General features: G+C 36.7%; 21 protein-coding genes and 1 long non-coding RNA gene across 32 annotated transcripts; 7 read left to right on the top strand and 15 right to left on the bottom strand.

Moving 5' to 3' along the window:
- The first annotated feature begins 5,493 nt into the window (after positions 1-5,493).
- On the top strand, positions 5,494-7,257 carry LOC110841876 (E3 ubiquitin-protein ligase sina). The gene is made up of 5 exons (XM_022087576.2): positions 5,494-5,832; positions 5,901-6,001; positions 6,080-6,234; positions 6,456-6,637; positions 6,721-7,257. The coding sequence occupies exons 1-5, from the start codon at positions 5,635-5,637 to the stop codon at positions 6,892-6,894; spliced, it is 810 nt and encodes a 269-aa protein (XP_021943268.1). The 5' UTR covers positions 5,494-5,634; the 3' UTR covers positions 6,895-7,257.
- A 155-nt stretch (positions 7,258-7,412) lies between these two features.
- LOC110842321 (SEC14-like protein 2) lies at positions 7,413-10,372 on the bottom strand. Its single transcript, XM_022088034.2, has 8 exons — positions 9,635-10,372; positions 9,413-9,488; positions 9,282-9,325; positions 8,799-8,913; positions 8,672-8,697; positions 8,388-8,568; positions 8,242-8,322; positions 7,413-8,180 (listed from the first exon to the last, which is right to left on the bottom strand). Exons 1-8 carry the CDS (start codon positions 9,758-9,760, stop codon positions 8,002-8,004), a joined length of 828 nt encoding a protein of 275 aa, XP_021943726.2. The 5' UTR covers positions 9,761-10,372; the 3' UTR covers positions 7,413-8,001.
- Positions 10,373-10,906: 534 nt separating this feature from the next.
- Positions 10,907-14,463, bottom strand: LOC110863505. Its single transcript, XM_022112840.2, has 5 exons — positions 14,320-14,463; positions 13,777-13,987; positions 13,280-13,379; positions 12,880-13,164; positions 10,907-11,289 (listed from the first exon to the last, which is right to left on the bottom strand). The coding sequence occupies exons 1-5, from the start codon at positions 14,399-14,401 to the stop codon at positions 10,990-10,992; spliced, it is 978 nt and encodes a 325-aa protein (XP_021968532.1). The 5' UTR covers positions 14,402-14,463; the 3' UTR covers positions 10,907-10,989.
- Positions 14,464-14,876: 413 nt separating this feature from the next.
- LOC118433701 lies at positions 14,877-16,828 on the bottom strand. Its single transcript, XM_035845898.1, has 5 exons — positions 16,578-16,828; positions 16,308-16,503; positions 15,768-15,870; positions 15,388-15,657; positions 14,877-15,326 (listed from the first exon to the last, which is right to left on the bottom strand). The coding sequence occupies exons 1-5, from the start codon at positions 16,642-16,644 to the stop codon at positions 14,988-14,990; spliced, it is 975 nt and encodes a 324-aa protein (XP_035701791.1). The 5' UTR covers positions 16,645-16,828; the 3' UTR covers positions 14,877-14,987.
- Positions 16,829-26,874: 10,046 nt separating this feature from the next.
- On the top strand, positions 26,875-28,713 carry LOC118433999. Its single transcript, XM_035846587.1, has 2 exons — positions 26,875-28,493; positions 28,600-28,713. Exons 1-2 carry the CDS (start codon positions 27,039-27,041, stop codon positions 28,645-28,647), a joined length of 1,503 nt encoding a protein of 500 aa, XP_035702480.1. The 5' UTR covers positions 26,875-27,038; the 3' UTR covers positions 28,648-28,713.
- An 840-nt stretch (positions 28,714-29,553) lies between these two features.
- On the bottom strand, positions 29,554-30,899 carry LOC110841694 (CAP-Gly domain-containing linker protein 4). 2 transcript variants are annotated; one of them, XM_022087385.2, is made up of 4 exons: positions 30,767-30,899; positions 30,303-30,567; positions 29,965-30,031; positions 29,554-29,896 (listed from the first exon to the last, which is right to left on the bottom strand). In XM_022087385.2, the coding sequence occupies exons 2-4, from the start codon at positions 30,550-30,552 to the stop codon at positions 29,686-29,688; spliced, it is 528 nt and encodes a 175-aa protein (XP_021943077.1). In that variant the 5' UTR covers positions 30,553-30,567; positions 30,767-30,899; the 3' UTR covers positions 29,554-29,685. The 2 variants fall into 2 exon arrangements, with proteins under 2 accessions (XP_021943077.1, XP_021943078.1); XM_022087386.2 differs by having other exon boundaries at positions 30,771-30,861.
- A 1,954-nt stretch (positions 30,900-32,853) lies between these two features.
- Positions 32,854-35,614, bottom strand: LOC110863652 (3-oxoacyl-[acyl-carrier-protein] reductase FabG). Of its 2 annotated transcripts, none has more exons than XM_022113006.2 (5): positions 35,243-35,614; positions 34,452-34,661; positions 34,002-34,321; positions 33,436-33,626; positions 32,854-33,346 (listed from the first exon to the last, which is right to left on the bottom strand). In XM_022113006.2, the coding sequence occupies exons 1-5, from the start codon at positions 35,265-35,267 to the stop codon at positions 33,151-33,153; spliced, it is 942 nt and encodes a 313-aa protein (XP_021968698.1). In that variant the 5' UTR covers positions 35,268-35,614; the 3' UTR covers positions 32,854-33,150. The 2 variants fall into 2 exon arrangements, with proteins under 2 accessions (XP_021968698.1, XP_021968699.1); XM_022113007.2 differs by having other exon boundaries at positions 34,452-34,643; positions 35,243-35,612.
- Positions 35,615-50,792: 15,178 nt separating this feature from the next.
- LOC110863580 lies at positions 50,793-52,992 on the bottom strand. Its single transcript, XM_022112927.2, has 6 exons — positions 52,862-52,992; positions 52,181-52,777; positions 51,948-52,089; positions 51,645-51,866; positions 51,155-51,507; positions 50,793-51,066 (listed from the first exon to the last, which is right to left on the bottom strand). The coding sequence occupies exons 2-5, from the start codon at positions 52,530-52,532 to the stop codon at positions 51,162-51,164; spliced, it is 1,062 nt and encodes a 353-aa protein (XP_021968619.1). The 5' UTR covers positions 52,533-52,777; positions 52,862-52,992; the 3' UTR covers positions 50,793-51,066; positions 51,155-51,161.
- Positions 52,993-53,458: 466 nt separating this feature from the next.
- On the bottom strand, positions 53,459-57,474 carry LOC110841799. 4 transcript variants are annotated; one of them, XR_004833724.1, is made up of 6 exons: positions 57,305-57,474; positions 55,520-57,222; positions 55,308-55,449; positions 54,990-55,214; positions 54,457-54,844; positions 53,459-54,388 (listed from the first exon to the last, which is right to left on the bottom strand). XR_004833724.1 is itself a non-coding variant. In XM_035846690.1 (3 exons), the coding sequence occupies exons 1-3, from the start codon at positions 55,848-55,850 to the stop codon at positions 55,031-55,033; spliced, it is 657 nt and encodes a 218-aa protein (XP_035702583.1). In that variant the 5' UTR covers positions 55,851-56,455; the 3' UTR covers positions 54,453-55,030. The 4 variants fall into 4 exon arrangements, 1 of the variants encoding a protein (XP_035702583.1); XR_004833723.1 differs by having other exon boundaries at positions 54,457-54,882; positions 57,305-57,473; XR_004833722.1 differs by lacking the exon at positions 57,305-57,474 and having other exon boundaries at positions 54,457-55,214; positions 55,520-56,455.
- A 2,242-nt stretch (positions 57,475-59,716) lies between these two features.
- LOC110845861 lies at positions 59,717-61,298 on the bottom strand. Its single transcript, XM_022092427.2, has 3 exons — positions 61,061-61,298; positions 60,765-60,989; positions 59,717-60,469 (listed from the first exon to the last, which is right to left on the bottom strand). Exons 1-3 carry the CDS (start codon positions 61,073-61,075, stop codon positions 60,203-60,205), a joined length of 507 nt encoding a protein of 168 aa, XP_021948119.1. The 5' UTR covers positions 61,076-61,298; the 3' UTR covers positions 59,717-60,202.
- An 11,732-nt stretch (positions 61,299-73,030) lies between these two features.
- On the top strand, positions 73,031-79,045 carry LOC118437264. Of its 2 annotated transcripts, none has more exons than XM_035856183.1 (4): positions 73,031-73,265; positions 73,349-73,579; positions 74,162-74,299; positions 74,366-79,045. In XM_035856183.1, the coding sequence occupies exons 2-4, from the start codon at positions 73,369-73,371 to the stop codon at positions 78,598-78,600; spliced, it is 4,584 nt and encodes a 1,527-aa protein (XP_035712076.1). In that variant the 5' UTR covers positions 73,031-73,265; positions 73,349-73,368; the 3' UTR covers positions 78,601-79,045. The 2 variants fall into 2 exon arrangements, with proteins under 2 accessions (XP_035712076.1, XP_035712080.1); XM_035856187.1 differs by having other exon boundaries at positions 73,031-73,271.
- A 45-nt stretch (positions 79,046-79,090) lies between these two features.
- On the bottom strand, positions 79,091-80,514 carry LOC110854458. The gene is made up of 4 exons (XM_022102897.2): positions 80,348-80,514; positions 80,210-80,256; positions 79,606-79,757; positions 79,091-79,519 (listed from the first exon to the last, which is right to left on the bottom strand). Exons 1-4 carry the CDS (start codon positions 80,404-80,406, stop codon positions 79,241-79,243), a joined length of 537 nt encoding a protein of 178 aa, XP_021958589.1. The 5' UTR covers positions 80,407-80,514; the 3' UTR covers positions 79,091-79,240.
- A 1,456-nt stretch (positions 80,515-81,970) lies between these two features.
- On the bottom strand, positions 81,971-83,374 carry LOC110845685 (zinc finger protein 506). The gene is made up of 2 exons (XM_035846536.1): positions 82,563-83,374; positions 81,971-82,482 (listed from the first exon to the last, which is right to left on the bottom strand). The coding sequence occupies exons 1-2, from the start codon at positions 82,626-82,628 to the stop codon at positions 82,066-82,068; spliced, it is 483 nt and encodes a 160-aa protein (XP_035702429.1). The 5' UTR covers positions 82,629-83,374; the 3' UTR covers positions 81,971-82,065.
- Positions 82,776-83,444, bottom strand: LOC118434021 (zinc finger protein 358-like). Its single transcript, XM_035846664.1, has one exon. The coding sequence runs from the start codon at positions 83,442-83,444 to the stop codon at positions 82,776-82,778; it is 669 nt and encodes a 222-aa protein (XP_035702557.1).
- A 2,175-nt stretch (positions 83,445-85,619) lies between these two features.
- LOC110845584 lies at positions 85,620-88,200 on the top strand. 2 transcript variants are annotated; one of them, XM_035846720.1, is made up of 7 exons: positions 85,620-85,841; positions 86,049-86,153; positions 86,246-86,304; positions 86,386-87,174; positions 87,248-87,698; positions 87,768-87,892; positions 87,971-88,200. In XM_035846720.1, the coding sequence occupies exons 2-7, from the start codon at positions 86,099-86,101 to the stop codon at positions 88,061-88,063; spliced, it is 1,572 nt and encodes a 523-aa protein (XP_035702613.1). In that variant the 5' UTR covers positions 85,620-85,841; positions 86,049-86,098; the 3' UTR covers positions 88,064-88,200. The 2 variants fall into 2 exon arrangements, with proteins under 2 accessions (XP_035702613.1, XP_035702612.1); XM_035846719.1 differs by having other exon boundaries at positions 86,032-86,153.
- Positions 88,201-90,020: 1,820 nt separating this feature from the next.
- Positions 90,021-93,795, bottom strand: LOC110841957. Its single transcript, XM_022087659.2, has 11 exons — positions 93,606-93,795; positions 92,962-93,200; positions 92,830-92,860; positions 92,703-92,755; positions 92,603-92,645; positions 92,419-92,528; positions 91,197-91,233; positions 91,042-91,129; positions 90,894-90,929; positions 90,784-90,820; positions 90,021-90,693 (listed from the first exon to the last, which is right to left on the bottom strand). Exons 1-9 carry the CDS (start codon positions 93,723-93,725, stop codon positions 90,898-90,900), a joined length of 753 nt encoding a protein of 250 aa, XP_021943351.1. The 5' UTR covers positions 93,726-93,795; the 3' UTR covers positions 90,021-90,693; positions 90,784-90,820; positions 90,894-90,897.
- Positions 93,796-98,958: 5,163 nt separating this feature from the next.
- LOC110845483 (ABC transporter G family member 11) lies at positions 98,959-102,014 on the top strand. Its single transcript, XM_022091953.2, has 2 exons — positions 98,959-99,589; positions 99,890-102,014. The coding sequence occupies exons 1-2, from the start codon at positions 99,043-99,045 to the stop codon at positions 101,182-101,184; spliced, it is 1,842 nt and encodes a 613-aa protein (XP_021947645.1). The 5' UTR covers positions 98,959-99,042; the 3' UTR covers positions 101,185-102,014.
- A 734-nt stretch (positions 102,015-102,748) lies between these two features.
- On the top strand, positions 102,749-107,520 carry LOC110845404 (probable cysteine desulfurase). Of its 2 annotated transcripts, XM_035846854.1 has the most exons (8): positions 102,751-103,186; positions 103,251-103,386; positions 103,874-105,068; positions 105,130-105,235; positions 105,303-105,466; positions 106,124-106,331; positions 106,412-106,549; positions 106,917-107,520. In XM_035846854.1, the coding sequence occupies exons 3-8, from the start codon at positions 104,662-104,664 to the stop codon at positions 107,217-107,219; spliced, it is 1,326 nt and encodes a 441-aa protein (XP_035702747.1). In that variant the 5' UTR covers positions 102,751-103,186; positions 103,251-103,386; positions 103,874-104,661; the 3' UTR covers positions 107,220-107,520. The 2 variants fall into 2 exon arrangements, with proteins under 2 accessions (XP_035702748.1, XP_035702747.1); XM_035846855.1 differs by lacking the exons at positions 105,130-105,235; positions 105,303-105,466; positions 106,124-106,331; positions 106,412-106,549; positions 106,917-107,520 and having other exon boundaries at positions 102,749-103,186; positions 103,874-104,424; positions 104,838-104,975.
- A 4,087-nt stretch (positions 107,521-111,607) lies between these two features.
- LOC110841743 (mucin-2) lies at positions 111,608-113,033 on the top strand. The gene is made up of 3 exons (XM_022087440.2): positions 111,608-111,793; positions 111,860-112,009; positions 112,555-113,033. Exons 1-3 carry the CDS (start codon positions 111,670-111,672, stop codon positions 112,731-112,733), a joined length of 453 nt encoding a protein of 150 aa, XP_021943132.1. The 5' UTR covers positions 111,608-111,669; the 3' UTR covers positions 112,734-113,033.
- A 219-nt stretch (positions 113,034-113,252) lies between these two features.
- On the bottom strand, positions 113,253-117,067 carry LOC118435227. Of its 2 annotated transcripts, XR_004834638.1 has the most exons (6): positions 116,909-117,067; positions 116,683-116,748; positions 116,236-116,605; positions 115,117-115,699; positions 114,895-115,037; positions 113,253-113,311 (listed from the first exon to the last, which is right to left on the bottom strand). It is a non-coding gene; the product is annotated as an uncharacterized LOC118435227 (long non-coding RNA). The 2 variants fall into 2 exon arrangements; XR_004834640.1 differs by lacking the exons at positions 113,253-113,311; positions 114,895-115,037; positions 115,117-115,699 and having other exon boundaries at positions 116,193-116,605.
- Positions 117,068-126,245: 9,178 nt separating this feature from the next.
- On the bottom strand, positions 126,246-129,004 carry LOC110863069 (ARMADILLO BTB ARABIDOPSIS PROTEIN 1). 2 transcript variants are annotated; one of them, XM_022112298.2, is made up of 6 exons: positions 128,851-129,004; positions 128,650-128,726; positions 128,254-128,530; positions 127,588-128,159; positions 127,371-127,513; positions 126,246-127,308 (listed from the first exon to the last, which is right to left on the bottom strand). In XM_022112298.2, the coding sequence occupies exons 2-6, from the start codon at positions 128,677-128,679 to the stop codon at positions 127,242-127,244; spliced, it is 1,089 nt and encodes a 362-aa protein (XP_021967990.1). In that variant the 5' UTR covers positions 128,680-128,726; positions 128,851-129,004; the 3' UTR covers positions 126,246-127,241. The 2 variants fall into 2 exon arrangements, with proteins under 2 accessions (XP_021967990.1, XP_035712864.1); XM_035856971.1 differs by having other exon boundaries at positions 128,650-128,723; positions 128,851-128,996.
- Positions 129,005-129,766: 762 nt separating this feature from the next.
- Positions 129,767-132,743, bottom strand: LOC110860675. The gene is made up of 4 exons (XM_022109770.2): positions 132,455-132,743; positions 131,874-131,939; positions 131,624-131,802; positions 129,767-131,106 (listed from the first exon to the last, which is right to left on the bottom strand). Exons 1-4 carry the CDS (start codon positions 132,549-132,551, stop codon positions 130,552-130,554), a joined length of 897 nt encoding a protein of 298 aa, XP_021965462.1. The 5' UTR covers positions 132,552-132,743; the 3' UTR covers positions 129,767-130,551.
- Between the last annotated feature and the right edge of the window lie 2,747 nt (positions 132,744-135,490).

Genomic DNA, 135,490 nt, shown 5'->3' with positions numbered 1-135,490 from the left:
TACACATTAATTGCATATATCTCTGCACAGAATATAGATTCTACCAGAAGAATCGATCTTATGTATTCGAGTGACGCTTATGGAAGAACGGGGAGAGCCAACCAAATAACTCGGTGTACATTTGGCCCACCTGGGGGACGGCACCTCCGCATCATCATCATCACCACATCTCCTGGCATCAAAAAATGATGATGAAAGCGCATAGGTGGCGGTGGCACCCCCATTTGTGCACCAGAACACACCATTCTGAGCTGCGTCTCCACAAATTTGATGCTCTACGAGGGTGTGTTCTGGTGCACAAATGGGGGTGCCACCGCCACCTATGTGCTTTCATCATCATTTCTTGATGCCAGGAGATGTGGTGACGATGATGATGCGGAGGTGCCATCCCCCAGGTGGGCCAAATGTACACCGAGTTATTTGGTTGGCTCTCCCCGTTCTTCCATAAGCCTCACTCGAATACATAAGATCGATTCTTCTGGTAGAATCTATATTCTGTGATATCTCTGTAGCTCGGTCAAATCATTCAACTGGGTTGGCAAGTTTATTAACTCATTTCAATAAAAATAACTTCCTAAGAGATTATTTTAGGGTGAATATGTATGTATAACGAAATTGAAACTGCCTTTAATATAACGGTGCGGAATTTATGAATAAATTTTACTCTTCTAAGTAAAAAAATGACAATTTTTTAGGCAGTGTTTTCTGTAATACACATACACATTTAAATGCATATGTAAAAGCAAGTCCGCCACGTGTGTTTTATCCTTTCGATGCAATTAATGTGCAAACTTATTTACATACATATGCTGAACTTACCAGGATTTTCTGTAATGAATAACCTGCAACCACTTTTTGATAATTTTTAACAAAATTATGCGACTTTCAATATGCAGAGCTTTGTTCGTCAATGTGAACGACACCTGTACACAGAAAGGTCTGTGTTACATAAAATAATTTGCTATAAATATTTATTCAATTAAGCATCACTCAACCCTTTATGATATCTTATCAGGAAAGCGTCAAGTTTAAACTTAAATAACCATACTTACTTTCAGTAACGATTTATTACCTTGTGCTTGATTACTTATTTGCTAATCAGTATATACTTATATTTATCTTGTGAACACCAGGCAATAATTATGTACATTTGCATACGAATATGAAATGTTTAACAGAAATTAGTTTCGGTGGAGTCGATTCCATATAAAGTTACGTTGTTATCATTGGTTTATTACGAAGCTGCAAAATTTAGTTTGAGATGATTACGGAAAAATCCGTTTGGTCCAGGAATGCTTAAAAAATATTGATTGTACCGTGTACGAATTATTCACAGGCATTATTTCGCACGTGAAAATCAAGTATTTGTACAAAATTCAGACGTTAAATTATCGTGTTATATTTAGACTTTTGTAAAAGAAGGGATTGAAACAGATATTCGAATTATTATTTTTTGCCCAAACCTTTCGTGTCATTATTTTCCGCGGTTAGTCTACAATTAAGTAAGATGAAACATCCTGCCCGAAAAGCTCAATTAATGTGACCGTATACTGCAAAACGTTATCTAGATACGCTATCTTAAACTCCTTCTCGATCGGTTTTGCCCTCGATCCTAGCATAACTTCGAATGCGATGATTTTCAAGGCTCGTAGCTCCTTAAATCTGGCCCTTTCTCTCGACCTGCACATCCCCCTGAGCACTTGCAGCTTTTCGTGAAAGGTTTGATGAATCGTGGCCGCCACGTGGAGGAAAGACATCACCATTAACCCCAGAACGATGGCGATATAAGGGATCACATGATAATAAGGAAATGACAGCAAGTCGAAACAGGTCACGGTGGCGTAATTAAAAGCGATCTGTATGTATGTACAAATTGAAATAAGTATATAAACAAATTTCTCAAGGTGCCCGTACATTCATTAACATTGTTTCGGTTCCTGCAGGTTTGTAGTCCATAAAATGTAGTTGAAATTTCTACAGTTCTTGGACTGCAAAGCAGGAAACGCGAGAATGTAAGGTGCAAGAACGTGAAAAAAATCTTTTATTTTCCAAGTCAAAATGCCAGCAAGAAGCCACTTCCTTGCCGTTATTTCTTCCAAATGATTGTTTGCACCATTGTTGTTTGCGTTTATTTGTAAAAGGTTATCATTAATTTATTATTTACCTGCATCATAAACCCAACGAAGATCCCCAGTGTTGCCGCGAGTATTAAATATTCTCTGAATGTTTTCATAATTACTGCAATTTGGCGGTAAAATTCCACTCTAACGGAATTCCTTGTTGAAATGTTACTCCACATGTGGACCATCCTTAGTAGAACGTTAAATGAGAATAAGAGGAGGGCAATCAGGATGCAAATTAGTCGACAGATCTCATACAGTCCGAAACCAAGTGAAACAAGTCGAAACGCGAGGGCTGTCCAGGTGCTGGGAGAAATGCGCAATTCACTCAGCATGTAAAAGACAGCATCCAATTTAAACAAGACCCCGATCAAAGCAAGAAACAGTGGCGCCCACCGATACAGGTTGAATATTGAGGTGGCCACGCCCTGAATTTTCGTACTTATGGAATATCCATTCCCTTTTGAGGGACAATCTGTGCATCATCAAATCAAAATATTTTCACTCGTTTATGTATGTGAGTCAACAATTTTTTAAAGGGCGGACTCATGTCAACATTCGCATTTCTGTAACTTCCGAAGTTTTTGCTGGAAAATCACGGGATTTTTTTCCGCAAATTTAAATTTACCAAACAATTGGGGAATTTGGTTCATATTTCGCAAACTCATCCTCACCATCCCCAGCGAGAGAAATTAAAGAAATCCATGGAAGCAGCATCGAAATACGTGTTTTAGAAGTAAATTTGTGAGATCTGCGACATAATATTTTGCGAATCCCCTCACAACATAAGCTTTTTTATCTTTGCAAGTTTGCTACATAAATGAGATGCGAAGTCATTCGTTGTCATGACTCATGAGTACGCTCAAAATAATTTACACGGTTAAAATTCTTACGTTCCTCCAGCCTTTTTAGAAGCCAGTAGAAGTGCTTTTCCGCTAGTAGTATGGTAGCTCGAAAGAATACGAGCGGAACAAAAAGCATTACCAGGGCCACTGCAAGAATCAGTGCCGCGGTATTGACCACGACCACAAAACCAGGCACGTTGTTGTCCTGGCATCGATTCGTCGCTAAATTCACTAAATACCGCGCAACTACAAACACCGCGGGCAAAATGAACGTTGTTTGAGCGATAAGCTGTCGTGTATAGTATGTCACGTAGCCTCGAAAGTGTAACTTTATGAGAAAAAATCCAACCTTTTTGTCAAAATGAAGGGGACATTTTCCATAAAATATGCTCCTCTCCAATACTCTCGAGTAGGCTGATAGCACTCCGAAAATTTGAGGGTGCAGGGGAGGTTCGCGTCCCAGTGGTGGCATGTTAGTGTTGCCGTTCTTATGGTGGACGTTACTATGGCCACAGAAACTGGTTTTTGAAGTCAGATCATAGCAAAACAGATATATGAATAGAATATCGTGCAGAGTTTTCTTTTTATTTAGTTAACTATTGTGCTTTTTGCGTCAGTAATATCAACTTAAAATTGGAGCTGAAAAATAATTAAATTATGCGTTTATACGAGCAAGCAGGCCCGTCGAGGGGGCGGGCTTTATAAAAAGTTACCACATTAAATCTGTCGGGCTAAAGGAACCCTGGCTTTTTTTGGGACGGAATTGCCTACTTAACATTGAATGTTCAATTATAAATTATTTTGAATTTTGTCTAGCTCAAGAAACACTACACAAGTTTAGGAGTAATGCGGATGTGAATATTTTGAAAATTATAATATAGATGCATCACATTAAAAAAAGTTATAAAACACGGCTAAATAATTCACCAAAGGAAACCAAGAATAGTTGAAAATAGGTTGCTAATCGTATCATAATTTATCGATCTGTACCATATTTAGTTATCATAATGTCTTTGCCTCCGCAAAAAAGTAAATGTTTTTTTCCACTCAACTAACTAATTCACTAAGGATAAGTAATTTTATATTACAATTTTTGACCTTTTTTATTGTTTATGCTAAATTTACTTTATTTTATTTCAAACTCTCTGTCGTGTCAAAATTACTAAAATTATTAATTGATATAACGAGGCCACGTCTTCAAGACTTTTTGGATCGTCAGCTTAAACTAACGAACTTTTTAGGTTAGTGGAGAAAGAAAGTGTAAAAAATTAATGCTTCAAAAGGCTAAATTTTGAAATATGTTATTCTTAAGTGAGGCAAATAAGTAACCTCGAGAAACCCCCAAAAATGGGGGTCAATGATTAGTCATGAGGCTAAACTGAAGTATGCATTCGTACATATTTATATGCCCTTCTATAACGTCTTTTTCAGTTTTAACTTATATTTTGTAAAATATTTTTTGGATTTTATCTAGTATCTACTTATGCATGCTTTCTAAATTCATCGTATCCATGGCAACAGGTTTTCGTTCTTTTATTTCTAGACTAAGTAAGTTTTAAGTTCTAAATATTTGAGGTTTGCAGATGATGGGAACATTGAATAACTGTGGGGACATTGTCCCTCTTGTCCCCACACTTCCGTGGCCACTGAGCGCTATAGTATACTATAGATTATGTAAATATGCATGTTTTGTGTGTGCTCCCAAGCTAGCACTTTTTCACCTCTTCAGTTACAAATGTACTTACATACACTGCCCTGCAAAAGTCTTCGCCAAACATTGACACAGTGATAGCTCAAACAATTGGTGACATAACAATTTGAAATTTTGCAGGGTTATAGTGAATCGCATTTCTGATGAGACAGGACTCCAAATTTTGAACATTGATGACCAGGTCAAAGGTTATGATCTTTTGACCTCAAACCCCAAAAGTGACCTACCTCAAGGAATTTTTTTCCTTGGTGTTTTTATTTTTAAAAAGTTGGCATAACTCGTCCTGAACATTTTGATATGTTGATCACCTCTGTGCGATTTTTTTTACGCCCACGAGAATTTTTTGAAAAATGTAGTTTTGACTAGTTTTTAAGTTTTCCCCCATAAGCTCAATGTTATAACTTTTCAAAACTACATTTTTCAAAAAATTCTCGTGGGCGTAAAAAAATCGCACAGAGGTGATCAACATATCAAAATGTTCAGGACGAGTTATGCCAACTTTATAAAAATAAAAACACCAAGGCAAAAAATTCCTTGAGGTAGGTCACTTTTGGGGTTTGAGGTCAAAAGATCATAACCTTTGACCTGGTCATCAATGTTCAAAATTTGGAGTCCTATCTCATCAGAAATGCGATTCACTATAACCCTGCAAAATTTCAAATTGTTATGTCACCAATTGTTTGAGTTATCACTGTGTCAATGTTTGGCGAAGACTTTTGCAGGGCAGTGTACGTTTGCTATTTTTAGAATGCACCTTTTTTAGGAACTCTACATAAAGTTACGAGTTTCTAAAAAGTTCTTCCAGTAGGACGCCAAGTTCTGAGGCTTAGTTATGTATGAGTAGAGTCCTCGCAGTAGTAGCAAGAAATACATTCATCCAGTCACCTCAATTTCCAAATTTTAATCTAAAAATTTATTTTCGAGTTATACAATTAAATACATAAATACTAATTTTAAAATGGCACAACCGCGTGCCCTCCGAGATTTGGGGGACCTCATGGATTGCACGATTTGTCTCGACGAGCCAGCCTCCCCAATCCACAACTGCGCCAATGGTCACATCATTTGCGGCATTTGTGTCGACAAAGTCAGAAAATGCGGCATGTGTCAGACGGATTTAAATGTGTCGCCCTTCGCGGAACGGCTGTCCCGACAGGTTTTAATTGTTAATAATTTAAATTTACAAACAATAAATCAATGTAAACTTATGTAACTGTTGTGCAGTTCGAGTTTAAATTGCCGTGCCGAAACCAAAACTCTGGCTGTAATGAAGTCATTGCTGCATCAGAAATGAAAAATCATTTCCAAAACCACTGCTACTTTCGGTACATAAATATGTCGAGAGACATTTTCTTTTAAATTTATGCAATATAATTAACCTAACGGATTTCCTTAATATTCAGCGACATACTTTGCACCGAGTGGAAAACTGAACGTTGCAAAGATGTAAAAGTGCCTCTTAAAGAGTACTCGAAACATTTACAAGAGCGTCACAAATGCCTAACACCACCATCCCAATGTTTCACGTTGAAAGTACCAACGGCGACAGATCTATTTGGTAAATATCTCAGTTAATCTTTAACCCGTGTACAATCTTAGAAATCCAGTACTAAATGTAATACCAAGCGATATCATGACTAATTTTTTAGGACCAATATAAGTAATTTTACTTAGCAACTTTCACGCTTTAAAAGTAGTAAAGTGTAAATATAATTAATACCTGTCTGACTATACCGAATTTCTAACAGTGTATGAGATAAGATATTAATTTTTCTCCAGGTGAAGCCGGATTGTCAATTCCAACCGGAATCTTGGACCAGGATGGACACACGTTTCTGTTGCTGAGTCAGATTACTCCGACGTTCGTCTACTTTTGGATGACCGTTTTGGGCAGCAAGGAAACCGCAGAGAAGTTCATGTTCGAGTTGAAAGTGTTTGCAACACTTGAAAGTGGGAAAAAGGTATGCATTTATATCGTAACGGAAATCATGGGCAAAGAATAAGAAATATTTGGAATATGTACATAAATATGTATTTCTTACAGGTCGAGACCTTATGGACGATTCCGGTCGTTGCGTTTCACGATCGACCGAAATACCTGCAAGATTCGACTTTCTATGCGATCGTCCCGGTTAGAACGGTGAAAGAGTTTGGAACCCTAATCGAAAAAGGGAAAATACGTCAAATCCGATTTAACACGTCGTACCGAATTTTTTAGAACATTTACAGACTTTTCTTGATATCTAATTATTGTAAAGTATTGTAAGTTGGGATAGGGAACTGGATATCCATGAAACCTGATCAGGCAAATAATTTGTATGTTTGAGGGCTTATACGTACGTACATACAATTACATGCAAAGTTTTCTACTTATCCATTCTGCTTGGATTTCGAGTGAGGTGGGGAGACGAGGAGGTTTCCTATAATTAGTGCTTATCATCAGAACTATTACTTTACGATTTGATTGATTAAAAATCTTTCAACGGGCTCAAATTATCTATTTGCATGTAAATATGTGTAATGATATGTCTTCATAATTCAGTGATATTTAACAGTAAATATTCACATTATTCATTCAGAATACATTTCAATCGGAGCGAGACCGTTGGCATCGCATTATTACTAATTTTTCGTCCGAATTTATCCCTGTCTTTATAGTCATTTGTTTTACAACGCTTTTTCATAGAGTATATATGTAAAAAAAATGCATGGCACGATGGTTTGATTTTTAATCGAGATTTTTTTACGTTCAAAGCTGCATGATGATGGTGGGCTTCCTTGCCATAAGTTCTTATCGGTATGTACATATGTATAGGTATGTACATACATGTATGTATTTAAGGTTCACAACGTACGTTAATTTTAGTATTTTATTATATTCATAATTATTAATTACTATGCCACGTGCTTAAGTAGGATGACATATTATCAAACATCAGACAGATATTCTTAATCAACTTCGATAATTCACCGTATATTTAGTGTAATGTCAAATTCGTAACAATTTTTAGGCACAAAGCTTCTGGACACATTTCCCTGAATTTTCATAGATACAACCATGCTCATTTTGATGAATATGAAAATTTTCGGAAATCAGAGTTAATTTTGAAGATCATGTGACAGCCAAACTCTCCCAGCATAAATCAAAATCATCCATATTCTCTAACTTTAATATATGTAAAGAAAATTTGGGGAAATTTTGAACTGGGATAATAAGAGGACCTTGATTTAAACGTATACATATGCCTTTATTCACGTCAAGATAAACTTTTGCATGTATGTGACAATACAAATATTAAACAACAAATCGGAAAACATTGTCACATTAGTGGGGATCTTCTTTGAGTCCACCGTACCTTTGGGGCAACTCGGCCGGGTCAACAACAGCCTTCATTACGGGTCTCCAATCAGCTTCATTTTTTCCATACACGGTCAGCGCATCTCGCGTTCCCTTCGCCATCCCGGGTTTTACTAAGGTCAGAACAGTTTCAAAAAGCCCGGGTGCTAAAAAAGACATTCAATTTTATTTAATTTTCCCCCACTTTTTTATTCATTTTCTTCTTACTGTTCAGCAAATATATTTTCTCCACCATGTGGGGAAAGTGAGAATCTAGGCCGAGTGACACCGCAATGTAGTACGGGAAACCTGAGACGAATAATAAATTTATTGTACAATTTTATTACCCATAAATCAAAATATTTTCAACTCACTGGCCGAATTAACATTTGTTATGGAATTAATATTCCTCAGATCGATAACCATCGACCATCGTGTCACATTTTTATTCTGCAATTCTAAATCTCGCACTTTTTTGGTGGCAGCGTCCCAATTTTTGTATGTCCAGCGGATAATACGATCCATTTTTCCCGCGAGGGCACCCTTCCTCAAATCCTATTTTGATGCAAAGTCAGCTTTTAATAATATAGATGCTGCTTGCCAGCAAATAATATAGAATTATGATATTACAGCAATGCTGTCATGAATTTGAACTTACCCAATCGCCCAGCTCCCACACAATAACTGAAATTAAATTATTGAGGGTTCAAAATTGTAAAAATGTAGTTACACGGTTTGCGCTGTTCGAAAATATGTCATGCATTGGTTTAATAAATTTTCCTTACGTGGCCGACCATCACGGTCGTATCCCTCGCTCCGCATGCCGTACGCATCATTCATGTCCGACCAGTCCTCTTGATGAATCGTTTCCATCTTGTTATCTGCTCGCCATTTCATTTGCTAAATTATGGAAGAAGTTGAAAATAATAATTATCCTTCCCACGTGAGTTTGATCAGCGATATAAATTTTTGAAATATTAAGTGTACTGCTAACTCATGTTGCAACATAATTTTTTTTATGTTAACAAAATAGAGAGGCCCTCGTTATTTGAGGAAATTTTGAAATAGAACTCTTCCCTGCCTTCATAATTTTGGGTGATTTTTGTAAGCGACTTCAAGTTAATAGAATTCACAAGATTTATTAGGTTGCAAAGATTCAAGGTAATTGTCTAATCTAAACTATAGTTCCATAATTTATGTAGATAAATTTAAGTATTATTTAAGTAGGAACATATTTTGACTATAACTGAATTACATAACGGTCTAACCGAAAGGATAAAATTTTCTGCTTTAGTCACGTCAAAATGTTTTGCTGAAAAAATGTTTGGATTCTCTTAAATGAAATTTTACATAAAGAATTAATTTCATAAAGCAATCATTAAATAACCTACATACTTACCTCTGAGATGTCGCAGAAGAAATAGATCTTCTTTCTGATAATCGTGCGTCAACTTGGGAGTCACTCGAGCTTTGAACTTTAACACAAAATAGTTTCATAAAAATTTTAAGAATTTGGAAAACGAATTTTTTGAAATTTCTGTAAGGTGGTTAGGAAATGCCAAATAACGTTTCAGAATTTTTCGAAAGATATTGAACGGAAAGTAGTGATTCTATAACTCACCTTTTTAAATGCAATACCCTCTTGTTTCGAAAGCGTCGTATCCTCCTCAAAAGTTATCGCAGTCGTTGAGAGAGTAAAATTGAGCAAAACAATTACGATTAATGGGAACATTATTAATTTTTCCATTTTGTACAAACTTTAGTAAATGTGCGAATCAATCGATTCTTAAACCATGGACCACAATACATATGTAAAGTAACTGAATCTCAAACATGTCGGTTTCTCTATTTATACGAATATTCATTCGGATTTTTATTTTGAAAATGTAATAAAAAATAATAAAAAATGTATAAAAATAATATCATAATGGCTTATGATAAACCTACATATGTATTTATGTATGCATTTGTCTACAAGGAAAATCTAGCAAAAATTGGGTTGACAAGATTTATAGTGTATTTAAATACATATCGATGCTACAATTAGTGTCACTAGATATTTAGAGTGCAAAGTTTATACCCTGTCCCATTATATTTTATTACCAAACATGTAGGAAAACTTACGCTTGTTACTGTACATAGGTTGCGCATATTTGTATATTCGTCTGCAGCTGAAGGGGTACAAAAAGGTTGGCTAGGTCACAATTTGTATTGAATGCGTCAGTCTAGCTTTGTTTTTTATAAATCTACTTTGATAAATTTCTCGTGAAAACCGGGACCCCAATTTTAGCTAATTTTCCTCAATTGAGGTAGGTAAGTTAAACCTAAAATATTTTCCGCCTAAAACAACTTGTGTTATGAGATGAGGAAATTACGCAAAATTTTGGGTCTTTCCTAATACACTCTTAAAAATCGAATATTAAAATATTAGCACCAAGCGGTATTCATGTATCAGTATGATTCTACAAAAGTTGTATTGATTGTATAGTAATATGGTTCGGTATTAAAGTTTTCCCGCATCGGTGGCAAATTTTTATGACTAATAATTTTAATACCAAGCGGTTGCAGCTTTAATACCTTGAAATCGTTAACTGTGTGACTATACCAGATTTCTAACCGTGTATATGTATGTATGTACATGTACTGTAATTAATCAATTATGTAAAGAGATTTATTACATCGTGACATTAAAGTTTTCCATGAGATTACTGTATAATCACCAATTGCTCTTAATAAATAGAATACGACGCGTTATGTAAAATCTTCTTAATTAAACTTATGTTTGCATGTATGCATTTCAGTGCTAGTAAACTTGTAATATGCAAACGTTTATGCACACCATAATTGCAATTTTCATGAAATTTCATGGCAATTTTCATGAAACGTACATAAATTTTAAGCAAGTATTACTTTATTCTTAAAAGCATATGCGGTTTATTAATTGTCAAATTATTATTATTATTAGCACGTTAAAGGTTAACTTGGAAAATTAGGAAAAACCGAGTACAGAACCGGATCTGATGTCTTGCATGAGATTATCGACCATTTGACTCTTATCCCACTAACCAACCAGACATATTGTTCCCTTTGGAGTTGCGGTTTTTGGGTGGTGCAGAAATGTGGAAACAAAAAACAGAAAATGGTGCATTTAGCCGCAGTTGGGTTTACAAGACAAAATAATTTCAGCATCTCTGGATCAGCATTGTAATCATCCGCACTTCCACTTCTGGCCATCCTTTCGGGTAAATAGCACACTAAAACGTTTTGTGTATCGTCCTGTAAAAGAGTGTTGGTAAAATGTAGTAAAATCCGAAATCGTCGCAATAAGATCTTTTCAGGGTATTCCGACCCAGGGTTTTATTGGGTTGGGTTTTTTGGGTTTTAATGGGTTTTAATGGGTTGTTAATGAATAAAACCATTGGGTTTTACCATGTTAAATGGGTTTTATTTGGGTTTTAATGGGTTTTATTCGGGTTTTAATGGATTTTAACTGGGTTTTACCTTAAAACTATATTCTAAAAGCTGGAAACATCTATCATACGTGAGACGAAGTTGTTTTACGGCAGCTAAGCAGTTTAGTTCTTTAATATTGTACGTTTTGAAACCAGGAATAAATCAACGAATCCATCCCTTACCATCACAGGTTTCAAGTGATACAGAAAAGTAATTTCGGAATAGTCACTGATCATGTATTATTTAATACTACTCTAGACCATAACAAGTTCTTTTTACGGATATACTTTTTTTGCTCATAATAATGTATTTCGTTATCCATAAATACTCGATTTTTTCCAGAAGTAATAATGCACCTTGAGATCGCTAAAAACTATTAAATTTGGAAACATTAAATTTTGAAAAACTTTACAAATTTTATGAATTTTTACTCAACCACAAAAGCCCTGGAAGCTTTTGCTGGTTTGAATTTCTCTCTAATAGGGACATATTTAGGTTCTGTTGGAGGTAGAAAAGCTTATATTTTAATTTTCAATATGTATGCTTGGAAATGTGTCGTATGGGGGACATTTTCACATGAACTGCTTACAAGACAAGATTTTTGCTGTTCTGGTCAACTTGGATTTCATTATGATGAGAGGTAGTATTCAGGAAAAAGAATTAATTATGGTCCCAAATGGTATTAAATTGTCATCAGTTAATATGAACAGATACGTACATATTCTAACATGGACAAGGATTTGCATATGTATGACTGGAATTGGGTTGCAATAGTTGTGAAAATTTTTTTCAGTGTATTATTTAAGTAAAACCTAATAAAACCCAATAAAACCCATTAAACCCATTAAAACCCATTAAAACCCATTAAAACCCAAAAAACCCATTAAAACCCATTAAAACCCCTGGGTCGATACTTTTTGAATAAAACCCTGGGCTTTTCCGAACCCTGGATCTTTTGTTACAGACAATTTTTGTACAAATTCATAAAATATTTATAATCCGTAAATTCTGTACACTTGCAAACTTTTACAGAATTTTATAAATATTTAAATTAGTTTACAAATTGTTGTAAACTTACTCAGATCAAGGGAGTAGGGAATCTTTTTAGTTTGTAAAAGTTTGTAAAATTATTCTACTAAACTTTCCGATTTTACAAGTTACCAATGACTGATTGAATTGCCTCCGCAAATATTTTTTTTAATTAACTCGATTAAACGTCAAATGGCAGGAGCATTTCCCCAAAATTTGCAAATGTTGCCAAATTTGCAAATGTTGCCAAATTTGCAAATGTTGCAAAATTTGCAAGTCTTCAATTTTCGTATCCTTGTAAGTATTAAACCCCTCCTCTTTCAGATCGTCCAATTAATGTTCCTGGGCATTACCCCATAAATTTATTTTAAATATGTTCCGTACCCTGCAAACTGGATCATCTTCCATTTTAACGTCTATCTCGTCGTGGTTGACTTGAGCACAAAAATGGTGGGGGTGAATATCCCCATAAATCTCCATACATCTTTCCTTCGTTGTGACCTTCGCTGGCAAAAAGGTCAAGGTGGAATTCGCCCCATCGGGAGAACATGCGTCCGTAGCCGAGTAGTAAAAAGCCACGCAGTTTGTGTCAACTGGTGGGATTCCAGGGATTCCAGGTGAGAATGGTGCCACTTTCGTGGATGACTGTGTATCCAGGGGAGGGCTAAACTAGAGCAAAATACGCACGTATAAAAATTATGTAAGTTTCTAGAAATTAAAATGTCGTATTAAGCTTGAAGATTTAAAAATTATTGCACTTGCAAAAATAAAATTCGCAACTTACAGGTATCTCAAGCATGTCATATCTTAACGTATTAATGGATCCGGATTGATCTTGCACACTTCCTCCAGTTTGAATCAATGATCCCGTAAATATTTCGAATCTAAACGGTACAAAATTAACATCAGATGTTTAAAAATGTTGGCATTGCAATTTTAGCTGTTTCTATTTAAATACATACACGCGGAAATTACTTTACGCACTGAGAACTGCAGTATTAAAATGATACCAAGCCGTATTCATACTATTCATATATGAATATATGATTCTACCAAAAATGGTATGGATAAGAAATCCAGTGTAGTAATAGCTCGATATTAAAATTTTACCGTATGGGTTGCAAATTTTTACGGTCCGATATAATTGTAATACTCAACGGTAGCAACTTTAACACCGAGAAATCAAGACCTACCTGACTACTTACAATACCAGATTTACATTTGTACATATAACAGTCCACAATTTTGAACTGTGCATAAAAAGTATATTTATTTACTTACGGAGTCTTTGTTCCATCACAAAGGGTTGATGTGGTCCAAAACTTGTCACGACTTGTGAGAATTCCGATGCAAATTTTGCCCTCGGAATTTCGAGCCGACACAATGTAACCAGATCCGAAAGAATTCTTTTCAAAACTTGCTTGTGATATGGCATTTCCGTCGTAAAATCTTGCACTCCTCGTCTCCTTGAAGGTCTTGGCGTCTAATTCCACTGTAAAATGATTATGTAGCAAAATATTCGTATTATGTAACGCACTCGATTTCAATTTGTAAATATTAATTTTTGTTATTATATGGGCCGTACTAAATACTATTGTTAATGACTTATTTCGCATCGCAATCCATTAGACAAATAATTTATGTAGTTATTTTTTCTTAAAACAACGCCAATTAATTGAGCAAAACTGAGAACAAACATTTAATTCGTCTACGGGAAAAATGTTTGTGAAATGTAGCAAATTTCTCTAAATTTTTAGTGATATATTCACCTTAAGAGATTTACAAGATTGCAATGAGTACGCCCAATATGATAAGTAAGCTTACCACCAATTCCAGATTTGAATAAATATATTCCCAGGAATGAAAGAATAATAAGTTTGTGCCACATTATTTCTATCGTCTCCATCTTACAAGCCACAAAAGGTGTAAAAATGATACATACATTTCTAAATAGTGTCCCTTCTCTTGTTCATATTAAAGTTGGACTTGGTAGATAAATAGCCCTTTAGTATTTTTCCATGCAGAAAACATTCTATTTTTAGTTTGTTGGAAAAAGGTATGCAATCTATTTACAGATTGTGGATTCAGGCAAATATAATTTATCATGTGCAGGAATTCAATATTTCAACTCTTTTTTTAGTGAGTCGGACTATATAGTGTTATGTATGTAATAAGAGTTAACTCTGTTATATGTATGAGTTTTCCATTTATGCGTTAAAATATGTATGTAAATATACAGAAGTGGATCCCTTATATCGTCGTATTTGTTACCATGTGGTAATGAATAAGGGGTCCGTGTACACGGAACGACTTATTGGTCTTTAAATACTGAAGGTATTTTTGATCGCCGTAAGATTTTGTCATTAAAAATTGAACCAAACTAATTTATTTTTTTCTGACAGTGCTCAATCTTACATTATTTGCCACAAATTTCGGTCAAATTGCATTTCTAGTACTTTCTAAATCCAAAATTACAAGAATTTACTGTTCAGTTATCCCTCGGAGGAAAAATAATTTGGGAAGAGTGTGTACAGTATGAGACGCGGTTTGTCGGATAGAGAAAGACATGCGCTTGTTTCCCGAGCCTGGATTCCGGTCACCACCCAGGAAAACGTTTCCGGTTCTTCGGTCGTCGTTGTTGTAGTCGTAGTTCCACAGAAAAGTGGAATTGTCGCGCAGAATTGGGCGCATCCGGCAAAAGTGGGATGAAGTTGGCACCAGGACCTAATTCCAGGGATTGTCTCATCTTGCCCCTTTCCCGCCATATTTTCACTTGCATCCTTCACACTCTTCACGGGCAGATAACACACCAGAACGGTCGGGACATCTCCCTAACAGTATTTTAGCATTATTTTCTACCAGTAGTAATTTAACAAATTGCAATTGTCATACCGGACAAATCGGAGACGCTGTCGTCACCCTATCAGGTACCGGGATAATAGTTGCGCAGAAATTAGTCCCCTGTAGTCCGTCGAAGCTGGTCCCGCACGTCGCAGTGTTGGTAACCTTGGTGTAAAGATATCCCAGAATTGTTATTTCACCACCGTCCGAATTCCTTGAGTAGCCGTACGTAACGCACTCCGTGTCCGCCGGTGGGGGCCGGATTCCTTTATAAAATGTGGGGATTTTTGTTAAAGATTTGGTGTCCAGGCTGGGAGAAAACTAGGGGAAATAGACATTATGCATAGCTCAGGTTTTTGCAATTTATAGGATTTTTGTCTCCAAATTACCAACGCATTAAAAAAATAAGCGTTTTGAATACCGCAACTTACCTGCAATTCCACCACCCCGCTGGAGTATGTAGCAGCCCATGAACTGAGGGTATGCAGCTCTGTTTGTTCGCTAAAGTTTCGAGTACCCGTGACCAGGGTGAACCTGGATTTAAAAAAAACGCTTTGAACACGTTTGCATTCCTCAATTTTGTTATGACATTCTTTACGAAGTCCAAAAAACTTCTCAAATTTACAGAAACCAGGTAGGGCCGTGTTCAAATTTTGACATTTAGACCTGTTAATGTTACGTGGCTCTATATATCTGTACATACATATGTATTTTTTAAGCTTTTTGTTATGCAAAGCTTAATGTTTTCGTCCGTAGAAGGATTTAGATTTGGGGGCTGTTTTTTACTACTGTCATATCAAATTGAACTTTTCTGGGACAATTTCAAGTTGAGATTGTTGTTTAGGGGAGTTGAAAATTTCAACTCCTCAAACAATGATTATATCATTATGAATGGAACTTACATCCAAACATATTTACACCGATGCCCAAGACACAAATGTGTATCATAATTTTACGATTTATTCACTCACCCTTGGTATTCTTTAGCGCAAAGGGTCGTAGTCCAAAACTCGGTCCTGCTTTTGAGCACACCGACGCAAAATGTGTCGTCCGAAGATCTGACCGCAAACACAATGTAGGCCGAACCAAGTTCATTCGCCATGTAACCCTTGCTTGTGACTGGAGTCCCCAGGTGAAGTTTTGTCGTTTGGGTCTCATTTCTTGACCCTGCGAGCAATTTATATGCTTAACTTTTCACGAATATTTACAATTGGAAACTACAAAATCTCAAGTTTTTTTACCTCCCTCGATGCACGGAATAATTAAGGAAATTAATTTGACGATAAATAGCAATCGTGCTACGTGCATCGTTACGCTTTTGAAATGTCGTGCCTTTTCGGATTAGGATGAAGAATGTAATTGAAATATTTGCTCATAAATCTTGCAAGTTGGTAACACTAAATTCTGATCAGTTTTTATAATTTTGAATCAAATATACTTTTCGGTACTATTTTTTTTGTTTATACATTTACATGTATGTATGCATACATAAGTATTTCAATGCGTATTCTACATACTGGTGTACCTATGTCATTAATATTTTATGCATATATGGTATGCATTTATTTACATACACATAATTATGTATGTATGTATGTATGCATATCTATTTCTTTTTTAGTGACTCAGGCCAGGCTTATGAAATCCCTAGCCACCAATAAGAGTTAACTCGGTTAAGTGCATGAGTTTTACAATTTTGTATTTCTGCCTTCAATGCTAAATATCAATGAAAGTGGATCCTTTGTACTATCGGAGGACCGATTGGTCCTTAAATTCCTATTTAGCATGCTTAAAGTACTACTAAATATGCACCCTTCATATGTACATATTCATGCTCTGGATATTTAAGTTGATGCATATATCGCATTTTTATGTAAAAATTAAAACTCGCAACGGACAAAACTTGTACGGACATACATACATACATACACAGGTCTAATGAATAATCAATATTTTCAAATATTTATGTCTGCCCGATATCCGTATAAAGCTTAATTTAAACGCAAGGGATAGCTTCAAAAGCCACTTACTTATGTTCAGTATGTACATATGCATACACATTCATAGCTATACATAAGAATACATATGTACGTATTTATCTATGTATAATGTACCTACTTATAGACGCGTGGATGTCCTTAATAAGTAACTTGAGGAATATGGAAGGAATATTATTTAGTAAGTATTATCTTAAAATCGAATTTCTTAACGATTTTAGATTCTTTAATGATCGTAAATAAAATTGGTACGTGGACGAGTCATACATACATATGCACATATGTATTCGCGACAAAATATCCATCCTCTTCAGGCCTACGTGACACTCATGACAGTTTAGTATTTGACCGTCAAGTCCCTGCACACGTTCGTTAATCTAAATTCAAGGTATGTACATACATATGTACGGAGAACAGTTTTCATTCGATTAATCAGTAGATACATACATACGTACATTAATTTATTAGAAATGCTTAAGCTTTCAGCTTTTATGCTGTATCGGCAGCTTAGGGATCTATGGCCATGAAAAATTACGTATTACGTGTATGCACAAGGGGCATAATTTTGTGGGTAAAATGGACAGTTTGATATATTTTGAGTCAGGTATACATACACGATAAACTGTCAACTGTTTCAGAAACACTGGTTGAGCATGAAAACTTAACACAATAATCTTTGTGCAACGTCATTTAATTTAAAACTCTCAAATTATGCCATTTAAAACGACGTGGGACATATTTTAATTTCTTAAACATCCAGAAATCTCAGTTTGACCAGGATGGTGGTAACACCTCTTATGTGGAAGTCGCTGGACAATTTCACCATCTATTTCGGTTACATGTGGCCATGTCCGTTCGAATGGGACAGGAAAAATCAAAAGTTTCAATTTACCCCGTTCTCCAAGAAATTGATTCCTTGGGTGGGGGCACTAATTTCCGCTTCGATGGTATCTTTGCTTTGCATATTGCTAGTTCTGGGACAAATCTACGGAAGGATTTTCCTCCCAATCGTCCCTCTCATCCTGTCCGTTATGAACGTCCTCTTCGCAACATTCGTCTCGTTCGAATTTGCCACGCTATTCTACACGCAACATTTCGCGATTGGGTTCAATTTCTTGAAAGGGATGGAGGCAGAGATGACAGAGGGTACTTTTCAACAATTTGTACATTCATTCGATTTTTGACGCGTGAAAAGCTTATGATTTTTACCATTTAATTATCATACTCAAGACAACGTCATATTTCGCATCCCAACTAATTTAGATAATTTGTGAAGTTCAAAAAATTTATATATACGGTGATGGGATTCGCAAATCTCACAAATTTGCGTCTTGGTATAAAACCCCTTTTTCAATGTTATGCAATTCTTTTATTTCTTTTGATGGTGATCGTAAGGATGAGTTTGTTAAATGATTTGGCGAAATATAATTATAAATGTTCATTGGATGCGTAAATTTGCGAAAAAAAATCCATGGTTTTTCTGCAAAAGTTTTGCGAAATCTAGCAATATTCGTAAAACTTCGAAAGCCATGTTAACATGCTATTAAACTTACGAGATGTGCGAGATATTTGAATTTTGATGTGAGTACACTCAATGCCAATTGTTTTAGGAACAATATCCACCAACAGGGAAAAATCTCCTCCAAAATTCGACATGCTTGGCACCGCCTTGAACAACATCGTCCTAACCTACTCCACCTTCCCCTTCACCCTCATCGGATTTGGCCTGTACGCCGAACTTGACCCAGTTTTCCTCACACTGGAACATTTCCCATCGTCACCACACCCACTGATTTCCACCTCCGCCTGGAAATATATCCTCCTACTTCCTCTCCGTATCCTGGTAAATACGCCATCTGCCATGCAAACGAGTCGCATCCTTGCCCTCGCAATTTGCACCTGTGCGGTTGCCCTCCACTTAATTCTTGGCGTCATTTCGGCCTTAAACCGATCCCCGATTAGCCTAAATTTGGCCCGAGCTAGACTCAATTTGACCCACTACACGCACCTGAATGTCATCATGGCCATGTTTTACGACACTTTTTCGTGCGGTTTGGCTCTCACGTTGTCGGCAGGATTCGTGATCTGCGTAGGCTTCAATTTCGTGACGATCAAACTTTACAGGATAATTCCGATGCCACTCTTCGCCTTTTATCCGATGGGTGCCGTTTTGGTCAGCGTGGTCATCGCGGTCGTGTTGCCGATAGTCATTGAGGTTTACGAGAGTTCGAAACCACTTGGGGAAAAGTGGGAACTGCAGTTGGCAAGTTCGGTGAAGATGGAAGAGGTGAAATGGATAAGAAAACGGATAAGGTCGATCAGACCGTTGAAAGTTTTTGCTGGATTGTTTGGGACTAACTTTTTCTTTTTGGAGATGGCGACGAAGGGGTCGTACTACGCGTCGATTGTGGATTACACGATCAGTGCGTTACTTTCGATCAATATTTAGCTAAATGTGTGTAATTTCAGAGGTACATAAATACAACTATATATATTACAGTAATTTATGTGGTGGACTTACAGCAAGGTACATACACACATTTCCTATAGGAAAATGAGCAAGTAATTTACAAAATCATCTTGAAAATAAATAAAAAACATTTCTGTGTAAAGATTACACTGAAAATTCCCCAAAAGATCGCTTACAACAAAAACTTTTGCAACATTTAGCAAATTTTGCAGAACTTGATAAGTTGAGATTTTCAAGCTGCATACGAGCAAGTCTACATACATATGTACATATGTAAATACATGTATCTAACGATAAGTAATATTTATGTAGAGGTACATCTATAAATTCACAATTTTTAATTTGCGTGATTAATTTAATTAATGAAAATTTATTCAATAAACTTGATGGAATTACATATATTTGTATGTTAAGGACATACGTTTGGCATTAATTCTTTCTTAATGTTCATACATTTTATACCCTCACAACATATATGTTACCTAATTTATGCCCGTAAAGATGTTGCACATTCACATACATACCTGTAAAAACTTTGGTGGTAGTTAAATAATACCCATATTACAATTCCAAGACAGGTTAAATCTTCGCCTTTAAAAGGTCACTAAAATTCTCTATTTTTACCTGTGGGTAATTTAGGAGCACGGAAATATTGCAACCACTGTTTACTCAATAATAGTAGCGAATGTAGTCATGCACACTAAATTAGACGAAAATAGTCAACAAACTCTTACATATGTACTCACGCAAAATTTCACAAAAACAACTTAAAAATGCCCTGCTATATACATAACTGTTTAAATCTTGTTTCCAATTGCACGTAAAAACGGAAATTTATTTTTTTAATCGTTACCGGCACATATTATTTTCAAGAATACATATGTTTGATCAGCAAGTAGTATGCATGGAAATACACGATTCTGCAGAATTTTAGAAGAAATTTATTACTTATGTATATGTATGTACTTACATACATATGTACATATATCGGTTAACAAGAAAAACTTTGAAATATTTCTAATTTATGAACAGGAAATTTTTAGAGAAATAAATTTTATAGGTGGTGGATCCATTGCCCAAATTTACGATATGTTGTGCTTCAAGGAAATACTACCCTGACAGTCGTGGTGGTTGAGGGTTGAGTCGTCGGCTCGACGAAAACTGTCGTTGGAACCGTTGTGGTCGTGGCGACGGTAGTTGTTGTTGGGACGGTCGTGGTCGTTGCTAAATAATTCGAAATATATTGGTTCAAAATAGATACATATATTGATACGTTTTCGATATTGAAATTGTGAATTCTGCTACTTCCTGCATTTAGAATCCCTGGAAACTTAACTTTATACTTATTCAGATATACTTAGAAATCGGTTAGGTTTGAAAGTGATAAACCTACTCCACCTGGCTTTTCAAGCTAAAATTCTAGGTTTTTTTTACACCCTTTTATACTTGATCATTGGAGTCAATGTGACGTTAACCCTGTGTAGAAAGTCTCTCAACTAAATTAGTAACCCCCATGCCCCTTACCTTGCGTCGTGGTTGCTGGTGCAGCCGTACAAGCCCATCGGTACAAACTACTACCAGCCCTAAGCGGGTTACACCGACAAATTCGGTTCTCCGTGGGGAAGTTGATCACCTGGTTGCGCCAACGTCTCGTCGTCCCGCAGCAAACTGTAAAAAAACAATATAGTGTTTAGGTACAAAATTAAGGTCATATTTTGAATTAAATTTCTCACTGTTATCGATTTCTCGGCTAAATCTGGCCTGGCTTGGGTCGACTCCTCTAGGGTCGGTAGGGGTTAGTGTGGTCACTTTATTTCGTTTCTGCGTACGTATGTGAAACAAAAATGGTCGCGTGTCAAAAACATTTATTTCAAAAATCATGTATTATTGACTAACTATTTAGCTTTATTTTATGACCAAAAAAATTTCAGAAATATAATTAAAATTAATGGTTATTAATTATTGAAAACAAAAAAACAGGTGACCACACTAACCCCATTAAATGGGGTTAGTGTGGACAGTGGTGGGGTTAGTGTGGACAGATTTTTTTAATGCAAAAATTATTAAAAAACGCATCGTTTTTCGTGATTTTTCTTCCTCTTGGATGTTCTTGTTGACATTTGGATTGGTTTAATTTTTGCTGGCTTTTTCTTTTCCACTTTTTTCACTGCCGGTTTGATTTTTTCTTTGCGTTTTGCGGATTCGGTCCTTTCTTCTTGCAGTTTAAGTTTCCGTTCGACTTTGACTTCTGCATCTTTTCGATTTCTTGTTTCTTGGTCTTTTAGCATCTGCAGATAGCTATCCTTGGTGATAATTTCTGCATTGTCAACTCGCCTCCTTTTTTTAGCAGGCGCCTCGTTACGTGGAGTAACAGTTTTCAGCAAAAGACTTTCAAATGAGCTGCTTGGCGAAATTGTAGAAGAGCTTCCAATACTGGATGACATCGACCCTTCAGTAATACTTTTGCGTTCAATGTCAGATGGGCGGGGTGGGGGAGGAGTCCCCGGTGTTGAACTCCCAGTACCAGCTTCACATGGGCCAGCGACGCGAATGCTGTTTTGGAATCGAGCTAATTTATCAGGATCGAAATTCTTTTGGTCAAGACGCAGTCTGTTGATGGGAAATATTCCACTCTTTTCAAATCCTTTTTTGATTACATCGGGATTAACTGAATCCCATACTTTACCCAAAATATTGGCAAATTCATTTTTAGGAAGTTGCCTACCATAGTTTTGTTTTGTCCATTCTGCCAAGAGTGAGTCCCATTTGCTTTTGACGCCTTTGAAGACGCTAACGTCTAGTGGCTGCAGAATATGGGAGGTGTGGGGTGGAAGTTTCAAGATTGTCACTTCAGCTTCAATCGCAGCTTGGATTAATTCCATACTGATGTGTGACAAGTGACCATCATAAATCAGAAGAGCTGGTTTAATCTTGATATAATCCAAAAATTGATTTTTGAACCATGTCGTAAATACAGTTTCAGTCATCCATCCATTATCACTGACCGCGTAACTAGTCCCTGGAAATGCTGTGTCTCCCATCATATTATCCCAAATTCGTTTACCTTTATGTAGGATCATTGGTGGCATCTTGTCTCCATTAGCGTTCACGCATGCCAGAACGGTTGTCGTCTTTCTTGCATTACCACCGGTAACACGCTTAGCTGAGGCTCCTTTTACTGTGACCACTTTTGTCGTTGTAGGGTCACTTTTGAATCCAGATTCGTCACAGTTGTATATGGACTCCGGTTTATTTTGAAGATTCAATTCTTCAATAATTGAATTCAATTGGTCAAAAAAATCATAGATTATAAATGGATCACATGACTGTCGAGCTCTTGATCCTTCAACAAGTTCTGGTTTCTTTAAAGTAAGGTGGTGTCTAGAGCAAAACGACTTGAACCAATCCGTTCCAGGACGCCCGTTCCGGAAATGGTTGGGAATGTTGTTCTTCTGAACATATTCTTGGACTACATTCAACAGCTCTTGTTTGCTTAGCCCAAATCCCCATTTGCTCATAGTTTTCATCAATTTTGCTAATTTTTCCTCTTCGCTTGCAGGTAGAGTTATTTTCTGTCCACCACTTTTTGAATTAAGTGTTGGCTGGCGCCCTTTCCAACCCCGAGATTTCAATAATAACGTTGACTTGGGGACTTTAAAATGCATCGCCGCCCTTCGAACACTCATTGTTTTGTTTTCAATTGCGATGATGGCTTCATTCATGTCTTCGTGTGACCAGGCACTACCTCCACCTTTGTTGGTTTTCTTTTTATACGTTCGGACCATCTAATAAAAAATTAAACGTAAAACCAAAAAAATTATTGCTGACCACACTAACCCCATCACCACTGTCCACACTAACCCCTCAATCCTTAATATCGAGGGGTTAGTGTGGACACCAATTTTTTAATTAACTGCGCAATTATTTTGTTTACAAATTAATGCAGAAATATAATACAAGTACATATTATTAGGGTTGAAATTAAATATAGAACTTACCTTGCTTAGTATTGGTGAAATTCAAATTTAAATATCACAAGATAGAATTGATCCAAAAAGTTTTTTAATTACAAAATTTTCATAGTAATTATTTAAGGTGATAACTAACTTGTTGATTTCCCCAAATTTATAGTTTAGAAGAAGAATAAGTGTGGTGCGGGGTGAATTTTTTTGTTTATAAAAAATGTGCGGTTTCATCATAGAAAACCTTACTGTCCACAATTGCCTCGTGACCACACTAACCCCAACCGACCCTACTCCCCGTGGAGGTTATACTCATGGAGGTCATTCCGGGCCTTCCAAATCCCATCCCCATTCCCCATAGTCCGAACCCTTCGGCCCCCACGAGGCAGACTGCACTCACGAGAGCAATGGAAACCCAGGCTTTCATCGTATTGATTTTTTCTTTGGGAAGGTTTGAAATATTTTGGAGAAAAATTTGCTACTGAATCCAAATGAATTGAGGGGATCCTTTATATGGGGCGGGTAACAATGGAAATCACAACTGGCTCATTCCATTTGTAAGCAACACGTTTGATCGAGTACCAGGAAATAGGGGTGCTAAACCCTGCTCCCTGGTGGTGGTTGCCTGGCCATGTATTTTTCTCTCTTTTGCAAGAGAACACTACACAACCGACACTTTGTCAATGTTCCCGGCCACGTAGGAACACAGAATTAGTTACTACTGTCTACACAAGCAGCCCATGTTAATTTTACCTTTTCGAAAAATCGCCAAAACTCCAAGACGGACAAAAATCGCCTGAGGTTTTAAACTTTTTTGTTTGCTCAGGCCCAAAGGCATCGATTGGCTTATCTCACTATAAGCGATTTTTGTCCGTCTTCTCGATAATAGAGTTTTTCAATGCATTTCAAATTTCTAATTTTTTCGAATTTTCGAATTTAAAAAAATTTTTTCTATCAATGAATGATCGATTAATGAAATCCGTAAATGTAACCTACCCCTTTGAATCTATACTTTGGCTACGAAAGCATTTTCAATGCATTTACAAATTTTCTTTTAACTGCTATATCTTTGCGAAAAAAATTAATTTTCAAATTTTGATTTTTATGGTATGTTTTATTTTATATCATGCATCTACTATAAGATTGTGGAAGATATCTCAAATATGGGTGCGACGACGATCGTGTGGGTTCAGATGGAATGAGCCAACTATGTAAATAACACTATTTCCAAGATCAACAAATTGTGGTGAGATAATTAATACAGTTGCTGCGTAGCATTTCAAGGGCATTTTGACGTACCCTAAATACGTCCCGCATTTTTGGGGATTGTATTAGTGGACAAAATCCATTTAGTTATGCACGAATGTCCCATGAGTGAAAGAAATCGTTAAATTTCATAAAAAACCCTTGATAATCGCAATATGTAAATGAATGTCGTTGATTTTTCATAGAAACTTTGACACCTTGACTCCACAAAAGAAAAGGAAAGCATCTCAAGCTTTTCATTGAAACTTTCTCACATTAGTTCTGCATTAGTCGCAGTGAATATTGGTATTGTATTCAGTGCCTCGTGCACAAATATTGGTATTGACCAGCTGTGCAAATTATATAAGTGCTGATATGTAATTAATACCAGACCAAGGATTTTGTTGCGGGGGATATTATTTCATACATTTTTTTGGGGCGTATTTTCTGATTGGCCACAAAGACATATTTACATAATTTTCTGATGACGCAATTAATAAATCTGTACACATTGTAATAAAGTGTTGTTGTGAAATGTATGTAGTTCACGGAGCTAACTGCAATCGTTCTCAACAACTTTGGCCGATTTATTTGCATAACTGGAAAATAATGTGGATATTTCCACTAAGATCCGTTTTAAGTAAATACATAAAATATGTTTCATTGTTAATGTCAAATATCGCTCATAAATACATTTGTATACATATTTGCTTGCAAATGTATTCATTTCATTACTCTACAGTTTTTTATTATTAATACAAGTTGCCTCATTTGAAAAGAATTCTCTATTCGGTATAATTTTTGTCGATTACGGTCTTCCATGACATGTAAGATTTACTCAATAGTTGAGTAAATTGTGTTTCTAAATAGTTGGATGAGGTTACTGCATATTTTGCTTTATAACTTACATATGCAAATATTTCAAATTTTTATAAAATTTTGCCAATATCATGTCATAAATTTGACTTGGTGTACAGAATATACATATATACATAAATGTCTTTTCTCTCCACGCTTCCTGTTGCAACGAGTTAATGAGATTCTTCTCCACGAATTGACAATTAAAATCTTCATTTGTCCGTAAATGTTCTAAGTTTTAAATATTTAATATGCTTACGTATTAACGACAGAAAATTGGATGGTGTATTTATAATAATTACTGTAGTGTTTGGCCTGTATACATACATGTTCAATGCCTTAATGTATGTATAATAATGAGTACATACATACTTATTCGCATATAAAAATTTGTTCATTTGTACAACAAATAATCTGATAATAGCATTGGCCAAGCTAATTATGGCTAGAAACATTGTAATCAGACAGAACACTAAATCGATACATTCTCTAACGAGTTCTGTTTTAAAACTTTTATATACATGTACATATGTACATACATCTATACGTATAAATCGTTTGCTATGGAATTTTTAGACAGCATTTCCATCAATTGGTTACCATGGAACATAAAGCAAACAGTTTTCTTCTGCCAAGTGAACATTGTCGTTTTTTTTTGGTACGGAATATTTCGGGAATTATAAGTTTTTAATTACGCTAATTATATTGGACTCGAAATTTCTATAAATATTTCCGAAAATTTTGTTACAAACTTTATATTGAGGCATTCGTAAATCCGTAAACATGTAAACTTTAGTACGAAGACCAGCTTACTAGCAAAAGACACGCCTTTAATATTTTTATGGCTTTGTACTGAAGCAAAAATTACCTGCGAGCTGTTCGTAAGTGTCGTAGATAAGTTTATGTGGTTACGGAGTCTCATTAATCATTCTAATTAAGGCAACGCTTATCATGGCGGCCAACATGATTCAGATTGATTATCTGCTCGATAACATTTCCCCGTGCGACCTGCTCATCTTACACGATGGCATTGACTCGAGGACATTTCACTCAAACGGAAATCACCTCCTAACTGAAATTTTATTTCCTCTGCCGAATAAACAGCTAGACATTGGCGAAGCATCACCTTTTACATTCCCGGCAATCGATGTGACTAAATCACGTTCTGCTATGTGTCGAACAGCCATAATTCTCATAAACTTTTTTACCTCGCTAAGTTCAAAATGGCGAAAACAGCGTAGACAGAACGAATGGATGGAATTCGCAAATGAGGGACATTTCTATTTTAGACCCGATCCTGATTCTAAGAATGAATATTTCGTCGTCCGTGACAGGAACATTTTTACGGTAGTTGTGGGGCATCGTGAGAAAGTGGGTGGTCTGAGTTTGTTCATGGATTTGGAAAGGTTTAGTAAAGAAGTTTACAACTTGGGGATAGCCTACATTTCTCGGGAGGGCAGCTTGGAACATTTCTGTGTTAAGGGACAAGACGGAGAAGACATTCACGAGGGAAATTTGAATTGTGTGGATAAAATGGGCAATCTTATCACGACGTTTATCAATTTATCGGCGCCGCCAAAATATTGGTATTTCATAGTGGAAGATTTTGATTTACAGAAAGCAAATTTTACAATGGACATAAAGTTAGTTAATGATATCAATGTTTTAAATCCGTTTAACCGTTCCCTCCCTTACACGGTTGAACATTTGGCACAGGCCGTGTTCCGCAAAGCTAATGCGACTCTTGTCGGTTTACAAATTACCAAGCGGGCACGTATCGGATTATACGATATTAAAGAGTACCACTGGGACTATACCACGGTCAACTTAAGATTCGCGGGGTTTGAGTTCTTAACCTGTTATGCAGAATCATATTTAAGTTTTCGCTTCTACGTGGATCCTTTCCAGCCCGATTTATGGGTGGGGCTAGGAATTTGCCTTTTCCTCATTATAGCCATTGTTTGGATGTACGTTCACTTCGCGGAGGTGGGAAACGTCTCGTTTTCCCCCTGGCTTTTCGTCCTTTCCACGCTTTTAGAAGAAGCACACCACGTTCCGAGCAAGATTAATAAATTGATCATATTCCGCTACATTTTTGGTCTTTGGAGCCTAATGTCAGTCATCTTAACGAATTGCTATAATGGATTAATGATCTCCAATCTGAATTCACCACTAAATTCAGTAATTCCAGAAACATTTGCAGATCTTTTATGCGATGGTGGTACGATACATTCGTCGTCTTATTACAATTCGACAGATTTCTTGGTCAATTTGAGAGAAAAATTAAAAATCGACCTTATTTCAACATATTATCAAGGTATTCTCAATTATGGTAATGTTTACAACACAAGTTTTGTCGATTTGCAAAATCAACACGATTCTACCAATTGTTATAAATTGTTGTCATCCCCAGTTAAATTTCCGGGGGAGCAAGTCATCGACTTTATGTTTCTACGTTATCTAACTGATTTGTTTGATCACCTTCTACACGAGCACTTGAACTCGAAAGGTCCCGAATCGGTTCCATTGCTTGAGTGGCCCCATCTGGCGTTAATGCTCCAACTGTTGAATCCACGTCACGCCCACTTCCCAAAAGAAATTGACTACTCAACAAAAAATCTTACGGTAACCGATTTGCAGCAAAAGATAGAAACGGAAATTGTCGATTGTTCCCGAAAAGCAGTTTTCATCGCTAAATCCGAACACTTACAATTTGAGTTTGACTTCCTAGAATGGAGCTATTACGGGACGGAATTTCACAAAGGAGAAGAGATACTAAATCCACTCCCGGAAGGAATAGTATTCGAGAGCGAGGGTTTATCCAAAGTTCCAAAATATTATAAGGGCCTGATTGAAACCGGAATTTATGCCCGCATAGAAAAAGAAGTCGAATCTGTGGCCATGGCGAATAGAGACGAGGCAATTACCCTAATCAAGGATGATAGATTCTCGTTAGGATTGGATGCGGGCATTGTGACACTTTTCATGCTATGCGGATTCGTACTTGCAGGTTCTACTTTGTGTTTCTGGTTTGAATGTAGGAGTAAAATGGTTAGATGTGGTTAAAATTAGGAAAGCTATTTAAATGTTTGACAAGGATGGATATGGATGTAGAATCCATATATGTACGGTTTGTGTATGTACATGCTCAAGAAAGTAAAAATGTATAGTTTGCTTGATAGGAAATTATAATTTCGATTATCACTGAATTTTTTCATAGTTCGATACATACATTAATGCAAATTTTTGTAATTTATTTTTGTGATAGATAAACCTATAACATTTCTATATTATACCTTTCCTTAAACAGACAAGTTGTCAAATAACTGTAATTGTGGATCGTAAAGTACACGCACTTACACTAAAATGCATACATACAAACTATACATATTCAAATATATGTATAAGGGCCCAGACATCTATGATTTTTTAGAATGTGTTTTTTAAATTATATGTTGAACTGCGCATGTTGAACAAAAATAAAAATGAATTGAAATTAAGTAAAAATGGTATTGAATTTCATATTTAGAATTTGCATTTTCGATATTTCAAGATTGCATTGTGTTTTATGAAAATTTATGTATTTAGTACTCTCAGGTATGTATGTACACATTGACGATTTAATGGTATTGTTTTTTCTTTATGAAACCAAAGTACACGTTTCCATCTAATCAAATCACGGGAATTAAATAGATTAGTGAACTTCTTTTATTTACATTCAAAGAACATATGTGTGAATTACGATCACCACCAAAGTTGAGAAAATTTCTAATAATTTGAAATTTGAAATTTTTAAATTCTTAACAAGTTTGACCATTTACAAGGCCGGATTCCGAATTCCGATAACCTTGTTGCCCATGCGAGCTTCAGTATTCCAGTAAATCCTGTCGTGAATTTGGCACTTGTCTCCGCACTTTTCATGGTCATGTTCACCCCTCGGACGCTTCACCACCATCCTGTTCACCGGGCTCCAGTCCACTTTGCGAAACGGGACAAAAATACCGTACGGATGTTTGCACCGGAAGTATCTGAATTAGAAAATTTAACTTATGAATTTTGGTTTACTTTTTATAAAATTTAAAAAATAATAATTTACTCTACTCCACCGACAGTCCCATCATTTCTGCCTTGCGGGTAAAATAGCTCAACGCCTGCCCAAATCCCTAGAAACAATTTAAAGGTTTTATTGCATATTTAAATTTTTGCAAAAATTGTGTTATGCCAGTGCAACTTCTTAACTAAAGAAGATCCTTTTAAAATGCTGCAAAAAGTTGGGTTCACTTTTTCGAATTTCATAACTTTTTAAGAAATTGCGAATATCAGCTAGCTTGCAAATTTACAAAATTTGCTCCGCCTTAAATAGCGTAGCGAATAATTTCAGTATGCAAATTGTAGAAATCTCAACTTGCCCTTAACTTTTGTTTTGCAACTCACCCTCTGCAAAATCAACGTTCCCCACATACTGCAAAATTCCCGTTTTCGCATCTCCCACCGAACTTCGGACAATGACGCGATCTCCGATATCCAGATCGTGATGGTCATCCTGATAAAAAGTTCCCAGTGGGGAGGTCGTCCTCTCATCGTAGCGATACGAAGAATCCGGACTTTTGCTCGTACTGCGACCACTGCTGCTGTTGTAGCTGTAGCTAAAAGTTGACGACGGCGTGGGGCTGTTTCGCCACATTTTTAGTTGCAAAATCTACAGAATCAATGAATATAACTTGGTAACAAATTGTCACCGCGTTCGTACCAATTTTCCACCAAATGTGAACAATACTTGTGCTAGAAACTCAAGCCAAATCATGCAATTTTACACTGATTTGAGTTTCGGGAACAATTTTGAGTACCATTTAGTGGAAAATTGTTACCAATGAGGTTGCAATAATTTTGTTATTTACCAACTTATGGATCGTATCAAATTAATTTTAATGGTAAGCTTGGTTTAAAACTGTGTGTGGTCAGTGGGTTGCCTAAATCGCGACTGGTCCCATGTTTGGCGTGAGAGCAATTAATATTATGTAATAAGTCGACCGAGGTGATACACACCCATCATTATTTGTTATACATCTGCCATCACAATCGCCACGTCTCCTCCTCCTCCAGAACAAAAAAGAACGGTTCGGACTAAATCAAGTTAACATGAATGAATAACCAATTTGGCTGAACGAACGGAAAAGGAAAGATGAGTGGGAAGTAGTGGATTCCAATCGAAAAGTAGGGTTCCCAAGGTGTATCATCCATTCCATATACATATTTATTTTCAAAAATTCACGTATTTAGATTTTACAAGTTACATTTTCTCTTTTATACATAATTTACCTAAAGTTTTGGAAAAATTTCTGAAATTTATTAAATTGAAGATTTCTCTGACAAAATTTTACAAATGTGCATCTTAATAGTAAGTTTATGTACACGTAGTTTTAAAAATTTCTTAAAGAAGAACTTTTCGAAATTGCGCGGTTACCAATTTGGCGCAGAGTGTGCAAAAAGGCGCCTTTTTGGGAAAAAATTCGTGCCTTTTTGCCGTTTTGCCCGTTTCAATGCTGAATTGCCTTTTTGAGTGCCTTTTTGCCCGTTTGATGCCTTTTTGCCTTTTCCCGTATGCCCGTATTAGGTATCGCCAGAACCATTATACAAATTTTGCTATGGTCAACAAAGTGTGACAACAGTGTAATTGGCTATAAATTTAGGTTTTCCTAAAACGTTACCAACTATACACTTCTACGCAACTACTTCACAACATTATTTCCTTACGCACTCATGATAATTGCGAGTATTTGTGAATAATTGTACACCTGTCCAAATCCTGTGACCTGTGAAAGATTACAACTAATGACTAACAAATCATGGAAGAAAAAATAAATAAAGAAAAAACTAAAAATTGGGAGTGTATTATCACATTGCCCCGATTTTACTAAAAAGGCAAAACGGCATTTCGGGCAATCGGGCATGGCCAAAGTTCACGTGCCTAATAGGCAAAAAGGCATTTTAGGCACGGCATGCCTTTTTGCCATTGCACACTCTGATTTGGCGTGCATAAATTCACTTATTGCAGATTTACTCAAATAAAAATTGGCAAACCCTGCAAAACTTGCCGAGATTTCAGCGAGATTATGATATTTTAATGTATTGATTGCTCGCTGAGAAATCATGCGTAAAGAATGTCATACAATTTTGGGTAATCTGGTGACCTTTGTACCTTGCAAACTCAACGAGGAAAGGGTAGCATATCTCGACTCTTATCCCCTTAAAAATAGATCACATACTTTTTGCACGAGCCTTTCTCATCGCAACTAAACTTTCGTTACGAGTGTCATGGACAGGATTTGAGTGGTATGTTTTTTTATGCATTCCTTAAAAGGAGGATGCAAAAAAGAGACTCATCACTCGTAAGTAAGCATAACAACAAAATAAGTAAGGCAAGCTTATACTTAAATGTGTGACATGAACTTGAATTCATGTTGTGAGACATATCTTGACATTGACAATTTGCATGGATGCAGATTATTCACATGTTGGTGATGAAAATGGATTTTCGTTTATGATTGTTGTGTCCATGCCAATAGTAAATTGGAGAGTTTTGGTTCAGCCTGGAATAAATTTGTATGTCATTTATGTATGTATGTATCACTGCGACGTAATTTTCTGCAGAGTGTACATACTCCAATGAGATGGGAAGATGCGTGTTTATTTACGATATGATTACTAAATATGTATGTATAATAATTTTTTTGTAAAATGTATAGATTTTTTAGGTAAGTACCACATATAAAATGTGAAATATTTTGGGAGATTCTTGGTGTAAAAATGTGGTTATCAAAGTAACAAATGAACGCCATTGCATTGGGACTATGAGAATACATAATGAACTAAAAATTCATTATGTATAAGTATGTATATATGTACATATGTCCATATGCACATAACACGTAACTCCAATTTGTTGCTTTATACATGTTTGTAAAGTAATTTTATAAAATTTTGCTTCAGAAATCAAAATTACATATATAGACTTGTCATATTTTGTATAGGTATATTTTTTAATGCGAATTAAAAAAAAGTGTATCTACGAGTTTGCTAAGTTCACACAATTGCAGGTTCCAATCAATGTTAAGCGACTACATATTGAAGTTGTCCATATTTAGTTTGTAAGTACATAATAATTATCAATTAAGAGATTTATAAAATAATGTAAAATGCATATTTTATTTATGTATGCAACTCTAATAAAATTTGTCCAGTTAAAAAAAAATAATTTCCAAGAAACATATCCATCACACTTTCACCAGAGGGTTGCACCCCCATCGATGATGAAGTCGAGCCCCGTGGTATAGCTGGCAAGGGGGGATGCCAAGTACACCACGGCCCCCGTCAACTCTGCCACATCGGCCAACCTCTTCATCGGGATGTCACGGATCCATTGGGCGCGGAAATCTTGTAAGTGTTCTCCCCTCGTCAGTTCTGTGTCCACGTAACCACTGCAGCAAAAATAGAAACGCAAATTAATACCACATAATTTTTTTAGTATCAAATTTTTGCAAATTTATAAAAGATTTTATGGACTTACGGCGAAATACAGTTGACCGTCACCCCTCTTCCGGCCCATTCCGTCGCCAAGGTTTTTGTCATGTGAACAACGGCTGCTTTAGATGAATTGTACACGACCTGACACTGCGGCTTGACAACGGTCTTAGCACAAAGCGACGCCGTATTGATGATGCGACCATATCCATTTTTCAGCATATGTTTCGCTTCAGCCTGAAAAAATGTTACCAATTTGTAAATATTTTTTTATTTGTGTTGAGGAGTCCGTATAAAATACTCGAGTTACTAAAAATATTGGCAATCTGGTCATATGTATGTATGTAGAGTGCGGATTCATAATACCCAATTTCCCAAGTTTTGTGAAATTTGTGAGATTTTAGGAGCCCTCTTCTGGATAATCATGTGATTTTTTTTCACAAATTTACCCAACAACTGAAAATTATTTCGAAAAATTATTTCGTGAAGCAATTCTCGTCACAACAAATTCCAGAAACAAAACTGTTTTCGCAGATTTGCTAATCTCAACTTTACTATACATTTTTTAATCCACATTAAACAACGACGATTCGTAATTATTTTGTAACTTACTTGACAACAATGGAACGTCCCCTTCAAATTAACCCCCAAAATGGTGTCCCACTCGACCTCCTCCGTCTCCTCGCCTTTTGACTGGGACGCGATTCCCGCATTGTTACAAGCAATATGCAAATTTCCAAATTTCGCCAATATCGCCTCCATCATGGCGTCGACTTCTTCCTTTTTTGAAATGTCGACCTTAACCGCGAAGCTTTGAATATTTTTCGCCTCAAGTTCCGACGCCACGGTGGCAGCCGTGGTCGCATTAATGTCCGCGATTACTACGGAGCATCCAGCCTCGCCCAAGGCGTGCGCGAGGGCGCGACCAATTCCTACACAAAAGGAGCAATTAAAATTCATCAAATTCCTTGATTTTTTAAAAGTTCCAAATCGGAAAAATTCAAATATTTTTTAGCAGCAATCAAAATGCGTCTTTATATTAAATTTTGTTGTAATATTTACCTTGCCCGGCCCCCGTGACGAGGGCGACTTGTCCATCTAATCGAAATTTTGATAAAATTCCGTCATCATATCGAACCCTCGCCGTATCGAGCAATTGTTTCGCCGTGTTTAAATTTTTCTTCACTTGATCTTCATTTCCAATCGAGTGGATCGTCTCTTGCAGCAAAGTTTGCAATGCGTGCAATGTGGGATCTGCAGTTAAAATAAACCCTCCAAACGAATATAAAAAAGTAGCGTCAGAGTGATCCAAGTTTCCTTTAAAATTATCCCATATCCCATGACAATTATGTATCGACCCTCGACCTTGATCTCAAGGTCATGAGGTCAGAAATATTAACGTCCTTGAAATCGCCATAAAATTTCCTTTAAAATGACACCCCATATGACAATTGTGTATTTTTTGACCTTTGACCTCGTCGTCAAGGTCATGAGGTCAAAACTACTAACATATTTGAAATCTCCGTCAAATTTCCTTTAAAATGACACCCCACATGAAAATTAACGTCCAATTTAATTTCGACCACACCCCCTGGCGCCGTTGGGTGTACTGCGATTGACCCAATTTCCGAACTCGACCGAGAACTAAAAATTAGAAACAGAATGGCGAAAACGGGGTCTGATTATGTTGACTCGTTCTGGAGATATCCTGCTTACGGACAGACGGACAGACAGACGGACGGACGGACAAAACGATCACAATAAGTAGCTGACGCTACTTAATAAAGAAATTTAAGCATAAATATACGCAATAATAAATAAATAAATATGTACATAAATGAAAATGTACTCACCAGGATGATTTGTTGGGATTGACATGATTTGAAGATAAAAATGAGAAGCAGATAAAAATTCCTTATTAATTAAAAAGAGTGTTATCAAATGTGTGCACTTTTAATAAATTGAGTGATTAAAAAACGGGACTGGTTTCACTTGACAACTGCACAGTTTAGCCTTGATTCTTGTCAATTCGCGTTGTCAGTGCATTGTAAAAATTTAGTCTGGTCAAGGAAGGATTGTGCATAAGGGATGCGATCTATTTGAAGGGCTGTAAGAGTGAAGGCGTACCATAATTCCCAAGTTAATGACACATAGTGGGGTAAAACTGCTGATCTAAAGGGAACCAGAATTATCTTATCAACCAAATCCTCCATGTATGATCCCTTTATGACGGGTCGTTAAGATGCCAATGCATTGGCGAGACAGAGTTATTAAGCAGGGCAGGAATTAATTGGTTCCACAGTTAAAATACAAACTAAGTGCATTTGAGATTGAGATATTTATATATGTAGCTCATGATATGCAAATCACGTATCATTTCCATGCATGCTTACTACTCACATACTATTTTAGTATGCACTTATCACATTACTGATCCTGAGTTGTTAGGCAGATGTAATTATTAATTATGCACACTAGACACTATATATGTATTTATAACTACTGCTCAGCCAATACGTATGTATCAATACGATCTGGACATATGTAAGTAATTCGGTTAGCTTTTGTCCACGATTTCCAGTAGTTCAGTCACAGGTGCATAAGTATTTGATTTCACAAACCCGATTAAGAATGAAATGGATAATTTTTAAAAATGAATCACAACCAATACGTGAATTGGATTTAAATTTAAAAATTTGAACATATAAATTCAATATATATGTTCAAATTTTTTAGATTAAATTCAGATATACAGTAATGTTTATTTACATGCATTTCTATACATATACATATATACTTATATGCAAGGCGGTGAACAATTATTGTAGTTATGGAGAGAAGTATACCAGGTGATGACAGGTGACATTATTTTTTTTGAAAAATTAAACTTTTTAAGAGTTTGGGAACCTCGGATTTTTAGGTGGTTGCGATGCGTTGGTAGGTCACTGGCAATGGTAACAAATATGAAATGGTAACAAATAAAAAATATGAATATATTTGCATGATTTTCATTTTAAAATTTCACAACTCGTAAACATCACATTTTATATTTTTCAAAATTAGAACACATATATACATACATACTTCGATGTTTAGCTCAAACATTCAAATTCATCATGTATCTATTTTATTTACTGCTCAATGAATACATAACAATCGCATCGTCGACTTTGCACAAAAGCTCATTATCACCAACGGAGTTGAAATTTGGATGAAATTGTTAGCAAACGATATCTTAATTGGGGTCAATGATTTTACAATTTTTCCGTAAAGTCTGCCCAATTTTTTACTGTTCAGCTTTAATGATTTCCTTCTCATTTTATTGATGCATTTAATCGACCTTTTATTCACCAGTCCTGCAAGCGTTCCCAAGCCGAGGATGCCAATTGTGGACTCGATTGCGATAAATACTGCGAAACAGCTCATTAAGTGGGCCGCAGGTTCGGCGAAATTCGGGGAAAACGCTAAACTCGCTCCGAAAATGTTTATCCCCGTGAGAAAACATAACACAGCAGGTAAATCTACCGCCCGGAAACAAAGATTAGTTTGAGCCGTCAAAAGTCGCAATTTTTGGAAAGTTTTGAAAATCGTGGGAATATTTTCCGGTAATGGGCTGACACTAAATTAGATATTTAAAGAAAATGTGTACAAAAACCTTAGGTTTTGCAAGTATTTATTAAAATCTTTTTACCTGGACAAACAGTGCAAATACGACGTCAGGCAGAGTATCGTTCCCAAAAATATGTTTCCAAGTAGAAAAACTAATAACGATTGATTGATTGATTGATTGATTATGCTTTATTCAAGTGTCTACCAAGTTCACAGTAACAAACCATGCTCTTCCACAAGTGACACATACAATATACAAATATGTTACTAACTAACTATATCTACTAACTAATATATCTTCATTTCGTTATTTTTAAACAATTATTTCAGCATATCTTCACATAAAAATTCTTTAAATTTCCCATATGACATATTTCTTACGTCTAAATCTCTTGGTAACGCGTTCCATAACTTCGTAGTACGAAATTTGACAGATTTTTTATATATTTGAGAGGAGAAAGTATCCACATTCATTAGTGGAAAAGTACGTACATTATTTCTTAACGAGAAGTTACAACTACCTGCAATCATATCTTTATATGCACATTTTAGTAGGACATAATCTCTTCTCACTAATATTGTCATAAAGTTACAATCTTTCCGTAATTTATCAATAAATTGTGTGTCAGTCCTATGTCTGTACTTCCTCTTAGCATACTTATGCACAAAAAATTCATAAATAAATCTGTCTATTCTGTTTTGGAGTTCGATGAGGAGAGTATCAGTTTGTACAGCCCATATCTCAATACCATAATTTATAACTGAGTGTACATATGCATTTATCATAATCTTTAAAACATGAACATTCAAATACCGCTTAACACCTCTCAGATATTTCAATTTCGCTATAACCTTCTTACATACAACATCATAGTGTTTCTTAAAATTAAGGTGTGGATCAATCCAGATACCTAAATATTTAAATTCAAACACACGCTCAATATTCTCACCATTTACCTGACAAAACATTCTCTCAGATTTTTCAGTTGTATCATGCTCCTTAAAAAATACCATATATTTTGTCTTACTATAGTTAACTGTAATACCATTTTCTAAACACCAGTCACATACATTTTTGAATTGAGCAAACACTTCATCCATTACAACATCCGAATTATTACCACTTGCATATAAAATTACATCATCCGCATAACTTAACATATTACACACGATACTCCTCGATAAGTCATTAGAGAATAAACTATATATAAGTCCCCCGAGCGAACTACCCTGACAGCAACCTCTAGGCATATGATAATACTTGTCATCATTATAAAAACGGAATACACGATTTCGGAATATTTCTCTAATTATACAAATGTACCATGGTTCTATTTTAAATTCATTCATTAGTTTTTTAATTAATACATTCTTGTCAAGTGAATTAAAAGCTTGTGAAAAATCAATCATTACAGCAACAACCTTCGTTTTAGGCTTCTCAATCTCACTATAAACATAATTCGTAAATTCTTTCAAGGCTGTAATGCATGACTTATTCTGCTTATACCCATGCTGCTCTTCACATAACAAATTTTTAACTCTGATACTTATTCTATTGAATAGAAACCTCTCAAAGATCTTACAATAAATGTGGAGAATAGATATAGGTCTATAATTTTTACCGCTCGATCGACTTCCTTTTCCTTTATATAAAGGCGTAACTTTTGCAGCTTTAAAGGACTGCGGCAATATACATTTGTTAATAAAGAACATAAAAAACATTGATAAATAGACACTAAATGTTTCCCTACATTTTTTAATAACAGAGATGGGTGGCATTTTAACATCTCTAGGTTGCTTATTTTTCATTTTCGAAATACATGTTTCAATCTCATCATCCTTAATTTCCAACGGCAAAATATCAGAATTACTACTTTTTGAGTAATCATAGTTTTGACAATAGTTTTCAATCATCTCATTCATTTCATCATCATTACTTGTAATAAAATTATCATTCACTTCAAAACATTCAGCAAGATGATCATTCATCACCACTTTGTCATAGGTACATACGTCATTTATAACTAAAGAGTTAATTGGTTGCAAATCCTTCTTTGTATAGCTAGTTAATTCATCAACACATTTCCACATACTCTTAGTACCAGTAACATTCTCAAATTTGTTTAGAAAATACATTCTCTTTGCCTTATTCATATTATATCTCACATTATTCCTGGCTTTACGATACATTTTCCATTTTTTATCATCATTCGACTTTCTCGCTACATTTAGGAGACTATTCCTATGTTTAACCAATTTCCATATCTCGGAGTTGAACCATGGAACATTCTTGCTCTTCACTATCTTATTTTTACTTGGAGCATGCTTATCAAGCGTATTCATTACATATAAAGAAAAATTATTGAATTCTACATCAGTTTTGACAGGGTGTTTGACATCAATATTTTCACAGTTTACATTCTCCATATAACTTTGTAAGTCCTTATTGAATAAGTCCCAATCAATATCACTAAATTTTCTACAAGTTACAATTCTCGGAGATACTTTAATTTTAAGTTTCTTTCTCGCAGAAACACAGATATCATGGTCAGATCCAGCGAATGGTAAGTGAAAGGATTGTGTGAAATCTGACTTATTTGACACATACATATGATCAAGGAGCGATCCACTATTATGTGTAGGTCCTTTAATTAACTGGTACATATTAAACTCTTTGGCTAATAACAATAATTTATACGTATTTATATCAAATACTCCTTTTCTAATCAAATTCAGATTAAAATCACCCACTGTAATCCTTTCATACTTAAAACTCGATAAATATACATTAAGATCAGTAAAACATTTCAGAAATTGCGTTTTATCCGTGTCAGGTGGATTATATAACGCGGTAAAAAGTAAGGGCTTCATATAATCACGATAAACTTTCAAAATAGCTAGTTGAGTTCTACCAGGTATTAGAAAGTCAATGTCTAAAATATCAAATTTAAACGTATTATGTATGTACATAATTAAACCTCCACCTGACTTTTTACCTTTCTTCACATCCCTATCAAATCTTGTCATATAATACTCAGGAATTTGATACATACACGTTAAGTCTCTTTCAGCGTCTAGGTTCGATTCAGTAATCGCAAATACAGCAATAGTGTGCTTTTGTAGGAAATTGCACACCTCCTCAAACTTATTTCTAATACTATTGATATTAACATGTGCAAATAAAATACCTTTGCATTCCCTTATTTTCTTATCCAATAGACCATAAAATAAGTTGTTACCACTTGATGCATAATCTTGAGAAGAATGATTCGTAACGTTGGCTTGCGACGTATGAGGTTGGAGGGGTACGTAGTCCTCCTGCAGTAGCGCTGATGAGTTTAGAAAATCCGTTCCAATAAGACACAATCCCTCATTAATTTGTAGAGAACAATTAGCGCAAACCCAATTTGGTACAACATTATTATATGTGTACCCCCTTTCTGGTCTTTTTACATTCTGATGACATATAAGATGATGCTTTTGCTCACACAAGGCGCAGGATAGTGTGAGTTGGCGTTTTCCGATAGCCCGATGACATGTTCCACAAATTTGTCCATCCATCCTCCTATTCGTTGATGTTGATGTTGTTCATAATTCCATTCCATTCCGCCATGGTTGTTGAAATTACTGCATAAATTTCACCATTTAATAATTGACCAAAGAGATTTAAAAACTGGAACAATAGACCTGCATAGGATCGAGATTTATATAGCGCCGTCGGTCAGAGCGCTCTTGTTCAAGGGCAAATTAAACCGCTTTGCCCGCAGCGTATATGTTGAAAAATTCTGCCCAACCGGATGCGGAAATAGGCGAGAGAACGATGTGGGAGGGGACGGGAACCATAAAAAACTTTGTAGCGTGTGTGTGCCCCCGAGATTCTTTTCTGATGAAATAAGAGCTGACTGAAGTAAGCAGGAACAAGAACTTGGAAGAGTCTATTCTGCAACTCAGGGGAGGCCAGCTGACGTTAAAATCACAATGCCGCACTTAAAGGTCAGCCGAGGTCCAGGTGTTAAAAATCATCTACCACTGACTAACGGAGTCCAAGAGTATGACAATGCCACAAACCCGACGATTGGGAGTGGTCAATAACTCACAAAAAATTAAAAAGAAAAATAATAATCGCGAGAGAGACAAACCTGCTGGTTTGTCTCTCTGTTTGTCTAGGTCGATGTTATTGCCACGATGTTATTGCCATGATTGCCCAGGGTTGGATGGAAAAGACCAAGACATAAAAAATTACGTCGACGTAATAGCCTGTGATGACATGTCGAACGATAACTGATTCCAGAAAGGGCGGGAAATTTGTAGCAAATACGGTCAGAAGGTTGACACAGTTCGATCTCACAATTCCAAAAATTATGGCAGAAATATAACAAAATCTTAATCCGACGATGGACCTTCGCATAGAATAGCCTGGAAATAAGTAGTAGAACAAGCAGCTAAAATTCCCAGTGTATACAATTTAATGGAATTTTATAAAAAATTTCAAAAACTCTACCGGCGAATATAGGTCCGAAATAATGATCAAGTCTGACCAGCATGTTCAGCAAGGATATATAGTTTTCCGTCTGATGGAGAAAAGGCATCAAGGCGACCAATGCGGTCGCCATGGCTACCGTGAACAAAAGTATGGTCATTCCCTGCACCCTGCTCACCGGTAGGGTTGCTAAAGTATAAACCCCGTTTGCAAATATTGTATCCTGTGCCCACAACAATGACAAGGTTTGTGTAAGGGAATGCCTCTGATTTAGCGAATTTGCCTCGTTTTGCGTCATATTTGAGGAGATTTACCCCTAACCGGGATTGGTACCGTAGGACGACGTTTATTAAGTTTAGGCCAAATTTGAAAAACATTTTGACGTATCTTTAGAGGTAATTATGTGCAATAGAAACTAATTTTTTTAGTTGATTTTAGGCCAAATAAAAAATTAAATTTGAATCAGTATTCACGTCGATTTGAAAAAAAAATCATTCACAGAACAGTTCAGAGCTGCAAAAAAATACAATGAGACGCGTAATGGATTATTGAATATTTTCTTAGCAAATTCAAATGTTAAACATGTTCCAATGGCTAACTTCCGTTTGAAGGTATGGATTGTTTGCATCTGTTTAGTTATTACATTATCATGGATTTTAAGGATGTGCACGATGCTTGCATATTTATTTTGCTGATAATTTACATATTTCAATGTTTAAAGACTTTCCTGTTTGTGCAAATATGTATCCACGAGTGTTTTTCACCTTGGAGGAAATGTATCATCAATATAAATATTTACTTGATCACAGATATCAATAAAGCTACAAAGTACCGTTTATGTAGGTACCTATTTATGTATGTAGTCAGGCCCCGAAATTGGGGAGGGCAACCGGGGCAATTGCCCAGGGCGCCAAAAAGTCAGGGGCGCCGCCAGGCGCCGGAGCGTACACTAGATAAGATTGAGTGTCACGGTCCCCAGTTTAATCTTGAAATTAATCTTAAAAAATGTGAATAAATATGTACATATGGGAAATGTTCCATTCCGCGGTGCATCGATGTCACTAAATTAAATATAAAAATTTGAAAGCAAAATTTCGGATGCAACCATTAATGTATGTAGTATAGCCATTTTTGAATTACTTAGATGCAACGACCCCCCTTCAGAAATTCAGAAAAGAAACTGGGAAAAATGGGAAAGCCAATGTACATTGGGTACCATAAGAATTAGATCCTAACTTGCATTTGAAATTTGAGGTGTCCTATGAATACGAAGGTTCTCAGAAATCAAAGGTTAGAAAATTCTAAAATCGCCTGTACACAAATAGTTAAAAAAAACTCATGGCTCCCGCACTTTTATTCCTAACAACCTGATGCCCGACTTTTTTCCTTGAGAAGAGCTATAATTTCAGCTTTTGTTGTCGGAAGTACACGTTTGGGTAGCAGGAGGGTTTTGGGGTGAAAGGTGAGGGAGTGGCTTAAATATACGGAAAGAGCCCTAACAAAATACAGCCACTGAGAAATATTTAGAGAGGCGAAGTGAGACATATCTAATTCTTCTACGACCCTGACGCGCAATGGTAGTCGCTACCCTCCAGAATTCGAGTCTCACTCTACCTTTTGTTAAATATGGAAACGGGTTTGGTGACACATTTCCCTAGATATTACTCAATAGGGAGGCCAAGTTCTAAGATGAGTGTCACTGGTTCAGTGGCTGACCCGTAGGGGTCATATTGGTGGGTGGGGTATAGAGGTGAGTCGGGCTTGGGCTTTAATCGGGCTAGCCCGAGCCCGCCCAGGCCCAACGGGCTTTGGGCGGGCCGGGCTTTTGAGTTTAGCCTTTGAGTCGGGCCGGGCCTGGGCGGGCTTTTTTTGATTCCGGCTCGGGCTTTACTCAAAAGCCCGACTAATATTTTTCGTGGAGTTAGGCGTAATATGAGAGTCAAAAGTTTGGCCAAAAGCGCACCATTTGTATTTTATACTTGCAATTCACAATTCATTATTGTATTCTCATAGGATTTTCATTAAAAAGTAATTCCAATATCAAAAATTTTCAAAATGGAAATGATTGTTGTTATTGGTGTGAAAAAATAAAAAATTACTAGCAGGGTTGCACATCTAAAGTGTGAAAGGACGGAGAATACAAAATAAGCTTACTGTGCAAGACGATACATATTCAAAGAACGTGAGGCTATTGGATCAAGCGAGGTCAGCATAGCCTGAAATTTTGGTGTGGCGCCACACATTTCCATTGATGCAGAAAATTACTCCAAGGATATTATCAATCCCCGCATCACAAGCTAGTGATGAGAGAGTGTTTTAAAGCACCGGTTTAACGTTGACCGCCAGTCGCACTGAAGTTAGGATTAGTGGCAGTAGTTTATCCAACCTGACATTCGTTCATAAAAACTACGTTTTTTGTTTACTAAACCTCATTAGCACACTCTTAAGAATTTCATTACCAAGATGTTTACCGGGCGGAGTATCTATGTGACTCTACTGCCGTGGTAACTTTTTAGTTACCGTGCGGTAACTATGGCTAAAGTTACTGACCCGGGATTGATTCATTATTACGAGGTATTGAATACAATTTTGCCGAGTAACAACAGAAACTCTTTCGTTGTAATAAATAGTTACCATTATGTTATGCCATTATTACTGCATTTAATAAATGTTTATTACTGCTTGGTATATTATTAATATAATTTTGCATTACTATCAATACTGCTTTGGGGAATATGTATTATTATTGTGGTAATGATTTAAATAAATTTGGTGGATATTCACGAGCAATATTTTATTTAAATATTTTATTGAATTTCAACAATTTTTATTACTTTGACGCGTTAATTTATAATCCAAATAACTAGTTAAGCAATTTCACATAAATATACACAAACATGAATTTTACAGGTTATGCCTTAAAACCAAATGCAAAGTGTCATTTGTACAATTTGTTTGCAGTTCCTCACATTCATGAGTAATTAAATTATTTATATCTATTACCTCATAAAGATCATTTGTATGTGTTACAACATAAGAAAAATAATGCCTATCAAAATACTCTACTTTTAGCTTTTTAATCAATAAAAGACAATTAGTTTCACTAACTATAATACATTCACAAATTACACCAAATTCTGGGAAAATATTTCCAATTCCAATACATACAACATAGTTAGCTTTATATTTGTAGCCTCGATGCCAGACATGATTAGATGTAAATATTTCTGTCTCTTCATTGCAGCCTTTAAACGAGTCGATTTCTCTTAACTTTTCTATTAAATCAAACGACTCATTAAATTGAATTAATTTTGTGGTAAATATGTTATCTGCCCTTATTCCCTCACTAATTTGAGAAGATTTAAATATGTGAGAGCTATACTGCTGGTGTCTCATGGCTAAAGAATAGCAAATATTGCGAAAATTTTTAATTTGTCCAGCCAGTTGAGAAAAATAATTATGTTTACCTTCGTATCTCATCGCCCACAGTGACACTAATGGTCCACTATTCCTAATTACATATGAATAGTGGCACATAAAATGGTGTTTTGGGAGTAACTTTTTATCAGGAAATAATTTGCGAAATAAATTGTGATGACTGATTATTTTGTCATCTAAAACTAGTAAAATCGTTTCCGAAATTTTTTTACAAAACGTATAGCTTAATATTTCTAAAAGTTGCAACAGTAACTCCCAGTACTTTTTGTGTTCATCACTAATTATCAAATCTCCAATAATGACTGGTAAGAATCTGATAAGACACCAACATTGAGCAGCTTTTTGTCCTATCTTGTTACCTATTCCATCCAATCTTATTGCACTTGGACGATTTTTAGATTCTAAATAGCCAAAGTTATGAGCCAATAATAATAATGAGAATTAAATGACTCAGTAAATCCTAAAATGCTATTTCCCCCCAAATTGTCAAATGAAAGAGAGCACAAGGTTCCAAAAATTCTATCTGAATCGTTTAGTTTGATCCCAAAGTTTTCCAAGTGCAAAATATCCGGAATTATTAATTTTAAAATTGAGCTAATTCCATATTTTTTAGCATCTTCCGTATAAAACAAAGCTAATAAATGAATTGAACTTAACTTTGAATTTATATAGTCAGGAAGATTTTTAATAGTAAAATAGAAGGCTCCTAATTTATGCACTCCTTTTTTCGAACCTAATGGATTGACTGTTTCAAAATCGTCGTAGAATAATTGAATAGAGTTGGGATGCCTTGAAAATAATAAATTGTTTTTAAATGACAGGCTATCATTAAATGTTTCTATAGAATGTAAATTTGAATAACCAGCTTCGTAAAAACATTTGTAATAAGAATGAGACGTAACAATTTTTTCTAAAGTACTGAGAATAGGGACGTACATTAATGTATCTGATACAATTACTTGCTGACGCTTTTGATCCCGTACTCTTTGCTCTATTCTACTACCTAAAGCATATTCCTTCGGTAAAATCATTTTGTCATTCTTTTCAAAGTTTTTTTTGTCTTTGATAACATGTTTTAACTGAACTGCTCTTGAAAGTGACAATGTCTGACATTTAAATTCTTGGAAATTTTCTAGACAAAACGGTTTCCCAATTTTTAAAATTAACTCTGACATCTGGATAAAGGAATTTTCGAATTCTTTAACCACAAAGTCAAGAGTTGAATTTGTAACACCTGTCGCTAATAGTGAGGAACAAAATGTTGATAAAATATCTGCCATAAGACTAATTCCTAAATTTACTGACAAATTTTCATCCTCGATATTTTTATCTAAATTGTTCTCATCGCAATCTTTGTCAGAACAACTTGAGCATCTACAAATAAAATTGGATTCGGGAAAAGCCTGTGGCGGATGGCCAACGTTGACAAAATTCTCATCATTATTTCTACTGTTAATAATTATTTCATGCGTTTTAATGTGTCTAATGAACCCACTCCAAGAACTAGTCGGAATAATGCAACCCTGACTTGGACATTTCATATTTGGAAAATTTGAATGTCCGTAATTGTGAATATATTTTAGGTGACCCTTAATTTCGTCTACCTTACAAAATATCCTACTACATTCACTGCATTTAAACATTTTCAACTAATGAGCTTGTTGGCTGCAGATAAGTTGAAATCTGCTGAAACACTTGTTTAACTTTTCTTGAAAGAGGAGTCGACGTATCAATCTGAAATAGATTCACTTGTACAAACTTCCACAACCCCGTTAAATTCCGGTCGAATTCAACTCCGATGACGTAATGGGACTTGAAAAGCGAGTCGATTGCTTCAGTTGGAGATTTTGCATCTAGGGGGAGGATAATCCTGTTGCACAGAATGAAGAATGAAGAAAGATTGATCCGGTCGTCGCCAATTACAGTGTTGGCTGGGATATTTCAGAATTCCATGTGTCAATAATAGATTGAAGAGGAGTCCCAGTCTTCAAATTAAACAAACAATACACATGTTTATTTCAGACACAATATATTATAATTCGAAAACTTGCCAGCAGGATACAATTGATTATTTTAATTTCTCACCTTGTAGTAACTCACGAGTCTTAATTTGGCGTCGTCAGTTTTGCATCGACCTCCCTTCCCTCTCCCCTGCGCAGACGGGGGAATAAGATGCAAAAGAACGAACAGAGCAGCAATTCTTTTGTCCCATTTTGCTGAAATAAAATATAATTTAAATTATTCCAAATATGCTTCTAAATTAATTATTTATAGAATAGTTTAATTACCTGCATCATTTGTTAAAAAAGTAACTAAAGCTGGGGAGTTGCTTATACTTCTGCAATTAAGCAAAAGGCGATCGGCGAATCCAGGCCAAATTTCTACAAAGTTTTCATTAATCCCAGGAAAAAGTAGAGAAAATTCAAAATTAATCTGATAAAGAAAAATTCAAAATTGAAATAATCTATCTTTTAATTTTATAAAAAAGGCAAGAATTTCTAACCAAAACTCCAGACTCAGCAAATTTTGAGTACACGCGTAGTACGGATTGCTCGGAAGATCTTCGGATTTGATTTCTGTGCTCCAAAGTTTCTTTCATTAAGCGGAGAATTTCGCTTTCATCTGTACTTGAATTTAGTGTAGCAATAGTGTTCAAATCGGGGCAAACGTCCTCTCCAATTTTTTCTACCTTTGGTTTTGGACCTCCTGAATCTTCAAGCTTTTTGCGCCGAGGTCTATCAACTTCTGTCTTATTAAGGTTCCTGTGAATCCAGCGTAACCTCATCTGTATAAGTCCGGATCTGCTAACTTCATCATAAAGAATATCCTGAAATCAAACAAAGAAATCATTGACTAAATAATGCAAAAATTTTATCTTAAATTACTTTTAAAATTTACAATTCCATCAGTCCCGGGATATCTCCAGAATGGCAAAATCTCAACGATGGCCTTAGCAAGTGACTTCTGATCCTTTGTTACTGGGGAGTCCCTAAATCAAAAATAAATTGCAAAAACGAATTGAAATAAACTTAATTGCATAATTAATAGAGTTTTAGCTTAAGAGCTTACCCTTTTAGCTCGACAAGTTTAGCAACAAATTCATTTACAAGAATTTTTGATGATGAAGTGTCAACGAGGGACTGTTCTGTACATTTTGTTATGATGTCATATAACTTTGGGGTTCGCTCAATGTGTCCTTCTAGTATCTAAAATCAATCCAAAATTGCAAATTAATATTGATACAAATATTGTTTATTTATTGTTAAAATTTAGTATTCTCACGTGTTTAAAACAGTCCACGTCATTGCTTGACATAGATAATGCTGGCGAAGGAGGCGCTGGAGAACACAAAGGACTCGGCACTATTCAAATAAATTATTAAATAACCAGCATTAAAGCTATTTACAACCATTAAAAAATCAAATGATATAAAAATATTACAATAGTAGACTTGGGGGTTTGTTGCAGCGTCCTGTATCAAACTAATTTCGTTCGAGTCCTCGCCTCGAACACTAAACGTAATGTTGGGCGTCCCTCCTACCTCCCACAAAACTGGAAAAACTTCCTCGTCCACTTCAGCGCCTTGTTCGTCCTCCAGAGATATGGCAACGTCATCAGCCAAGTTAAATTTCTCAATAACTAAAAATTCACTATACATTTTAAAAACGAAGAAGTACAACCATGATTCAAATAATTAAATGAATTTAATACCTACCTTTCAAAATAAATTCTTCATAATTCCCTGGGCTAAGAATCAATTTTTTTGTTCGAAAAGAATTCGAAACACGAATTAATTTTTCCATTTCCTATGGGGAGAGTCTTGCTCGTGCTACTTTTGTATTTAGCGGTGTGAGTGCGAGTTAACTTTATTATTGAGACGGTAAAAAAAACTTACCGGTGCAATAATAAAAACACACCGCATGAAAGTTTTAGATCATTACCCGCTAGCTTAAAGGATTAATACGGGGCAGTATTATTCATGTTCTCCCACAGCAGTATTAAATTACTATAACTTGGTAGCTTTACGTTACCGCTCTGGTTTCTCCGATTATACCGAACAATAATAAATAAATTTTTGCATTATAATGAATTTTGGTAAACAATTTTATTACTGTAACGGGAAAGTCTGTATTTACCAACTTCTCGGTAATAAACGAGTTTGCATTTTCATTACCACAGTTCTGAGAGTGCACCAACAGTTTTGGGTTTATTTATTTTTGTACCCTGTGAAAATAATTTATTGAATACTCCCTTTAAAATGTGTTTGTTAAATAATTTGAACTTCTTCATTTATCAATTCGTGTTTCATCATGCGTAATTTTGAACTCTCTACAAATTTTATTTTTAATTGTATAAATAATTTGTCACGCCATAACAAAAAAGCCCGATTAAGCCCTATGGGCCCGGGCTCAAAGCCCGATGGGCTCGGGCCTGGGCGGGCTTTCTCAACGTCAAGCCCTATAGGGCTTGGGCGGGCTCGGGCTTTTGAGTTGGGCTTTGAATAGGGCTTGGGCGGGTCGGGCTTTTGAATAAGGTTTTTGAGTCGGGCTTGGGCGGGCCGGGCTTTGAAAATGTTAGGCCCGACTCACCTCTAGTGGGGTACTATGCACCTAAATTTCTAAATAGAGCTTCTATCTTCTATTTCTAAAGAAAGCTGAAATTTTGTATTGAAGTTAATAAAAGATATAATCAGAGAATATGAAACAAATTTCGAAAGAATTATGACATCTACGACATTTACGACCAGTGGAAAAACACTGGACGGTGGAATTGAATTAAAATTAATCATTTAAAATTCAACACATTCGGGCTATATGAAGCTGCACTGCAGGTTTTAAGTTAATCTCAAACGCAGTAAGTCACGTCTTTACCATTTGGACAGTTCTTATCGACGGAATAAATTTTGCAATCGTACATAACAGATGCACTTTATAAAATGTAGTTTATATTATTATTTTTTACATATAATTCCATTTCATCAAAGTTAAGGAAAATTGTATGAATTTTGTCTAACCCGACCGCATGTGAACAAATTTAGCACGAAATTGTCCAGCTCTGAATATGCTTAAAAATTAATAAGCTGAATAATATGCACATACTTTATCTAATATTAGTATAAATGCATAAAAAACTATTTAGCAAGCTACATAGTTGTGGGAATTTAAGTTTTTTAGAGGGACAGGGGCGCCGCATATGCTTGCCCAGGGCGCCAAAATCCAAGATCGGGCGCTGTATGTAGTACATAAATAAGTCGATATATGAACATAACTATCATGTCATGTAAAGGGATCCAACGCCGAGAATTATTGCACGTTCCAACATTCTGCGACCTTGCTGATACTGAATAATTAAGTATGCATCACTTAATTATTGTTTTAATCAATGTATGTATTCGGTATTGAGGTGTATACTGTATTTTGCTGCGGTGGTTACATTTTGATATTCCATTGAATTGTGATGTTAGAAAAGTTAATTAGAGACAATTATTTAAAGCCACCTTTATCTAAATAGCATTGCAAATTAAATTATGTACACACGCTAAAAAATTCGTACGGTGTTTAAGTACGGACGTATCGAAAATTGCCCCCAGAGCCATCCCCACTTAATCCAAGTAGAATCGCACTTCGTGCAAGTAGGATTGTGCTTGGATTAAGTGGGATTTTACTTGGATTAAGAGGGGAAAGCTCTGGGGGCAATTTTTGATACGTCCGTACTGAAATACCGTACGGATTTTTTAGCGTGCATATAAAAGTATGCATCGTCACTGTCCTTGGGAAATATGACATACAACTTTTGACTTTACCCCTATGAACAATGTCTTGCATATTCGAAACGTAAGAAACACAAAATAGCATGGAAAAAAGTAAGCTCCAATATTTTTCATTTTGGACGACGATAATTTATATGTGTATATTTCTAATTTGTAATATTTATTTTGCATGCTTCTCTCCTTGTACTGATACATATATTTTACCTGCCGGATGACCTTAATGACATTAATTGCACATATGCATATGGAATTTTGATAATGTCGTCTTCATTTTTCTGGCAAGTCAGATTTGCTGAGGAATCCAATTTAGTAAATATTTGAATATATGTATATGTACATACTATTTGTGAGCATGCTGCCAAATTCAATTTACTCAATTTCTAATACAGCAATTAAAAGTAATAATTACACACATATTTAATTATCATTAACATTAAACTATTTAAATGTTCAAGCGTATTTACATACATATGTATTAAGGCGTGCAAGAATTCCTAAGGCTTTTCATATGAACCTCACGTTTCTTGTTACCTTCTTCCATGAATGAATACGCATTTTTAATCTTGATCGCCAAATTCTTGACTTCCAGGTCAGGCGGCTCTTCCTTACATGCGACAGTGTTGTGCAACAGGCTGAGACATTTTCCACAGCATCGATCCCCAAACACGGTCATCGAAAAGAGGATAGCAATTCCCACCCTAGACAACTTTTCTCGCATATAATGCTCATATAGATCGACTAGAGGTCCACAAACTACTTGATCCCCTTCGACACTACATGGGACGTATGTCCTCCCTCCAGAGAGAGTTTGGGCTGGCACTCTATAAAAAATACGTGGAAATTGTAAATATATATGTACAATTAAGTGAGATACTGTACCATACCAAATGTACCTAGCGTTATATTTTTTGCATGAATATATACCAGTCAAACGTAATATATAAACTATGTAACTTACTTCAGCATACATTTTCTTTCACACTTGCTCGTTAAGTGACTCTTCGACTCGCAATTGTAGCAAGTTGCAGCCTCGTCATAAGGTTTGACGAACTTATCCTGACATTCCTTTAATTCCTTTTTCAGCCTCGCAATTTCAGCCTGACACGCTTTCTCCTTATCCGCAATTGGAACACTGTATATTCTTTTCACACTTACAGGAGATAGTTTGCAATACGGGCACCTAAATAATGTTAATAAAAATAAATTTTGCATGTGTATGTAGCTCGAATTTAAGTGAATGTTGATAAATGTATGTATGCACTTTTTGTTAGCTGAGTCCGGACTATTAATCCTGTTCCAACAATTTGTATGCACAATGTGACCACAGTTAGTCACCGAGAAGTTTGTATCATCCGTATGTCCGCAGGATATTATGCACATGTTACCCTCGTCCAATAGTGGTTCTAAGAAATAGCCATTTTCGTAGTATTCAATACATATGTATTATCTATAATTAAATTAATAACCACTTAATTACGCATCCCTTCCACTCACCACAAATAGTGCGAGATCTTTTCGCAGCGGGGGGTATATTATGAGAAACCTTGGACGTTTCTGGTGTCACCCCAGATTTGATAGTAGTACTAGCAGCACAAATGGTGGACCGATTTGGGAGGGCCACTCCCACGTCTTCGACATATTCTTCATCGAGAATGCTATCCAAAATGCCTGGGATGGATGCCGGGCTGATACTGCGACCAGATTCAAGACGAATCTGGCTTTGGGGCGCGGTAGCGACATTCTTTTTCCTCTTCGCGTCCATCCTTCGTCGCTTTTCCTGTTCGGGGTTGTCGTAGCCGCGCACCTTTTTTCGTCGCTTTTTGATTACGGGTTGATCGCTTGACATTAATTTTTATAATGTACAATTAAACAATTATTAACTAAGGGAAAACACTAAGGGAAAACTATAAACACGTATTCTCGTCAGAAGGCTAAGTACTTCTGGGAGATTAACACTTCTCGGTGAGAAATTTGAGGAAAACGTGACAACTCAACCTCTAGTATAACAAAGAGCTGAGGGAATGAATTTGCTATGTTGGAGGAGGTTACATGGCGCCGGAGATAAGGAGATTATTGACTCCACGCTGATATCTGCACAGTTAAAAATCTGATTAAGTCATACATATATACATACATGTACTCCGTAATTTTATTCATTTGGTAGTAATTTCCTACCGGATTGATACTAGTTTGTTCTGAGTGGTAAAGTTTTAATTGTCACAACATTATTAAATGGTAATGCCCATTATTACCGTGCCGGTAGAGTCATACATGTAGTCCAGTTAGGAATAATTTAATACCAGTTTTCAAAAGGTGTATCTGTACGAATGTTTCGTGCAAATATGTAATGTTCTTCCAGATTCGTCAAAATTATGCATGAATACTTTGTATTGTGCGAAGTCCGTTCGATAAATTTGCCGATGTTTACGTCATCTATGTATGTATTTTGTTATCGTCCATTACCACGAATTTGTTGACTTATTGATTGATTTATATGCTCATTCTTCAGTTTGTACTGCAATGTGAGATGTCAAAGAATTTGTACCAGCACAAATACTTTTTATGTATGTATACATACATACATAAATTAAGAACAAGTCTGATGTAGATAAGGCTATTTTTATCACATCCGTTATGAGCCATGTATAATCCTCAGTTAGGGCATTAACTCTTGACAGCAACATTTTTGGTGCAGTCAGTCTTATCAAATTCATACAATATTTATGCAAATATAATATGCAAATGTGCGGATTTTGGTTTCACGTAAAAATATCATTGATTAAATATGTATGCATTTATTTATTTATTACAAATACAGTCAAGTTGGAACCGCAAAGTATTGTTGATACATATTTGTACATGATTCGATAAATATACTTCACCTTATTGCAAAATTGACCAATTATCACTGAATATTAACGTTAAGCAATACAGAATAAAGTATTTTTCTCCCTAGGTGCTCGCTTTCAGCATCTCCCAGTGATTTTACAAGATTTTGTTGCATGCTTTCCGTTGAATTTGTGCTTCCTCATGTGACCATGTTTTGGCCCTCTATTCTTCTTGTATTTATTTTTCCGTGGTTTCTTGTTGCCTGCTTTATGTTCATGGTGCCTTTTCGGTTCATCCGCATCTTCAGGAAGGACATGATTCTCTTGTCCTACATCATCGCTAATTTCCGCGGGGGTGTCATGGTCCCGTTTTTGTTTGTTGGATCCCAGGGTGCATAAACATTTTTGTTGTCCGTGGTTTCTCCTAAAGGGGTGGTGCAAGGATGAATATTTTTTTCAAAAAAATCGAAAAATCAAAAGTTGGGGAATTGCATGCAATTTTGCCATGCATTTGGTTGTTAGCCAAATTTTACAAATTCTAATATTCTGTACCAACGACCTTATCCGACCTATATGACCCTTACTGGTCAACCACTTGACCGCTCTTAACAATCTCCGAGCTTATTCTTCATTTTCGGAGATGGAGGCCAGGATGAAATGTATTTATTTCATTTTTGAAAAGTGGTTGACAACCAAATTCATGGCAAAATTGCATGCAATTCCCCAACTTTTGATTTTTCGATTTTTTTGAAAAAAATATTCATCCTTGCACCACCCCCTTAGGAGAAACCACGGACAACAAAAATGTTTATGCACCCTGGTTGGATCCTATCGGTGTGGCAAAGTCGTTAAAATTTTGTCGCTTTTTTTTTACCTAAAAAAATACGAAAATGGTAAAAATCATTTAAAAAGTTAGTAGAAGACATGAAATTCACTAGTTACTTTCTTCGGTTGTGTACCAAGGAGGGTGTTTCCCTTCCTAGATTATCTCCCACCACTGTGGAAATAGACTTGGCCGAAATGGATGATCCATTCGTCCCGTATGCACAAAATACGAGTAAGACCGCAAAAATGGCGTATTTCGCCATGCTCACGGATAACTGAACTGTTGAATGAATAATTAAGTAGCTTTACGCAGTAGGGTGGTTCATTTGGACTGATTTTTTTTCTTCCTGGTTGCATTGTTATGGTCAAGGCGACAATAATGCTGGATGTACGTATTTATGAATGGGAGGTGAGAAATTGAGGTGATCGAAAGGATGTTGATTGGTTCGACTCTATTGTTGATTGTGTTTCACGGGTAGAAAGAATATGTGCTGGACCTGGCGACCTATGCGATTTTATGCATTGCACGCTTAAATTTACACTCTACAAGCAAACACGGACATTGTAAGTACATATTTTGCCTAATTTATGAACCTAGCGTTATAAGTTCGCATGCATATACACCTGACAAATATGATTAAGTAACTTACTTAAATATGCAATTTCTTTTGCACTTGCTTGTCAAGTGACTCTAGGACTCGCAATTGTAACAAGTCGCAGCCTCATTAAACGGTTTGATGACATTATATTCACATTTCTTTAATTTCTTTTTAAGTCTCGCAATTTCATCGTGATACGTTTTCTCCTTATTAGCATTGGAAGACTGTATATATATTCTACGCAGGTCTCCAGCAGGCATATTGCAGTAAGGGCACCTGTGTATATATGTATGCATGAACAGATTTATTTATACGTATAACCCAAAATTTTGCGTGGCTTGATTGAATTAAATTAGCTAATTTGCTTACATCTTGTTAACTGGGTCCTGACTATTAATCTTGTCCCAGCAATTCGTATGCACAATGTGACCACACATAGTTACGGAGAAATTCGTATCATCCATATTTCCGCACGATATTACACAAGTGTTGTCCTCGTCCAATAATGGTTCTAAAAAATAAAGTAACCGTTTTCGCATTATAATTAAATTAATATGTAAATAAAAATCCCTCCCTCTCACCACAACTAGGTCGAGGTCTTTTCGCAACAGGGGGATTATTATTACAAGTTTCTCGTTTTACTCCCAATCCGGTATTAGTATTGGTGGGCCGGCTTGGCAGGACCACGTCGCGTTTGACGTCTTCGCCGCTTTCTTCGTCCAGAATGGCGTGGATGGATGTCGGACTGATACAGCGATCAGAGTCGGGGCGAATCTGGCTCGGGGTTTGCGGCATAGTCGCAAGGGTCTTTCTCCTCTTCGCGTCCATCCTTCTGCGCTTTTCATGTTCCGGGGTAAAATAGCCGAGGGGCCGTTTTCGTCGCTTTTTGATTTGTGGTTGATAGTTTGACATTAATTTTTTATATTGTATTGCAAAATTTAAAGATTATTCGCAATAAGGGAGAACCTAAACGAACTCTCGTCAGAAGGCTAAGCACTTTTGCGAATCACACACATCCTGGCTCAGCAATTTGAGGAAAATATGACCACTCAACAGAAAGTTGAGTGGATGAATTTCCTCTGCTGGAGGTTATCTACATATATGGCGATAAAGAGATTATTGACTTTATGATTCCACACTGATGCTTATCTGCACTGTTAAAAATCTGGCCAAACCACATATACATATGTACATCCATACATGTTTATGTATATAACGCGCTGTTATTGATTTAGTAATAAATTCCTACCGAATTGGTACTAGTTTGTTTCTGAGTGGTTAATTTTTCATTACCTCACCGTTACTAATGCCCGTTATTTCCGTGTCGATAGGTCCATTTGAGGTCAAAGTTGAAAAACGGGCGATTTTTACCAGACGGAGGATGCACACTCAACTTCCATCCTCTTCCCGTGCTAAAAATGTCACATTTTTCAACTTTAACCTAAAATATTTTGACAAATTCTGACCATCGCACAAACTGCCTGAAGAAACGTTGTTTGTATTGACATGGACCACATAATTTCAAAATTTCAACCAAATCGGAGGGTTACACTTCACACCATCGCATTGTTAGTTATCCTCCAAACCAAACTTGGGTACAAAAGTTTATGTATATTATACAACCATTACCACGAATTTGTTGATTGATTGCTTTGTTGATTCTTCAGCCGGTATATATTGTAATGCGAAGTCTGATGCAGATAGGACTATATTTATGGTGAATGTACATATGTACCTAATAATTCTCTATCAGAGCATTAACGCTTCCATGCTAAATCAAACCCACAAAATATTTATGCACATATATATGATGTGCAAATGTATGGACTTTTGGTTCTGCGTAAGAATATTATTATAGTTAAATATGTATGTATGTATGCATTTACTTATTATGTGAATATAATCAAGTTGAAACTGTAAAGTATTGTAACAAATTGACCAATTATCCCTACATATTTACGTTAAATAATACATAATAAAACTATATTTATGCCCAACATTTTTTAGATGCGCAAGATTTTTGTGCATGTTTTCCGATGGGTTTGTGCTTCTTTCTGTGGCTATTTTTTGGTCCTTTCTTCCTCTTGTATTTATTTTTCCGTGGTCTCTTGGCCCCGGCCTTATGTTCATGGTGCCTTTTCGGTTCATCCGCATCTACAAGAGGGACGTGATTCACTGGTCCAACATCATCGCTAATTTCTGCGGAGGTTTCATGGTTCCGTTTTCGTTTGTTGGATCCTATCGGTGTGGCAAATTCGTTAAAATTTTGCCTCTTTTTCTTAACCTAAAAAATACAAAAATTGTAAAAAGATCATCTAAAAAGTATCTAAGTAAAAGATAAGCAATTAACTAATTGCTTATCTTACCAATGACAGGGTCTCCTTTCCAAGATTATCTCCAACCGCTGTGGAAATAGACTTGGCCGCAATTGATGACCCATTCGTCCAGTAAACTCCAATTGCGAGGAGAATCGCAAAAATGGCGTATTTCGCCATGTTCCCGGATAAAGTGTGGATTACCAAACTGAACGAGTATTTAATTAAGTGAAGTTGTACACGTTAGGATTGTTCATCTGGACTGATTTTTTTTCTTCCTGGTTTCGTTGTTGTGGTCAAGGGTGACAATGATGCCGGATGATTTGTGTATGAGTTTATGAATGGGAGGTGAGAAATTTAGGTTATCGTTAACATGTTGATTCGGTCGATACAATGGTTGATTGTTTTTCACGGGTAGAAAGAACGTGTGCCGGATGTGGCGACCTACGCGATTTTATGCATTGTACGCTTAAGATTCGCATTACGATATCTACATATATAAAAACCTACTCCAAGCAACTTTGCGGGGCCTTTTAAGATGGCATTAATGCCATCTTGGTAGTTAATGACAGCACATTTGGGTGGAAATGACCCCCACCGGCCAACCACTTGACCGATCATGCCCATCTTCGAACTCATCCTTACTTTTGACCCGAAGATCAAGTGTACAAAATTTCAAGTCGATAGAATTTCTTTAAAGAGAGTTATCGTGCGTACAGACAGACGGACGGACAGACATCCTGACAAATCTATAAGGCCATCTTAAAAGGCCTAAAACCCTGAAGTATTTTTACTCCATGGCCACAGTTACGCCCGGCACACCCACTCAAAGGGATGAAAATTACAAAAATTAGCAACTTCAAAACCCCAATTTTACTCTGATTTTGATAAAATTTGCATTTTTGTGATCCCGATACTTGTGTGATAATATCCAGTAGTAATCCCAACTTTTTTTTTAATTTTCTAAATTTTTAGCCATTCCACTGCTGATGAATTATTCTAAAAAATCCAAAATTTCAAAAAAGTTGAGATATCTATTGGATATGATCACATAAGTATCTGGGATCAGAAAAATGCAAATTTTATCAAAATCAGAGCAAGTTGAATTTTTCGTGGCATTTAAAGCACATGAAAACAAGGCTGCTTTATTCGTGTTTTTGGCGTCACAGAGTGGGTGTGGCGGGCGCAAATTGGGCCATGGAATCAAACCACTTCAGGCTTTTTAATACACTCGTAGGACCCTACCACATGTCCAAAGGACATCAGGATCTGAGATTTGCAGGTGGTGAAGCTCCCCTCTTATGTAGCATTGTATATACTCGCTGTTGACATATTTTGTAAATAGGTATTCAATGGCATTAGACAATAATGGTGTTATGCAGAAACATTATGCAATTTCACAGGGGACGATTATTAATACATGCATGATTCGATAAAGGTAGTCCACTTTGTTTTAAACAATTAACCATTTATCTCTGCACACTTATGTACAACTGATATAGAATAAAACTAAATTTATGCCTAGCATTTAGGATTATTGGCGCAGGATTTGTGTTTGTGTGCATTCTTTCCGAAGGGTTTATGCTTCCTTCTGTGACCATGTTTTGATCCTCTCTTCTTCTTGTATTTATTTTTACGTGGTTTCTTATTGCCTGTTTTATGTTCATGGTGCTTTTTCGGTTCATCCGCATGGTGCATTTTCGGTTCATCTGCATCTACAAGAGGGACGTGATTAACTTGTCCAACATCATCGCTAATTTCTGCGGAGGTTTCATGGTTCCGTTTGCGTTTGTTGGATCCTATCGGTTTGACAAAGTCGTTAAAATTTTGCCTCTTTTTCTTGACCTAAAAAATACAAAAATTGTAAAAGATCATCTAAAAAGTAAAAAGATAAGAAATTAATTAATTAGTTAGCTTACTAATGACGGGGTTTCCTTTCCAAGATTAGCTCCCTCCACTGTGGAAATAGACTTGGTCGCAATTGATGATCCATTCGTCCAGTAAACTCCAAGTGCGAGTAGAATCGCAAAAATGGCATATTTCGCCATGTTCACGGATGAGGGGTTGATTACCAAAATGAACTTTTGAAGGAATAATTAAGTATTTTTACACATTAGGATGGCCTATTTGGACTGATTTTTTTCTTCCTGGTTGCATTGTTATGGTCAAGGGTGACAATGATGCTGGATGATTTATGTACGTATTTATGATTGGGAGGTGGGTGAGAAATTGAGGTGATCGAAAGGATGTTGATCGGATCGATTCTATTGTTAATTAAGCTTTACGGTTGGAAAAAATGTGTGCCGGACGTGGCGACCTACGCGATTTTATTTCACGCTTATATATACCATTTGCATTGCATACATATTTAGTGATCACAAATTAGTGCGTATATATTTACATACATATGCACATACATATGTACTTAGGATTAGAGAGATACACACGTTCACCAGGTAAACATATTGGAGAAAGTAATTCGCTTCATATATATTTATCAATTTCTAAAATATTTGTAAAAAAAATTCTACAGCTTAAAACAAAGTTCTGCATTTATTGTCGTATTTTTATCAATTTTTATTAACGAGTAACACTTTGGATTATGAGAATGCCTAGTCTGGTTTGGAGATTAAGTTCGAATGTGGGGTTGAAGTCACGCCTCTTTCCCGCAACGTGGAATAAGTAAAACTTGGGCTACTATTCTATATTATAATTTTTAATAAATAAATACATTGCTGATAATAATCTAGGCACATGCAAATATGTAGTTTCAATCTCCTAGGATGTGCGGCATTATTTTTTTATAAAGTCATAAAACCAATCTAATCTCATCTCCTTCTATATTTATTTAACATATGTAAAGCAATAAAATATATAAACGACGAAAAAAAATTTCACTCCCACATTAATGAATTCCAAAAAATATCCTCACACTTTTTGCCAACCTTTCTAAACGGAAGTAGCAATTGTAACCGAATTACTTTGAGCATTTGAACCAGGAGCTGGAGTACGGCTTAGCCCAAAAATCGTTGTGAGCTTGACGCAGTTAGAAATTAGGCAGGTGATTATAATGCTGAGGGAAGCCGAATCTGGGGTTGAGACTCCGTAATTTGGTACTGGGGACAGGAACATGAAAACTGCGAGGAATATCCAAAAGAAGTTAAACAAAATCAGCAAAATCGTGAGAACCGTCCTCCCGCACGTGGAGTTAGCGAACTGAATCAAACAAACCATTTTGTTACTTTAATTACTGTAAATTCCATATATTTAGAATTTCGATGCTCCATTTTTGTTATTTATCAGTGTCAATAAGCAGATGTCCATAAATAAATTATGTCACGACGGAGGGGGTGGGTGGATAAAAGTTTTGCGTGACAGGCCACGTGACATTTCACATGTGCACACGCGAAAAAGAGGTGTAACGCGTCATAACTGGGGGAGGGAGGGTCTAAGAAATCGGCATTTTTGCGTGACATAATTTATAGAGATTCCTCAATGATTTTCTCCTTACCACCTTGCATCTTGGATTGTGATTGTTAACCAAGAGGATGATAAAGATCGTGGATAGGTAACAGATTAATGCGAACATTGGCCACTCGCTGAAGGTTGGATATTTTAGAAAAGTTTCCCAGACACAAGAACCAGTCATGCCATTTTTCGACTCGGCCCAACACACCTTAAACGGATTGACACATACTATGGAACAAATCCAGTACGTCAACCATCCCACTTGTTTCTGAAAGGAATTACAATTTTCCGTTATCAGATTTGAAGCTTTATTTGTAGTATTTTTATAATGAAATTTACCAGTTTTGAATCCATTATTTGGCCAGGCAGGAGAAGTATGTAATTTACAATTCCCTTGCAAAGAGCGTTTCTGATCGTTGTTACAAAATTCTGCGTTTTATACGTCCGCTGATATTTATATGAGAAAATCTACACTTTAAGTTGTTTTACTGGACATGTTCGTGTCTACTTTACTATCGAGGAAAAGTACAATTCAGGGCTCAACCCAAGCCTCAGCTATGATGATCATGACTAACGGACTGAAAACGTTTTGAGATTTATGAAACATGATTTAGATAAGACAATAACTTTAACTTTCTTGTGGATATATTTATAAGCAGTTAAGTTACTTCATGAGTCATCGTCATGGCTTCTTTCAATTAGAATACTTACACCATGACAAACGCACATACCGAAGTAGCTTCAGTCTCATTTCACTCCAACCACGCCCAAGACAGCATTTCAATTTATTTCATGTATAGATTCATTTTGAATGGAAATCTCATTTTGCCCCGACCACACCGCATGACCTCAACGGGGTGGTTCGATTGGCCCAGAAAGTTGATAGGATTTTCCCCAGGGGTCATATGTAAGAAGCTTCAAATCGATCTCGATTACGTCGCCCGTTATCCTGTTGACGGACGTACGGACAACGGGACAAAGTCTTCGCATAAAGTAGCCGAAACTACTGTATTTACTTACTTAATAAAAGGAAATTGAAAAGGTCATAAAAAGGATTCAAATTCATACATGTAGTAAAAGAAGTAACTTGACCCGTTCTCAAGAAAATTTATGGACAAGAAGAGTCTCAGATTCACTTCTTTGCAGTAAACACTGTCAAACATCCGGTAGAGTCACGTCTGTAAGTACATATGTACTTACTTATGTATACATATATATGTATACATATTTACATATATGTATGTATGTACATATGTACTCCATTGATTTGGTAGTAATTTCCTACCAGACTGGTAATAGTTTGTTTTTTAGAATGGAGGTCTCCCAACTTATGCTCACAGATTTGGACCAAACTACATAATGTAAATCGATCAGAAATTTAGATAGTGAAAAAAAATAAGTTGGGAGACCTCCATTGTTTCAATTACTATGGTTAGTGGTACGATTACGATTAACCTTACTAAATGACATTTCACGTTATTATTATCAATTATTATTACCGATAGTTATGATATCATGTCGGTAACGTCATAAACATATGTACTCTGGACAGTAATGATTTAATGCCAGTTTCCCAAGAGTGTAATTAAGTTAGTTAGCCACTAATCTACATATATGTTGGTGATATAAAATATCCGTGGATTGAATTTCATGTATGTATGACTTTAAGCTAATAACAAAACGAAACGACGACCACTACTTATGAGTCATAAGTTCTGACACATTTCTATTACATAGAACTCGACTTTGCGTATGCTCTGTATTGTAACGCCCCCTGTTCTACTATGGGGTCTGCGTGTCCCGATCCACACCCACTTTCGTGGGTGTCCCTTATTTTGTGATTTTAATGCAATAAATTTGGAGAAGAAGTTCACTTTTTAAAGGAATATTATAAATATGTTTATTTATATCAATACCGACAGAAAAATATTGATTTACCAAAATGCTTATATTAATAAATATGTGGGAGAGCTAATGTTATATTTATATTTCCTAAAACTACTTAAATTTGGAACTTATTCTACTTTAAACTAATGATCTTAAAACTTAATAACCTTGATGGTTGGAAAAGTTAAACCTGCTGTTTCCGTGTCTAAAACTACACTCCTCGTTCTTCTCTCTGCTTACCGTATATATCTATTATCCTATGCTTATAATGTAGTGTGCTCTGCCTGCACTCGAGTGCATTCAAGATTACGGTTTGGTTAACCATGAGTGGCGAGTCACTACTTATACTAAATATGTTTCTCATTGTTTTCAATTTCCACATTTACCCTTTGATCAAATTGATTAATTACTTCACAATTATTGTTGACCACATTATGAAGTATAAACAATGTGAAAAATCTGCTTTACTAACATAATTGGTAGATATGGAAATTGAATACAAAGTTATGGATTTTTACTCTCACTCTCATTACGGAGTGATGTATGAAAATCCATACTACCCTTCATGCAAACTAAATCTATGTAGTTTGAATCCCTTGACCTTTGGAATGCAAATGTTGCTTGTGCAACAGCATTACAAAGGTTGCACTCCCCTCCCCGAACGTTACATAGCAATGGAGCGTCTCCACCGCGACGTAACGTAGAGAGATGTGGGGCGGATTATTAAATTGACCTTAAAATTACGATAAATCTACTTAATTTATATCTAAAATTTATGACTTAATGGATTACTAAACTTATTTATAGCCTATGTGTAATATCCATGATGGAAACAAAATACAATGACGTCCTGATGACTGAATCGTATTTCCCATAACTATTAACTATACAAGAAATTCTTAATTATATTTTTTATCCCGAAAACTACTCGGGAATACAACTTTTTTATCTAGCCATATTGTATAACAAGGAACTAACTATCATATAAAATTTTCCAACTCCAAGTTTCTGAACAAAATTTTTCCGAAATTTCGACATTTTTAACATTGAAAATTATGAATTTCAAAATTTACTCAATTTCCACTCGGGAAAACAAAGTTTTTAATTTTTATCCTAATGTCTAATTCTAATATCTATATAACCTAAAAATTTGAATCACTTCTACGAAGTAATTACCGAGAAACAATTTTTTATAGTTCAGTGGCATACTTACATACATACTTACGTATACTGCATTCAGACAAAACTCGAAACATTATAATTATTATTCATAAAACTAAGGTAGCCACCATCAATTTTAATTTTATTCCTAGTACTATAAACTATTATCAACCATGTGTGTAAATTTGAACTACTGTAATCAATCAAATATTGAGAAACAATTTTTGATAACATCAAGTCCTATACATATATGTATGTACAGCGTGTTTGACGTGGTATAACAAATCCTGATGATGAATTGTGTTGAAATTAAGAGAAATGGTAGAGAATATTATATATTATTGACTTAAACTATGAAAAAGTTTCAGAACCAATTATGAAAGAACTATTTTTCGAAATTCATGAGTCAAAATCACACCATGATAATCAAGTTACTCATATGGGAAAGTTAAATTATATTACTCATAACAGCGTAAATACGTTCATACAATTCCATCCAACCTACCAACCAAGATTTTTGCGACATTTCGAAGATTGGAGAGACTCAGAGGACTGCACGATGTGAAATCTAAGTCCATTATATGCAATTTATATGGATTTGACCTTAGCTAATTCATCATTTCGCTAAGACGCACCCTATTGCGTGGCCACTAGTTAATACCACTATAGAACTAGATTAGTTTTGACCTTGAGGGGCTCATCACCCCCCAAGACGCCACCGAATTTCGTTCGTTGAGAAGAAATTCACAATCAAACACCCAAAGAATAACACTCCTCACCAATGAGGCCTACTTTGTCGATCTTTTGTGTAGTCTACTACTACGCCTTGGAGGTGGTGGACGAAAATGTGAACTACTTTTAGTGTTTACTACAGAATCATTTGGAAAATTTGAAATTTGACTGAGAACTGGCATTTCTCTATAGGAAATTGAAACTTGATCACCATGCTGATGTTACTCATCTATAGTAATTGGACTTAACTTAGGAGGAATATTTCTACGACTATTACGACTATTATTACGAGTATTTGTACCCTTAGAATTATCATTTGTAATATTTACATCCTCAATATCATCACAAATTACATCATCATCATTAATATTTGTATCATGATTATCATTATTAGATTGATTTGGACGAGATGATGATGCGTCGACATTGGAGAGTAAAACATGTTTATCAGGAGTCGACGTGTCTTGAGTTATTTGTGGTATTTGTGATGATTGGGACAATTGTGGCGTTGATTGAGGTTGACGTTGCTGATATCGGCGTAAAAACTGGATGTGTAGTGGAGTTTTTACTGTGCCGTCAGGGAAAGTGACTTCGTATGTCAAATCGCCGACAATTTTGGAGATGACTCCCACTCCTGGACGATAGAGAGGGCAAAGGCTTGCCGTAATCCCTTTGTCCTTGTCTGAGAGAGTGGTATCACGGATGACTACATGATCACCCACTTGGAATTGGTCATCTCGGTGTCTCTGGTCATAGTATTTCTTTTGTTTTTCCTTGGCTTTGGTCAGGTTCTGAGTAACAAGAGAAAGAATTTTTACATACTGTTTATGCCTATCAAATATTATATCTTGAAATGTTTTAGGAATTGATTTCTTTAAAACTTTTAACTCAGAGTCAGTGAGGCCGACATTTATATCAAATGGCAATTTTGGATCATGATTTAAAAGAATAGAGGCAAGAGTAAAACCTGTGGACTCTTGAATTGAGGTATTAACTGCTAATTGTAAGAATGGAATTTGCTTAGACCACTTATTATGAGCTTGGTCATCAAGATACGCTCTAATCATCGTTTTTACCGTGCGATTGGCTCTTTCAGTCAGATTCGATTGAGGGTGATAAATACTTGTGAACTTTTGAGTAACTTTCCATTGGTTACATAAAAATTTTAAAATATTTGAAGTAAAGTTTGTACCATTATCACTTACAATCGTCTCTGGCATACCAAATCGACAAAATATCTGTTCTTCCAAAATTTTACCTATTACCGCGGCAGAAGTGCTTCTCAAAGGAAACAATTCTACCCACTTACTAAACCCATCTATTATGACGAGAAGATGAGTGAATCCACCAGGAGAAGATTTTATGTATGGACCCATCAAATCCATGTAGAGCGTCGCCCACGGTTTCTCTACTGGTGACGACTGCATCAAACCAGGTGGTTTCTTGTTGTCAAATTTCACACGCTAACAGATGTCACAGGTGGCGATGTATTCCACACTTTGAGGACGCATGTTTCGGAAAAATGCACTCTTTTTCACCCGATCCATGGTTTTGTCCACGCCCAAGTGACCACTATACACCGCGTCATGGAATGTGGCGAGGACTTCAGGTACAAGAGAGGATGGGATCACTGGGACGACGGTGTCACTCTTGTTGTAATATATAAGCCCGTTTATCGTTTCAAAATCAGGCGAGGAGTAGTGTTTCGTCATCTCTTCAGAACATCTTTGTTGGTGGCGTTGGATGACCTCACGTGTGAGCTTGCACGCCAATTTGAGAGAACATGCCTATATGGGTGGGTACATGTACTCTTCCTCCTTGTCTACCTCTGTATTATCTGTACCTGGATTACGGGATAAAAAATCTGCGACACAGTTATCTTTGCCTTTTATGTGTTGAATATATGGGGACCACTCTTGTAACTTCAAGGACCATCTCATTAACCTTGCATTTGTATTTTTCATGCTGTCAAGGTATGTGAGGGCTTGGTTGTCAGTCTGGAGAATGAATTCGTGACCATCAAGGTATTCACGAAACTTCTCCAGACCGAAGAGGATACCGTAGCATTCTTGCTCCGCTGTGGAGTAATTACGTTCGGCTGGAGTGAAAGTTTTACTAGCAAAACTGATCACTTTCTCCTCCCCGAACTCATCTAATTGTGATATGTATGCACCTACCCCGACATTACTGGCATCAGTTCTTAAGATAAAAGGTTTTCCACTAATCGGGTGGGCAAGGACTACTTCTTTTAAAAATGCGGCTTTAAGATCATGAAAAGCACGTTTGGCAGCGGGCGTTTCACGATACACACTTTTGACTGAGGTCAATCTATAAAGTGGTTCCGCTAAAATGGCCATGTGGTCTATAAACCCGTGATACCACTGAATCATCCCGAGAAAAGTCTTTAAAAGCTTCCTCGTGGAAGGAAATTCAAAATTCTGAATGGCCCTGACTTTTTCAGGGTCCATTTCTATACCCTTTGAGTACACTATGTGACCCAGGAAAGTTGCGCGATTTTTCCCAAAGTGGCATTTTGACTTTTTAAGTGTTAAACCGCTTTGCGAAATCGTTCTAAGACGATCTCGAGATGCCGTTTGTGATCATGAAAATTCTGACTAAAGACTAGGACATCATCTTGATAAATAAGGACAAAGTCATCGAGACCAGCAAGAAGCTCGTTCATCATCCTTTGATAAGATGCGGCGGCATTCTTGAGTCCGAAGCACATCATATTATACTCAAAAAGTCCCCTTTGTGTACAGAATGAGGTGTATTTTCGGCTTTTTCGATCCATGGGGATCTGCCAGTACCCTTTTTCAGCATCCATTGTACTGATATACATTGTACTGGCCAACTTCCGGAGAAGGTCATGTACGCGTGGAATAGGAAAGCTGTCACTTTCCGTATATCTATTTATGTGTCTTAAATCGACTATGAAACGCCAAGTCCCATCCGGTTTCTCTCTCAACAGAACAGGACTTGCGTACGGCGAGTCAGAAGGACGGATCACCCTCAACTTCAACATCTCATCAACTTGCCTGTTAATTTCAGCATGTTTATGAGGTGCGGTTGGATAAGGACGCTGTCGCCTTGGGTGTTCCTCCATCATTTTTATAACATGTTTGACACCTTTTATTCTCCCTAATGGAGCATCGATAACGTCGGGAAACTTCTTGATAAGTTCCTTCAGTTCATCGGATTCGAATTCACTGACTAATTGTAAATTGCAATTGGATGTATGGACTTTACTCACTGTGAGTGGGGATTTTTGGCTAGGAAAAGAATCAGAAAAACCCCACTGAAGTGAACCAATATCTAAAACTAACCCACAATTATGCAGAAAGTCCATACCCAAAAGCATTTCATTGGAACTGCTCATAACAGCAAATGTATGAGTATATTCCCGATCGTTTAACTTAAATTCTAATGTTATTACACTAGTAGGAAGCGACTCAGTACCATCTAGCATGATAACTGGTCCTTCAACCCATTTGTCTACAGAAAATCCTTTCCCTAAAACTTTCCTGAGCGATTTTAAAGTTACAATAGAAATTGTAGAACCTGTATCGGCTAAGGCATTTAATTTACAACGGGGAAAGGTTATAGGAAGGATAGGAATAAGCCGGTTTGGATCTTGGAGAAGAGGATGAGTAACCACAAGTCCATGTATGGTTACTCCCTCCCCCCGTTTCCCGACGAAACTTGCGATGATTGTTGGCGTTGAGAATGTTGATCACTCCCCTGTCCACAATTCACTTGTTGCGGCGGACGACGACGACAATTTTGAGTGGTGTGATTATTCAGATGAGGACAATATGTGCACACTTTCGGCCGAGCTTGCTGTGCAGAAGGTGCAACTTGTTGTTGTGGTTGTCGTTGTTGTTGTCTGTTATTTGAGGGCGGTGGAGTCTTCCTCGCAGAATTAGCAGAGTTTGCCTGATGCGACTCCACTTTCTTGTCAGCTTTTTGCCATGATTTGAACTTGATGCTGTTGTGGTGGGACCTGTCTTGTACTGGACGCTCAATTTTTGATGCATAGTTTATGAGGTCCACCACAGTTGTAGCGCTACTTCCAAGAATATTTGCTTTCAGATATGGGAGGGCTCTTTCAGAAATGAAGGTGATAATTTCTGCTTCCTTGGTATTGGTGGTCATCCGGTGTACTTTTCTGTACTGGAGGTCCATCTCAAATGCGAATTTCTGAAAAGGTTCGTCTTCTTTTTGCCGGCGCAAGAGTAGTTTTTCCAACGCCGCATGAACATCGGAATCAGACGCGTACATGGTGATGAAGTGTTGCTTGAACTCGTCCCATGTATGTGCAAAAAGTTTTGTTCTTTGCCACCATAATGCTTGATTGGAATCCTGATTGAAGACTGCAGGTAAGGAGAGTATCCAATCTTTCCGGATAAATCGCTTCCTTTCCATATGATTTTCCAATTCTTTGAGGAAATTCTCGGCGGAATCTATGTTTGGATTAAATTTAGGAGGAGGAATATTGCCTACTGAATGAAATAATACTGGTCCTGATGATGAAGACTGGGTTTGCATCATTGGATTAATTGGGATTTCTGCATGTTTTTCATCCTCTTTGTTGGGACGAGTAAGGCACCATGCTGGAATTTCATCCTCCTTATTTTCATTAGGAGAATGGATGAGTGGTGGTGGAGAAAATGTTGAGAATTGTGGTGGTGGAGGGACGCTAAGATCTTCCATGCACGCTGAGAGGTCACCTTGAGTTTGTGGCTTGGTGTCCACATCCTTCCCTTGAGTTTGAACCCTAGTATTCATATTAGTACTGATGCTGATTTGAGCTTCAAGTTTCTGGATGGTGGTTTGCGTATTCTTCATTTCCGCATGCATCCCCTTAACCTCGAGTTGAAGTGCTGATTTCTGGTCATCTTGCTGCTGAACTGTAGTTTGCATCCTGGTCAATTGTTCGTGTATCCAAGTAACTTCATCCTCCAATGCCGACTTAACATGACGTTGGAAATTTCCTATCTCCTTTTCAACAATAGCATGATTACTTTGTATGCATGATGCTAAATGCTTCTTGTATCTTCCTATTACTGCACCCAGGGTCTTTATCTTCTCATCAACATATTCTTGAAAAGGTATACTTGCTTGTTGAAGGCACGGGTAGTCGTGACCAATAATTCCGGTAAGGATAGGATCAGGAGAGGGACTATTATGCAAAGCTACCTGTTGCGATACCATTTGTTCTACATATTCCTGCCTATTCTCACAACGAATATCAAACTCACATAAAAGTTGTTTGACCCTAACTTCCAGGCCATTAACCCGAGCCCATAATGAATCAGTTTGCTCAATTAATTGTGAATTCTGATGGGAGGAAGTTAAAAGAAAAATGTGAGCAATTTCAGAAGTTAAAGAATCAAAAATCCTCTTAATCCTAACAAATTGATCGTGATTCTTATTCTGAGCTGTGAACATAATGTCGATATCCCTATTCAAAACGCTCAATTGATGCGCTATCGACGACGATTTGCAGTCATGATTTCGTACCGTGGAATTAACCAAGAAGGTAAGTGAGGTAGAATATACTTCTTTACCAAACTATTTACAAGTATTCCGAACAAGAGGAGGACCGCCGCGATGCCGAACACTTCCATCGTCCAGAGAAACGCCCCACGCCACCATGATGATGATACTAGGGAAGTTGTTTCCCTTAAGGTAACGTTGCCAAGGACATGAATCAGTGGGGTCACGTCGACAAATCCGAAGAGTTGATTGAGTAGGCCCATGATGTCGGACGTGGCACCAGGCACGAATTGAGGAGATATTTCAACGAAATGCGTAAAACACACTCCCTTTGGCTCAAAACTGTTCAAAACTGTTCAAACTTCACTGTTCCGAAAAACTCACTGTTTATTTTCCTTTCGCCAATTTGTGCGTTCACTATTAAACACAAAAAGGAGGTTTTCTTTCACTGAATTGTCTTTTTGCACTATTTTATCACTTAAGGAGGGTTTCGGCACCAAATTGTAACGCCCCCTGTTCTACTATGGGGTCTGCGTGTCCCGATCCACACCCACTTTCGTGGGTGTCCCTTATTTTGTGATTTTAATGCAATAAATTTGGAGAAGAAGTTCACTTTTTAAAGGAATATTATAAATATGTTTATTTATATCAATACCGACAGAAAAATATTGATTTACCAAAATGCTTATATTAATAAATATGTGGGAGAGCTAATGTTATATTTATATTTCCTAAAACTACTTAAATTTGGAACTTATTCTACTTTAAACTAATGATCTTAAAACTTAATAACCTTGATGGTTGGAAAAGTTAAACCTGCTGTTTCCGTGTCTAAAACTACACTCCTCGTTCTTCTCTCTGCTTACCGTATATATCTATTATCCTATGCTTATAATGTAGTGTGCTCTGCCTGCACTCGAGTGCATTCAAGATTACGGTTTGGTTAACCATGAGTGGCGAGTCACTACTTATACTAAATATGTTTCTCATTGTTTTCAATTTCCACATTTACCCTTTGATCAAATTGATTAATTACTTCACAATTATTGTTGACCACATTATGAAGTATAAACAATGTGAAAAATCTGCTTTACTAACATAATTGGTAGATATGGAAATTGAATACAAAGTTATGGATTTTTACTCTCACTCTCATTGCGGAGTGATGTATGAAAATCCATACTACCCTTCATGCAAACTAAATCTATGTAGTTTGAATCCCTTGACCTTTGGAATGCAAATGTTGCTTGTGCAACAGCATTACAAAGGTTGCAGTATATCTTCAAATTTGGAAAGAGCCATCATCAGTATTTACAAATTGATCTCTGTAAAGCTTTTTCGTTCGGATTTTGTGCATGATGCATACTAATTTATGTACGTTGTAGATTCAATAAATATCATAAAGTTTAGATAAAAATATGCATTTTAACAGAGTTGACAAAATAAATACAAAATATTTAATTATACAAAAGATATAAGTAGATAATATTATTGTATTATTTTAGGTATGCATTTAAATATTCTACTACGTACCTATGTAATATTATATTACATATGTATTACATATTACTAATATAAATATATATACATACTCAAAATGAAGGAATTATGCATCTAGCAAAATACAGACAACATTGTACTTCTTGCATATGTATGTACATATTTGTGGATATGATATTGATAAAGCAAGTACGTGGGATTAAGAATGTGCTAAGATTATTTATGAAAATCTGAGAAAAATTGGATTTTAGCGAAGGTTTTAGTGCGGATTGGGCGCCCCTTGAAAGTGGTGTGGCGAGCACAAATGGGGCCATGGCGTCAAACCTCTTCACAATTTATATCTTCTCTCGTGGTATTATTTTCCACATATCCACAGGTGACACGGCATTCATTATCTGTTGGGGTGTTCTATTCTTATCTAAGACAACTTCTAAAAATCGGTATGAACCACCTCGTTGGGTCTCCCAAAATGTAGAATTGTCAAATTTGACTTTATTTTCTGAGTTATGTAGTACCTCCATTTGGACCATCATGCCCAACTTTACCGACTCCTTCGAATATTCTGCACCGAAGACTCACTCCGCTATAACGACTTGGCTCATCTTCGAGCTGGAGTTGTGTTTTTGCATAACATAAAAATTTCCAAAATTTAAATTGGATAGGATAAGCTTAACAAGAGTTAACGTCGGATGGACGGACAGTCAGAACCCCTGGGTTGGGATAAAACTTAACACTGACAATTGAAGTCTCCAAGCGTATGAGTTCGAACAAAATAGTGTCAACCGATCTCAAATTTAATAAACATGAAATTTACAAACGACACGATCCGAAAATGCGCAGATTTTGCATCCAAAGAGGAGAAAGCCCGCAGTAAATTTAGACAGTATACTTTAGGGCGCATTTTCTTTTCTTTGGATGCAAGTGTCTCTCTGCGAAACCTGAGCATTGGTACATAAACATTGTCTTCTTGCAGATTTCATATTTATGTATTAATTTCTTGATTAATTGACACTAATTTGGTCAAAATAAGAGAGCATGGGCTGCGAAATTTCCATTGTGAATGATATATAATTATACATCTATCCACTATTATCATCAACAAACACGTGCATACAATTTAGAAACTCTAAAAAATAACCCTGGCTACCTTATTATACAAACCACTCTGTGGCATACATATTTATTACGAAGAACTGGCCCACAACCAAGTATCACCGGTTTCTGAGACAAATACACACACTCATCCTCGCCGGCTTATGGAGTGACCATACAAAATGCATATGTATAAAAGCCGCATACGTAACGTACATACATACATACATACATAAATACTGTATGTGTACATACATATATACAATAGGAAACTAGCAAAAAGTTGAAGGTTTTCCTTAATCGCTCTTTATTTTGTAGTAATGACGATCAACTTACTTACTGAATATGTATGTAGGAGTTAAGGTTTTTACCACAATTACGCTCGTCACGTACATACATATGTATGTATACTGCCAATCCCAGTATACAAAATATTTACTGATGTTTTACTAGGGATCTCAACCATACATATTTACTAAATTCCATTTAAATCTGGTGACTCAGTCAAAATTTGGACAGTTCAATTCTTATCGTCATTTATATTAAATAGTTGTCATTCTATTGCACAAATCAAATTATTGAGAAGATCTTCAGCTTCAGTATTTATTTAATTGCACATCATTAAACAAACTAGTCGATAAGTTGTGCTGACCAAGGAACAACGTGTTAACAAGTAAATGTTTGAGAAGCATACACTTTGACTTTGACTACTGATTTACCTGTGACTTAACAAATTTAACTATTTATTACGTCTAGGAAATACGGAAGAAATAAATATGATGATTAAATTGGAAAAAGATGCTTCCCTGATTTACACCGTGAATCATGAAGAGTACGCCAAATTTATCGCCGATCTCAAGTCTTCGTCTCGACATGAGATTGGCGAGTTGACGCAAGATTTTCTGAATTTGGAATTGCACCCGAATACCAGAGACCTGGCTGGATTGGCAGCCATGGTCAATGGTGAGAAGGAAAAGGGAGGCGTTGGTAAGTGGAATTATAGTGAAATTATACTAATTTTATTTTCCAATTACGTATACATACATGTAAGTTATATTTAGGTGTATGCACGTCAATTAAAATTGCCGCATAGTAAGATAAATAAATAGCTTTGACTGTCAAATAAACTTGCAAAAAATTAGCACGTTGTAATTAAATTACCATGAAAATCTGTCGTGACAAATTTTTGCAGTTTTTATTACTGCACGGTTACAGATCTGGTATTGATTTCTCGGTGTTAAAGTTGCTACCGCTTGGTACATAATATGTACCAAGAATTTTAATATTCTTAAAATTCTGCCGATCCGAAAAAAATTGCTACGAATGTGGTACAACTTGGATACGTATTTGTTATTAGGTACTACGACGTACATATTACTTATCAATACCATTTTGATAGAGTCATATCTGAATACCGTCTGGTATTAATACATATAATACTGGATTTCTAAGAGTGTGTTACGTCGCACGAGCATTTCTCATGTTTATTTTTTTTTTTATTTTTACACTTCAAAAATTGACGTGATTACCCTTAAATATCTCAAATCATATAATATCTTGAAATTCCAGACCTCTCCCAGCAATTCTGGCTACTGGAATATGTCCTCCTTTGCCGTGCAGCGTCTGAAAAAACGGGTTACCGAGGTGCAATATTTTACCGGAAGGAAAATCAAGAACGGCACGGGCAACTTATTATCGCTCATGGAGGTTAGTCTCTTGAAAAATATCCACATTTTTTAAATTTTATACCAAAAAAGCATTAAATCCCCCCAGGAACCAAATTCGAACCCGGCGACTGGCAAGCCGACTACGATGGCGTGGTCAACAACCGTCTCACCCCTCAAATCAATTCCGCCTGCACCTTCGGTCTCAATTTCGTGCAAAAATTCTCCACCGGAAGTGGCACCCCTCCTCTCAAAGTATCCATCACTGGACACTCTCTGGGCGGCTGGTTAGCCCAAATTTGCACCTTTGCCCTCAAATATTTGCACCTAAACGAAACCACTTTCGAATTACCCGCTAATAATTTCCCCTCCGAAAATTTCCACCCCCACTGCGAAGTATTCGACAGCCCCGGAGCATTCGAAATCATTCAGGGTTTATCCTCCCTCAAACAATTTCGCGTCTTAAAACTCAAAACTAAACCGCATTTCGGTCTGGACATTACCAACTTTGTGTTCACCCCGAACGGCGTCAACGTAGTTAACAACCATATCGGAGACATGTTCCTACTTCCGTTGGATGACGATATCATAACCGGAAATGGTGGTAAACCATCAAGTTTTTTAACCAGGCAAAATTTCACCTTTACAAAAACCACGCATGCAATGGCTCGCTTTGTTAGAGAGCTCATATCCAACCCGAATCCACGCTTGGTCCGCGTGGAAGAATGGATTTTGATCCTGTTTAGAAACTGGGACACGAAAAAGCACGTGTATCTTGATAAGCATGTCAACATTTTGAGCCTACTGGGTTCCTCAGTTAAGCATTTATTTACCACGAAATGGTCACAGACGACGAAAGAGTATGACGATTTTATGAAATCTGCCCTCCCCGTGGGCACCTCGAGTGGGGAGGAAGGCCTCAAAATTAATTTGCACACGCTCAGCGCCGGCGCCCAGGAGGTGGTCGAGCTGCTTAAAACGGTCAATATTTGGCAGACTTATCTCGGCGGAAATGGAGGCACCCTGAGAAATCCGAACCTTGAAATTTTGCAATCCTTGGTTGAAATCGTGGCAAGGTCCCCGACGAGAAATCCGATCTTAATTCCGAGCCAGAATTATTTCGTAATGTTACAAAATGCGGGTCTGGCCTTAAGCAGGATTGCCGAGATGTGTGGGAAACTGGAAAACTTTTCTGTGGCGCAGATAAGGTCGTGCAGTGACAGATATAGGGATGCGATACAGGATAAGTTTATTAGTTTGGAATTCGAAGAGGGACAAGAGCCTGTTACTTGGAGGGATGAATATCGACACGGAAATAGGAATTTGCTGAAACTATTTTGTCTTAAAATATGTGTATTAGTAGAAACAGAAAAAGGTGGGCTTTCTCGTAAAAATACGCTCATTTTAAAATATGGAGACGTTAACTTTACAAATTTAGCCTCTCCACCGGACGGAGTAAAATTCATATTTGTCGACTGCATTAATCATCTCAGCGATAAAATTGAGCAAAAACCAAGTATTCCTGACTGCCAAGTAACTTTCATAATACACGATCCTACCGGGACGACAAATAATAATAATAACTGGACAAATTTACGCATCGCAGACTCCAGTTTTCCTGAAATTTTGAACCAATCCATAAATTTGCAAGGCGTACCAGTCAAATTATCAGAATTTCTAAATTCTGCGTCAGGCTGTCAAGAAATTTTGCAATGTCTTTTCAACGATCCCGACAAATTGTATGTAGTTTTGCAGAAACGAGCCAAATTGGATATTGGTACTCTTCCAGCCTCGATTTTTGACAATGTCAACATCTACGTGGAACCTGAGCGTACCTTTAATTCGATGGAGGAAGCCGTTCAAATTTTTAAAGTCATCCTGGAAGGGTTCGAATTACCCGGAGTCATATTATTTTACGAGGAGGATGGCTTCCCAGATTTTGCAAAATTTTTGCAAAATTCTTTACAGAATTACGATCTGAAATATTTTATTCTGACGAGCGATGAAGATCCTGTCGCAAGTTTTCAACAATATTGTAAAAATCATTCAGAAACGGTAGTGGAATTGGTGGCGTGTAGAAGCCAGGGAAATTCGTTGGACTGGAAATTGCACTATAATCCAGATTTGTACCGGACAAGAGAAATCTTACCGCCAGCAATTGACACGAGGGGTCTGCACAAATGGGGAAAAGATGCGCCAGTAAATTTCAAAATTGCCGCCGGTCCCGGTGCGGAAACTTGGGAGGAAGTCTTGTCCATAAACTGTTTGCTAATTCCGGATAAAGATAACCTTTTAGAAAATTTGGGACTATCACAGCGTTCCGATCTGGATCCCGCCAATATTAAATCGGTCCATCTAAAACCAGGAACTGGCGGGAGCTGCGAATTAGTTTTGCATTTCATCGATTCACAGCCAGCTCTAGTGATTCAATTAGAAGGAAAACAACCCATTCACGAAAACGGCATTTTTCCCGACGGCGGGAGCACAGAGAGATTTCTAATGTGCATCTCCGACAGTCCCGGGATGGGTAAAAGTTTCACCATGATGACCATGTGCGCCAATATTTTGCAAACTTCGCAAAATAATTATTGGGCGTGGGTATTTTTCATCCAACTTCGCGACCTCACAGGTTTCGACCGTCTCGCCAAATCCTTACTGGAACGACTCGATGAGGACAACGTGCCCGAAACGTATCTCGAACTGGACAGTATTGTACCCTTTTTAGCGCAAAATTTAAAACTCGATTCCATCTCGAGTATCGCATTCCGAGCGATGCTGACTGGTCACAATTCGTCCAAAATATTCTTAATCCTCGACGGTTTCGACGAACTCGCAAATTCCAATAAGCAACTCGTCTCCCGGGTTTTGAAAGGGTTGCGAATAAATTCCTCCGTTAATATCGCCATGTCCACGCGGACGAGAGACAACCTCCTCGTGGAGACTTCCCTGGGCATAGTTTCGCACCATTTACTCCCCCTGGGCCAATATGAACAGTTCCTCTACGATATTTGGAAAGGGGTAATTCGCGACGAGAAAGATCGCCTCGCCACGTATTCATCCACGCTGATGCGGAAAGTTCAAAATTCCTTTGTTACCGACAATAGTAATTCCTTTTTAGGAATCCCGCTCCACATGAAAATGCTCAGCGTCGCGTTTGCCACCCCGGCCCGCAATTTTTCCTCCGGTCTGATCAATCTCGACGAAGCGGTCCCTTCGCAGTACAGCTTGAGGATCTTGATTGATCAATTTATCGATACGAAATACAAGATTTTCTTCTTCAACAAGTTAGGCTTGAAGGATGCCGGGATTTGGGACGATTTAAGGCCCAGTCTTACCTGGAAGTTTGAACGAGAATTGGAATTCTTGGGGGGCGATATGCTCGAAATTGGACGCGACGGCTGGGACGCCTTAATCTGGGAAATTTACAGGGTGGAGAGAAAAAATTTGCAAATTTCTGAGGATGACGCATCCAGAGAAATATATAGAATCGGTTTGGTCCAGGGGTCGCCAAAACCCGAATTTTTGCACCGATCCATTGCAGAATCGTACGTGACAAATTTTATTTTCAAATCGTTCAAACAATTTTCCCAGGATGAGAGGCGCCATGGCGACGGAGAAAATGGTGCTTTCGCCCAAAAATTATTCGTCGCCGGGAAATCCGCCGTTCTAGAGATAGGGCGTCGCTTAATTAGATCATTTCTGAACGAACTGGTCAAAACTGATGACCAGATTTTGTCCCAACTTCGGGACGGAAGTCTACCCCGAATCGCCACGCGTGGCGTGGATGATGACATTTTGTCCTGTTTTTACGAACTCGTCCGTCTCGAGCATAGTTCTACAGATTTATTTGGATTTCTCGCCAACACATTTTTCAACTGGGGCCAAACTTCACGCTATATTCTGGTTTTGTTCGCGTTAAGTGGACTCTCAGTAATTCCGATGACGCAGACCACGCTGGAAATTGTGTTTATGCTTATTCGCAGTTTCCGGTTGCAAATTGGGGAAAATTCCATAGACGAAATAATGGAAAGTCAGCCCAGTTCGAGCAATGAGTTTGCCATAATTAAAAGTATTTTACTGTATACACCCGACAACTTGGCGTGGTACAGGTTCAGGGCGGATTTTAAGCCGTTTTTGCTAAACAAGGAGTCAGCAATGAGTCAATTTGGCCCAATTAGTAAAGATTTGTTGGGTAAAGAAGAGGTCAGAGATAGGTTGGAGGAACGCTATGGAATTTGTGGGGATGAGTTCGAAACCAGTGTTAAGTTTGTGGACTGGCTGTTGGAATTTATGGAGATTTTGGGGAAAGATTTGAGGGCTGAAATATCTCGTAGGGACGCCTAAACAGAGACATATTTTTAGATACATATGGATTTGCATATTTCTCAAAATTATTGGAGGAGTAATTACTAATTTGGCGATAAAATACTTAATAACTGCAAAAATGTGTGTAGGATTTCTAATGTACACGAACTGCATAGACATCTGTAGCAAAAATACTTTTCACCCAATTTCAATACTTAATATTAAATTATTTGTAACTAATTAGCCATATATTTATCTATCATAAATTAATTTATCCATGAAATATATGTAGCATCATATGAAGGAATTGAGATTTTTTAAATAAATCCGTAAATTCCAGAATATTCATATATTTAATGTGAAATTTATACGACTTTATTGAGAGTAGTTAATTTACAAGAATGATGAATTGTTCTGAATCAAAATTTCTAATGATAAATATGTAAATATTTTACAGTTTAAATAAAAGTAAGATGTCATTTCAAAACTTTTATGCATCTTTGAATTCAAGTCCATTAATTAAGGAAGATCATATTTTTTTACAATATTTTGTACAAATACATAAACATATACACATACATATGCATATATCCTATTTTTCATTTATAAATGAGTTAAGGTCTACGAATTAAATAAATACAAGAATACATCATCATTAAAAAACATCTTTCAAACTCTCCTATTCCCAGTTCGGCACAGGATTCTGCGGATACAGCACATCCCACTGGTTGTACTGTTTCAGAAAATAGGCCCCCGATTTGTGACGATACAGCGGTGCGTTGTACTTCTTCTTGTTGCTGGGATAAGTTTGTTCGACATTTTCAACAAATCGAAAATTCGGATTTTCATCCGTTTTCGCCCCAATTTTTATGAATCTGTTGATACACCAGCCCAATTTCAGGTCCAATTTGTATCCACCTTCATGGGTATCTACGCCGTCTTGGTCACCATGGCCAACCTGGGAAATCAAATTTCCAAAAAAATAATGTAACTTTCTGGATTTCTTTACAGGAAAATTTTTAATTAATTAATTGTATTATTCACCTCTGTCCCTCCACTAACAATGATTCTGCATCGTGGCGTCGTTTTTCGGAAATTTATAAGGAAGTCGATCGTTTCCTGGCGCACACCGTCCAACGATGTGCACAACTTGTTAGCCCGATTGCTGCAACTTGTCGTGCTCTGAATTCTTATTCCTGTCAAAATATTAAAAATCCAGGAAAACTTTTTTGCATGATAAATTCTAAGTCTAACATTAACATTGCACTCTAAATAAATTTGTGTAAAATTTACTCAAGGTTGAGTAAAGAAAAATAACAATACAAATTTATCCAACGTGGCGTAAAATTTATCTATTTAACCGTTCACTCTTAAAAATAGTTTTACCCTTCTGAAAAAAAAATTCACTCTGAATTATGTAAACTAGATACATATGTAAATCTAGAGTAGCTAACTTGATAAAGAGTAAAATTTACTCTGGATCTAGTACAGCTTGCTTAATATAAAATTAAGAGTGAATTTATTTATTTTTCAAAAGGGCAACATTATTTTTAAGAGTGTTGGATAATTTTTGCCCAATTATTGTCATTCTCTTTGTTTTACTCAGCCTTGAGTAAATTTTACACATATTTATTTAGAGTGTATATACCAGCCTTATCCAGGAGCTGTTTCGCTTCGAAATGTGTTAGTCCATTGCTGAATAAGGTGTGAATAATTAAATAATTAAGTTCGGATTTAAATTGTATTTCAAAATTAATTTTGCTGCAAAAAAACTTAAATTTTATACCAGGATGCCATTAGGAATAATCCCAGCAATAGTATCGATATGTTAAGTTGGGGACGCATTATTACACCGATTTTTTTAGCAACACTAAAACTTTGAAATTTTCCAGCGAAAGATACGTAATGACACCCGATACAAAATTTTTGACTTGGCTTCTTCAACGACCAAAATGATCTGGCTACATAAATTTCTAGTCCGAAAGGTTACTTCAATTAAACCAATACTTTGTTCCATCAACAGAATCATCTCGGTGCAGGGTTCCCAGAATTTCGATTTCATCATCCAAAATGTTTATTTCTAAAATGATTTACATGCACACATACATACCTATTTTTGTTAGTTTGTTTTTCGAAAATTACGAAATCACAGTCCAGTTATATCATACATACACTACCAAATTGGAACCGGTTAATATACATACATAGGCGAAATAATTAAATACTTTGCGATTCTGTCGAACCCTGTTCCACAGTTGTAGAAACATACATAAACGGACCAATTTAGCTGGCAAGGATTAATTATTTGTCTCATGGATCTGTTGTTTTTGGATTAACGATGATATTTTTATCATGTCTCGAGTTTCAATGTGTCCGACTAAAATGAAGGGATAACCATGCCAAGCATTACCGTAGGACTGGATGTTGAGCAGTAGTGTATTGCGTATGTATGGCTTCAAATATATATTTCAGGACATGACTATTAAACCCATGGAACAAAAATGGTTATGCCAATTTTTGTGAAATCTATGTAAATATGTATATGTATGTATCTACGTTGTGGCAGAAGTTGTTGCAAATTTGGCATGCATCTACATTCACAAGCAAGATTTGCAAAATTGTTCTTGTCCAAAAAGTAACTTCCCAAGTCACCAGAACTGACCAGAAGTTATGCGTTATGCTGCATAGTTGTACATTCATTATTACATGGTTAAAGCAAATATGTAGTAAATATTCCACTGCGATGGATTCCACTTTACACACATTTTTGAAACTAAATATGCAGCAAAAATGAAACCTTAGCTTGCAAAATTGCATGACATACTATTCTTCGGTCACATTTTCTGCAACCAAACTTATATAAGGTAAACAGAATTTGATATTTATTTATCATATAAAGTGGAATATTTCAAGAAGAAATAAATCAAAATAAATCCCGACTTAAAAATTACGTCCTTAAAAATAACTACATACATATTACATAAATGAATATGTGGTCTTGTCAATGTGACCCAAATTAACACAGGATATCCCGTAATAGACAGCTGTCATCATCTATTGCGTAGGATGATTTACCGGCTCCCACATTTTACATGAGGTCACAACGTGACACTGGGATGTCCTCTTTAAATCTACATGCTTAGCTACGGTAACCTGTACGATGCGCAACTTTAAACTTGTTCAAGTACATTGGTCTTATTTAATAATCCGTCAAATAATTTAAAAATATAACAATAATGCAATGTTTATAATTTTATCGTGGAATGTCTCATTCTTCAAACATATGTACTTCTCGTTTCGAAATTCTGTATTGCTAGAAAATTTGGCTGGCTAAATTTTACTAATACATAGAAAATCTACATAAAAAACACTTACAAATAAAAAAACATTGTTGGAAGTTGGAACACAAATTTGCATACAGAATTCAAAACATAAAATAAGTATATAAGAATAGTAAATATTCAGTCAGTAAAATCAAGAAGTTGAAACGCCAATTGGTTCTGTTTACAATCGAGGTGGGGGGTCATTTGCCAGATCATGGAACAATTCTGAGGGATGAGCTTTTTTTAAATGTTTCCGGAGACTTGATTTCGCCATGAATGATATGTGGCAGTGATCGCAGGGGTGCCTGATGTTGAGATGAACGCTCTTCAGGTGTTCTAACATGCCACCCTTTCGGTCGAACTTCTTAAAGCACTCGGCGCACGTGAAGTTCTTCATTCCCCGGTGGACCCCATTTTTGGTCAGATCCGGTTTTTGACTAAAAGCTTTATCACATTCGTCACATTGGAATGGCTTCGGGTTGGCGCCGTGAAGGCGTTGGTGCACTCTTAAAGATTTACTATTAGCGTACTCCTTTCCGCACTGGTAGCAGAGCAGCTTCGCCGTAGGGTGGGGTGTCATAGAAGAAGTTTCTGAGCCCTGGAGAAAATATTGACAAGATAACATTTACACGGTACAGTAGCCGTAATCTTAAGGTCAATTAGCTATCCCTTACTAACGTTAAAATCAGAATTTTGAAGAGTTGGTGGCTCCAGGTTTGTAAGTTGAGTATCCTCCTCTTCCATTTTCAGGTCGATCTGTAATGCCTGTAGCCATAATTTTAGTTTTTAAATTTGTCCTCGGGTTTAAATCAGGTTTATCAAAATATCAAAATCAGGAAAAAACACCATAGACCATGTCACGAGATGGTGCATCAATGGACCATGGACCAATTATTTAGCAGTTTTAATTAACTTATTTACCCTTCGTTGTATTCCTGCTGTCTGATTTTTCAGTGAAATTAGTCCCGATCTTTGGGGCGGCGAGGGTGTTGATGATGGTGCTTCCTCAGTGACAGGATCGCCTTCGTTATCACTTTGAAGCAACAGATCATCGCCCGTCTCTTCGTCGATAGGAGGTAAAACGTCGTACGGATTGATTTCAATTTTGAATTCACCTTCCTCCACGTCCATCACTACGTTGACATCATCGTCACCAGCTTTAGGAATTTTGATTGCAGCTCCCTCTAACCCCATTTCACCTCCGACATCTGAATAAATTTGCTTCCAATGTTTCCGGAGACTTGATTCGTTCCAGAACGACTTATCGCAATGGGAGCAGGGATGCAAGCTTTTGCGATGAACGTTGTTCAGGTGCTCCAACATGCCAGATTTTCTGCAAAACATCTTACGACACTGAGGGCAGGGGATGTTCTTGACCTTCTTGATCATCAGGTGAATCACCTCTATGTGGGTGCGCAGAATTGATTTTGTACTAAAAGCTTTGCCGCATTCGTAACATTTGCATGGCTTCGGGTTGGCACTGTGGAGGCGTCGGTGCACTCTCAAAGAGTCACTATTAGCATACTCCTTTCCGCATTGGGGGCAGAGCAACTTCGCCATCGGGTGGGGTGTCATAGAAGAAGGTTTAGAGCCCTGGGAAAAATATTGATAAGCTAACAGCTACACCGCTAATAGTTAAGACTAAAGTACATGTACTGCTGCAATAATTTATTTTGCAAATTAATCATATATAATTTTAGTCCAAGAAATGTTACTAATTGCTTCCGAAGAAAATTTTAATTTTAATAAACTTTCAGCTTTCTATTTTTTACCTGTCGTTGTTTTGTTGCTGGTTGTTTTGGTGAAATTCGGCCCGATCCTTTCGGCGACGGAGGCGTTGTCGTCATTGTCGGAGGTACCTTTTGGGTGAGAGGATCGTCTGCGTGGTCACTTTGAAGCAACCGAACATCGCTTATCTCTTGGTCAATAGGGGGCAAAACGTCGTACACGCCGATTCCACTTATTCCCTGGTCGAGTTCAACTTTGAATTCACTTTCTACAGAAATAACCCGGTAAGCTTATCAAAATCACGTAACCAAACTACGCAACAAATACAATATACATTATCTTTAATCTGTGGTTTTGAATTTTGAACATAAGTTGTTTCGCAGTTTATACATTGATTGGTTATATTAATGAATTTGTGTGAATCCTGCAAGCTTCTGCCTGATTTCCGGTTTCAGATTATTGTATTAAATTTAATAAAATAAGCTACACTTACCCGAGCCTTGGAGTTGTGGTGGATGCGTTCCACAGATTAAATCTTCACCGAAAGCTGGCGAACGGTCAAAATCTAATAATTTTAGAAATCCATGAAAATATAAGCCATTTAAAATTAATTTCTCATTTTTTTACGTCTTACGAGTGACAATCTGTCTTCGCAACTTTCCGAGAACATCGTCCCCATCGATAACCTCGTTTGTATCGAGATTTTTGAACGTGACGGTGTAAATCTTAAGCAGTTTTCGTCCCAATTTTTGCACAAGCCTATCAATCTTTTCAAACCGAGTGCCACATTCCTGGCAGCAATGGAAATCCTCACGAAGAAAACTATTGTCCATCATTAACATTGATAGTCTTCAGATAAGTTAGAAATGCCGGAACGTAAATCGAGCTGCACTTGCACCCTAAATGACACCCAATTTTACGACAAAACAAACAAACTCGTGGAGTTGACATGGCCAAGAAATTCAAAATTAATTTTTTACGACTGATAAAGTTTCAGAACCGAACACAAAATAAATAAACTTTGTTCAGAAGCGAGTGAAAAATGACAGTAGTCAGTAATTGAATTCCACGTGCTTGACAAAAATGAATGAGACTATAAACTGCGACTAATTTAGCTTTCCGCTGAACTCTATTTCTTTTTCATGTTGTACCGCCCGTCATCTACCATCTACCCAATGCTACCGTACATCATCTACTTTTTTATCATCTACCTTTTTTTCATCATCTAACTTTCTAAAAATCTCAAATTCCCCAAAAATGTTAAAGTGCCCCAAATCCACCCCCACAATTTTTATGGGGCAACGTGAGATACATTGGGGCAACGTGATATTTTATTTCATATTGGGGCATCGTTCGTTTTTTAGCGAGCGAAGCGAGCAGGTTAGGTTAGGTTAGATCTACTAGGTACGGGAAAAGTAATAATAATAGATTTATTTCAGCACACAAATTTTGTCAAATAATTTACAAAAATGATCAAACCCTATCTAGTAGGAAATATCTTGATCATCTACGTCGCTTAAACAATATCAAGCTCATCTTGATTTAACATAAATATATTGTTTTACAAATAATAGTTCGAGTTGATTAAATTATTTCATCAATAAATACCTTAACTTATTTCATCAATAAATAGGTCCTTAACTTATTTTTGAACGTAACATAACTCAGTTCATCCTTAATGTCATTAGGTAGTGAATTCCATAATAATATTCCCCTAAAGTTAAAAGTAAAAGTGTGAAATGTTTAGTTAGCCAACCTAACTAGCTAGGCTAGTTACAACCTAGCTAGCTAGGATAGATACAACCTAGGTAGCTGGGCTAGGTACCTGTGCTAGCTAGCTAAGCATTTCACACTTTTCCCGTACCTAGTAGATCTAACCTAACCTGCTCGCTTCGCTCGCTAAAAAACGAACGATACCCCAATATGAAATAAAATCTCACGTTGCCCCATAAAAATTGTGGGGGTGGATTTATAAATACCGGAGATTTGGGGCACTTTAACATTTCTGGGGAATTTTAGATTTTTAGAAAGGTAGATGATGAAAAAAAGGTAGATGATGAAAAAAATGTAGATGATGAAACAAAGATAGATGATAAAAAAGTAGTTGCTGTACGGTAGCATAGGGTAGATGGTAGATGGTGGGCACTACAACATTACTTTTTTATCCAACAATATTTTTTTATCGTCACAAATTTGAAATTCAAAATTGCAAATATTTTTATAAGAACGGTAAGTCATCTTTATCTGTTATTTAATATTAACAATTGTTTCTTGCATTGGTTAAGTCTCTACACGCTGGGTGACTCTAATTAAGTAAATATTGATATTGATATTTGATTTGATTTGAGCCGAATTGGTAACTGTCCACAGTGGACAGTCCACTGTATATTTAGTATTTTCGCAATTATCAATGCTACAGGTGGATACAATTTTTAGCATAAGAATCAGAAACTAGACTATAAATTCGACCAGGACAAGTGCTCAGGATGGATTTGGTTTTGAATTCCGAGGCGTTATCGCCTTCGAATTCTCCAACTTTAGGTAAATATTTTATTGTTATTAATTAATTCGTAACAAATCACAAATTGTTCAAGGCTTTACGGGGTTTTAATTTAATTACGCATTAATTGCAGGCATGGAAGTTGAGACGTCTGAAAATGTCGCAATGTCGACTGCCTTACTGAATCCGATCGTACGTACATATTTAATTTGTAATTCCTCATCATTTTTATGTTCACCATTTCATGTCGAATTTTCGCACCATTTCTATCAGGTTCTTGAAGCTATTTTCGGCCATCTCGACGTCCCCGACTTGAAGACGACTCGTCTCGTCTGCCGTGATTGGAACGAACTTGGGACCACTGTCTTAGGAAAACAGTCTTGTCTCCATGTCACCCCCATTTTCTGCTACCACACCTCAGATTTACACCTCATCGCCCCCATACACCCCAAACTCATGCGGAACGTCATCATCTCAAGTGAATTCGATGCCTCAATTCATTTAAAAAAGACAGCTGCCGTCATCGCCAAGGGCTTCACCATTTTGCCTGAATTTACTGGGGAAATCAAGTTTTACGCGAGACAGAGGAAATTTATCCGCGCCTTTCTCGACGGGATGACAATGCTGAAATCCACAAAAATCCGGGCCATTTTAATCTACATGCATGAAACAAATGCGAACGAGTGTTTTGATGAACGTCAAATTCAAGCTTGTCGAAAACTCCCTGTTCAAACTAGTTTGACCTCACTCCATTTCGACATTTCGCACGACACCGGCCGAACTAACGGAGTGCAAACCGCCCTGCAAGTTTTGATCGACTCTGCACCAAATTTGACCCATTTGTTCGTCAATGCCACGTTCTACCCGAATTTGGAGGGATGCCAAAATCTAAAATTTTTGAAATTTTACTTCATACAGTTCATATTTGGCTATGTAAATTGTGCTCATGCAACTTGCCCTGATTTTAAGTTGGGTGCTGTGATCAAGATGCTGGAGCAAGTGAAGGATTCCTTGATCGAATTGGAGTTGGACTTTGACGGTCCATTTGAGTCCGTGTCTCAGGTAGAAATTAAATATATGCATAAAATAACGTGGTAAATAATCTGCATGCAATTTAATTTTTCCACACTTCCAGGACATGAATCTGGACGTTCCCGTGTTATCTAAACTTACCTCCGTCACCATCAATTTCTTAATGGCGTACCAAATTCAAAACTTTTTTGATGAGGCACACCTCCCAAACTTGAAAAATCTCGTGTTCGGCAACTATGAATGCGGTGCGACGGAGTTGTCAAGCTTTCTAAATGTGTGGCAGCGACACCGAGGAGTTCAGTCCCTCGCCTTGGAACTTGGTCAGGATTTTATGGAGGGCGAAATCGACTTCGGGCAAAAAATTGTCCAATTATTCCCCTCCGTTAAGAAACTCGAGTTCATGGTGCAAATTCTGGGCGACGTGAACTCGGAGAAAGTCAAAACGAAGATGGGACCTTTCCAGAAGTGGAATCTAAAAGAGTCCAGCGTTGTCGTGTATTTTGAGAAGTGCGCCTCGGTAGTTCGAGTCCTTAAAAGTCTGTCTTTTTGGAAAGGTACGACGAGGTTTAATAATCATGGTGAAAAATTTGTCTCTAAAAAGTAGTTATGGCGTATTTTTTTAGGCGTAAAAAATGTCCGCTTCGTGATCGAAAGCTACGATTTCTCCATAATATCTGCTATTGCCGTTCAACATATCATTCTTCACAATAGGGGATTAAAAACTGTGAAAGTAGAGGTAAAGGTAAAGGTATGTGCTTTTACGCTTATCAATTTGCATATGTAAGTTTCTTACTTTTCCGTAATATTTTCACGTAAATAAATTCAGGACGAGGAATCTGCGGAACGAATGAGAGCAAGCTTGGAAACCACTAGTATACCCGATTCTTTCAATTGGAATGTGTGTGTAACGTCCGACTAATTAATTAAATATTTTGCGATTGATCCAAATTCATAGTTAATTTTTCAACTCCAATTTTACATTATTTCAATACATAATACATTGTTCTTAAAATTCTAATGAAAGATGTAGAAAAGATAATTTGAAATTAAATATCGTTTTCAAGCCTTCAAGTATGAGAATTTTTGACGTGGCTTATAAGCTCGTGTAATCATCTTGTATGTAAGTTACTATAACAATGGAATCATTGTGAGTTACGTATCTAATTAAGTATGAAGGCGGTTTATCACGCTAATTAATTCTTAAACAATTATAGTTTTATTTGTTTCCTTGTCGTCTGTTAATTAAGTAACCTGCCACCGATAAGACCAACAGCCAGAAAATCGGCGTTACTAAAGCGGTCCATATAGCTCTGTTATCCAAACCCCAGCCACTATTCCACACTCGTCTCATCCCCTCCATCGGAATGGCGATAGGATTTAAATATTTGCAAAACCATCGATAGTGAACATTCATAGCTGCCAAGGGCCAACATAGTCCTGAAAGTATTACACAAAATTGTAACAGTCAGAGTTTTTCAGAAAAAAAATCATTTTAAATTCGTGTAGACATAATTAGTTTCTTGAACAATAGAAAGAAATGCAAGAAATAAGCGATATCTAACGGACAACCCCCTTGGCGTAGATTGTACCAAAGTTGCAGTATCTCTCTTGCAGTTCAGTTAAAAAATGTGGAAAAGTTGCAAAAAATCAAATACTGGTAAAATTCATAATTTCATCCTGTTTATGTACTTACTAAGATGTAATTAACCATGTACATGTGCTGCAAAACTGGGTTGCTGAGTTTAAAGTTCAACATGTTCTGACTGGATTCTAAGTAAGGATTGTGTCCAAAGTGTCTTGAAGTTCTTTCAAGGAAACAAACAACGAGGAAATGCAATGTATTGTATGTACATACATATACCGAAATAAGAGAGACACGTACACTCTTAGAAATTCAGCATTAAATTGATACCAAGCGGTATTCATATATGGCTCTACTAATGTTGTATGGGTAAGTAGTACCGTGTAGTTGGGTATTAAAGTTTTACCATATCGGTAGCAAATTTGTAAGAGCCCGTATAATTTTAATACCAATCGGTAGCCATTTAGAAACCTAGAAAGAAAATAACTGCCCAACTATACCAGTTTTCTAAGAGTATAGTTAAAATACGTTTGAGGCTTTCGTCGCCCTTCGTTATGAATATAGTTTTGCATTAGAAACTTGATTGCATCAGGTTCCCACTGTCAATTGCAAAAATGCAAAACTACATATATGTATGTATATATACATATATACATATAAATATGTATGTATTCATTCTCGTCGAATTAATAATATTCCACTCTTTCCTTGACAAACTTATATAATTATGGAGACTTGGTACCTGAAGTTGTTTGTTTTTTCTGGTTTTGACATGAGATATATTTATTTATGCAAGTATTTGTTTAGAGGAAAACGGTCTAAATATATGTACGTAACGCACATAGGACATACATATGTGTACGTTAAATAATGAGGTAAATCAACTTACCTATATATTATTCTCACCATGATGGAATTGAACCTTTTGTCAACCTACATATAGATTGTGTAACGTAACGAGTTATATAAAAAAAATCAAGCCAAAAATTAAGAATCACATGGGATTTATCTTTCTGTTGCATGACAATCAATAATTACATGTACGTATACAGAGCAGGGATGGCCAAAAATATCTACTTCGTTAAAATATAACATCTTTCTCTCCTTGCTTCCCAGAATTCGGATTTCCAGGAGTGACAAAAAGACGAAAATCTACGTCGAGAATATGAAAATATTCGTTTTGTGAAGAAAGTAGTATTTTATAACTGTCAGAACACTTTATTTTAGAGGAGTTTCTAAAAATAGTGTTTTGACAGAGCGAAAATGTTAATTTCTTTATAAAACCTGTATTTTCGTATGACTTGTGTATTCTTCATGTAAATTCATGATTATATTATTAATAGAGTTCTTTAATTATTAATGAGTCCAGTGTAAAATCTGCCCTTGAATTATTGATATTGACTTGAAAATACCGTACTTTGGATCTTGCCACAACAATAAATATTCTCAAATGGAGATTAAATTTATGTATATGTTTGAAAGTGGAATAGTTTTCGCACATAAATTTCCCTAAGGAACTATCTAAATTACATTGTCAGCCATAAAAAAGTACAGGTTTCTATGTAACCCTTGAATTACATTTGCGTTATTTTATCATACATATTTATCAACATGATGGAATATGTAAAGTAGGCATCTGCAAAATTAAATGAAAAAATTATCCAAGCATTGCGAATTTTATTTTCATGGTAATCTCAGTGATTTGAAATATTTACGGTTAAAATTAATTTGATTTTCCTGCCCAGTGGTGACAGGTATGTTTTATCCTTGTAATCCTAACATTTAAAAACTTGGCAACATACGAGTACATTGAAAAAGTGTAAAGCAAAAGAATTTTACCGATTTAATTTTCCAAAAATGTTAAAATTAACTTAAAAACTTAAAAAGACTTGATTTATGCGGTGTCCGTCAATTTTTGGATGGTCGAAGGACTTGTCGAGGTCATCATAGTTGGAAGAAAAGGACTCCTACATACATTAATAAAAATACTTCTCACTACTTTGAGCATACCAAACAATTATTCAAATCGACACCATGTCAGTAAATAAAAAACTTACAGATCTCTTGCGTTAAGGATGAAGCCCTTGCCTTGCCCTGCGGAAGTGTAGCCAAGACCACGAATTAACATTGCGCCACGTAGTAAAAAAAACTGGGATAAAATACTTACACTACTATCCCTGAAACTGCGTTATGCTCTGAACTCCTGTAAAAATTAAATTAAATACGTGATTTAAGCAATTTAACAAATCAATCTTCATTTTCAATCCAGACATGAAATATTTGGGTGTGTTTCCTAATTTTATAATTGTTCATACCCTGAACAGTCAGCTCCCCCGGCTTCGCCTCAACAAATTGAGGGGCAAAAGCACCTTCAACAATTCCTGGTTTTGATGATACGACATTCTAGAGACAAAATTCACACCTTGGATAAACATTTCTTTAAAAAATTTACAACGACAAATAAACTTACAACGACCTCACTAACGCCCGGTATAAGAACTCGTCCCCTGTCAAGTAATTAAAGTTATTATCGCTATAAATGTTGCCATAATGGAATATTTGGGTGTGTCGTAGTTTCCCAGTGGTGGAGGAAGCTGGGGATTGTGGGACAGGAGGAGGAAGAGGGACTTATTATAGGCAAGATAAAATTTTGCTGAACTTCTTGGGAGACGATGCCCCCCGTCCCACTGCTTCCCCCCACTAACAATGGAACCTTTTTTCAAGCTACACGAGATAAGCTTAGTGACATATGCTAAAAAATCAAGCTAAAAATTAGAAATGACGTGGTACTTATCTTTCCGTTGAATGGGCACTTGGAGGTCAAATATTTGAGGGCAAAGGTCACAGTAGCGGCAGGTTTTTTTCTCAAGCGGGTGAGCGGAGGAGTGAAAATTTTCTCCTTCGAGGTCACTCTCGCACGCTCGCACTTCATTCAATGCATATTATTTTTGACAAAATTTCACAATCTCGTAAATTGGTGTATACATTCATCTAATTTTATATTTTCTTTTTAAAATCCTACCACCGATCCGTAATAAAAAAGTGCCGATAGGTTCAATAAGTTATTATTATTTATATTATAAATTAAAATTATAAATCGAATATTATCCTCGCAGAGATGACTACTAAAAATTATAACTGCGTCTAATTATTTAATTAGTGTATTAATTAATTAGAAATCATAATCCTTAAAGTTGACTTATTTTTATTGCCACATTTCGTTGTATATTTTTGGAAATGCATACTAGTAACGAAACTAGCGCGACAGTGAAGGGAGCGGAGTGACCTCGAAGGAGAAAATTTTCACTCCTCCGCTCGCCCGCTTGAGAAAAAACAGGCCGCTACTGTGAACTTTGCCCTCAAATATTTGACCTCAAAGTGCCCATTCAACGGAAAGATAAGTACCACGTCATTTCTTATTTTTAGCTTGATTTTTTAGCATATGTCACGAAGCTTATCTCGTGTAGCTTGAAAAAAGGTTCCATTGTAAGTAAGTTTCCGGAATTTTATCATTTTATCATGGCCATTTATCAATCAACTCGCTGACTATAAATTTGTCATCCAGAATTTTAAGATAACATCGGGGCCGAGAAATGATTTAAAATGGGGGGATTTTGACGATTTTGACGATAAGTAATCGTTAATAAAAGGTGACAAAAATTAGGATTAAATTATGACTTAAAAACACTTACTTAATTCCATCCCATGCCTGCCCAGCACGGCTCTTCACCTTATCAGAAGCACCGGTACCGGTTTTATACTCACCGGTTCGAATTTGGTCGCGTTTTTCACCTTCTTTACGCTAAATATATACAGGCGAAATCAATTTAGAGGAAATTAAGACACGCTGTCGAAATGTGGTACCAAATCACTTACCAAAGTGGGTCCGGCATAAGTAGCAATTTTTTCATTATTTAATCTACAATAACAAACACATTTTTAATCTCAGTAAAAGGTCGACAAATTTTAGGCTTACTCAGATTCCTGGTAATCTCCAATCTTTGGAAATGCATCAAATTGGTCGACAGCCTGAAATTTAATGATGACAAATTACTTACGTGGGTATATCAAATTTGCATGATTTTTCTTATTCTATAACTTACACCAAGTTTAAGTTTATGCAAACAATCAGCACTGCATGAAATTGAGTAAAAGTTACAAAAAATTAAGTGAAACTTGAATAAAAATCGGGAAATATTTTCTTTAAAGCTTATTTAACAATGTAAAAAAATTACATAGTGTTGTAAACAGCAGCCGCGCTGGGGAGGTCCGTCACGTATGGAGATTTTGGGTAAGGGAAGTTGTCCCCATTGTAATCATAATCGTGGGAAGGGGCAGATTGAGAAAGATGAGACGTGGGGTACAAGTCCTTCAGAAGCTGGAGTGAGGGGTGAGACACGTAATTCTTGCTGAAATCGACTCTTTTTGGGGAAGCTGAGACAGCCAAATACGACAACCAGTCCGAAACCGTTTCCTGTTTAAAAAAACACAAAATTATTGTCAGAATATTCAAAGTGGCACATTTAATTTCGTGTTTTACACAAAATTTTACATTTCTTTAAATGATGGAACAATGTCCAGAAGTTTTTGACATGTTAGAAATTATACAAAGAAAGTTGATTAGATATTTACGGTAAAAATTCTTGTTAGAAATGCATGCAATTTCTACAGAAAAAGTGTCACATTTAGTGTCGTGCTTTACCGTGTGTTTCTAAAAATTGATATAAATATATCCATAAATTTTTGACATGTTGGAAAATATAAAAAAAAAATTACAAAAAAAATACGATTTTTCTGTACAGTCCATTTTTACACTTAAAAAAGTTTAAATTTTTAAATTTTCACATTAATATTTTTGCACCGCTGTTATTTTACTTACCCGTGGATTTCTGGGGAAAAATTGTCCCACCCTTTCGTCACTTCTTCTCCTGTGACGAGCAACAGCAGCCTGACACGACGACAGTCCCAGCAGACACAGCATTATGCCGAACCACGTCATATCACCCCCCTCAGAAAATAAAAGCTGGACAAAATCTCAGCTCGGAACCAGACAAACTTTAAAGATTGGACTTTGCAGGGGAAGAACGAAATGAGATCTCGGGGTCGAAATATCTCCGCTTTTATTGACCTCTTCCTCCCCCTCCTAAAAAAGTAGCTCGTGAACGTCAGCATGTTTTTAAAAAATTAACATATTTTACACTCTTAAAAACCCGGTATTAATGTGTAGTCAACGAACGGTGTGCATAGGGAACTTCACCAAATGATGATAATATTTCTCACCTAATGGTGTTAAAAACAATAATTACCAGCCAGTAACAATGTGTAACCATTATGACCAGATTTATCACCATGCCCTGGGCAACATTATCACCATTTGGTGAAGTTCCCCATGCACACGGTTCGTTGACTACATATTAACACCGGGTTTTAAGAGTGTAATCCAACATCATATCGATTGACAAATGCATAAAAAATATTGCCCCAGTCAGTAAAACAGTACTTGGCCAACGACTTTTCCAGTGTTCCGGATGCAAGTTAACCACTTACAAGAAAGTGGTTTCTTGCAGCTATTTTGACCTGCAAGAAATGCAAGGCGCATGGTTCTTGCACTTTCATTCACTTCGTTTCAGTTTCTTGCACCTTGCATTTCTTGCTTTGCAGTGCAAGAAAGTTATGACATAAGAAACGAAACACTGGGCTCTTCTGCATAAGCGCATTCCTTTCTTTATTGGTGATGTGTAGCAAAACATTTTGAATGGTGTCGTTTTTTAGTGGATCATGATTCACAGTGTTACTTTTTAATTATATAAATATCCGCTCAATTATGTATGTAATTATGTATGTAGTTATTTGTATGCATATACGGTCACATTATTGTATATGGATAACATATACGTTAACTACAATTAAGTAAATGATATTTCTATCTCTGAATAAAAGTACATATATTGGCCACCCCCGAAACTATTTGGATTTTTTTCCAAGTTTCATATTTTTTTAAAAACGATTTTTCAAACTTGTCCCATGCGATTCTTATGTACGTGTGCCAAAACAAAATCGAGTTTTTATAGCATTACAAAATCAAATTTTTCGAGCCCCTCCCCCCACGACCAGTGTTCATAATTTCATCCCCACCCCCAATTAAATCCGGGGCTTCGTTCAAAATATTTATTTTGTATCTTGTTTCTCTGCAATAAAATATCTTAGCCAAGCCAACCTTGATATTGAGTTGGTCATGAGCTTGTTTCGGCTCAGTTTATATTTGTACCATTATTAACTTGTTTACCAAACTTCAAAATTTTAGTTTTCTAAGTAATTCGATTAATTTATTCATTAAGAAATAAGTTACTGGTCTAAAATTAAATCAAATCTAATAAGTCACCACAATATGCTAAAAGTACTCTGCCTTAAAAAATACGTACAAAAGTATCTCCAACACCAGTCACTGTGCGACAGTTGCTCCATAATGTTCGAAAACCTGGCCATCCACCAATTTCGTTGCCAGGTGCACCTACTGCAAAGAAATTCGTTTTATAAAGCGTACTGCTTCGAGTGGGATGAAAAGAGGGGGTGCGCCATCCCGCTGCGAAATGGGCGAAAATACCGCCTATTTCAAATCATCTACTTCACTTACACGTTTCCAATTCTACCCGTGTCCCTGTTTCGAACTTTACAGATTTTTACATCCTCTGATTCTGAACACGGTCCACTCGAAACGGAGTTTGCATGTGCATTCACCATTTTTATCTGGTCCTTCGTTCCATATTCATGGGTTTTCATGAAGTATTCTGGGGCGTCAAAGTTTGTCAAAATATTCGAAGCTACGATCACCTTGGATAAAAGCTTGTCGGGTACAAACTTGAACCCCGTTTCACAGTCAACGAGCCCATAGTTAAATCACGCTTTTCACGGGGTCCCCGTGGTCTCAACGATCCGGTTTCGAACCGGTTAGGAACCGAGAGCAGAAATATAAGGACCGAAACCGACCCGAACGTTTTTTTTTACTTATCAATACAATTTTGGTAGAGTCATGTATGTATGTAGATATGAATGCCGCTTGGTATGCTTGATTTTAATACTGGATTTTTAGATTAGAGTGTAGCCATGGCTCGTTGACTGCGAACTGGACTTAATACATACATAAAAGTTCTTAATTATGTACTTTAATTTAATAAATTCCGTGCATTTCCATGTACATTTCTAGACAACATTTATTCGGCCGACTACTCCATGGAGAGTGACCTTGTAAAAGTTGTTTTGGAAGGAACTACTTTTGCTCAAGCATATTTATTCTGGATTAATTACATGATGCCTTTATTCAGTTTATTTGCCAGCTTTTCCTCCTCAAATCCCATATTCTCTGAACTCACGCAAATCTGGCGTCTCATTTTTCCCCGTAAAAATAGTATTGTTCCCTATACGGGACGACTTATTGTCGGCACATTATCATGGATTGGGTCCCTTATTCTCTTCGCCGGCCTGGGGATGGGTCTCTTGATAACGGGCATTGGCATACTTTGCTTATCTGGTTGGACAAAATTTCTAAACCCGCCAAATGGCGGGAAACAACTTCGGGGCAATATGACTTTCGGGAAAGGGATTCAAATATACAAAAGCCTGCGCGTCTTGTGCATAATTCATTCCGAAATGGCACGAGATTTTATTCAGACGTGTATTCATCATGCTGCCTTCGTCGTCTACTCCAGCTTGATAATCTGTTTCTTATTGCGGCATATCATGGCCAAAGAGCCTTTGTCATTATTAATAATTTTTGGGGCATGCACACTCATCATAGCCGCATTTGGGGCGGAATGGTTTGTGGTATACTTTATCAGCTCGGGGTCATCTGGGTCGAAGCAGTATATTCACAGGATGCAGAAATATGAATGTGGTACGAATAAATATAGGCGAAAATTGGTGACATCGCTGCTGCCCAATTGGATAAATTTGGAAATCATTGGATCCGTGGATACCCTCAGGAATGGAATTCAGCTAAATTACTTTCTCAATTTTGTGTCAAGGGTGACAGATTTCACTCTTCGGCTATTATTTGCAAAGAATAAAACTGACGTAATCGGGTAATTTGTCGATTTACAATTAAACATAATTTTTGAAAATTAATGTTTACTATATACATGGAGTGGTTAAGGTGAAGGTCAAAATTTGGTGGAATATGTAAGTAGCTTACTTACTATAAATTAGTGATTATAATAACATAGTAGATGTATTTAATCCAAATATAATATGGAGCGTATATGTACATGAATATTGGAGTAATCTAGTCAAACAATTATTTTGAATATAATACAATATGCACATATAATCACTACATTGCATTTTTAAATATGTACTGCATTTCTGTGAGTAGATAATTATATTTTTTATGTATCCATGCTAAAAATACTAAAATATATCAGAACAATCATCTTATTAATATATGTAATTATGTCCAATATTTAGGAGTATTGGTAGTCCACCTTGTTGTTGCAAATACAATATAAGTTTTAATATACATATGCAGGCCTTCTAGAGAAAAAAGGTCGACTAGTACATGCATGATTGGCAAGCGTACAGTAAGTAAGTATCACGGCAGATTGACCTGCATGCATAAATAAATAAATATATATATATATAATTAATTATGCAATAAGCCGGCTACCTAATGCCTAAGAAGAATTAGACTCTGGAGTATAAATATGTTAGTACATATGTAAATGTGTACGTGGATATTCATTTTAAGGAATACCCCTTTATCCATTAGAATTTTAGCCATGCTAAATATATACTGAGCAATGTTAAGAACGGGGGTTTCTTATGGAGCTACATAGATTTAGCCATGGCTCAAACTTACATGGATGAAGAGTAAGTACATGTGCGTATGAAAATACCTGACAGAGATCGATATATAGAGTGTGTCCAGAAAGTTTCTCCCTATCAACCACTAACGAATTTTATTACCTGACAAACAGGGAGATAGAATTATTCAAACTGCGATCTTTTTTTAAACTACCGTAATATGGTGTGCTTAACCCGGCCTTCTTCACTATTTCCACCATTCATGCCTTAAAACTGTGGTGTAAAATGCGTGGTCCTTACGAAACCAACCTGGGACCGGGATTTCAAAGTCGTGTTTCGGCCTTGTAATGGATGCCACACCCTTTAAATTTGTTTTCCTGCATAACGAATTTTGTGAATTGAATTGTCAATGCTATTAAATCTAGCTCTTATCTGTGAATATGCGCTTATCGTCGCCTTCCGCAGGGGTCCAAATAGTCTAAAATCTATGCCTTGAACCAGTTTTGCGAAGTTTAACTCATATCACGTGGGCTAAAAAACGTTTTATACTGATCCCTGTATGTCTGACAACCTTCCTTTCTCATCCTGGGTTAGTCCCAAAAGTAGTTATTAAAGTATTACCATTCTTCTGAAAATGTAGCGTAGCGAGATTTAGGCTGGTTCACATTTCATACGAAAACTATGCGATTTCCTTCAAATTATTTATATAAGTTAGCATTTTTTTGATTGGTAGAGTGTCCTCGAACTATTTGAACTGCGTTTGGGTTTAAAATATTTTTTATCACTCCGCAATCCTAGCATCTTTCAGATTTTTGCATTTCCACTTAAATCTATCCCATGCATTGGATACTGCTAGGATACTCAATGCTTTGTGCATGGGAAAAGGCTTCACATTTGGTATGGTATTGGAAAAATAATTGCACGACAAAACTCAAAGATGTTAAAACTAGCAACAAAAAACGGGCTGAAAATCCATAGGGAGAAACTTTCTGGACACCCTCTACATATGTAAGTTTTCATATATACATATGAAATTCTATGATTCTCGAACTTCCATAACTTAACCATTATATGCAAATGCCGCACTGGAGATGCATCGTTAAAGATTTGAGAAAAGTAGTACTTTGTGCACTTCGGAACTATTTATAAATGCATAGCTTCACATAATTCGTACATATATACTTACTTAGTTTCGGAACTGGTTTGTTTGCATTTTGCTACTTTGTCTGGTAAATAGGGAAAAATACGAAAAACATGAGATACCTAAGATATTTACATATTTATGTATGTACAGGTATGGTCAGTTCTGTTTACTAGGTATGTAATACCTTATTATGCAATTTGCAGCGTAACTTTGTAAAATATCCCACATTTCTCGTATCAAGTTTATCTCAACCCAGCCAACATAAAAACCGGTCAGTCTCACTCTTCCAGCCAGACAATCACAACCTACATAGGTACATAGATACATCATAAAATAAATTAACACACTCTCCTAGTTTCCTCACATCTTTGCTAAAATGGCACAAAATGGATTCAGACTATCCATCCCTAACCCTCCAGCAGCCTCTGGATACACGTTATCCTGGACAAATCTGTCCTATTCCGTAAATAATGTGAAAATCTTAAAAAATCTGAACGGCATCCTGTCCCCGGGATCCGTTACGGCCGTAATTGGGGCGTCTGGTTCGGGAAAATCGTCATTTCTGGACGTTCTCGCGGGTCGCATTTCACCCACCTTGACCTCCGGCCAGGTCACTATTAATGGCGGCACGGAAATTAAAATGAAACAAGCTTCCCGCTATTGTGAGCAAGATGACGCCTTACTCACGTCCCTCACTGTGTATGAAAGTTTGATGTATTCGGCACACTTTAATCTCCCGAGTGATACGACGTTATCAAAAAAGAAAGAAATTGTGGACGATTTGCTGCAAGAATTTGGATTGGAGTCGGTCAAAAGGACGGTGATTGGAGGCCCTTTGAGGAAAGGATGCTCCGGGGGACAGATTCGTCGGGTCTCGGTCGCCTCACAAGTTATCGGGTTGAGAAATGGGATTTTGTATTTAGGTGAGTAAAAACAAGAATTTTGGAATATTTTGGGCGTACTCAAGTCAAATTTTGCAAGTTTATTGAGCATGCCAAACTTCTTAAAAAATTCGAGAGAAAAAAATCTGACAGGTTTATTTATGCATAAGAAAAACAAAAATTTCGAAAAATTTAAGGCCTTTTCATCTATATTTTTTCGAATTCCGACGGATTTTTATTTCAATGAAAATATTAATTCGCGGTAGTGAGTATGCCCATTAATTACCGAATTAGCTCCTTCACTTAAATTAATTACTAAATACCAATTTAATTAATTAAAAGATGAGCCATCGTCCGGGCTTGACTCTGTCGCTGCCAACGCCATGATTACCTGTCTCGTCACGCTCGCCCAAAAGCAGAACGCCACCGTGATCGTCACCATCCATCAGCCAAGCTCCGAGACGTTCGACCTATTCACCCACTGCCTCACTTTAGGCAATGGCTCCACCGTCTATCTCGGCCCACGAGATGGCGCCATCACTTACTTTGATCGTATCGGATATCCCATCCCGCTTCGCTGCAACCCGTGCGATTTCTACCTCAAATTAACCAGCACGGATTTCGACGCTAACAAAGACGAAGGTCGCGCCAGGCTGGAATCATTAATCACCAAATTTTCCCAATCTCCCGAACACGTGGCAATTAACGACGACATAAAAAACAATCCAATTTCCACCTCGCAAAAATCTGCTTCCCTCCAAACCAACGGTTTCCTCCAGACTACAAAATACCTCGTGTCCCGCACTTTTCTTAACGCGACGAAAAACCCGCTCGCTTACTGGATCCGGGTCGCGATGTATGTCGCCCTCGCCGTCCTCATGGGAACCACGTGGATCGACATGGGTCTAAACCAATCCGCCGCGCAGGATCGCATGGCGGGTCTCTTCTTTGCCGTGGCTTTCCTCTCCTTCATGTCCGTCGCGGGGATACCCGCCTTTTTAGAAGAGCGGGTAGTCTTCATTCGCGAAAATGCGAATAATCTGTACACAGTGGAATCGTACCTTTTGTCCAATCTTTTAGTCTCGATTCCCTTCATTTTCATTATTACGATCGCATTCTCATCAATTTCCTACTTTTTAATGGGGCTGCAACCCAGCGGGGAGAAATTTTGCATTTTTGTCGCCTTCCTCTTTTTCGCGTTGATGATCGCTGAAGCTCAAACGGTCATGATTTCCGTCGCGGTGCACATTTTTGTCGCCGCGTTGGCCATCACGGCCTTCACGAATGGGTTGTGGATGATTGTGCAGGGGTTTTTCGTTCAAAAAAAGAATATTCCGGCCTTTTGGAAAAATTCCTTTCATCAAGTGGATTTTCAGAAGTATGCGTATGAGCTCCTCATTACGAATGAGATGAGTGGGTTGACCTTCAATTGTGAGGATGATGGGTGCGCATGCGTTATTCCGTCGGTGGCGGGGGATTCGAACTGTACTTTTACGGGGGAGGATGTCCTGCATTATTTTGAGTCGGGAGATGTTTCGTACACGGATTGGTTGCTGATTATGGCGGGGATTTTCATTTTCTTCAAGGCAATGACGTATATCCTGTTAAAGATTCAGACTAGAAAGAATGCGTACTAAACAAGTGTTTTACAAGAGTTAACATAGTGTGAAAAGTAAGTTTATATTGTTAATTAAATGCTAATTTAATTAACGTAAAAGTGTTAATTTTAACGGGAATTTACATTTTCTTCGAGTTAATGACTTGTGCATATTCTGCTTAAAATAAAGATTAGGAAGATTTCATGCTAAACTAGTTATTATCGAGCTTATTGGAAGTTCAAGGACAATTAATTACTGTTGATGAACTACCTAAATAATAATATAATTGATTCTGCAAAATTTTTTCCTTGTTAAATTTACATATGTAAATCTCTGTCTGACGTATATTCAAAAAAATGTTATTCAGGAGGACAGGAAAATCCTCATAAATCTTAATGACTTCCTACCCAATTAATTTGGCGATGCTATCACAGATTAAAATCACATCTTTGGAGACATCGAATGAGGAAATTTCCTCATTGGTACAACATAATCCTTATTTGACGTGTTTAAGACATGTCTCCTTAGCGACATATTTGTCAAACTTTGAAACTTCTTAAATACGTCAACGAAACATGACGTAGATAATTTGCTAAGCCAATTCTTAGTACAATTTTGTGTGAACTTTTGTTTACTTGTTAATGTTGCTAAATAGAAATTACAATCTTCTTAATTATATACATAATGCATAAATTTATGTAGAAATTCTTAATTAAACTTACAAACGTACGACGCTGGCCGTTTAGCTTTTTCCAAATAAATGCGTATTCGGCGAATAACATGTACATAAATCAATTCCTTGTTATTCTCATATCTCTGTGAATGTGCAATTTATACTCCAATGAATAAAACTCACATAAAAAATGAAATCGTGCCAATTTACGTTGCATAACCAATATCTAACCTATAATCCCTCATATTTACATAACAATAAAATCACCATACTCATTTCATTCGTACAAATACATAAATACATAATGCATACGTGACCAGCGCAATAAGTCTGCAAGGATTTTACGTACCTTATCTCATCTCTATTTACATATTAGTTCATGGACAAGTTCACAAATTCCGAAAAAAATGCTACAATTTCTATTTCATGACATAATAAAATTCTAAGTAGATTGCAGACTTGATAAGGAGAATTTCACATTCGTCACATTTTACTTGGAAAGGAACTTGCTCACTTTTATTAGTGAACCGGTTCCGTTCAGTTTTGTCCTTAAACGATGGAAAAATTGGCTTGGTGGATGTCCGTGAATTAATCAAGGCATAAAAATCACTGATTTGAAACTTAATGTACTTTTAATGCTAATGCTTTAAAATTCCAGGTACCTGAAGATTTTGGGTATATAAGTCTTATCTAAAAAAATTATGATGTTTTCCCAGCCGCATTTATATAATATGGGTCCAGTCGTGCATATTAATTTATGCATTAACGAGAGGCCGAGACAGGTTTGGTGCACACAAACGTATGTACGTACTTAATTAACTTCTGAATTACACCAGCCTCCATCAACTATCTATATAAACACATATTATTTATTGAATTTGCTTACTAAGTATGTTCATTTGCAAGCGAAGTGATTGACTGCTACGCTAAACTTGTTTGCATCTGCCTAAGCCTGAAATAAGTATAAATATATATGCGCCATGGTAAAATTACACAACATTAAAAAATCTGAGGTTGGAGAGAGCAAAATGTTAAGAATTCCACGACCGCGGAGTAATTTCGGGAGTCAGACGTCCATCCGAAATTCGAATTTTTCTAGTTTGGAGACTAATAGGAGAAGTTACGATAATTTTTTTTCGAGCAATAGTTTTGAAACTTTTTATCCTTCGTCGGACTATATTTCGGAGGAGGAGAAAGAATATAGGAAGTTTAGCAGATCGATAAGTGAGGTTAATTCGTTGAGTAAGTCGCTACTGTCGGTTTCAGACAGCGAATGCAGTACTCCTGTCGCAAAAATTGGGGATGTTGGAGGTAGTAGTATAATTGGGGAGGATTTGGTCATTCCTGGACCTTTTGGACCTCGGAAATGTGAGCATAAGTTAAGAAATTTAAGCAAATATTTACATAAACTAAAATATGTAAATTTGAATAGGCGTCTATCTCGACCAGACCGCGTCAAACCGCGCCGTCGAAGAAATAGAGGATTTTTTGCGTGCTAAAGTTCTACCAATTTATGCAAATACGCACACAACGAATACTTACTGTGCTGCGCAAATTACAACACTAAGGTATTTACGTAGATAGTATGTATACTAACCTTACATAACTACCATTAAATAATTAAATAATTTACTGTCAATAATACCTATCGCGCTGCAAAAATTAACACGCTAAGGTATTTAGTATAACTGACCTTACATAATTAGCATTAATTAAATTTTTCGCCTATTTACTGTCAATGGGGGCCACACCCATAAATATAGCCAATCATGTAATGCACATAGGTATGCAGAATCTACTTAAGTGCATTACATGATTAGTGCATTATCAATTATGCAACTTTCGTTCTGGTACATAACCTGTTTCGTAACTAGAAACCGGTCTAGACCGGTTTGGGATAAGTGAAGCCCGTCTAGGGCAATGTGGGACCCAACGTAACCCACGCACGACACTACCCAATTTTTTAAAAATACTGTCCCTAACATTTTTAGATCTACGAAAATAATATGCAACCCATGACATAATTTATTGTTAGCGCTTGATCTTATTTTTTAGGGAAGAAGCCAGGAGTATAATTCATGACGAGTGTGGCTGTAGTGAGGATGATGTCGTAATTTTTACCGGGTCCGGAACAACTACGGCAATCCATAAATTTCTGGGATCCATTATTACTCAGCAAAAAGACGGATTTCCTCCTCCCCTCGTAATTGTGGGACCTTTCGAACACCACTCCAACATTCTGCCGTGGCGAGAAGTAACTGACCGATTAATCACGGTGGCTACAAATTCGTCCGGGTTTGTCGACCTGAAGCAATTAGAGGGCATTTTGAAATCCATTCGGGGAAATAAGATGACGAAATCCCGCCTGGTGGTTGGCTCCTTCTCGGCTGGATCGAACGTTACTGGGGCGCTAAGTGACGATGTCGCCATTACCGCGCTTCTCCATAAGTATGGGGCTTTCTCGTTTTGGGATTACGCCGCTGCGGCGCCACATGTAAAAATCTGTATGAATCCGAAAACTGGGAATGACTCGCTGGACAAGTTGTGTAGAAAGGATGCAATTTCGTTTTCTGGACATAAATTTCTTGGCGGGCCGCAAACACCGGGTAATATATTGAGCTGTACTACTTCCGGTCCAGATATGCATATGCCTTGTCCAAAGTACGCGGCATTTATTTTGTAGGTTGGATATTGTTAAAAATATACATCGACCTTTCTGATTTTTGAAAATTTTCATAAAACCGGTTTTTTTATTTTCTCCAAACTCTTGTTTAAACTGATTTTTCAAACTGGTTTTATACCCGATTAATTTTTTTAATAATCTGAAATTTACAATACAACAAATGCTAGACATTATTTTGCGAAATAAATCTATATGTAGCCCCGAAACGATTTTTGCTATGAAAAATTGGTTTCCAGCTTTACTAAAATATTTCAAACTTCATTCTGTAAAATCGAAAACCAGTTTTGAATACTCTCGTCTAAAGTTTCGAATTTATGTGAAAATTATCTTTTTAAGGAGTCTTAATCGCAAAGAAATCCGTATTTCGAAACCCACCCCACACGGTCATGGCGGTGGCACTGTCGTGTTCGTCACGCAGGCAAGACACCGCTATCTCAACGACCTTGTAGAACGTAACGAAGGCGGTACTCCCGACATTGTGGGGTCCATTCGATTAGGATTGGTGTTTCAGCTACAAAAATTATCCGGAATTGGATCCATCGTTCAAAAGGAAGGGGAATTTACTAGGTAAATTTTATTGTTCATTTCAAAAATAATTTTCAATGTTTAATTTCCTTAATATTTTCAGACAGGTGATTAAGGCGTGGAGAAAGATCCCAGAAATAATTATTTTGGGCCCAACAGATGCACCACGATTACCCATAATTTCCTTCCTAATTTACAATAAACGAATGGTACGTCATAATTAATTTTAATCATTTTTTGCCAATATGGTTTACTAAATATGTACAATTGTTTCAGGATTGCTACCTGCATCACAATTTTGTGACGACGTTACTCAATGATTTATTTGGTATTCAAAGCAGAAGTGGTTGCATGTGCGCGGGTCCGTATGGTCAACTGCTGCTTGGAATTGATGACAAGCTGGCGAAAGTCTATGAACAAATGCTCTCAGTTCCGATAAGGTAACAATGAAGTTGAGCTATACAAATTCGTACATACATAGTTTCGAATGTGACATTTTGGGGTGGTGAAATATGAATCGATCTGGTCTAAAAAAAATGGGACGATCTCATTTGAAATTTGGGGACTCTGGGAACGAAACCCAGTTTTTTTAATAAGATTTTTTGTAAAACCTAAATTTTTCCGAGAAACCGATTTTGTCAGCAAAACGGTCGTTAACGCAACCCAGTTAGTTTTATTACACGCAAAAACCGGTTTGATTTTTTGTGGCAAAAATTATCTTGGTTATTTATGATGATTGCGAACACGTGTACGAATTACCTTTTTTTGTCTTTGTTAATTGTCCTCAAACACATTTTTTGTCAAAGTCCTGCCACATTATTGCCGTAATTTGCATAAATTCTGCCGGGTTACATACTCTCGCACAATTGTTATTTGCGTACAACTGGAATGAAACTGATTGACAATCAGTTTCATTCAGATCACAATCAGTGATTGTGGAGAATATAAATGGAAAACTAGTTCAATAAAATTTTCCAAAATCGTAAAAATCGAAAACCTGTTTTTTGATACCCTATTAATCATCGATAACACTGACTCGATCACTTTGAAGTGGATTATAATATTACCATTTCATTTATGTATTCTACCCTTTACAGGAATTCAAACGGTGATGCTGCATATGGCGTAGTTTTTAAGCCTGGATTCACCCGGGTTTCTCTTCCCTATCACGCATCTCAACAAGAAATTAGTTATTTGATTGACGCCGTAATGTTAATTGCAACACAAGGATGGAAATTTTTACCTTTTTACGAAATGAATAGTGCAACTGGGACATTTAAGTTTGCTTCAAATTTACACCAACACGTAAATAAAATACCGAGCAAAATATCTATGATTTTATATGATATTCCCCAATTTTATTGGTTTGCTAAACTCATTTTCAGAATACTTTGAATCATCGAGTAAGTCTTAAAACCTTCGGATCAGAGCGTGTTGCCTCATCGGATAAGAATATTGATTTGGCGCCAGATTTTGAGATGGCGTTGAGCTATGCAAAACATTTACTGGACAGTGTTGAACAGGTTTGATTTAGATACTTCTTAAAGCTTGAATGAACATCAATCTTCCAATTTTTATTCAGAACTCAGAAGTAACGTTCATAATTCTGAGATTCTGAAATTTCTCATCAATTTCAACTTATTTGTAAATTCTAAATCAATAAAATGACCAGGATTTTTTCTCCTGAGGGGACGAAAAAGGGTATTTTTTAGTTACATAATTTATGAACAGTTTGAATTAAATAATTTTGCACACAATTTCTATCCGAACTTGTATTAGCAAGCGTGCTTAATTTTACAAACATGAATTTCTAGTTAAAATGATGTCTAATTTTCGGCAGGCCGACTTTCACTCCCTGGGATTTTAATTTAATTTTCTAATTCTCCTTAGGTTTTGGTACATTCTGATATTACGATATCAAACGAAGCCTTTCCCCAAGATTGGTATCCGTTCCGGTGGTTCCTGCTTCCGTCAGAAGCTCTTTTCCTTATCCGGCATGGAGGAAAAATTCCGAAATATTCTAAAAATCCCAATAAACTGCCATTTATTCCTAAAACAAATTATAAAACGAACAAGTACAACTGGATTCTTGGCAGTATTCCTAACTCGGTAAGACAAAAGAAGCATTTTGAAGGCACGAGGAAGGAATTGGCATTTTTAAGTACGCTGAAATCGCAAAGAAGTCTAAAATAGGACAATCAAAATATATATTTTGAAGTTTGTTTCAGAGCAAAGTTCATAGTTCGAAAGTATGCATTTAAGTTCCTGAGTTTATTCATTTGTCTCATACTTTCAAACTAGATCCCGAAATATTTACTATGTTACATATGTATGTATGCATATTTACCTAAAGTACTGGCGCTGGTCGCTTAGTTTTTTCCAAATTAATGTATTTAAAATGATAATATTTAATATTCTGCGAATAACATATTTAATATCTGCACTTCAATTCTCTGCGAATACAATTTTATGCTTAATTGAATAAAACTTAAGATTGCTGAAAGTACTTGGTATATACACACTACCTAAATTATAATTACACAAATGAATTCAAGAGGTTCACCGAACCACAAAACTCTTTCTTACCAAAGGTATTTTTGGAAATTTTATGTACGTTCTCCGCCACTTTACACTACGCATCCATCATCTTTTTTTAAAAATCCCCCATCTAAATAATTACACACAGTAGTGTAACTGGTACGAAATAAAAAACGGTCTCGTGTGCAATTGGTAGCTAAGAGAAATAATTTTGCTACGCAAATGTGCGAAATTTATAGGCAAACAATTATTTAGAAAAATAGCTGGTAGTCAACTGATAAAAAAATCGTTGCAGAAATTTGTGCAATTTTGGTATGGGACGGAATATTTCCGAAAATTATCTGGTAACAGGGATGTTCTTCTTTCTCGAGAGTGTTTTGCATTCATAGAAACTATCAAGCATCATTTTATCAATTTTCCTATTTTTAAGCACACCCAACAACCTAGCAATTTTGATCCTATATTCAAACCAGAAACACAAAATAGAACTTGTAACTACGACTCCGCATAGAATGAAAAGTGTCACAATGCCCCCGTCCAACCCTAACGAGAAGGATCTCTCATTCCTTCTGTTGATTGCCTGCTCCCTATCTGACATGGCCATAGATTCGACTTCTTTTTCTACGCGGGCATAAATTCCTGTTTCAATCAGGCCTTTATAATATTTTGGAACTTTAGATAAACCCTCGCCCTCGAATATTAATCCTACTTGGAGTGGATTTAGTATCTCTTTTCCTTTGTGAAATTTCGTCCCGTAATAGCTCCAGGTTAGGAATTCATACTCAAATTGCAGAAGGTCTGATTTAGCGATGAAAACCGTTTTGCGGGAACAATCGACAACTTCCGTTTCTATATTTTTCTGCACATCGGTTACCGTGAGGTCCTTTCTTGAGTAGTCAATTTCCTTTGGGAAATGGGCGTGATGTGGATTCAACAGTTGGAGCATTAACGCCAGATGGGGCCACTCAAGCAATGGAACCGATTCGGGACCTTCATCCCAGCGCAAGTGTGCTTGTAAAAGGTGATCCAAGACATGCTTCAGATATATTAAAAATTTGAATTCAAAAACAGTATAACCCGGAAATTGAACCGGGGTTGATAACAATTTATAACAATTGCTAGAATCATGTTGATTTTGTAAATCGACAAAACTCGTGTTGTGAAAAATTTCATAATCGCGAACACCTAGGCGATACGCTGAAATAAAATAAGTGCAATTTCTTTCTAAAATTGACCATGAAATCTGTCGAATTGTAATGAGACGACGAATGTATCGCACCACCTTCGCATAAAAGATCTACAAACCTTTCTGGAATTACTGAATTTAGCGGTGAATTAAGCTTGGAGATCATTAATTCGTTATAACAATTCGTTAAGATGACCGACATTAGACTCTAAATGCCAAAAATGTAACGGAATATGATCAATTTAACAATCTTCATCGGAACCAAGTAAGCTTCTTCTAAAAGCGAGGACAGGACGAACAGCCAGGGGGAAAATGAGACGTTCCCCACCTCCGCGTTGCGAACGTACATCCAAACAATAGCGGTAATGAGGAAAAGGCAAATGCCTAGCCCCACCCATAAATTTGGCTGGAACGGATCCAAGTAAAAGCGAAAAGTTAAATATGATTCGACATAACAGGTTAAAAATTGAAATCCTACGAATTTTAAGTTGACCGTGGTATATACCCAGTGGTCTTCCGTAATATCTTCTAATTCAAATTGTGCGAGCTTGATAATTTGTGAACCTTCAGAGAACAGAGTTGCATTAGCTTTGCGGAACACGGCCTGAGCCAAATGTTCCACCGTGTAAGGATTGGAACGGTCAAACGGATTAAAAGGATCGATATTATTTACTAAAGTGATGTCTATTTTAAAACTATCTTTCTGTAAATTAAACTGTTTCACTGCGAAACACCAATATTTAGGTGGCATCGACAATTTGATAAATATCGTGACTAGATTGTCCATTTTATCCACACAATTCAAATTTCCCTCGTGAACGTCTTCTCCATCTTGTCCCTTAACGCAGAAACTTATCAGATTATCACCCTCCCGAGAAATGAAGGTTATGCCCAAGTTGTAAACGTGCTTGCTGAACGTTTCGAACTGCATGAATAAACTCAGACCTCCCGCTTTCTCACGATGCCCCACAACCACGACAAAAAGCTTCTTGTCACGGACGAAAAATCCATTCGTAGAATTAACAAAGAAATGTTCTTCGTTTACGAATTCCATCCAGTTCTTCTGCTTATGGTGATTTCGCCATTTTGAACTTAGCGAGGTAAAAAAGTTCATAAGAACTATGGCTATTCGGCACGTACCAAAACGTGATTTAGTCACATCGATGGCGGGAAATGTAATGTGTGATGTTTCGCCAATGTCGGGGTATTTGTACGGCGACGGAAAGAAAATTTCAGTTGGAAGATGATTTCCATTTGAATGAAATGTGCTCGAGTCAATGCCATCATGGATGATGTGCAAGTTGCATGGGGAAACGTGATCGAGGAGATGGTCAATCTGAATCGGGTTGTTCGACATGGTAAGATTTCGGTTAGTTGGAATGATCAATATAAAGTTCGCGAAATTTCGGGTCCACCGTAATTTGTGAGATTAAGAACCTGTAGAGTTCTTAATCTCCGAAATCTTCCCAGTAAACGACAAAGCTCCCTTGTGCAAAAGAATGTTTGCGTTAGTTATGTTCCTTGGTAACCCATTCATGGAATACACTCTAAAAATTCGACTCATTATACAAAGGATGTTCCCGTTTACATAAGTGCTGATGGATTTGTCTGATGTCAATGATTGTACCTTTAATTAACAAGCTTCGTCATCAGATTATTTAAAGTAGAAATGAACGAATGAGTAGGTATATGCGAATACATATGTAATTCTTGGTACGTTGAAACTATTGAACACGCAAACAGACCAAACACTACCTAATTAGTATACCCCATCCAATTTTCTCCCGTTAATACATTGTGAATATCTGAGGACTGTATTACTGTAATGATTGTACTTGTCAGTAAAGAGAAGTAGAGAAGAATCTCATTAATTTGTTGTAACAGGATAAGAATATGAACATGGGAAAAACACCTATTTTGGAAAATTTTTCAGTATTTGCATATTATATACATATGCATGTGCTGTACGGAGTAAAATCTCCAGTTACCTCATTTACATATTTTGACCGATCCCTTGCTATAATAATATGAGATTATATATTTATAAATACCACGTATACATGCGTATGCATGAGCGATACGGATGTGAGGTTGGCAATGAAAAAGTATTTCATTTATATTTTCGAACTGTGTATCAGTGATGTGCACATTATTTTCCAGTTATGCAAATAAATCAGCATACACACATAAGTTGCCAAGAACGATTCCGGTTAACTCCGTGAACTACATACAACGGTACTTTATGTGTACATACACACAAATTTAATTGCGTCACTAGAAATTAAATACGTCTTTGTGGTCAACCTGATGTATTTAGAAAATACGCCTCGAACAAAATTATGAGATTGAACGTATCCTTCTCAACAGAATCCTTCGTCAGGTACATACATAATTGGGTATATTTATACAGTTGGCTAACAATAGATATTTCTGCATGAGGCACTACGATATATCACTTGCGAGTAGTTCATAACTAGTGTGGGCAAGTTTGAAATGTTGACCGTGGAATTAACATGCTAAAATTTCTAAATTGAGTGACATTCATTTTCCCGATTACATTCCAAACGAGATTTTATGCGTCATCCGTATCATTTCTTTCCCTGAATGGATTTTGCATCCTACAGGACATATTTATGTACAAGATACATACGTAGATTCATACATTAACTCTAAATTGGGGGGGGGGTGGGTGTGCTTAGAGTACGCTGCTAAAAATGTCCTTGAACTTCTACGTAGAAGTTTCATTATCTGATTATCTCACCGCAATTTGTTTATCTTGGAAATCGAGTTATTTACATAGTTGTGATTCCCATTGTTACCTTCTCCATATAAAGCGTCACCTTATTCCGCCCTGGATTCAGTAGAATAATATTTTTTCAAATACATGTTTTAAATCTTTCCAGAGCAACAATAAATACGATGAAATCCTGGATTTTCTTTGCCCTCGTCAGCGCCGTCTTCCTCGTGGGGGCGGACGGGTCCCGAGTAAAGAGGAGCGGGATGGACCCTAGTCGGGCAAGATTTAGCCGGGAAATCAATAATGGTGGGAAATTAAATTATGAATATGCGGTTAATTTTGTGTACCTTAAGACAAAATTGTTTTTTACAGTTTGTTGCGGGGAAACGCCACGTTGGCGTCACCAGGTGCTCAACTTCCCCGCGGAGAACCGAGTTTGTCGGTGTAACCCGCTTTGGGCCGGAAGCAGCCTGTATAGATGGTCCTGCACGGCTTTGCCACCAACCACGACCACGACGCGAGGTAAGGCGTCGTGTCATTAATGAATTAATGATGAACATTTTATTTAGTAGAGAGACTTTCTATACATGGTTATTATCACCTTCGCTGGAATATCTAAACTATATAAAGCAGGCGAGTGTATCGCTGCTGGCTGGGTCGGTGGCTTAGTTGAGAAGTTAGCCTCTCCTTTTCTCTCTCCACTCTGCAGAGAGAACAGGAGAGGCTAACTTCACTAATGTAGGGGTAACGGGCTTATCGACGGGCCTATTTTGCACGTCAATTGACGGGCTTCTACACTAGTTCAAGTATAAAGTGCTCTAAAAACAGGGAATTTTAATCCTGAATAACCACGTGGCGTTGCGTTGGTTTCACTTTAAAAACTCCTCTGGAACCAATTTCTGAGTATCTTTAAATCACAATTTTTGAAGATAAAGTACGAATAAAAAACTTTCGGAGATATTAAGTACGGGTTGTAAATATGTACAAGAAGGAGCAAAATTTGCAATTTCAATTTCGGAAATATAGGTAAAAATTAGTATTGAACCTATGTATTTCGAATTATTTAGCAACGACCACGACAGTCCCAACAACAACTACCGTCGCCACGACGACGACCGTCCCCACAACGACCACTGTCCCAACGACGACGACCGTGCCAACGACGACTACCGTCCCAACAACAACTGTCGTCGAGCCAACGACTCAACCCTCAACCACCACAACTGCCAGATTAGTATTTCCTTGAACCACAACATATCAGAAATTGGTGTAAAAATGGATCCACCCACCTGTCAAATTTATTTCTATCAATTGACCGAAACCTTTGAAATTTTCCCTTGTTAATTGACGCACGTATGAAGAATACATTTCTTTTAAAACTTTGCAGAATCATATTTCGGTGCATAATTGTTATTACTTCGGTATGATCCGCCCATCTGCATCGCCCGTGCCATCAACTTATTCGTAAGTACATTGTCTATGGTTGCCGGTGACTAGAATTTACTTATAAAATTCAAAAAATAAAGCTGTTACATCTTTTATTTTATAGTTTAGTAATTGGCCGGAGAATTTATTCACCTATTGAGAATTGCAAGTCTTTGTACATTGAACATGTAAATTATTAGTAACTAGCGTATAGCCCGGCCAAGGCCGGGTTCTAGGGTTCCAGTGGGGGGTGTGCCCAAAGCGAAAAATCCGTCATACTATACTTTAAATAATTCCCAGTGGAGACTTTGTCATACCGCATACATACATCAGAGTGAGGGTTTGCCCAAGTCATGCTGCATTTTAATTAACCTGGTCACAGTACAATTTGATTTCCCCCTGTGGGAGTAGTTGAATAGCTAATTACTTAAATTCCCGTTGCGTGGGAGTAACTGCATAGCTAACTATTGAAATTCCCACGCTTCACGCCCCCGTTAAATTCCATAAACCCCGTTAACTTCTACAATTAACGCCAAGCTATTGACGGATTGGGATTCAGCGTCAAAAATACATTCGAATTGATATGCCACTCGCTGTGGTTGGAGTTTCTCACACTAAAATAATTAATTAATAGTGTTTATCAAGATCACTTATCATGATAACCACTATTGATGAGTGACGTATGTATACGTATACTGCTCACTCACTCAATTTACTTGCACACTGTGTTTATATACAAAGGCATTTAATTTGAGTTTGATGGCAAGTGTAAGTACGTGAAAGTCACGTGCAGGCGAAGTGAGACTCATGCAGAAAATTCATGCATGCAGTTTTTGCTCCGCTTCATTCTTTGTCTCCTCTACGGGGTAACTTGGACTCGATCACAGAGTCAGGCAGGGAATACGCTGGCATTTTATGAGTAGTGATATTTTATAATATACATAATTTATATACTATCCTCGCACTCAGCCCTTGCACCTCATTTGCATATTTTAACGCATTCGCGAGAGCCATAGAGTTTATTCAACATGGAAAGCTCGTATCGCCGAAAATGGGCTATTGAGATTTATGCAAATGAAGTGCAAAGCCTAAGTACGGGGATAGTACATACTCTTATTTTATTTGCTGTAAAATCTCGCGGTAAAAAGGTTTCCACCTGCCCCATACAGTTCGCACCCAATTACATTCAAAGCTTATTGCAACTTAAAACTTTAGACATAGGGTTTTGAATGGAAGTGGGTGCGAACTGTGTGGGCCAGGTGGAAACTTTTTTACCGCGAGATTTTACAGCAAATAAAATAGGAGTATGTATAATTAACAATCCTACAAAAGAAAACAGAGCAGACTAAAATATTAGCACTAATCTTAACTTCTAACGCCCAGGCAATAATAAGTAGGAAAACATTATCAACAGTCATAAATAATAGTTTAGTTCATCAAAAAGTAAAAATGTAAAAAATTTCATACGCAAATCATAACCTGCCTTCTTATAAATATGCAAGCGAAATCATATTTTTTCAAAAATTATGCAAGTCGAGCACGCTTCGAAGATGGCGATTCACGTAATAACTGCAGCATTTTATCCGGATCACTAACAAATAAAAATTTCTTTTGACTGTGTAAACTGTTAAAATATGCATGTTAACAAAGTTTTCCATATTTATCAATTTTTAAGTTTGTCGACTTTTATGAGGGCTGAGCATTTTCCAACCTTTTTCCCAGGACAAGGGATTAAAAGGGTCCTTTTGTTTTTATGCCTCATTAGAAGGGACACTTCGTTTGAGCATAACTCTGCGTAGTTTGTATGGTCACTTCTGACCACATATTATTACATATGTATGAATGTCTCCTATGTACTGTCAAAACCTTAAAACCAAGTTGTTTAATAGAAATCACCATCAGTCTAAAAATATCTTCCAGCGAGATCATTTTTACTTTCATAAACTACATAAAAGTGAAATTATTAAGAGTTTGAAGCATACCTTTTGATAAAATCTTCAACCTTCTTCTTCACACCAGCCATATCATGCAATTCAGCAAGTTTCAGGATCTCGAAACAATTTTCCCACGTGGCCAGAGTCGGAAGCATCTCTTGGCACATGTCGATCAAGGAATGGACTTGATACTGGAAATATGAAACAAAAATAGTAACTATACAACATAGGTGATCGCTTATCATCTCCGTATCATTTTTGCATGCACACCTTAATCGCCGCGTTCACAATCTCGTCATAAAACTCGCCCCACTTTTCATCTAGTTCTCCAGTGTATACGAACTTCAAAAATATTTTGAGCCCGTCGCCCCCATGTCGTCCAGCTTGACGACACCTTCAGTCTTCTCTTTCATCTCGGTGGCGAACATGGCTGCAAAAACGGAGCTCTGCATGGATAGGATCAGCCTGTGTGCCGCGATGCGTTGGTCATCCCTCGTCTCAAAGGTCACGTCGGCCCGATCCCCACTTTCCAGCAGGGCAAGTATGCCTTTTTTATGACGCTGGAGACTTTTTGCTTGTTCCCTCTCCATAATTGTAGATGACGACGAATTATTTCCGCAAGTCGTGAAATTGTATTTGCCAAAAACTTGAAACTTGATTTTCATCCTGAACGGGGAGCCGGTGCTGGCAATTTTTTGGAAAATCGAGTTGAGGGTGAAAGTCTGCGCTTGTCCATTGGCCAAGACGTTCAAAGTCAATGGAGATGCAGCCGATGTTCCGGTTCTGCTGTATCGTACGAAATTACACGGAAAGGGCTCTGTTGATGTCGCAGTGACCAGGTGGCAGGTTCTTTCTATACGGGATCGAATTAATTATACATATATAAAATGATGTTACATATATGTATAAGTATCAAAAATGGGAATTTTACATGACCATAATTTTGCCAAACAATATGATAATGATCTGAAATCTGATGATAGCGAATTTAACCTCCTTCGTGCATATTACTTATTTTTTAAATAAAATTTCTTTGGATACGATTTCATAATTACACCTGATAATAGCAACCAATCAAATTGTCATGATATATATAAAAAGGAAATATCTATGTATGTATATTGCCGGAAGTTTTGAGTTTCTTTTACCAAAACCACGAAACATCCACTTTTTATTATTGGTCGGTATAGGGAAAATTCCAAAATTTAACGAAAAAAATCAACTTTTCACCATACCTATACAGTTTTTCCACAAAATACCGACATATTTTTTTGAGAAATTTTGGGGGTCAAGATAATTTATGTAGTACACATATTTGTGTAGTTCGTCTTCAGCGGAGAACAAAATACCAGGTACACAAATATCTGTATTTCGTCCTTAAGAGGTTACCTTATCTAAATATGTATCATGTTTCTTATTCAATTGAAATAGTTCATTGGCATTAGACCCAAATACATTGTCAATGGAGGCTTGCAGGATAACGGGAACCTGGTCGGTGCCAGTGTATTCGACTAATTGCAAGTACAATGCGGGGAATTTTCAGTGGTATCGTACGCCAGGGAAAATGAGATTCTTCCCCTAGTTTATTTCATATTCCATGATCGTACGCCAAGAAAAGTTTCCAGCTCGAGACTTTGCCCACGCTGGAGCCGACGGTGAATGGGAGAACGTACTGGCTCAGGACGTCTCGATTCCGGTGGAAGGAGACAAAGTCGAAATTGCTGATATTCCAGGTCAAATCGTGAACCTCGTTCTCAACCTGAAAAATAAATTGGAAACTAATATTCTGTAATGAGTGACGAATTGTTAAAAAATTGCACCAGCCTACTTACAAACCTTGGAATGAGCGATCAGGTATTTCGACATGATTAATTGCGAAGAAACACAGATCACATAAACATGCTGCAAAATATGGAATACAAAACTGTGAATTGAAAAATTGAACAATTAAGAACATAAACTACTTAATACTGCATCTGCATATAATTATACTGTATGCATAAATAGGTCTGAATGAATTGGTGACCATATGATATGAACTTATAGATAATTGGTAACTTACTTACGTCAAACGTTTGTTGAAAACTAAAAAACGGTGAATTTAATTTCAAATTTGTGTTCTTATTTTATATTTTTTATTTGCGTCAGCTGCAGCGGATTTGATTTTCAAGTCCTTAGCTCGTTTCGTGGTTAAATGAGAAGGGATGCGAAGGGCTTCTGTAAGGGCTTTTTACATACTAGGTATATTTTGCATTTAAACGCTTGCAGATTGGTGCAAGCGTATGTACTTAAATGATGTGATGCGACGGATACCTTGAACCTCTCCTTTACAACAAATTCTACAGTTCAAATATGTAGGAAGCATAAGATGGATTAACGACCACCCCCTTCAAATCGATAACACACCTTATGCACGGCCCAACACATGTATGCAAGTACCGTACAGATATTACTGTATTATGTGTGTACCCACTACATGTGTATGTAGAACACGGCTAGGTACCGAGCTTCGGCTACTTATTTTGAGATATTTAACAATTTTTGTCACCTACACTCTTAGAAATGGGGTTACGATTATAACCACAAAGTAAACGTAGAGCGGGTCTTATATATACCCGATCATTTGCAACTTCGGCCTGAAAATTGTCAAAAATAAGTTTTGAAATCTCAAATTTCTGTAGAATACTAAAAATATATCTAGCCAACATATCCAGGAACCAAGAGGGATTTAATCCATTATCCACTTTGCATTTAACTTTTTCCTTCGCACCAGCCGTTACTGATTTTTTTGAAAGACTTTGCAACTTCAATTTTGATTTTCTGCCACCGGAATCAAAATTTTTTATATTAGATATATTTAGTAAGATGTTTTTAGATATATTTCCCATGAAAAATTGCCTTCCTGGAGTTTCTGTTACGTTTTTAAGAATGTATTATTCATCGTAAGTGACCAAATTTTTTGGTGAGATTTTGTTGTAAAGCTTGGGAGGTCGTGCGATTACTAGTTGCCCTATGTTTTCCTGGAGATTTCTTTGCATACGCATTACTGATTCGATAAGATGATCATGATTCTGGTTGAAAGGTCAGATTGAATAGTCAACCGTTTCAGAAGATCAGTTTATTTTATTAAAAAATATTTCAAGAACCTTTATGAATGTGCCAAGCTACATCGATGTCAATGTGAGGACATAAATGCGGGGGTAGTTATGTATGAGGGTGGAAATTTAATCAACATATTATCGAGCTTCATCTTGTGATAATTAAACCAGTTTCCCCGGTTTTGCTATGAAGGAAAGGTCACAATATCTGAAAGGCCAGATTTTAAAGCCTACAAAAGGCGAATCGACATGGTTTATACGACTTTGCACTCGAATATCTCTGGTGCAAATTCGAATTTTGAGCTGATTTTCGTAGGCAAGCAAGATATCATCCTTAAAAACATGTCTGCAAAGTTTTATTTGGATAGCTTAAATAATGTTCCCTCCAGGGCCCTCAGAGTTGGAGGGTGCTGTAAAAACACTTTCCAAACTGCTGTTCTAATAAAATGGTGTCGAACAAAATATTTTTTTCTGATGTCCTAACGCAGAAATCGTCTTTGTGACTATTATCAAATGACTTAGCATGCTTTTCACTATGTAAAACCACTTTTGGCTCATGCTTATCTTTTAAGTCTGTTTTGTAGTCTAACTTCATACTTGTCCTAATGGAATGTGCTTGCTTGCGCACGCAACTCGTCCACTTTTAAGGCCCCCACATTTTACGAGTTAGATGCTAAAAATCCCAAACGTTGTTTTTGTCCAAGGTACAAATTGTATGTTGCACTGTAAGTACTTTTGACAAAATTTTGATAAGTGGTTACACCGTTATAAATTAGTTCTTACCAAATCCCATCAGTTTTGTAAAAAGGTTCTTGTCAAAATCGAAGCGGAACTTTAATTTTTTTTAACTAATCAAAACGCAGTGATTTTATTATTTTGTTACTTGCACCTTGTAGATAAAATAGTTCTGCGACAGGGGACACAAAAAAGCTATAAAAATTTATTTTCAGCAAAATTTGACCATTAATTTTCCAAATAAGTTCCGAGTCTTTTTAAGATTCCGCGTCAGCTGATTAGCTCGGATCCTTCTCCAAAACTGGTTACCCAAAATCTTGACTGTTTTATTTAATATTACTTAGGACACTTCTAGCTTTACCCCCAATATTCATTTGATCCAGTGGGTCCGCTTTCAAGGTCAGCAGGGCAATTTTCTCAAGCAAGCTCGGATTGCTCGCTTTTTGGGGCAAAATGTCAGCGATGTTGGAGGGGCCACATTATTTGATTCATTGTGGATTCTTTCATTATTGGATACACTAATTATCTGGGGCTATAATAATAGCAATTTTTCACCTCTGACCTCTTTGCTTATCATGCCACATGAATAATTAAGTTTGGAAAGTTATTTTACAGCATCCTCCAACTCTGAGGGCCCTGGAGGGGACATTTCTTAAGCTATCCAAATAAAACTTTGCAGACATGTTTTTGAGGATATTATCTTGCTTGCCTACGAAAATCAGCTCAAAATTCGAATTTGCACCAGAGATATTCAAGTGCAAAGTCGTATAAAGCATGTCGATTCACCTTTTGTATATCGATTCGTATAAATATGTACAAATTTATATTTTCCAATGCCCCTTAAAACGGCTGATAATCAGCTAAAAAACGTATGCATGGGTAAAAGTAAGCATTTTTATATATGGAATGGAAACTTATGGCGTTTATTAAATTTCATTTTTCCTGTTGTGCAAGCCTGCACAATTTAGATATTACCGTAGAACTTGAAATTAAACTTTGGGATTATTCCCATAAATAAATAAAAATTGAAAAATTGCTAAAGAATTCCATAATATGTATCTACATATATACATACATATTTACATTGATGAAATTACTGAATTTATTGCTGTTTAATTATCCCAACTATGCTTAAACATTTGCACATGCAGTTAACCGATACATACTCGAGACTGCCTTGCCTGCAACGATACATATTTGTATTTACTGGCGATTTCAACCTGATACATAAACCTGCATAAACTCACGCAAGCAACTTTTCTTGCTTTGCAACTTTCAAATTGAACATATATGCAAATATGTATGGAACTTGCAAATTTTCAGTTGCATATTCGCTTATCTACAGATTGATGTTCACGTGGATATGAATTAATGCAGCTACATACATAAATACCTATGATGCAATATCTATCTACAATTATATTACACATAAATCCTGTTCGTGAATTTTAGGCATTCTAGGGAACATTTCATATCAAATTTTGGTTTATTAATTAATGTTTTGCATAACGATCATGGAACTTTTTACTGAGTTTTCCATACATATCTTGATAATAAAATTAGACAAAGAATTGGATTTACATAAGTCTCACAGCATTAAAATTCATGACTTTATGCAACAAAAATTTCCTTATTTTATCAAAGCCCGTCATCAGTATTAGTTTTTCGTCCCATGTTCATGTTAAATATATATGGGCAAATATATACTGTGTCCATTATGCAAGTATGCACAACTTTTTTATGTCCGTTTTTATGGATCTAGAAATGTATCTCAGCGTCGGAAACTAAGCTCACATTTGGTATCGCCGTCGTCTTGTCTAGCCGCGTAAGCCGTATTTGTAGTCTGGTTTCGGAAAGAAGTGGCGAAGCATCTATGTATTTGTCTGTACTCTAATTTATACATACATACATACATCTTCCTAATAAATACACATACTACTAATTTCTCTGTCACGAAATGGTATGGTGTGTCAGCAATTTTCAGATTTTTTAAACTAATTGCAACATTTAGTATTAAAGTCTTCAAATTTTTTGTCCTCCAGATGTGGATCTCCCATATCGCCACGGCCGGGTTAATCTGTGCACTCACGGTAAACGCGCAACAATGCCTTCCCTACTATCAGGATTGTTCATTCTATTCCCGCTGTCTGGAAACGGCCACGCCTTGTGGGCCATCCGGCTATGCGATCGGACTTGCTGAAAAAATTTGCCTAAGATCTCTCGCTGCAAAATCGCAGTTTTCCCCAGCTGGGCAAAAATGGGCTTGGAATACTATTCTCTGTCTCCAAGAAACTCTTGTGCCAATCGCCAATGGAAGTATGATCCTGTCATGTGATCAAATTAAAACCTTTGGGTATAACTCGCATCTTGAATGTTACGTAAAGTCTGGATTCTGCTCTCTCCCGATAAGCGATGTAATCCTGATTTACCATATTATCGACATCGACGATGAAGTTTTACGGCAGGCTGTCCTTGTCGCGAAATCTTGTGCAAGGCTGTACTATTATAACCTTTTAAATGCAACTTATTGACCAAATTTAAATTTCATACATAGCATAGTCATGTGATGTGTATAAGATTTGCTTTATAATAGACCAGGCTGAATAGTATACTAGAGTGCGATTACAAAAGAAAGAAACTTTTGGAAAATGTATTTATTCATATGGAATAAAAATTGCCACTGAATTGAAACGCCGTAGTTTTGTAGTCCATGCGATTAGCTACCCAAATCAGAAAACCGGAAGTCGATATCTCGACTAGTTCAAAAATGAGAACAAAAAATCGAGAACAACTGGAAAAAAAGATTTGCCACTACTACAAAAAAGTGTGCGAGCGCGTCCGGATACTAGTTTATAGCCACTTCAAAAATGAAAAAATTTATATAGGGACAATTTGCAGAGTTTTAGATATGTACGAGGAGAGCAGGAATGCTGAATTCAAAAAATTAAAAAATCGTCCTGCTCGTGTAGCGACCCCCAAAGTGACACTTAGACTTCAGCAGGAATGCAAAATGACCTTGGGATATCAGATGGTAATTTGGGCTACAAATTGAAAATAGCAAAATTAAGTTTACATGTCATTAAACCTACGAAGTTGGGGGTCAAATCGTATAAGGCGACACCTGCACCAAAGTACAACCAAGGTCAGCAAAAAAGAGCAAAGCCCAACTATCGGCACATTGCTGAAAAACGCATCAAGCAAAGCATACCCATGATTCTGGTCATGGATGATGAGACCAAGTGCTCGATTGATCCAGATGAAGTCCCTGGGAGGAAGTTCTACTCATGTACTAATAAGAAAACGTTTAAAGATTCCTTCAAATACACGCCGAAGTCAAAATTCCCCAAAGAGCACATAATCGGGTAAGCATTGGACTCATTGGGGGACGTCTCAAAGCCGTTCGTGACCACAGCCACCATGACCTCGGAGAGATATCTGAACGATTGTGTAAAGAAGATCTTGATCCCCTTTATCAATAATCGTAATGTACTTTTCTGACCGGACACAGCAACCTTTCATTCTTCAAAAGTTGTTCTGGACTACCTGTGGTCGAAAAAAATCGATTTTGTTGCAAAAAAGGAATATGCTCCCTACGTCCGTCGGGCAAGACCAATTGAAAGATTTTGGGCATTATGCAAGAGAGAATATAGTCGTCGAATAAAACCAGCCAAAAACTTGAAAGGATTCCGTCAGATTTTGTCACGCACCTCAAAAGAGGTAGCGAGAAAGAGTGGCAAAGCACTTCTGGGGACCGCGAGACAACAAATTCGCCAGATATGAAGGATTGGGGTCTATGGCTCTTTTCAAGCAAAATATTGAATGGTCGAGACCTTTTTTATAATCCCTGAAAATTTCTTTGGAATTAATTTAGTTTTTTGGAATTTACTTGCATTTTTTCAAAAGTTTCTTTCTTTTGTAATTGCATCCTATATGCATAAATATAAATACCGTAAAACCTCTATTTATAGCCCTCTTCTAATTATAGCCGGTCTTCAAATATAGCCGGGTCTAGAGACCAAGATTTCAAAATTTTAGCCGCACCACAATTATGGCCTGTCTTGTCCGCTGTGTCCCCGTTCATAGCCCATTCAGGAAAAATGAAGCACATTATGCTAATCAACGAATAAGTTGATCTACAAATTTTACCTATTAATTTCAAGTTAATGGACATAGATATTTGACTCTACCGCCGTGGTTATGAATTTGTCACCAACTATTTATAAATGTATTAGCTCTGGTGACAATTTAATACCAAGTCGGTGAACCTTTATAATTAGTTGGTGACAATTGTAACCTCTCGATGACAAATTTATAACCACGGCGGTAGAGTCAAATCGTTTACTTTTTGGTTATAATCGTAACCCCATTTCTAAGAGTGTGTGTACAAATAATTTTTTTAAATAATGAACTTGCATGATGTGATGCCCCTTAGAGTGTGTCCAGAAAGTTTCTCCCTATCAACCACTGACGAACTTTATTACCTGACAGAAACAGCCTGTTTCTGTCAGGAAACAGTTTGAATAATTTTATCTCCCTGTTTCAAACAGGGAGATAGAATTACTCAAACTGCTATATTTTTTTGAAACTACCGTAATATTGTGTGCTTAATCCGGCCTTCTTCACCATTTCCACCATTCATGCCTTAGAACTGTGGTGTAAAATGCGTGGTCCTTACGAAACCAACCTTCAGTCGTATTTCTCCCTTGTAATCGATGCCACACCCTTCAAATTTGTTTTCCTACATAACGAATTTTGTGGATTGAATTGTCAATACTATTGAATCTACCTCTTATCTGTGAATATGCGCTTATGGTCGCCTTCCGCAGGGTCTAAATAGTCTAAAATCTATGCTTTGAACCAGTTTTGCGAAGTTTAACTCATATCACGTGGGCTAAAAAACGTTTTATACTGACCCCTGTATGTCTGACAACCTTCCTTTCTCATCCTGGGTTAGTCCCAAAAGTAGGTAGTTATTAAAGTATTACCATTCTTCTGAAAATGTAGCGTACTACGCTACATTTCAATAAAACTAGCCTAAATCAATAAATTTCAATTCAAATTTCAATACACACAGTTCACATTTCATACGAAAACTATGCGATTTCCTTCAAATTATTTATGTAAGTTAGTATTTTTTTGATTGGTAGAGTGTCCTCGAACTATTTGAACTGCGTTTGGGTTTAAAATATTTTTTATCACTCCGCAATCCTAGCATCTTTCAGATTTTTAGGCCTTTTAAGATGGCCTTATAGATTTGTCAGGATGTCTGTCTGTCCGTCCGTCTGTCCGTCCGTCTGTAGGCACGATAACTCTCTTTAAACACATTCTATCGACTTGAAATTTTGTACACATGATCTTCGGGTAAAAAGTAAGGATGAGTTCGAAGATGGGCATGATCGGTCAAGTGGTTTGCCGGTGGGGGTAATTTCTATCCAAATGTGTTGCCCTTAACTACCAAGAACCTTCAGAGCAGGTTAAATTATGTAAAAGTGCAAGTAAAATATTTGCAGCTTGAGAAATATCTACATTATAGTAATAATTTTCAGTAATTTTAGTATGAAAATTTCGACTGACCTCAAAGCGTTTAAATTGGAATGGAGTTTCAGAAATTTTAAACCTGGGAGACCCGATAGGGTGACCCGACGGATTTCTAAAATTTGTAGTACGTAGTTGAAATTTTGAACAAAGGTTGCTAGTGGATTGTAACAGAAAAAAATGAAGTTAGGTTGGAACAATTTTAATCTTGATGGACCCTATGGGGTGACCCATACTGATTTTTCAAAATCGTCATATCGAAGTGAAATTTGGGAGAGAGGTTGCAAATGGAACAATATGAAATGAAATTGGTAAAACTTTTATCTGGAGCGACCCTACGGGGTGATCCATGCCGATTTTTAGAAATTGCATTAAAAACATGAAACCTGGCACGATAATACTTACAATTAGTGGCTTCTCATTAAAGAATTTGAAATTAAAAGTTAGCTAAGTGCAATCAGAAATCAGAATGACCCTGCAGGGTGACCCATACCGTTTTTAGGCCTTTTAAGATGGCCTTATAGATTTTTCAGGATGTATGTCCGTCTGTAGGCACGATTAACTCTCTTTAAGCAAAAGCTGTCGACTTGCATAATTCATCTACGGGCAAAAAGTAAGGATGAGTTCGAAGATGAGCCTCATCGGTCAAGTGGTTGACCGGTGGGGGTCATTTAAGTGGTTAGGATTGACTGAAAAAATTAAATTTCATAGAAACTTCCAAAATTTGTCGCAGGAAGTCTAAATTTGGCATGTGGATTGCCAATGTGTTAAGCTTGGGTATAGTTTCAACATTTTTCAATCTGAAGGACCCCATAGGATAACCCACACCGATTTCACAAATTTGACGTAGGAAGCTGAAGATTCAGCGAATCAGTATCTTGCGAAGATACTTGTCGCAAGCAGCTAAATTTGGCACGAGGATTGATAAATTTAGAATTTTGTATAAAATTATGTGCATTTTGCATTAATTTTTAGTAACTAAAAAAACACTACTAACCAGTAGCGTCAATTCTTCGTATTACTTCTACCAATTTTTAAAAATATTTACTTACTCCTTGATTACTTACAAGATGACCTTACTACCTCTGGTTACTTTTAGTTCATATAATTTCACGAGAAGCCATTAAGTATCACCGTGCCGAAATTTAGCTTCTTAGGGCAATTTCTGAAAATCGGTATGGATCCCTCGGGTAACTGCCGGTTGAAAAATTTTCCAATTTCACTTCATATTTTTTCATTATGAGCCATTAGCACGCTACATGCCAAATTTCAGCTATCACAATTTTGAAATTTTGGTGCATAATACCCCACCCACTCATATGACCCACACTGGTCTGAATCCTTTCTGATCGAACCCATCTTCGAACTCGGTCGTTGCATTGCCCAGATGCATGTCTGTCTCAAATTTTGTAAAAATCGGCACTAAACTCCTTCGAGAGTTATGGAAAGACAGCCAGACGAACAGGTCGATTACATAAGCCCTGTTTCGGGCTAAAAATTATATGCCAATCGTTCTTTAGAGTCTGGCGTTTAGTTTAGGTAATAATGCCGTCTTAAAAGGCCCCGCAAAGTTGCTTGAAGTAGGTTTTGCATTTCCACTTAAATCCATCCCATGCATTGGATACTGCTAGGATACTCAATTCTTCGTGCATGGGAAAAGGCTTCACATTTAGTATCGTATTGGAAAAATAATTGCACGACAAAACTCAAAGATGTTAAAACTAGCAACAAAAAACGGGCTTAAAATCCATAGGGAGAAACTTTCTGGACACCCTCTAGGATTAGTCTGAACTACAAGTCTGCAACGCTTTTTTCCTTGATGAAAAGACTTCCTGACACTTTTGAACTTTTGAAGGCCACTCGTCTTAAGACTTTTCAAAGTCCATCTACATAAAGTCGTATTACATGAGTGCTGCTATTCATAGAAGTTAAAAATGCTAAATTGTTTACTTACTTATTGAATATGCAAATAATGCAAAGCAAGATTAGAATCAAGTTGGTGAAATTAAAAAACTGTCGACCAAATAATAATTAGTTGGGTAACCATAAAAATGACATTATTTATTATTTGTTTAAATTAAGCTTAATGATAAAATTGAAAATTTTAACTTTATTGTATTCCATAATTTGTAGGAAGGAGAACTTACATATTTTTAAAAATTCAAAAAATAAAGCTGTCATTTGACCAGAGAATTTACGTACCTCCTGAAAATTATGTACATAAGCAATCAACTAATTCAAAAATAAAAAATTTGTTATACACTACTACTGAGGTATGAGCTACAAAAAACTGCTAATCACAACAAACTGTCCGGTCAGCCCATTCGTATACCCTTCTTTCAAGCTACACTGGGATCGAGTAGCGAGTTATGTCAAAACATCAAACAAAAAATTAGGAGTCACGTGACGCTTAAAAAATTCCGGATACTTCTTAAGCACCCCATAATCATGTTAAAAAACTATTTATTAAAATTAAGATTGTCGATTAAACAATATTTAAATAATAATTATTTGGCTAACCACAACATGGGATTATTTATTATTATTTGTTCAAACTAAGCTTAAGAATAAAATTTAAAAGTTTAACTTTATTTTAATCCATAATTTATATGAAAGAGAATCCATTTTTTAATTGAAAAATAGAGGTGTGTCAAATCTTGTATATACTAATTGACGAGAGAATTTACGTACCTCTTGAAAATTACATAAGCGATGAGAATTAAGTCTTTTGTTTGCTGGGTGTTATAAGTTTATGTAATTACGTAAATTGCATAGTAAGTAACATTTTATCACACATAAATCATATTTAAAAGTAACACAAAGGAAAACAGAGCACACTAAAATATCAAAAATATAAACTTCTAATGCCCAGGAAAAAATAAAAAGAAATTATATTCAATAGCGAATTAAAGTTCATCAAACGGAACCAAAAATCAGAAACGTAAAAAATAACGTAAATCATAACCTATCTTGTCAAATAAATATGTACACAAAGCGATATTTTTGTGACAAAAATTTCATCAAAAATTATGTAAATCGAGGACGCTTCGAAGATGGCGATTCACGTAACAACTGCAGCATTTTGTCCGGGTCACTGGCAAATAATAATTTATTAAAAAAGACTCTGTAAACTGAAAGCGAAATTATGGAGTATACCTCTTTATAAAATTTTCAACCTTCTTCTTGGCAGCAGCCAAATCGTGTAATTCGGCAAGTTTCAAGATCTCGAAGCAATTGTCCCACGAGACCAGAGTCGGAAGCATCTCTTGGCACATGTCAATCAAGGATTGCACTTGATACTGGAAATATTAAGCATATTTAGATTAGTAATTGTACTACAAGATATGTGTAATTACTTATCATTTGTGCACACCTTGTTGGCCGCGTAGACAACCTCGTCATAAAATTCGTTCCACTTTTCATCAAGTTCTCCAGTGTATACAAACTTCAAAAATACTTTGAGCCCGTCGCCCCCCATGTCATCCAGTTTGACGACACCTTCAGTCTTTTCTTTCATCTCGGTAGCGAACATGGCTGCAAAAACATTGCTCTGCATGGAAAGGATGAACTTGTGTGCGGCGATGCGTTGGTCATCCTTCGTCTCAAAGGTCACATCGGCCCGATCCCCACTTTCCAGCAAGGAAAGTGCGACTTTTCGATGACGCTGGAGACTTTTTGCTTGCTCCCTCTCCAAAATGGTAGATGACGTCGAATCCTTTCCAAAAGTCGTGAAGCTGTATTTACCAAAAATCTGAAACTTGATTCTCAGCTTCAACTCGGAGCCGGAAAGTTTTTGAAAAATAGTCTTCAGCGAGAAAATCTTTGCGTCTTCATTGTTCAAGGAGGTCAAAGTCCATGAAGTCGATTTCCCTTTTCTGCTGAAGCATATGAAATTACACTTGATGGGCTCTGTTGAGGTCGGGGTGAACAGGATGGTGGCTCTTTCTACATGGGAACGAGTTTGCATATTATAATATCGTGCAATCTCACAGATAAGAATTTTGCATAACCACAATTATGTAGATATCGTGTTTCTTACTCAATTTAAATTGTTCATTGATCCCATTGTCTACGTAGACTTCTAGGATGACGGGAAATTCATCGGTACCAGCGTATTCTATCAACTGCAAGAATAGCGCAGGAGACTTTTCAGCGGCATCGTACGCCAAGAAAAGTTTCCAGGTCGAGACTTTGTCTATGCTGGAGCCGACTGTGAATGAGAAAACATGCTGGTTCAGGACGGACCGATTACGGATGTAGGAGATAAAATCGAAATTCTTGATATTCCAGGTAAAATCGTGTACCTCGTTGTCAACCTGAAAAACAAAAATAAATTGAAAATTGGAAAACAAATTGGAAACAATATTTAATAATGACTGACGAATTCCAAGAGTTATAAAGAAGGTTAAAAAATTGCACGGGATTACTTACTGACCTGGGAATTAGCAATCAGGGACTGCGACATGATTTAATTGAGAAGGAACACAGCTCAGGTAATGGATAAATATACTGCTAAAAATATAGTGTATAGAATACAATTAACTACTTATTATGTACTTAATAATGTATGAATAGGTCTGAAGGAGGGAGTGATATTAAATTATATATGTTGTAGTTTATAACATGGAGGACTTACTTCCTTCGTAACTTCGTACGTCTATTGGAAACGAGGAGTTTCAAATTTGTGTTCTGATTTTGTTTTTGTTATTTATTTACATACTTCAGCAGCACGAGTGGAGCAGGTGGATTTCAATCTTTTTTTCGTTTCGTGGTTATAAATACGTACTTATGAGAAGGGGCTCTGTGATACTTTCATGGTGAAATAATTCCAATTTCATATGGTACAAAATGAGCCAAAAGTACAAGCTCTTTTCGCGTCGATTTCACCGAATTTCCCAGAAAAAATCCAAAATTTATTTTCGGGTAGAAACATCAATATACCATAGGTCTTTTCGAATTATATGCAACCACCCCCCCTTCAAAAATTGTTAAAGGAAATCGTGAAAAATGAGAAAGTCAATGTACACTCGGCACAAAAAAGAATAAGACCCCAAGTTGCATTTGCAATTTGACTTCCCCATGGAATGCGAACATTTTGATGCATCAATAGTTTCAAAATTCGAAAATTGGCGGTTTTTTTGCATACACATAAATCCTTAAAAAAGTCATGGTCCCAGCCATTTTCAGTCTGACAACCTGATGCCAGAATTTTCTCCTTATGAAGGGCTACATTTTCAGCTTTTGTTGCCCGACGAGAAATGCCTGGGACCATGAGATTTTTGGGGTCAAAGTGTCTGTGGGAGTGACTTATACGGCAAGTGCCGTAACAAACGAGGGCTAATGATATACCAACATTTAAGTTTTTTGTATTTTCATAAGACAACATTTAGATAACCCAGTATACTTAATTAAATAAGACGCATGATTGTGTGAGCGCAGCAAAGTGAGACGGATACGGCACTGACGCGCGATAATCGCGGATACCCACCAGAACCCGAATCTCACTCTGCCTCACGCTAAATATGGAAAAGAGCTTTGTAGTACTCTTGGTCTGGTTTGTATCATATCCAATTTATTTGAGGTTTTCTTATCTCGGTTAGATGTAACACATACAATTTGATTTGTGGTATAGAAAGAAAACGTAAAAACCTGACAACCACCCCGTTCAAATACACGATCGATAACACACCTCATGCACATGTACATACATGAAGTTCAAATAAAGGACACGGTTCGCTATACTTTGACACAACGTTACTTTAATTTATGTACTCTTCACAAAAATTATACTCTTATTTACACAATGCATTAAAAAAACTGGTTAATATACATAATATAATTGTCCTATAATTACATAATCTATTCACATTCCGGGGTTCTACTCGATGTACATTCACTTTTTCATAAATATTTATATACATATTTTGTTTATTTATCAGACTATAACTTAATTATGCCACTAAATATATCAGGATTTTAGAGCACGACGAGAGAATGAGAACAACTACATTTTCATACATCTAACAGATCTCTGCATACCTGGTTTTTAAAATATTATGTAATGAGAACAGTTTCAAATTTTGGTCGTCTTTCAATGACTCTTTCAATGAAATCTTTGCATGACTTTTTTCTCAGCACGAGTATTTGGTAGTAAATTGTCACCGACCAAGCGTATACCTTATCGTTAACAATTTGTTACCCCCACAGTAACAATAATTTTGTACCAAATTAAAATTGTAATCCAAAATTCCATGTCCAATTTTTCTTTACCGCGGGGGCATCAAACGTTTACCAAATCGGTAAATTACCTCGGTTTCGCCAATTTGTATGTACCAACTCAGTGAATATTCTGATTCGGAAACAACGGATAATACATCGAACTGTTGAACGCATTAATCAATCCGGCCGCTTGTAAGACGCCACTACTTCCGCCCCCACCAGCCCCCACGTTACTAATATTATTCATGTTGCCAAGGTTTTGTTGTTGAGATGCGTTTTGAGTTACGAGGTTTTGTGGTTGTTGTTGTTGCTGCTGCTGCTGTTGTTGCTGTTGCCCTGCTCCGGATGACGTGGATGAGGTCGACGTCCCGCCCGTCGCAGTGGGTCGAGTCGGATTAGGATTTTTCTTGACGCGCGCCCCCGCATGGTCTGGGGGATGGTTGTGCAGTCCCATTTCCGCCATGAGACGTAGGTCGTTGACATCATGGGTGGAGTGGAGGCGGACAGGACATTTCGTTTTGGAACGTTGGTCGCACGTCCAGATTCGTTTCTTGGTCGCGACGTTGTTTGCAATGCAGTGGAAGAAGAAACCGTTCATGGAGATCATGGGTTTTCCCCGGAGGGAGGTGACACTTTCGACGCGTGGTTTGTGGGGAAAGTGGCGTGTGGGGGGCTGCAAAGAAAAAAATAAGGTAGAATTTCATATATAAGTACGGATAAATTTATGTAATTACTTAAACTGTGTACTACATAGGTTTTGAAAAGTATGAAAATATTGTCAATAAATTAGCCATTGCTTAAAACATTAACTGTGTGTGTAAATAAATAAATAATTCAAAAGATGCATTTGAGGAAAAATTAAGGAAAACCTCAAACTCATGTTTCAACGAAGCCTGTGTATACGGTAAATTTTTGGCAATAACAAATAAACATTTCTTTAAATTAATGGCTGCTTAATTACATAATCTTAATTAATTAATTATAATGATAGCAATTAGGAAATTGTTTGTACAAGATTTCTCGCTAATTTCTAATCTGCCTTACTAATTAAGATTCAAACTCCTGTTCCATATTTACATACAGGTATGTAAAATTGTAAAGTTTACATATGCAAATGTTTCTATACATAAATATGTATGTTAGCCAGCCAGATGAGCCAGACAATTAATTTCGCAATTAAATAAGCATACCTTTCCCGTCGTAGATGACCCTGAACCTTGACCCGTCGATGGGACGACCCACTGACCGTGACCGTACCCCGAGGAGGAAGATGCAATTGCTGCCGCAGATGATGTCGCCGTCGGTTGCTGTTTTGCTTTCGGTTTTGCTCGAGATCGTGGTTTTTTAGGCGATTTGGAATTCAATTGACCTTTATACAAATAAGGACATTAAGTTAATCCAAGTTTTTTTATGATTAGTCATTAACCGAAAAATATTTACCTTGTGCGTCAAAGTTTCTTAAAATTTCTGCATCATTTTCACCACAGTGATCCGCCTTCTGTTGCACTGTAATATTTAATAAAAAAGGTTGATTAAACCCGTACAATAAATAATTCTAATGAAAAGTGTAATCTTAAGCATACAAATTGTCAAGATTACTCAAAATTTTTGCTAGTTCATATGTTTCTTTAAGTACAACCCTCTTTCTTGATGATGATACTGTATATACTGTATGCTACTGTTTATAATTTAACCCTAATTTTAACCTTTAGCATACAAGAAGTATTATTTGCCCGTGCATATCTATTTTTACAGAATTTTGACCTCTGCCTCCTCGGGGTCACTCGTATTTTATAGTCAACACGATCCCTTGACCACGATTGACCCCCTAATCCATCATATCCTTTATGCAGGGTCCCATGATGATGACATTATCAATTATCATACATTTTTACTATGCAAAGTTTACGCAATTATTGAAACAGGCTATTTCTTGCAAATCTACAATTTGGAAATTTACGAAACATATCTCATCCTCCCTCAAATTTTCACCCTAAAATCCCCCTAAAAATTCCGCTTACACAAATGTTGCCAATTAAAATCCGTCCATTTCGTCAGCGCGACTACGATCCTTTCCAAATTGGCTATGCGGGCCGATAAGATCTCCAGCTCCATCATTTTGCGACACTTTTCACCCCAGAAATTAACTTTTTCCTCCGCTACCCTCCTCGATGAGCACTTATCCCCAATTTATTTGCACTTTGACCTCGTCCGGAATTAATTACGGGTGAAATGAAGATCGGAAATTTAATTGGCCAGAGGGGGAAAGAGCAGATGCCTTTTGTTATGTACACTTTTAAGCAGGGAAGATGCTGCGTAAGTTGAAGGGTGGGATGGGAAATGAGAGAAAGTCACCCGTGTATTTCACCATCGGGGGGCCGTGCGAGATGGATAGTGACAATTTGGAAGGTTTATTGGGGACGGTTAAGATAACCGAAGAATTGATTTGACGTGTCAGTAAGGCAGGAAATCTGGGGAAACAATTATTTCTTAATTAAATGCCATCCCTTCTGCACGGCTCCGACGGGATGAGTCATCCTCCAGTTGCAGATCCATAAAGATTGCACAGTATCATATATCCAGTATATATTTGCGATGCCATTTAAATTTGCACTGTTTTTTGCACACTATCAAGCAATTAAACTACTAAAAGGTGATCATATTCATTTAAAATAAATTGATAACAAAGTTACACACAACTGCCATGCAAATATGTATGCAATGCTGAATGCATTATTGACACGAAAAACCGCACAAAAAACATGCTGGCTATTTAACCTCGATTTGTCGATAAAGATTCGTAAGCACGTACAACGATAAATTAAGTACTTTAGAAAGAAAAATCAAATATTACCAAGAAAATAACTTAAATTCCCATTTCCCATGACTACTAGGAATCGCTCACATGTAAAAAAAAAGTCCCACAACTCTGACCACTTTGTAACGTTATTTTATCGATTTGTTTGCATAAATTTTTACCTAATGACTGCATGGACAATATTAATATACTCACTGGTTGAACTTGCATTACAGTACACACAATTTCTGAATGGCTAATGAGTCTCGTGATTAAAATATGAGAGAAAATAAGAATATAGACAAATTTGGTATTAAGTTGTGACGGAAGAATTTCTGTAGAACAATACTTATCTTTCACATTTGACATTAGCTACATTTTATTTGTACAAGATATACCTGTATATATATAGATCAGATCTGCACGTGCGAAACTCGATTCTACGTATAACAATGGACCACTTTTCGACATGACAATTTTCATACTGACTAAGTAGATACATACATCGTCGCTGAAGGGTAATTTTTTAACCTTGCAGATATGAAATATGTAAGCAGAAGAAATGCATCTGCATACATATTTCATGTTAGAAACTTGGGTGAAGATAAAAATCACTTAACTTTTATCCATCCTTCTGGTTCCTCAGCGACGATATGTATGTACATATGCCATCCTTATATTCATCTCGCATCCTACATATGTTTTTAATCCCTACTGCAGTAATTCACTGACGCATTAAAATAATAATATCCATTCTTAGGTTAGTAAATTTAATTTATAAGTTATCAATGATAATGATAACACACCCCTTTTGCTATAATCCATTATGGAGTGTAAACAAAGTTAATGACATTGAATGTACATATGCTCATCTCTTTTCATTTCACGGGAAACCCACGCAGTCAGGAAACACTCCGAATTTTGAAGAGAATCAATTACTTAGCATCTACATACCTTCCCTCCCATGAATCTCTCAGTCTGCTGCCACATCTTGCTCAATAAAATTGTCATCACGATGATTCGAACCTTGTTCGAACGGCGGTTAGAAAATCTGATCATAATTCCGTTTAATATTTTACACTATGCTGGACAATGCACTTTCCAAATTGCAAAAACCCATCAGCAGCACTATATCTTGGAAGAAATCAAGGCGAAAAGTAATCCTCGAATTTTTGCTGGAATCCTACACCGGGTAAGTATTATAAATTAATGGGTGTACTCATGTCAATGTGCTATTTCTCATCTTTTTGATAGTTTGCAAAATGAAAGATGTGCGTTTTCTGCGTTATTTTGAGAACAAAAGGCGCATTATTTTACAGGCATAACTTTGCATGATTTCCCACCTTATTTTTTGCTCACGTTGCTAAGGATGCTAACTAGTAATTAATACCCTCAATAAGTACAATCTCGACATTTACAAGCTACATTGGTTATCGTGAGTACCTTCAAGGTATTAGTTTGTTAATTTGCATTTCTCAATTTCCCCAAAATTGTGTTGAGTTTAAGACTCCAATTTCACGCCAGAATTCTGGAAACTTAAATGAAAGTTCCTCTTACCTACGCAATATTCTAAAATTTACCAAATTTTTGACAATTTTCGTGTGTTTACTTAGATTATTTGTGGCACGTTGGAAGCCCTCGCTCTTTTCGTGTATTGCAGCGAAGTGCTCCAAACCCATTTGTCGCAAACGTCTAATAACCCATTGGAATATCTTCGCATTTTTTTACGAGCCTGTACCTGCATCCATCACTTCAACTTTGTCCACCTCGTTTGGACCGGGAAGCCAAAATTGGTCAAAGTTGTGAACCACGTGGCCACAAAATTTGACAAGGGGCAGCATTTTACCCTCCCAGTTTGGGGAATAATTCTCATCCCCGTGATTTTTCTCGGGATGGGCATCATCGATGTGGCCGTCGTTCACGAATCTCCGACAAGAAATGAAACTCTTTTCGATATTCTGATGGATATCAATAGCCCACTTTTTAATCCGGAAGCGTGCGAGTTAAGAAAAACTGGGGATGCGTATTTGACAATTGGTGAGTTTAAGGGGTAATAATTTGAATGTATGTATTTATATTTCATGCAAAAAATGCCTGTGATTGATTTTCTCTCATGCCAAAAATGTCGGGCATTTTTTTCATGCACAAATTCATAGTATTCATTTTCACGTCAAAAATTCTCGGCATTTATTTTCATGCAAAAATTCGTTGTATTTATTTTCACGCCAAAAATTCCCTGCATTCATTTTGACGCCAAAAG

The sequence above is a fragment of the Folsomia candida genome, unplaced genomic scaffold, assembly GCF_002217175.1.
Source record: "Folsomia candida strain VU population unplaced genomic scaffold, ASM221717v1 Fcan01_Sc001, whole genome shotgun sequence".
NCBI classification, from domain to species: Eukaryota; Metazoa; Arthropoda; class Collembola; order Entomobryomorpha; family Isotomidae; genus Folsomia; species Folsomia candida.
The sequence above is the reverse complement of the archived record's forward strand: the minus strand, read 5'-3'. Positions and strand labels throughout refer to the sequence as shown.

Excerpts from the sequence above, each read along its gene's own strand:
- LOC110845685 (XM_035846536.1), bottom strand. The coding sequence starts at position 82,628 with ATGGAAGAGGAGGATACTCAACTTACAAACCTGGAGCCACCAACTCTT. Across the intron at positions 82,483-82,562 it reads TTCAAAATTCTGATTTTAAC|GGCTCAGAAACTTCTTCTAT; the intron begins GTTAGTAAGGGA and ends TATTTTCTCCAG.
- LOC110841743 (XM_022087440.2), top strand. The coding sequence starts at position 111,670 with ATGAAATCCTGGATTTTCTTTGCCCTCGTCAGCGCCGTCTTCCTCGTG. Across the intron at positions 111,794-111,859 it reads TAGCCGGGAAATCAATAATG|TTTGTTGCGGGGAAACGCCA; the intron begins GTGGGAAATTAA and ends TGTTTTTTACAG. Across the intron at positions 112,010-112,554 it reads AACCACGACCACGACGCGAG|CAACGACCACGACAGTCCCA; the intron begins GTAAGGCGTCGT and ends CGAATTATTTAG.
- LOC110863580 (XM_022112927.2), bottom strand. The coding sequence starts at position 52,532 with ATGTCAAGCGATCAACCCGTAATCAAAAAGCGACGAAAAAAGGTGCGC. Across the intron at positions 51,867-51,947 it reads CCGGACTCAGCTAACAAAAA|GTGCCCGTATTGCAAACTAT; the intron begins GTGCATACATAC and ends AACATTATTTAG. Across the intron at positions 51,508-51,644 it reads GAAAGAAAATGTATGCTGAA|AGTGCCAGCCCAAACTCTCT; the intron begins GTAAGTTACATA and ends TATTTTTTATAG.
- LOC110854458 (XM_022102897.2), bottom strand. The coding sequence starts at position 80,406 with ATGCGTCCCCAACTTAACATATCGATACTATTGCTGGGATTATTCCTA. Across the intron at positions 79,758-80,209 it reads ACAGCTCCTGGATAAGGCTG|GAATAAGAATTCAGAGCACG; the intron begins GTATATACACTC and ends ATATTTTGACAG. Across the intron at positions 79,520-79,605 it reads TTGTTAGTGGAGGGACAGAG|GTTGGCCATGGTGACCAAGA; the intron begins GTGAATAATACA and ends TTGATTTCCCAG.
- LOC110841694 (XM_022087385.2), bottom strand. The coding sequence starts at position 30,552 with ATGTGGCGAAACAGCCCCACGCCGTCGTCAACTTTTAGCTACAGCTAC. Across the intron at positions 30,032-30,302 it reads GAACGTTGATTTTGCAGAGG|GGATTTGGGCAGGCGTTGAG; the intron begins GTGAGTTGCAAA and ends AATTGTTTCTAG. Across the intron at positions 29,897-29,964 it reads GGGACTGTCGGTGGAGTAGA|ATACTTCCGGTGCAAACATC; the intron begins GTAAATTATTAT and ends TTTCTAATTCAG.
- LOC110841799 (XM_035846690.1), bottom strand. The coding sequence starts at position 55,850 with ATGTCAAACTATCAACCACAAATCAAAAAGCGACGAAAACGGCCCCTC. Across the intron at positions 55,450-55,519 it reads AAGACCTCGACCTAGTTGTG|AACCATTATTGGACGAGGAC; the intron begins GTGAGAGGGAGG and ends TTTATTTTTTAG. Across the intron at positions 55,215-55,307 it reads CAGGACCCAGTTAACAAGAT|GTGCCCTTACTGCAATATGC; the intron begins GTAAGCAAATTA and ends ATATATACACAG.
- LOC110845404 (XM_035846854.1), top strand. The coding sequence starts at position 104,662 with ATGCTAGACATTATTTTGCGAAATAAATCTATATGTAGCCCCGAAACG. Across the intron at positions 105,069-105,129 it reads AAGGAAGGGGAATTTACTAG|ACAGGTGATTAAGGCGTGGA; the intron begins GTAAATTTTATT and ends TAATATTTTCAG. Across the intron at positions 105,236-105,302 it reads TAATTTACAATAAACGAATG|GATTGCTACCTGCATCACAA; the intron begins GTACGTCATAAT and ends CAATTGTTTCAG.
- LOC110845483 (XM_022091953.2), top strand. The coding sequence starts at position 99,043 with ATGGCACAAAATGGATTCAGACTATCCATCCCTAACCCTCCAGCAGCC. Across the intron at positions 99,590-99,889 it reads AAATGGGATTTTGTATTTAG|ATGAGCCATCGTCCGGGCTT; the intron begins GTGAGTAAAAAC and ends ATTAATTAAAAG.
- LOC118433999 (XM_035846587.1), top strand. The coding sequence starts at position 27,039 with ATGTGTCGAACAGCCATAATTCTCATAAACTTTTTTACCTCGCTAAGT. Across the intron at positions 28,494-28,599 it reads ACTCAACAAAAAATCTTACG|AATGGAGCTATTACGGGACG; the intron begins GTAACCGATTTG and ends TTGACTTCCTAG.
- LOC110863652 (XM_022113006.2), bottom strand. The coding sequence starts at position 35,267 with ATGTCAATCCCAACAAATCATCCTG. Across the intron at positions 34,322-34,451 it reads CGTCACGGGGGCCGGGCAAG|GAATTGGTCGCGCCCTCGCG; the intron begins GTAAATATTACA and ends CCTTTTGTGTAG. Across the intron at positions 33,347-33,435 it reads ACGGTCAACTGTATTTCGCC|TGGTTACGTGGACACAGAAC; the intron begins GTAAGTCCATAA and ends TTTTTGCTGCAG.
- LOC110841957 (XM_022087659.2), bottom strand. The coding sequence starts at position 93,725 with ATGACGTGGTTCGGCATAATGCTGTGTCTGCTGGGACTGTCGTCGTGT. Across the intron at positions 92,529-92,602 it reads CTTATGCCGGACCCACTTTG|CGTAAAGAAGGTGAAAAACG; the intron begins GTAAGTGATTTG and ends GTATATATTTAG. Across the intron at positions 90,930-91,041 it reads GGGGGAGCTGACTGTTCAGG|GAGTTCAGAGCATAACGCAG; the intron begins GTATGAACAATT and ends TAATTTTTACAG.
- LOC110845584 (XM_035846720.1), top strand. The coding sequence starts at position 86,099 with ATGGATTTGGTTTTGAATTCCGAGGCGTTATCGCCTTCGAATTCTCCA. Across the intron at positions 86,305-86,385 it reads CTGCCTTACTGAATCCGATC|GTTCTTGAAGCTATTTTCGG; the intron begins GTACGTACATAT and ends CATTTCTATCAG. Across the intron at positions 87,175-87,247 it reads CATTTGAGTCCGTGTCTCAG|GACATGAATCTGGACGTTCC; the intron begins GTAGAAATTAAA and ends CCACACTTCCAG.
- LOC118433701 (XM_035845898.1), bottom strand. The coding sequence starts at position 16,644 with ATGCACGTAGCACGATTGCTATTTATCGTCAAATTAATTTCCTTAATT. Across the intron at positions 15,658-15,767 it reads GCGGGGTGGTGGAATTGCAG|TTTTCTCCCAGCCTGGACAC; the intron begins GTAAGTTGCGGT and ends TATTTCCCCTAG. Across the intron at positions 15,327-15,387 it reads CAGCGTCTCCGATTTGTCCG|GGAGATGTCCCGACCGTTCT; the intron begins GTATGACAATTG and ends AAATACTGTTAG.
- LOC110842321 (XM_022088034.2), bottom strand. The coding sequence starts at position 9,760 with ATGGAAAAATTAATAATGTTCCCATTAATCGTAATTGTTTTGCTCAAT. Across the intron at positions 8,323-8,387 it reads AACAAATGTTAATTCGGCCA|GTTTCCCGTACTACATTGCG; the intron begins GTGAGTTGAAAA and ends TATTCGTCTCAG. Across the intron at positions 8,181-8,241 it reads GAAAATATATTTGCTGAACA|CACCCGGGCTTTTTGAAACT; the intron begins GTAAGAAGAAAA and ends TGTCTTTTTTAG.
- LOC110860675 (XM_022109770.2), bottom strand. The coding sequence starts at position 132,551 with ATGATGGAGCTGGAGATCTTATCGGCCCGCATAGCCAATTTGGAAAGG. Across the intron at positions 131,940-132,454 it reads TTTTAATTGGCAACATTTGT|TGCAACAGAAGGCGGATCAC; the intron begins GTAAGCGGAATT and ends TAAATATTACAG. Across the intron at positions 131,107-131,623 it reads GGTCATCTACGACGGGAAAG|CCCCCCACACGCCACTTTCC; the intron begins GTATGCTTATTT and ends TTTTCTTTGCAG.
- LOC110863069 (XM_022112298.2), bottom strand. The coding sequence starts at position 128,679 with ATGTCGCAGTCCCTGATTGCTAATTCCCAG. Across the intron at positions 128,160-128,253 it reads CAATGAACAATTTAAATTGA|AAAGAGCCACCATCCTGTTC; the intron begins GTAAGAAACACG and ends GTTCCCATGTAG. Across the intron at positions 127,309-127,370 it reads GTTGAAAATTTTATAAAGAG|TGACCCGGACAAAATGCTGC; the intron begins GTATACTCCATA and ends ATTATTTGCCAG.
- LOC110845861 (XM_022092427.2), bottom strand. Across the intron at positions 60,470-60,764 it reads ACAATCCAAGATGCAAGGTG|TTCGCTAACTCCACGTGCGG; the intron begins GTAAGGAGAAAA and ends TGTTTGATTCAG.
- LOC110841876 (XM_022087576.2), top strand. The coding sequence starts at position 5,635 with ATGGCACAACCGCGTGCCCTCCGAGATTTGGGGGACCTCATGGATTGC. Across the intron at positions 6,235-6,455 it reads AACGGCGACAGATCTATTTG|GTGAAGCCGGATTGTCAATT; the intron begins GTAAATATCTCA and ends ATTTTTCTCCAG. Across the intron at positions 6,638-6,720 it reads CACTTGAAAGTGGGAAAAAG|GTCGAGACCTTATGGACGAT; the intron begins GTATGCATTTAT and ends TATTTCTTACAG.
- LOC118437264 (XM_035856183.1), top strand. The coding sequence starts at position 73,369 with ATGATGATTAAATTGGAAAAAGATGCTTCCCTGATTTACACCGTGAAT. Across the intron at positions 73,580-74,161 it reads GAAGGAAAAGGGAGGCGTTG|ACCTCTCCCAGCAATTCTGG; the intron begins GTAAGTGGAATT and ends TTGAAATTCCAG. Across the intron at positions 74,300-74,365 it reads ACTTATTATCGCTCATGGAG|GAACCAAATTCGAACCCGGC; the intron begins GTTAGTCTCTTG and ends AAATCCCCCCAG.
- LOC110863505 (XM_022112840.2), bottom strand. The coding sequence starts at position 14,401 with ATGGAGACGATAGAAATAATGTGGCACAAACTTATTATTCTTTCATTC. Across the intron at positions 13,165-13,279 it reads ATGACATGCTTGAGATACCT|TTTAGCCCTCCCCTGGATAC; the intron begins GTAAGTTGCGAA and ends ATTTTGCTCTAG. Across the intron at positions 11,290-12,879 it reads AAGATGATCCAGTTTGCAGG|GACGATACACAAAACGTTTT; the intron begins GTACGGAACATA and ends ACTCTTTTACAG.
- LOC118434021 (XM_035846664.1), bottom strand. The coding sequence starts at position 83,444 with ATGGCGAAGTTGCTCTGCCCCCAATGCGGAAAGGAGTATGCTAATAGT.